The 121,896-nt window shown below is 38.4% G+C and overlaps 1 long non-coding RNA gene across 1 annotated transcript; it reads left to right on the forward strand.

The window, feature by feature from the left end:
- Positions 1-38,142: 38,142 nt before the first annotated feature.
- Positions 38,143-119,748, forward strand: LOC144286929 (uncharacterized). Its single transcript, XR_013354874.1, has 3 exons — positions 38,143-38,230; positions 106,153-106,222; positions 117,797-119,748. It is a non-coding gene; the product is annotated as an uncharacterized LOC144286929 (long non-coding RNA).
- The last annotated feature ends 2,148 nt before the right edge of the window (positions 119,749-121,896 follow it).

Here is a 121,896-nt window from a genome sequence, read left to right on the forward strand (position 1 = left end):
TAAAACCTATGTTGGCCAAGTCACTGGTTAATGGCCTCATCATTCATTTTGGCTCACATGAGTTTAAACCGATATATTTCAAGAGGTAATTCAGTAGTATGCAGCGAATACTTTTAAAATGTTCATAGCCATTAACTACGCAGTTCTATTTACTATAAAAAATTATCCAAAATGCACACAAATGTGTGTCTATACAATGGAAAACCAGACAGACAAAAATGTTGTCATTATAGGAGAGATATTAATTGTTATGAAAAATATTCTCAGTGTAGTGTGTTGTTAAATGGAGAAAAGAGTTATAAAGTAGATAATACACAATGACCTCAATTTTTAAATATGCATATACAATTTTTATTGTGGTGGTGATTACATGAAAATATACATGTGATAAAATGATAGAACCATACATACACATTTACCAACATCAAATCCCTGGATTTTGATATTGTTTGTTTTCAAGCCCCCCAGTGGAGCAGGACTTGACCTCACAACCCTGAGATCAATACCTGAGCTGAAACCAAGAGACTGATGTTTAACTGAGTGAGCACCCAGGCAACCCCCTATCTAGGTTTTGATATTGTACTATAATTATGTAAGATGTAACCATTGAGTGTAACTGCGTAAGTGTCCATAGGACAGCTCTGCACTATTTTTCTAACTTCTTATAAACCTATTCTCTTAAAACAGAAGGTTTTTTCTGTACATATATATTTTAGAACACAAGGAAATATGAAAAACTGCTAATAGTGGTTTCCACTGTTTATAAGATTTAGGTGATCTTTATTTTCATCATGCTTTTAAACTTGTCTTCAATTAGCAAAGATTATTTTTACAATCAGAAAATGTTATTACTGTATGTTGTTTTAAATAATGTAAAATTTTAAAGATGTCCCAAGACTTAAAAGCTGTTTTTGAATACCAACAGTATTTCTCACAGAATTAGAACAATCCTAAAATTTGTATGGAACCACAAAAGACCTCAAATAGCCAAAGCAACCTTGAAAAAGAAAAAAACAAAGCTGGAAGCATCACACTTCTGGGCTTCAAATTATATTACAAAGCTGTAGTAATCAAAACAGTATGGTACTGGCAAAGAAATAGACACATGGGTCAATAGAACAGAATAGAAAAGCCAGAAATGAACCCATAACTATAAGGTCAATTCATCTTTGGCAGGCAGGAAGGAATATGCAATGGGAAAAAGATAATCTCTTCAGCAAATGATATTGGGAAAACTGGACAATAACATGCAAAAGAATGGAATTGGACCACTTTCTTACACCATACACAGGAATAAATTCAAAATGGATTAAAGACCTAAATGTGAGAGATGAAATCATCAAAATCCTAGAGGAGAACATAGTAACCTCTTTAACATTGGCCATAGCAACTTCTTAATAGATACGTCTCCCGAGGCAAGGAAAACAAAAACAAAAATAAACTACTGGGAAATTCATCAAAATAAAGAGCTTCTACAGAGTAAAGCAATCAACAAAATTAAAAGGCACCCTATGGAGTGGGAGAAGATATTTGCAAATGACACATATGATATAGAGTTAGTATCCAAAATATATAAAGAACTTGTAACAATCAATACCCATATAAATGAATAATCCATTTTATATATGGGCAAAAGATATGAATACACACTTTTCCAAAGAAGACATACAGGTGGCCAACAGACACGTGAAAAGAAGCTCAACATCACTCATCATCAGGGAAGTACAAATCAAAACTACAATGAGATATCACCTCACATCCATCAAAATGACTAAAATCAACACTAGAAACAACAGGTTTTGGTGAGGATGTGGAGAAAGGGGCACGGCACACTCCTGCATTGTTGGTGGGAAGGCAAACTGGTGAGGTCACTCTAAAAAACAGTATGGAGGTTCCTCAAACTGTTAAAAATAGAACTACCCTACTAGTTAGCAATTGCACTACTAGATATTTACCCAAAGAACACAAAAACACCAATTCAAAGGGATACATGACCCCAATGGTTATAGCATCATTATCTATAATAGCCTAACTAGTCCAAATGTCCATCAACTGAAGAATGGATGAAGAAATTATATATATATATATATATATATATGATATATGTTATGTATAACATATATATTCAGCCATAAATAAGAATGAAATCTTGCCATTTGCAACAACGTGGATAGAGCTAGAGAGTATTATGCTAAGCAAAATAGAGAAAGACAAATACCATAAGATTTCACTCCTATGTGGAATTTAAGAAACAAAACAGATGAGCAAAGGAAAAAAGAGAGTGGCAAACCAAAAAATAGACTAACTATAGAGAACAAACTGATAGTTGGTGGGGTTGTTGGGTGCAGTAGGTGATGGAGATTAAGGAGTTCATTTGTTGGGGATCCCTGGGTGGCGCAGTGGTTTGGCGCCTGCCTTTGGCCCAGGGGGAGATCCTGGAGACTCGGGATCGAATCCCACGTCGGGCTCTCGGTGCATGGAGCCTGCTTCTCCCTCTGCCTATGTTTCTGCCTCTCTCCCTCTCTCTCTCTCTGTGACTATCATAAATAAATAAAAATTAAAAAAAATACAAATAAAAAAAAAGGAGTTCATTTGTTGTGATGAGCACGTGGTGACTTATGGAAATGTTGAATCACTAGATTGTACACCTGAAACTAATGTTACAACATGTTTACTCACTGGAATTTAAATAAAAACATAAAAAAAGGAAAAAAAACTTTTTTGAGTGTGCACATATGTGGATATATATATATATATATATATATATATATATATGCTATACAAATGAGGAAAGCTGGATGAATGGATGATTGTTGGATGGATGGATGGATGGCTAGATGGATGGATAGATATGGCCGTTATAAAAATCATCAGATATTAGAACAAATTATCATAAAAAATGTTTCTGATAATGTAAAGAGCACAGACACAGCTTTCCTATTATTAGTTGTTAGTAACCATGCTGTTAAATAAATTCAATTAATAATCAGTTCTTTACATTTGTGTAACTTTACATTAGAGGTTATATTGTGATCAAATACAAATGCAGGTGTGAACTGACCAAATGTCAATTACAAATGTCATAAAACAGTCTTGCATCTTCTCCTCTATCCCCACCAAATGCAATGTCCTTTACCTGTTTCCTTTCGTTGCCCTCAACTGCTATGGTGAAAACAGTTTAAAGGGGAAGAAACCACAATTTGCATTCATGAGCAAATCTTATCCTTGCTGAGTTTCAGTTAACTCTTCTGTAACATAAAAATACTAATACTCACTTATAGAGTGTTTGGGAGAATAAACTGAGAAGTGATGTGCAAAATAAGCGAACTAGTAAGTTCTCAATAGGCATAAGTACCTTATTTTCTCTTTCTCCATTTACTGCTCATTTCTTGCTCCGTATTGCCAACTCTTGGAAGTCCTCAAATGCTGAAAAAAACAGGTAAATTAAAAGAAAAAAACTTAAAAAAAAAAGAAAAAGAAATAGAAAAAGAAAACTTCAGAGACTAGGGCACTAATTTTCTCGGCAAGCTTCCATTTTAAGAATTAAACATCACTGGGGACACCTGGCGTGGGACTCTTGGTTTTGCCTCAGGTCATGATCTCAGGCTGCTGAGATGGAGTCTTGTGTTGGGCTCTGCACTAAATGGAGCTTCCGCTTGGGGTTCTCCCTCCCTCTCCTTCTGCCCTCCCACTCATGCTCTCTTGCACTCTCTCTCTCTCAAAATAAGCACTTTTAAAAGAAGAAAGAAAGAAAGAAACATCACTAAAACACTCCTTCTTTTGGGGGGATGGGGTGGAGGAAGGGAATGGAGAAGGACAGCGACTAACATATTTTGTCACCACTAAAAGTCAGTCCAGTGCTATATGGAGGACAACTTCTCCCAGTTAGAACAGTTGTTGGAGATCCAGTTTTACTTAGTCGACCAAGAAAGTATTCTCTGGAAGAACTCCTCAGTACTCTAAAGAAAGCTAAGAGAAATTCTATTCTCGAAGCACTATTTCTTCTCCATGTCGTTTCTAATGCTGCCGAATGCCATTATGCAATGATTTCAGTAGAAGACAGCTTTCAAAATGGCATATTTTCTCACCTATCCTCAAGAATTCATCTATATTTCAAATGGCCTAGTTTCAAGCTGTTCTATCAGTCAGACTAACACATGGTCTCAGACTTAGCAATTTAGAGAAGGGGAATGGGGGGAATGAAAGGACTTCATTTGCTACTCTGATATAGCACTGCCTTAAATCTTAAGATTCTTCACATCCTGGCTTCCTCTGCTTTTCCACATGGCCACAACTCCGACTTCCAAGTCATGCAGGCCTGCTTCCAGCTGACTTCCACAAGCATCCCTCAGGGACAGCCCACTGTGGCTATTCCTGTCACCCAAAGAGATAACAATAAGGTGTTCACTTCATAAATAGCAGTAAGTAAGAAATGAAGACCTGCCTGTCTTATGCCTGACTCACAAGGCAGCAGCTGAGGGATCTTTAGTCACCTGGTCTCGTTATATAATAACCCCTCTGGTTCAGAGCTGCAGGAATTATTTCCATTTATGTCAGTGTCTGACTTGTTCCTCTTTTACCATTTTGACAACCAGCTCATATCCATTCTCTTTTGATTCTAACCTAAGAAAATGAATAGATTCTGTAGATTAAGCAGATAGGTACACATATTGAGATAGAAATTTCTAGTGTTTCACCATAGTCATTGGTTTTTCACATTCTGAGCCTGGTTGGCCTATCTTTCCCTCTACCCTGGGAGCTGCCAATGTTTCCAGTAAATTCCTTCTCTGTGAAATTTAGCCAGAATCAGTTTCTGTTGTTTGCAAACAAGAACTCTGAGTGATAGAATCTTCAAGACAGCATGATACATTCTCATAATTATAAGATAATAGTAATAAAAATATCTGGAAAACTTTAGAGAACGTGAATACTAACAAAATGAATACTTGAAAACGTTAATGAAATAATGTTGGGGAAAAAGCTATTTTTAAAACAGTAGGTACAATATGGTTCCATTTGCAAAAGAAAAACATGTATGTACATGTCAGATTTGACTAGAAGGAGATGTACCCAAATGTTAGTAGAGTGATCTTCAAGAGAAGGACGTGCCTGCATTATTTGATTCTTTAAGCATTTCCATATTTACTATAATTTCTACAATGAATACGTATTCCTTTTGTAATGTGAAAAAAATGATAAATGTTATTTTAAGCAAAGCATGCTCAAGGATGAACTTACAGAATAATTAGGGGTTAGTTGCTGATTGAAAACTACGTGGGTAATTAATGAAATGTTATTCCAAAGACTCGCCTTTGTAAGAGCTCTTGAATCTTAATGATACCACTGGAGTATATCACCTATTGTTACCCAATCCTCAAAAACTCAACATGTACAAATAGGTCATGTTGTTAATCATGACTCACAAAGATGAATCATGGCATATAACTCATGCTACCAAAAGATTGTAGTCAAACATACTATCAATCTACATATAAAATTATCTCCTCTATTTTGAGAATCCAATTATCTTTTGTAAATGATTACTACATTGGCTTGGTATCTGAGCAGCTACCTCTTTCTCATAGCAGTTAAAACAACACATTATAACTGTTGGCACATATAATAAAGAAAAATATTAATAAAGAAAATAACAATGTATTAGTTAATGTAGCTAGATTGCAATTTCTAAAATAAAAATAGAACTTTTTTTAGAAGCTTTTAAAGTTCCCTAAACTTAAACTTTTTCCACATTCTTAAAGACTATGCCATTACACAGGCACGAAAATTTATTCACATCACATCAACTCCTCTCCTGCTAGAATTCTTTAGAAACATTTGTCTAGGTTTTTTTTTTTTCCTGTTTGTTCATTATTTCGTATTGTGTCTGGTTTCGCTTAAAAGGTTTGAGGCAAAACTTCTAAGTGCTCTAAAAATTTATTTATTCTCCTTCAAAAGCATTGGAAGCAAGCATCCATAAAGATCCGATATGTTAAATGCTAGTTGACAATTAGAAAGAAATTCAACAAATCTTGGCTGTACCATTTCCTAAGGATTTAGTCCAGTCTTTCTTCTTGTACATTATTGGTTCTCAAACTTTTTGATCTTAGGATCTCTTTACACTTTAAAAATTATCAAGTACTTCTAAAAGCTTTTTGTTCACATGGGTGGTATTTTTCAATGTTTACCATATTTGAACATAAAAGAGAAAAATTTTAAATACTGATTTACTCAGGGGTGCCTGGATGGCTCAATCGGTTAAGTGTCTGACTTCAGCTCAGCTCATGTTCTCAGGTTCTGGGATCATCCCCAGAGTTGGGCTCCCTCTGCCTTTCTCCCAATCGTGCTTTCTCTCTTAAATAAATAGATAAAAATATTTTTTTTTTAATTACCAATTTGTTCATTTAGAAAAAAGCAATAATAAAAACAGAAAAAGAAGAAATAATAATGAACTTTTATGTACTATATACTCTAAATAGCATATTTTATTTAAAAAACTATATTTTCCCCAAATCAAAACTAAATAGTGAGAGAATAACATTGTTTTACATTTTTGCAAATCTCTTCAATGTTTGGCTTAATAGATGACAACTGTTTTATCCCAACTGCTTCTGCATTTACTCTGTTGCAATATCATATATCATTTAGTCTTTAGAAAAACTCCACTGCATACCTACAAAAAAATAAGAATGAAAAAGGCAAATAACATCTTAATATTATTATGAAAATAGTTTTGAAAAAAAAAAGAAAATAGTTTTGATTTCCTAGACCCTCCGAAAGGATCTCAGAGAGCCCACTCCCCTAGACTCCCCCAGCCACCAGACACATCAATGATTTGATGTCATTTCATGGTTATGCAGGAGCTAAATCAGAATCTAACTCATGGCACTAAATGTTTTCTGGGTCCAGGAATACTTTCCTGATGGCAGCTGTTTGCCTTCTAAGCCATAACAATGGATAAAAGTCCCCTTGGGTCTTTCACTGAGATGCAAAGAAGATTGTCTCATCTCTCCAGTTTCCGGGTAGGACAAGAATCAGGGCTACAAGCAACTTATTCTAGTTTATTCCATTTTTACGAAGGTATTCCCTGCCCTGAATCTACATCCCAGATGTCTGTTAATGTTCTTTTATCAAGCAAAAAGTTCTTTTATCATCGTCTTCTCCTGTTTTTCCCCTGATGCTCAAAGGACTGGCTCTTTCCCTTCCTTTAAACACCAGATTAAATACTGCCTTCTGAGAGAGGCAACCCTCCAGCCTATCTAAGTAACCCCCACCTCTACCCTAGTATTCTGTGCCACACCATTCTGATATGCGTGCTTCCTTCTGAGCACTTATCAATAATGTCTAATTAATTTTATTCATTTATTTGCTAAGTGTTTGTTTTTCCTCTAGAATGAAAGCTGCCATGAAAGCTGGAAGCATTTTTGTTGTTGTTGTTCACAAACATATATCCAGAGCTCTGCACAGTGCCTGACATATACCAGGTGTTTAATGAACATTTATTGAATGATATAATAAATGAACAAATTAATGATTTTGCTGTTAAGAAATAGTCACTTGTAATTCTTCAGTTAATACACTGTCAGAGTTTTTCCTATGTGAGCACATTTATATTTTCCTTTACAAAAAGTAGGATCATACCATGCATACTGTTTTTTTATCTATTTTTTCACCTAAAATGTCTCATAAACATCTTTCTTTGGCATACTCTACTGATCTTCATCTTCATTCAAATGCAACAGAGATTTCCAATATGTGGAAGCTAACAACTTCCTTATATTTGAACATTTGGAATGATTTTTTTTTTTCTGAATGTAAAAGAAGCATTGTCTTTCTCCTTTAAGACTACTCATTCATTAACTAAAGTAATTTTCTCTTTTTATATGTCATCTAAGAACTCTGGTTTTCTGTTCCTTTGTACTTTCAAAAATTATACATTCTATTTTAGCATAGCTCTTCCCTGTCTTATGTTATATCTCATATTATTTCAACACAGAAGAAAACAATGGTCACTTTTCCTCTCAAACTGCAAGAGTTTTCCACTCAAACTGTAACATTTTCTATTCAAATAGCGTCATTTTTGTTGACATTTATTCTACATGCCTCTTTTCATTCTGTATTAATCATTTCATTTTCTTTTGTTGCATTTCAACATTGTTTTATTCTCATAGAGTGTTCTCTCTTGCCTGGCTCATCACAAGTATACTATAAATATTTATAACAATTGTTCTTCTCATTGTTTTAGTCATATTATTATTTTTCCCAGTGTACCCAACTTTTTTTATTTCATGCTCTATCAATTGATCAATTGTCATTTAAGTGAATATCTCCAGGTCCCAGGTAAGTGTTTCACGAATTTTCTTAGATACTCAATTAAACTGCAATGCCTCTTTGCTCTCAACTCTTGTTTGTGACCATGTTCTCTACTTCATAGATACTTTTAGTTTTTCTTATGTTACTTCTATAATTAGAAAGAGTACAAGGGCTACAAACTGTGACCTTAAAACATTCAAAGGGCAAAAGCAGACATTCCACGAGAGCCAAAAAGAAACTGCAGCAGCACCAAAAAAAAAAAAAAAAAAAAGGAGCCATGACTTACCCACATTAGATCCCTCAGGAAATTACCTAAACTACTGTGACTGTGTTTTACAGGAAAATAGGATATCAGTAGAAAGCAAGAAAGAAATAAAGACAGATATTCTGCTATAGTTTTCCTTGTGATTAAATAGGTGGAGAAATATAAACAACTAGATGATATTTATCAATATCAAGAGATGTCATTATCCCCCAAAGGATGAACTGACAAATATTGAAATGTAAAATGCATTTTACATAATGCATGTAAATGCATTTTGACCATAAGGCAATATGAATACTGTCTTATTGGAAAAGAACTTTTTTGAGCTAGGAAAAGGTGAGTGATACCACATACCCAAGGTTGATTGAAAAGTTACCAGCTATGGAACCATGAAAATAGTAAATCCAGCACCATCCAAATGGTGAAGCAAGGACTGCTCACTTCACCGAAACTCTCTATTCAGGGAATAAAGGGGAAAGGAGAGAAAGTGAGTGAAAATATCAGTGAGGGTGACAGAACATGAGAGACATCTAACTCTGGGAAATGAACAAGGGGTAGTGGAAAGGGAGGTGGGTGCGGGATTGGGGTGACTGAGTGATGGGCACTGAGGGGGGCACTTGATGAGATAAGCAATGGGTGTTATGCTATATGTTAGCAAACTGAACTCCAATAAAAAAAAAATTAAAAAAAAGAAAGCCTCATTTTATTTTTTTTTTAATTTTTATTTACTTATGATAGTCAGAGAGAGAGAGAGAGGCGCAGAGACACAGGCAGAGGGAGAAGCAGGCTCCATGCACCGGGAGCCCGACGTGGGATTCGATCCCGGGTCTCCAGGATCAGCCCTGGGCCAAAGGCAGGCGCCAAACCGCTGCGCCACCCAGGGATCCCAAGAAAGCCTCATTTTAAATTACTCAGAGGAAACTCAATCTTTTCTGTAATTTCTCCATTTTGTTTTTTTTTTAATTTTTCCATTTTGACCAAACCAAGACATACACCTATTCTCTTGCTCTTTTTTTCCAGCCTATCCTGACTTATTGATTTTCCTTCCAAATATCTAATTTATTGATTTTTAAATTTGTAGTATTATATGTGGGAGGATTTTAGCTATCAAAATAGCTACCATTTTTTCAGCTCTTAGTTTGTACCAGGCAATTGTAAGCATCTATCTACTGTATTTTTCTTGTCCACAGAACAAATATATGAAGCAGGCATTACACTGATTTTACAGAGGAGGAGATTGAGGCATAGGTGAAATAACTGTGCCAAGATCTCCCAGCTAGTAAGAAAAGAGGAAGACTCGGAACTCAGTTCTGACTTCCAGCATATCCATGCTTGCCACATTCTCAGCCTTATCTCAGAGAATAATATGACATCACACAGCAAGGCATTTATTCATCCGTTGACATGGAAAAGTAGGTTTAATTCATTTTGTAATCATTGAACCAGTTCAGAACAATTACACACAGCCTAACTAAATTGCAAGGGAAATATAAAATGTCTTTAAAAAGTGGTTCTACCTTTGAAATGCACAGGATACTGACAACAGTCCACTGTTACTTGCCTTTTAAACTTTACCATTTTTCTGTCTAAAATATTTAAGGACAAACCAATTTGAACTACATTTTATTGAAAAAAAAAAGGCAATAACTTCATGTATGTCCACTAACCCCTAAGGCAGCCAGAATTTTTCTTTCCAATTGATCCACTGCAGATTTTTAAAATCATGTTCTCTACTACCATATGAAACTAAATTGGGCCATGTCCAGTGGTGAAGTGCTCTCTAGCATGTTTGCACATATGCGCCCACGTGGAAGTAAATGGAATTCCCGTTTGTGGTACTTGCAGAGGTACTCCCTCATCTGGAGCTAGTTTAATGTCAAGAGTGCTAGGCCAAATCCTACCCCTAGAATTGTCTCTTTTTCACAATAGGAAAAATCTTTATTAACCAGTCAGATTATTATACCACCCACTGGAAATTCTTCAGTAAAATTGCCCCTCTTGGTGATAACAAGAACTGGAGCTATTTCCGATCTTCCAAAATGGTAGCCACAATAATTCAATTCAAAAATTACTACACAAAATTTGCTTTTATTAAATAATGCAAAAGAAAAAATAATTAAAATTAAGCCATTGGTAATTTCCTATTATAACCATTCACAGAAATATTCACAATGAATATCTTCACACTACTTAAATTTGCAAGATCCTCTTTTCTACTTAGGACAGCTAAAATGTTCTTAAATAAACATTGAACTTATATTAGAAGAGTAAACTATTTAAAAATCAAGTAACAGCCATACTCAGACATACTAAATATGACACTTATGAAAAAAATCAATTGCCTAGTATTTTCTATCCTACTCAAATGAAAACTGGGATTATTATCCTTTTATATTTTACTTTTTTTTTTCAAAGAACACTTAATATGGTTCAGTAAAGGATCATGGGAAGGGGAAATACATTAATGTATATGAAATAGTTGTAAAAAATTCCATTTTGCCCTTCTCTGACATAAAATTAATAGCAGAAACTACAACTTTATTTGTGCATACTTGATTATATCATACTCCAACTATGGCTAATGTCAACATGTACTATGAGTCTTGGCATTAGAAACTACTACTCAGTTTTACAAACTGCTATGTGTGAGAAGTGAACTATGCTAGGCACAGCAAGGCATACAAAGATAAAACATTTTACCTGCCACCAAGGTGTGTATTAAAGAGAACAATTCTTGAAGCATGTGCACCAAAAAATTATTAAGCACGTGAAAGGCACAAAGAAAAAATGAAATATTTAGTTCAGATGAAGAAAATCAACCAAATAATAATGAAAAAGTTCATGTTTGAACCTCCTCCAGGAGTTCAGAAAGGGACTTCAAAGGGGGGAGAGGAGGACAGAAGAACGTGAGTACATAGGAAAACAGGAAAGAAAAAGACAGATCAGCCAAAGCCTTGGGTTACAAAAGACACAGACTTGGGGAGACTGTGTGCAAACCTAAACATGGTCAGCTTACTCAACTCAATAAAAAATGTTGAAGCTTCTCACTTCTCTTTGAAACCTTTGAGTCAGAAGAACACACCCTGACTTGTCCTCAGAGAGGTCAGTGCACAAAGGGCCAAGGTAAATAATTTGGAGAGAAGACAGATTGTCAAGGAGTCACTTGCAATTGAAGAAAACAAAAGTCTAAGAGACAAATTAGGACAGTAAGCAAAACACTTAATCATATAAGCCATTTAATCTCATGTTTTGGTTTGCCAATAATATCTTCCATCCCACAGCTGTATCCTCAATTGAAACATTAGCAATAAAAAGAAAAGACCATTAAATAGACATCTCAGCAAAGAAGATATACATGTGGTAAATAAGTAGATGAAAGGATGCTCCACAGTGGATGTTGTTAGGAAAATTCAAATTAGAGCAATGAGACACTACTCCACACCTATTAGAATGACCAGAATCTGGAGCACTGACATCACTAAATGCTGGAAGGACGTGGAGCAACCATTCATTGCTGGTGGGAAATGCAAAATGGTACAGTTATTTTGGAAAGCAGTTTGGTAGTTTTTTACAAAACTAAGCATTTTCTTACCATACAATCCTCCAATCCCACTCCTTGGTATTCAAGCAAAGGAGTTTAAAACATAGCCACACAAAAACCTGTACACAGATGTTTACAGCAGCTTCATTCATAGTTGCCAAAACTTGGAAGCAACCAAGATGACCTTCAGTAGGTGAGTGGATAAATAAACCATGGTGAATAAGTTTGTACCAGGCAATAAAAGAAACAAAACAAAAACAAAAAACAAAAAACTGTAGTACATCCAGGCAATGGAATATCATTCAATACCAAAATGAAATGGGCTGTCGAGACATAAAAAGACATGAAAGAACATTAAATGTATATCCCTAATGGCAAGAAGCCCATCTGAAAAGGCTACATATTGTATGACTCCAACTATTTGACATTCTAGAAAAGGCAAAACTATGGAGACAGTAAAAAGATCAGTTGTTGTGGGGGTTAAGGGGAAGGAGAGATGAATAGGCAATGCACAGAGGACTTTTAGGGCAATGATAGGATATGCCCTATGTATGATATTATAGTGGGAAATTTGTCATTATAAGTTTTTCCAAACCCAATGAATGTGCAACACCAACAGTGAACCATAATGTAAAATATGGACTCTGGGTGATTAAGATGTGTCAGTGTAGGTTCATGAATAGTAACAAATGTGCCACTCTGGTGGGGGCTATTGATAATGGGGGAGGCTGTGCATGTGTGGGGGTGAAAGGCATATGGGAACTCTCTGTACCTTCTGCTCAATTTTGCTGTGAATGTAGAAGTGTTCTAAAAACTAAAGTCTGTTAAAAAAAAAACCATTAACTAAATTCAGAAATTCATAACAATGCATACAAAATTTAGGTGTGTTGCAGAAAATGTAACTGCTCAGAAATTTCATTTGAGGTATCTATAAATATTTTGTAACATTAATGATTTCTGCAATGATGCTATGCTCATTTTGAAACTGAATTAGAGGTGCTTTTTTAAAGCTATGTGTTTAGTGTACTTAAATTCTCTAGAGTTAATGTTTAGTATTCATCTTATTGCAGTAAAAATTGTTCACATTTAGCAAGAGCTTTGAAAAATCTAGGGCTATTCAATCTGCACACAGTTTTTATTTAGCATTGGTGTTGCTGTATTGAAAATGTATGTATGTGGAGTTTTTATTTTTATAGATAATTAATTTATATATGTGGATGTCTTTCCTCATAAGGTTATAGTGGGATGCCACTAATGTTTGGTAAGATTTAAAGTATAAATACTAAAGTACTGTATGGTCTTCTTACTTAAGTAAAAGCCCATTATACTTTTATGAATTAACAGCTACGGTATGTGATATCTAACTATAGATTGATGTGAAATCGTTGGTTCAGTTACCATGAGCACAAATATTAGAAGAAAAAATTGAAATGCTTTGCAAAGTAGTTTATAATGAATTTGAGTTTAAATGTGCTAGTGATTCTTCAAAACTTGAATAGGAATAATTCTCTCTCCCTCACTTTTCATAACAAGAATAAAAATTCCATTATAGCAATGACAACTTATTTCTAATATAAAATTTACACAAGATGTGTGAAGATATTTTACCAAGACAGTAAAAGATTTAAGTAAATATATAGTGACCATATATCTAGGATTAGAAGACTCAAAATTGAAAAGACATCAATTCTCTACAAAATAATATGTAAATATAATATAATTCCATATAAAAGCCTAAGACACTTTTGGAATAGAGAAGCCTTGAAAAAAATTCCTAGTTTGCTTAAAAGAATAAACATGAAAATTGAATATCCAGAAATTTTCTGAAAAAGAATACAGAGGAGATGAAACTTATTCTACCATATTTTAAACATATTTAAAGTTACAAAAATTAAGGCTAGACAAAAGAATCAGAATAGACCTACAAATCACTGAAACAGAATAAATAAGTGGCTAATATGACAAAGGAAGACCTTCAAACGAGTGGGGAAATGGTAAGTATTGTTGCGAAAGTGGGAGAAAAATCTGCTTAAAGAAGAAGTGAGGGATGCATGCGTGGCCCGGCGGCTAATCGTCTGCCTTCAACTCAGGGCCGGATCCTGGAGACCAGGGATGGAGTCCCACATCAGGCTTCCTGCATGGAGCCTGCTTCTCCCTCTGCCTGTGTCTCTGTCTCTCTCTGTGTGTCTCTCGTGAATAAATAAATAAAATCTTTAAAAAGAAGAAGAAAAGAAAATTTTATCCCTAAATCATATCTTCAGAATAAAATCCAGATAAACTAAAGATATAAATATTAAAATGTAATTATACACAAAAAAAGAAGGAAATCCAGGTGGGTATTTGCACAATCAGTGTGGGAAAGAATTTTCTAAACACGACATAACAAGGAAAAAGTCAACAAATCTGACTGCATAAAGCTATTTAACACTGAACTGCAAAAAGGCTGCAAAGTTAAATAACAGACTTGAAGGGAAATTGTAACATATGAAGCAAAAAAAAAAAATACCGTAAATATGAGATACTATTGTTCACATCTATTAGGATCCTGGCAAAAAACGGAACACACTCAAGCAGAGTGATTAGGAGACTTAACATCAGGGGGCTTCTTACAAAAGCATGGACAGTGTCAGGGGAAACCAATCAGGGATGGTGAAGCACCCAGGGCTGACAATAGCCCAGACCCTTTCTAGGTCAGAAAGAGTAAGGAAGGAGCCGTTCCTGGCACACAAAATGAGTGGAGACCACCAGACTGGAGCTGTGAGGTTTGGTAAGGAAACAGCCCATCCGCCATCAACCTGACAGAGAGGAAGCAAAAGAACAAATGCCTTGACCTTGCTGTGCTCCCGCCTGCCCACCTCCTGCCCATGGCTTCACTGGCTGACCCAGAGGGAACCAGAGGGCACGGGGCCCACTGATGCTCCAAAGAGCCGAGTGGAAAAGGATAGAGAATGAATCTGGAGGTGGAAATGGAAAGCTTGCCATTGGAAAATATTTTTAAATTATTTAATACTGGTGCTGTAGAGAGTATGGAGAACTGGGGTTCAAATATATGTTTGTTGGGACACCTGGATGGCTCAGCAGTTGAGTGTCTGCCTTTGGCTCAGGGCGTGATCCCAGAATGCCGGGATCGAGTCCCACCACGGGCTCCCTGCATGGAGCCTGCTTCTCCCTCTGCCTGTGTCTCTGCCTCTCTCTCTCTGTGTCTCTCATGAGTAAATAAATAAAATCTAAAAAAACACACACACAGGGCAGCCCCGGTGGCCCAGCGGTTTAGCGCCGCCTGCAGCCCGGGGTGTGATCCCGGAGACCCGGGATCGAGTCCCACGTCGGGTTCCCTGCATGGAGCCTGCTTCTCCCACTGCCTGTGTCTCTGCCTCTCTCTCTCTCTCTCTGTCTCTATGAATAAATAAATAAAATGTTTAAAAACACACACACGCACATATACACACAAATATATGTTTGTTGTTGTGTAATATATGTTTATTGTTGTTTCTGGTGGTCAAGTTGACAATATGAAATGTTTATATCCTGTAACCCAGATATTCTGCTTCAAAGGATCTATCCTTCAGAAAGAATCAAAGAGCCAGTGTGTGTATGTGTCTGTGTGTGTATACACACACACATATATGAAGTCATCATAGCATTATCACAATTAAGATTTTATAGCAACTTTAATTCTATCAATAGGAAATTGGTTAAACATATTACTCTATTCAAAAGATGGAATATATGCATATATTAAAATTGATTATTTAGTCTTATATTTCTTTTTAATTCTTTATTTCAGCTTTATTGATGTATAAAGTATATTGACAAATAACTGGCTTTTATTTTTTGGCTTATATTCTTTAATAAGGGAATATGATCATAAAAAACCATTAAGTTATGCAATTATTACAATAAATAGTGAGCATGTATATATAAACTAAGAGGAAAATGGTGATATTATAAGTGATTTTTATTTATTCTTTTTATTTCTGGTTATGTGTGTTTTCCAATGTTTCAAACAATAAACTTTATATTGTAGTTGGGTTTTTACTTTAAGAAAAAAAGGAGAAATCTGAATGTAAAATTAACTCTAAAATTAGATATTTGGGGCACTTTTCAACTTGGTTTCTTACTGGTTTCAAAAGAACAATGTATGTCCTTTATTAACAACAACAAAAAATAAGATAGAGCAGTGCATCAGGGTAAGTGAAGGCCTCTGTAATAAAAAGCTTAGGGAATGGAGGACTATAAATATTTATGAGAGAATTGTATTTTGGTGAGAGAAGGAGATGTTTTTAATGATACAAAAAGGTATATTATGGAGTTGTTTCAGCCACAAAAGTGACAGTATCACTAGTCATCAAGCTCATCTTTTTCTCTAGCTTCTAAAATACAGTGTCAACTTCACAGTCCATTATAAATTGCAGCCCTAATTTTACATTAATTCCAAAAAATAAGACTACCAAAATTTAACTGTCAAGCAGCATATTACACACAGTATTATTTATGTCTAATAGATAAACCAAAGTTTTTCTTTTAATCCTTCAATTTCAATTAGATTAACTAGTGGTTCTGAGGTATTAGGGAAAGGCAATTTATTCATAATCAGAAAATTAGTTTATGAAAAAATTATGTCCTATTCTGAGAGCTGCATTAAAATTTTTTCTGACTTCAATTTAAAAATGACAGATTGACCAAAGACATTTCTCTCTGTTCCTCCTAAGAATTCATTAATGAGAGTGATGGAATAATATACACCTACTATAAACAGGAGGGAATCTGCTGGCAGATTTCAAGAAAATGCTGAAAGATGAAAAGGATGGGGAGTTGGGGAAAAGGCATAGCATAATGTATACATAGAGGCAGATATGGAAATAAGCACACAGCACACAAAGTTAGCTGACTTCTCCACAGAACCCCAGAGGGACTTCGAACTGGAAACTAATCTACACCACAAAGTAAGAACAAGGGGTCAAACTAAAGACAGGATGATGAATTGGAAGTGAGTTTGATAGCTGTTTCCCAAAAGGCCCTCCAATGACCCTTACCTCTTGATATGCAATTGCTTCGTCCCCTCCCATATTAAATTAAATAATGAATGGCTTTATAAGACTAATAGAATACAGCAAAAGTGACAAGGAATTATTTTGGAAGGTAAGTCTTCAAAGGCTTTCCAGCTTCCACATTGTTCTCTCAAACTGCTCACTCTGGAGAAGCCAGCTGCCATGCTGGGAGGACAATCCTTGGAGAGGTCCATGTTGAGATGCAAGCACTGGCACCAATTCTCCAAACACCTGAATGAGTCACCTTGGAAATGGGTCTTCTAGTTCCAGTCAAGCCTTCAGATGACTGAAGTCCCAATTTATGAGCAATCCCAAATCCAAACCACCAATCAGAATGATCAGCCACTTTCTGAGCTACAGAAATCTTCAGGGTTAAAAAACTATTATTGTTGTTTGAAACCACCATGCTTGGGAGAAATTTGTTATACAGGTGTAATAGCTGGAACAGTCAACATATGGATGAGTCAAGCACCACACAACTTCACACAGAATGTTTCACACGGGGATCAGCTTTTTCCCTTAAACAAGATAATCTCCATATTCTCATATTTGGGATACCCTGAGTCCCAAAGCAGGTTTGCTCCTTGCTTAATCACTCCACAGCCAAAGGTACTGATCAACAAGCCTCAACCTGGCAAGAGAACTTCCAATCAACTTTTAGAAGCTATTTTAAAGTATAAATCAAGGATCACCAGACATTAGTAAAAAGTCTTCCATGTAAAAGAGAAAGGCCAGCATGAACAAAGAGAGGTTCACTAAAAAACAAAACAAAACAAAAAACAAAACTGGAAGAACAGTGCTAGAAATAAAAGAGAGCTTCAAAACTTTGTAAGTGGTAGCATTGGAGAAAATTAACAAAATATTGAATTTATTTTTAAAAATACAAGATGATATAAATAAGTAAAGTTCTCTAAAATTTAAATATGATTGCCAAGAATAAAAACTCAGTAGAAGAATTTGAAAATAGAACTGAGGAAGCTCCCTAAAGAGTAGGATTCAAAGATGAAAAATATCAGAGAAAACAAGTCAACATAGAGGATCAGTCCAAGAGTCCACTGAGGATCAGATCAGTTGAATAGTTAGGATTTGTTTTTTCATAGAGAATGGATATCAGGGAAATTTGTCAAAGAAATGAATCAGGAAATTTCTCTAGAGTTGATAAATTGAAAGGATGTACTGACCAAAATTGTAAAGGAAAAGAGAAAAAGACCTACATCAAGACACATTATGAATGTAGAACACTCACTACAATTTTTTTAAGATCTTTATTTATTTATTCATGAGATACACAGTGAGAGAGAGAGAGAATGAGAAAGAGGCAGAGACACAGGCCAAGGAAGGAGCAGGCTCCCCACAAGGAGCCTGATATGGGACTCAGTCCCAGATCCTGGGATCATGCCCTGGGCCAAAGGCAGACACTCAACCACTGAGCCACTCAGGCATCCCTTGCTACAAATTTAAGAACCAAAAAGCTTCCAGAGAGAGGAAGGGAGAAAAAGAGGGAGGAAGGGAGGGAAGGAGAAAACTAGACAGGACACAAAGCAATAGTAATATGAGACTATAGAATACAGACTGAATTGAATTTTCTCAAGAGCAGCAGTGCTAGATAGTAGACACAATGGAGGAGTGACTGGACAATAAGAGACAGCACAGTGTGGTGGTTATGAGCCTGGACCCTAGTGTCAGATTGCTTGAGTTTGAATTCCTTGTGTGTCCACTTACTAGCTGCCCAACCTTATTGGCTAGAGGCAGTCAGATCCACAATAAACAAAACAGAAAAAAGAATAGGGACTTCTGGGTTGGGTTAGACAATCCAGTTAATGGGAATAAGTCCTGACTTAGTGCTAGGCAACAGCACAAGTGACAGACACCAGGATAAAGAACTAGGTCCTCAATCCACAGCTGATGTAGAGGGCTGACCTCAAGGAAAAGGAACCCAAAGCCTATTTTGTGGGACAGTGACCAAGAGGATTCAAGACATTGGGAGATCTTTAGTCCCCTTCCCACGAGAAAACTAGCAGAGAAATCAGACAACATAGATGGGACAGAACTAGTTTGGCAGAGTGATTCCATGGGGTGAGAGTTAGATTTACAAAGCTGAATCACCACAAGACCCAGACACTGGGGCACCAGACAAAGACCGCATCTACGCCTTGCTTCTTGGAAGGAAAGGCAGGATTGTTACTTCCAGCACAAGGTCAACTTATCCAGGAAGGTCCATAAATAAGCCTTGATGTATTTATTAAACCATAATGAATGTCTCCACCTTAAACTATGAGTGCTCTGGGAATAGAGATTACATCTCATTCCTCTTTATTCCCTGTACTAAGTACTTAGTCAGTACTCAATAAATAAAGGAGAGAATTATGCATGATTCTATGCACGAAAGGTGCTTTTTAGGGGCCACTGAATCCAAAACTACAGGCTTAGAACAGATATCCAGACTCAGAATTAATTTCTTACCCAACTGTAGCCTCTCCTTAAAGGCTATTGACCCTGCCATCCTTGTTTCTGTCCTTGAAATGTGTATACTCCCTCTAGTCATCTCCAGACCACACTCTGAAGCCAGCAGTACCCTAAAAGATGCCTGTCTCCTGGCAAGGGCATAAATGGGTAATCATCCACTCTGATCCAGCTAATCAGGATGGCTAAGCCCACCCAAAGTTCCCCTACCTCCTTTCCTCAGGCATGAGGATCTGTTCTACTTGAGGAGAATCTCCTCAAACTCCAACTTTCTTGATTTTTCCCTGACTGACTGTCCTCTCGGACATCCTTGTCTTTTCCACTTTTAGGGACAAAACTTACCACCCAGTAACTACAGGGAAAAGCTTGCTCAGTCATATACAGACAAGGAAACTAAGTCTCAGACAATGAATAACTTATCCCTAGTCATGGAGTTAACAGATGTTGAGGATAACATTAAAATGATGCTATTTCAGACTTAACAGTTTGTGCACTCCATCGAAACCCTGAAACTCTTTAATCTTCCACAAGCAGGTTCCCTGACCTACTCAGCAGCCCTACCTTATATCCAGGATTGTACCCCTGACCTCCATTTGCCCTTTCCTTCCGGAGGGAGGAAACATTCTGTCAGAATTTTCATGCCCTATAAATCCTGGACTACACTTTGTTTCATAAAGGTCACATCCAAATGCAGGTCTTAGAACAGTTGAGTTTTTTTTTTTTTAATTTTTTTCAATTTTTAATTTTTATTTATTTATGATAGTCACAGAGAGAGAGAGAAGGAGAGACATAGGCAGAGGGAGAAGCAGGCTCCATGCACCGGGAGCCCGATGTGGGATTCGATCCCGGGTCTCCAGGATCGCGCCGTGGGCCAAAGGCAGGCGCCAAACCGCTGCGCCACCCAGGGATCCCTTCAGTTGAGTTTTTGCATCTATCCTGAAACTATGGCCTCTAGCTTCAAAGGAAAAAAGCAAAATATCATAAATTTGGAATAAATTTAAGAGGCAAGCCTGTCTGAAATAGGGAGAAGTAGTGTAATGATGTACAATTTTCTTTTTTTTTCAGATTTTATTTATTTATTCATGAGAGACACACACACACAGAGAGAGAGAGAGAGAGAGAGGCAGAGACACCGGCAGAGGGAGAAGCAGGCTCCATGCAGGAGCCCGATGTGGGACTCGATCCCGGGACTCTAGAACCACGCCCTGGGCCGAAGGCAGGCACTAAACCACTGAGCCATCCAGGAATCCCCAATTTTCAGGGAAATGAGGCTTTGCCATGGCCATGTTCATGTACTAACTGGAGCTGGACATACTGCTCATACTTGGAAGAAGACCATAATTGAATGAATAGTTAAGAATTATTTGAACTGGCAAATTAGGGCATCAGTCCAAGCAGCTACAAGACCCAGTTTACAGTGCCATTTCACTTTGTCCAGGTAAGTACAATTACTGAAGTTCTTTATTCTCCAGAGTGGATAAATAATTGTTCCTGTACACTATTCCTTACTTAGCAATATCCTTTCTTTCTTGACAAAGAGAAATCGTGGTTAAAACCCTTCCCGAATTATCACAAATTTTAAACTAATAATGCCAAGAGTAAAGAAATTTTAATGCAATACCTGAATTATCTGTAGATTTTAAAAATAAAGTTAATGTAAAATAATATAAATCTTAGAAACTATAATAATAAAGTTATCTTGATTTATAAGTGGTACTTTCCACCACCACGGGACATTAACAACCATATATTTGTTAAAAATTAAAAATACCGGGGTGCCTGCGTGGCTCAATGGTTTAGCGCCTGCCTTTGGCTCAAGGCATGATCCTGGAGTCCCGGGATCCAGTCCCACATCGGGTTCCCTGCATGGAGCTTGCTTCTCCTTCTGCCTGTGTCTCTGCCTCTTTCTCTCTGTGTATCTCTCAGGAATAAATAAATAAAATCTTTTTTTAAAAAAATTTTTAAAGTTAAGAATACCCCAAAATGTTAGTGCTCATTTATTTCTATTCTTCTCAATTAGTATGTGATTTAGAATTTAAAATTATTTTGATCATCTTTCCTAAAGAAGCTGTAATTTTTTCCTGTATTTTATTTTCTAAAGAGGTTATTCTCAATGTTACTTGAGTTCTAATATCTCATTGTTGATCATTTGATTTGTTATCAGTGTCCCTTTTAAAAGTGTTTGATAGCCATAATACTGGTCATGGCCAAGAACTGTAAAATTTATAGCCCAAATGGGAGCATTTCCAAGATCAAAAGGGGCACTATTAATAAATACACCAGGCATAAACTATCTCTGTCCTAGGTAAACCAAGAAGTATGATCATCCCAGCCTAGTGATTCCCACCCTGGAAATGTACCCTGTAGTAGACGTTTTCAAAGGATAAAGCTACATCACAAAGATTGTCTTTGCTATAGAATATATACTAGTGAAAAATGAGAAGCAACCTAAATGGGAAAAATTAAGCTAAGGTATAAGAATGTTAGTTTAATTATAGATAAGATTATTTAAATATTATATACTCATTAAAACTAATCACCAGGAAAATGGTGAAATGGCACAATGTCATGAAAAAATACTTATGAAAAAAAAATACTTATGATATAATTTTGTAAAAAAAAAAAAAAAAAGAACAGAACTTCAAATCATCACTGGACTCCAAACTATGTAAAATTATATGCAGATATATATATCTGGAGAAAGAGAGAGAGAGAGAAAGACATGATGAGCTACATAATTTGTAGGGCCTTTCTTAATGTGAGAATCCTCCACCACTGCAAATCACACACTCTTGAAGCCTGGAGACAGACTAAGCTAGAAAAAAAATGAAAACAAGTAAGTTATTTGTAGGGATCATAGGATTTGTTTATTTTATATTCATTATTGCTATTGTAATATCATTTTTTATACATTAAATTAAAATGTTTAAAAATTGGTAACATATCTTTAGGTCAACATATAGTGAAATAAACTTTTGTTTTCATAATGTGACTGCTTTCTGACACCCTAAAAATAAACATATTCAATGGCTCTAGTTCTTTTTTTTTTTTTTTTTTAATGGCTCTAGTTCTTAATTCTGCATAAGCACCAGCATTACATGTTCCGGCAGCTTTATACATTCCAAATGTCTACTCTTCACTCAGAGATATTGATATAGCAGGTCTGAAACAGTCAAAACCTAGCTATATAGAACTCTGGGCTGGCTTTTCTAACAGAAGTATTTCAAGTGTTGGTTTTGGCCTTTGGGATCTATTCTCTTTCAAAAATAACAAATTTTTCATAACTTAATCATGACTACAAGTCATGTGGGGAAAGGAGTATTGGTTTGTGGTTTTTACTTTTATGTTCTGTTTTTGGTTTGTTTTGCCTGTTTTTATTCACTAAACCTGGATATTCTCACCCATGGGCTAGCTTTCAAAATAATAAACATACAAGCTACATAATTCTTTGGTTAAATAATATATTTATAAGAAGACTAAGAAGAGATGTTAGATACAAAAAATCTGCTTAGAGAATTGTTGAGATTTTTCTCTATAATGTCTTCACGAAAGGCTCTAGTATAGCTTTATGTGGGGGTTATTGGGACAAACTATAAATCTTATGAATTAGAAAGTATTCCAGACAACAGGTAATCAACCAAAGATACATGGAACAAATCTTCATCCAGGTAAATGGTACATCCACCATATAATCCTCAGCACAAGGCATTATCTCCTAGCAATGTCTCTCATGGATAGTGGCAGGATCAGAATTAGGGCAAGGTAGCAGAGGTGGGGTATGAAATTTAAGGAGGAATCACTCCTTAAAAGAATAAAAAAAAAAAGAACAGAACTTCAAATCATCACTGGACTCCAAACTATGTAAAATTATATGCAGATATATATATCTATATATACCCAAAAGCAGGTGCCTCCTTAAATTTCATGCGTTAGGTATCTGCTTGCAAAACTCTGGGCACAAGAGTAGAGATTTATAACACATGTGTTGTATGTCTGTCTTCTTGACTCTAGAACCAAATAACAATTTTTCCTCCAATAGAATTTTAGAGAAAGTTTAGAGAAAGTTCTCAATCATCAGTAAGTAATTATTCAAATTGAATGTTATCTTCAGAAAATCTGGCTTTCGAGTATCCATTAACAATAAGTCAGATTATGCCTAATTAAATCCTCTGATGACATAAATAGAATCTCTGTACAATTTACTCTGTACCTTTAAGACCTAAAATGACCTTTAGAGAAAATGTGACCCAGAGTTTTCCCATTCTAGAGAAGATAAGAATCAGTAACCCCCTGCAGACAAGCTAGCTCCACCTTAGTAGGCTGATTTTCATTAACCTGAGAAGTAAAAAAGAATGATGAAAAAATAATCCTTATGGGGGGAAAGAAAGATGGGCTTATTATTGTTCACTTCTGGCTGTCCACATCTCAGCTCAAGGCACTAATGTTTTCAACCCATGGCCCACGAAGTTAGGTACTCCGTCTGTTGCTACTCAGAATTTGTGGAGCAAACTGTGCCACAGCAGCAACAGCATCACCTAAAAACTTCTTGGAAATGCAGCGTCTCAGGTCACATCCCAGACCTGCTGCATAAATACCTGACATTTCAGCCCAGGTGGCTCAGCAGTTTAGCACCACTTCAGCCCAGGGCCTGATCCTGGAGACCCAGGATCAAGTCCCATGTCGGGCTCCCTGCTGGGAGCCTGCTTCTCCCTCTGCCTGTGTCTCTGCCTCTTTCTGTGTGTTTCATGAATAAATAAATAAAATCTTAAAAAAAAAAAAAAGAATTCAGCTACTGTGCAGATCAAGGGAAAAGTTGACTTTGTTTTGATCTGAATTTTGCTAAAAATTGTTCATGAATTTCCAAAGATTTACATGAATAATGGCAACACTACTCCTGGCAATTCAATCGCTAATTCAACACACCTCTGTCAGATTATGTGTGTAGCTTTCTCTTTACCCGTGCAACAGTCTTCATTATGTCTTCTTGGACCAAAATGCATTCCATGTACCAACAGCATTGACATCACCAGAAAGCTTGTAAGAAATATGGAATCTCAGAATCCACCCAGCACATAATGAACTGGAATCTGCTTTTTAACAAGATCCCAAGAGATTTATACGCAAAGTCAAGTTTGGGAAGTGCTGTTCTAGTGTATTTGGGGAAGCACAGTTCCAATGTGGTTGTGCACAAGCATTATGTATTAAATAAATATTATTAGTTAACTTTTTTATTTCTTTTCTATTTTATAATTAGAGCACGCAGGTTTTTTTTTTAATTAAGCTTATACAAAAACCTGAAATAGATCCATAAATACAGAGAACAAAAAGATGGTTGCCAACAGGAAGAGTGGTGGCTAGATAGACAAAATGAGTGAAGGGGAGTAGGAGGTACAGACTTCCAATTATGAAATGAGTAAGTCACTGGGATGAGAGGTACGGCATATTATGATATCACCATTGACTGAAATGCCTGTTGCCACCAACCTCTAACCAAATGGATCCCTTTGGATAACCACATCAAACCAAATCAAGGCCAAATCCCAGGGTTCTTTGGGATAGAAACTTTTCCCTAGCAGGCCATCTTTTTTCTCTGATAATCAGAACTGTTGACAAATTAACCCCACCCTGCTATAAAATTTTCCATTACTAATGTAAGTTTTTCAAATTCTAATATGTTCTGCAAGTGATCCCACCAGAGTTATAAAGAAGGTATAGATACGATCTAGTGGCATTCAGTCTTGAGGATTCTATATGAAATTTTCTGAGATTCCAGAATGTTGCATGCTCCCATATCCAGCTGCATTTTAAAAATACATTTCCAAAGCAAAAGTAAATAATTTGGCAGGATGAGAGGGGTTAGTGCTCACACTTGTATTATATGTTGTCTTTCCTTTTTATGACACAAATACTCAAAATAATTGTTCATTTCAATTAAATGATGTGATCTTTGTATGAATTATGGCACTGTAAAGAGAATTAGGAACTGAATCATCCAAGTTTCAGCTTCACAAATTATCTAGGAAATCTAATCATTTTTCAAATATAGGTTTCTCCCACTACCCAAAAATAGAGCATTCCTGTAAAATCTGTCATAAGCCAAAATGGTGTAAAGTGAAGAGTATCCCCTGCTTTCTGAAAGTTCATGTTAGACCACTTTGCTTTTAGGTAAGACTTAACATTAGTAGCTGTTTTCTGTAACTGAAAGGAAATCCAAAGATGATTTTTGCTTTACAAAAACAAACCTGTTACCATACTAGTGTAAGTCTTCTGTAAAAGTGAAGTAGCACAAATTTTGAGAAAGCAGAGGATACATGTTTAGTAATATCTTACGTGTGTATATGAAGCATGCTAGAATTACCACTTGAAAAAAACTTTTTGAGGTTAAGGTATGAATATATTTGTAATATAATAATTACTGTACCTTTTGATGCAGTTCCGAGCAATGAAAACAGAAGTATCCACTTTACCAGTAATATTCCTGGGTAGGGGTTCAGTATAAATCATTTGTACTGATAATATTATGCAAATTTTTCTTCATTATGTACTTGAAATATTTTTTCCCACCATTCTACCCTGAATCATCATCTTCAATCTTGTAGCATAGCTAATAGCATGATTTACTCCATTGCATAGTCTGTAGACCCTTACTTAAGATAGTTCAGAGAGGAAGCAGAAAAGAACACTTTTAAAAGTCAGAAAACTAGGCTTAACTATTGTTTTGCCAGTTATCAGGACTGTGATTTCAGGCAATATATCAAACTCCACGAATCACAGTTTCCACATCTACAAAAGAAGATAGAGAACCAAATGGTCTATAACTTTCTTTCCAGCTTTAATGTGTTGTGATTATATCCAAAGAACAAACATGTAAATGTATTCTTTAAACTCTACAGCAATTTTCTAACATTTCTGAATTCATTCTTGATATTAAGTCACTTGGTGCTCTTTCACAGGGTTTTAACTGACAATACTTGGTTATATATGTTCATGAAAAGAAACAATATCATTCTTGATACAAAAATCAGGTATAATTCACTTATGAAAGTAGTATTTTAACTCTTTTACCCCTCCTAAGTAAATGGAGTTGAAAAAGACGATCAAAAGAAGATGTGAGTCACAAACTCCAGGGCAAAGGAGGGATGCAGATAGCAAGGCATTGAAATCTGGGGGGGCTGGGGAGGCAGGGAACAGTTCATATATATGCAAATAACAACCCTAGTGACTTAAATTTGATCAGTTTGAAGGAATGATTTATGCAGGTTAAAATCTAACTTTTTCATAAAAGCTCTCTCATATTTTTGCTATAATGTAAAACAGATTGTAGGTGTTTACTAAACAGTCTTCACAACTCAGCAAAATCTGCCAAAATGTATAATGCGTATGACCTTTGATTCAACAGCTCTATTTCTTAAACTCTGTTCAACAGAAATATTGGCACACGTAAAGAGAGGTACGTGTACAAGGGTGTTCACTGCAGGACTGCTTGTCCAGCAGAAAAATGGGAGACAACCTACATAAATGACCCACAGCAAGGCAGCAGTCATGTACACTGCACATGCATTGCATCCTGAAATAATTTCAGACTTACAGAAAAGTTATAAAAACAGTAGAATGAATTCCCCAAATGTCAACATTTTATCACAATTGTTTTATCCTCCCTCCCTCCTCCTCACGCCCCCTCCTCCTACACACACACACACACACACACACACACACACACTGGTTGTTTACAGCAAAATTTAAAAATCCTAATTCTTTTCGGTTCAAGGCCAGGTATTGCATTTACTTGTCAGGTATTTTGAGTCTCCTTTAATCTGGAATAGTTCTTTGGTCTTCCTTTATCTTTCACAACTTTGACATATTTAAAAAGAATAAGCCAGCTCTTTTGTAGAATATCCTCAATCTGAGTATGACTGATGTATCCATGTGATTAGATTATGTGACCATTTTTTCATTTTAATAAATATATTTTTAATGAAATGGTAGACCTCAGAACATTCTGTTAATGAAAAGGGGACCATGTTGTCATGGTCACAACAGGAAACAGATGGTCCACTCAAAAGATTTAACTAAAAAAATTTTTTTTAAATATTTTATTTATATATTCATGAGAGACACAGAGAGAGAGGCAGAGACACAGGCAGAGGGAGAAGCAGGCTCCATGCAGGGAGTCCAGTGTGGGACTTGATCCCAGAACCCAGGGATCATGACCTGAGCCTAAGGCAGATGCTCAACTGCTGAGCCACTCAGTCTTTCCTTAACTAATTTTTTTTTTTAATGAAGGGGCTCTTTTCAGAGGTGTTGACAGGGTTCAAGGAACAAGAAAGGGTTAAGGGAAGCAGCACAGGATGGTAATACACTCTGGTATGAGCAAAAGTGGGAAACTTTACCAGCCTTGAGCCAAAGGAGCAAGAGGGCTAAGAAAGAATGGCATCTAGGCAGGCACTTCAGCCACAGAGAAATGTGTTGGGAGAGAGGGCCAAGGTTATAAATATTACAACTTCCTTCTTTACCAGTCTCCAATCTCTTACCAGTGTTTCTTTTAGCCAAAACCAACCAGAAGTAAGAGGACAAGGGAGCCAAAGTAATGTAATCAATAGAAGTTGGTTTTCAGGGCACCTGGGTGGCTCAGTTGGTTAAGTGTTCAGCACAGGTTGTGATTTCAGGGTCCTGGGTTGGAGCCCCGGGTCAGACTCTCTGCTCAGCAGGGAGCCTGCTTTTCCCTCTCCCTCTGCCCCTCCCCCCAGCTTGTTCTCTCTCTCTCTCTCTCTCTCTCTCTCTCAAATAAATAAATCTTAAAAAAAAAAAAAAAAAGTCAGCTTTCCAGGGCATACTGCAGGACAGCTAAAGGTGGAGAACAGATTGTGGGCCGAGGGACAAATACAGAACCAACACAGGGAGCAAGGTCTTAGTATATATATAAGGATATGAAACAAGATGTCAACTTGGATTTTTCTCACAGTGCAAAATTGCGCCTAAGGGTCAGGGCTGAAAATAGAAGGCACTAAGCACTTCATGTTTTATGTGCCCAGAGCAGCCAAAACTGGGGTCACCCTCCCTCCCACAGACCTTACAGGGAGAAACAAAAATGTACAACAAGTCCTACCACCACCCACCACCACCACATGACCCTCTTCCAGTCTACATAAAAAGAGAACTGAGAGGGGATAAGGTCACCAGGCTTAGAATAGCAGTTCATGAAAAGAGCATATTCCCTCACCTCCCATTGAGAGAGAGGGAGAGAGAGAGAGAGAGAGAGAGAGAGAGAGAGAGAGAGAACATTGCTTCCCCTTCTCCACAACAAGGTAGACAATTTCTAGTAAGGCTCCAGGAGAATTACTTGTAAAGATTGAGGGTGACTGCAAGGAGAAAAGTTTGGCATTTCATTCCTTATCTGCCTATCTGGCTGGCCAGCAGACCTAATGATCTGCTCCGTGCTCCCAGCATAAAAGAGAACTGGAGAGAGATGGCAAGTGGCCAGGGGCAGAGAGCACCAGGTAGAAAGAAAATCAGAACTGCTCCCATCCCCATCAAGTTCTTGATTTCTGATAGAGATGGAAGAGGGGATCCCACATGTGTCTGTCAGCCTTAGAGATAGTTTTGGCAAGCAGTTGAGACTGGAAGAACTCTTCTTAGAACCGCCATAGTTGAGTATTGCATGGGGACAGAGATGTGCCCTATTAAAGAATGAGAAAGGATGCCATCCTTGGCTGGAAGAGATATCCAAATAGGACAAAGGACTACTGACACCCACCAATGCTGAATGGAAGCAAGCCTCTCTTGCAAGGAGCATATTGATACTTAATGCCTTCATTGAGCTCATAAAGACTAGAATAGCAGATACAGCCAACTAAGAAAAGGCCACAGGCAATTTCCCTATCCCCATCCCCACACACCTACAGCTGGAGCCCATATAGATCTGGCCTTCACCGGGGTTCCGGTGAGGAAATTCTCTCTGAATTGCATTTAAGACTAAAGTCTTTAAAAAATATAGAATCATCAATATTGAAATCATTCTACTAACTGAAAGTAACAGGAAAGGTATGAAAAAGGACTGAAATTTCTTTAAGGAGCCTGTATACCACCCAACAGGAAAGAGAAGTTTAAAATAATCACACTTGGGTGAAAGTCATTTTTTAAAAATTAAATCATTTTATATATGTTCAATGATTTCGTGCTCCTCTACAATTATCTTCATATTTAAAAAGTCATATGCATATGTGCAAATAAAAAAAATTGGGCCACACATCAAATTGTTAATGGCAATTACATACATGAAAGAAAGTGAGATCATGGAAAGTGTGAGGAGTGAAGATAATTTATCCTGTCTACCTTCTTTGGTGTTTGAAACTTATAATAAGCATGTATTATATATGGAATTATTACAAGGGGGTAGAAAAGCTTTCTTACATGTTCCCTATGAGGCATTGTCAACTTCTCAAGTGTTAGTAATATATTGTGAGGGTCACAGGGGTCGACACATGCAAAGACTTTATCATAAGGCCTAGCACACGAGATATTCAGTTTCCTCTTCTCGGCCCTCCCACCACACCCTTATCATTAGCAAGTTACACTAAGTGTGATAGCTCAAACGTCATTTTATGTTTAAAAGGAAAATGCTATACCTACTGCAGATACAATTATTAACTTATGCTTCATTTTCTTTTTAAAAAACTAGTATTAAATGTGTCCTTTCTAAGTGAGTTTAGCTTTTTTTTCAGTTTTCAATAGCTTTATATTTAATTCTTCTCAGGTTCCTTTTGCAGTCCTTAAAAATGTGCTTCCACTTACCATGAACACAGTTGTGACTCAACTTACTCACTTTCATCCTATATCCAGGTCCACCTCTCCTTCAGAGGTGCCTCTCAGAAAAACACAAGTGTGGCACTCGGGTGGTTCAGTCAGTTAAGCATCCGACTCTTAACTCAGGTTTCGGCTCAGATTATGATCTCAGGGTCCTGGGATAGAGTCCCATGTCAGACTCCAAGCTCAGTGGGGTATCTGCTTTGAGATTCTCTCTCTCCCTCTGCCATTCCCCTTGTTCATTCTCTCTCTCTCGCTCTCGCTCTCAAATAAATAACTCTTTATTTAAAAAAAGAAAAGAAAAGCTCCTGTGTAACCCTCAAGGTAAGAACGCACCAGAAATCCTAAGCAATGTCTCCCTGTACTACTTTCTCCTATTACCTGTTTGGCTTCCACCTGGTCCTGTCCCTGGCTCTTATCTGGATATCACATCTAGAACTTGCCCGGCTGAGCTGGCAATGTCAATGACAACCCCTAGCTTACCATCGTTTGTTCAGTCTACAAACATTTACAAGGGCTTACTATGTAACAGAGCTATATCTGGGGTTGGAGGATAACAGTGAATAAAATACAGCCCTGCTGGCCACACACCAAAGCCACAACCTTCCCGCTGTTTACCATTCCCAGGTCAGCCAAGTCTTCTATTTCAAGCCTAGCGTGAATATCATCCCTGTAATTCTTTATAATTTCAAAAGTGACTATTATGATGATGTTTGCTGTTAATATTATACTTTAAGTTGATTGACAAAAAAAAAAATCTAAGCTATAGTTCATTTTCTTTCACATTTTCTGTCTGTGATAACCTACCTCTCTGGGTTATAAAATGTTAACAGAGTAACCTTAATTTTATGCGCAGTGAAAGCTGTTAATAGTGTAATTTTTAAAAGATGTTTATTTAATGTAACAAAACCAGACTGAACAAGACTGTGGTAAGGGCTTAAGTCTACTTTGCAGGTGAACTTCTCCAGGGTAGATAAAGATCCTCATGGGCTGTGAATGCAACACAAGCTTTACCTTTCTATTACTGTACTACTTGTAACTCTAACCTCCCTGGAAGACTGCAAAACAGGTTAGGGACTATAGTTTGGAATTCTTGATTTACTGAGATTGTCCCAATGCTCTGCTTGTTTGTGGTTTTGAATGAAAACTAATTTAGCAATTCAGTTACACGTCATCTTTAATCAACTTTTCATTAATTCTTCTCAAAATGAAGCTTTTGATAGAATTGGTTCTCTACTTTCAGTTTCTTGTATTTGAGAAAAAAAAAGAAAAAAATTTCAATGAAAACATAATTTAGAGGCTAGAAAATAAGGGAAATTAATAAACCTGCAGCATGTGAAACTCATCTCTCAACCTGGCTGTCAGGATCAACTCAAACACTGAGTCTGCCAGGAGAATATTGTAGGTTGTCTTTAGAATCGTGTTGGAATAAATTCAACACTCGAAATCAATATTTCAAAATCTTGAATAGTAGGTTTCCTGGTGTTTTTTTTTAAGAGAAATTAACCACCAAAGATAAAAAGAACATAGTCTGCTATCATGTTGACTTACACTAAAACTGAAAAGCCTATGCTTAGGTAGGATGTTATGGCAAGTGAATTTGATTTGTTGTCTTAAAACCACTGCTTCTTTTGAATCTTCAAAACCTGTTCCCTCCATTCCCTGCTCAGCTTGAAGCTGACTCCTTATCCCCCCTCTTCTCCCTCCCAATCAAGTCACATTCCTTTTAAGTATGAACTCACTCAACTCTTATCCCTCAAGCAACTTCACACCAAACTATTCTTTAACAATATTTCAATCCAACCAGAACTAAATTTCAAGAGAAGGAATGTGACTTCAAGCCAGAACCTTGTCTTTTTATAGAACAGAGTGGAATCCATGGCTATTTGACTGGTACTGTATCTAGTGCGTAGCCAATGTCATGTGCATGAGAGCTTAATAAGACAATTTGATGATGAAATACCCTCCCTGGGCAAGAAAGCCACAAGGAAATTCCAGAGAAAGGAGCAGGGCCAAATCCTGCAACAAATTTAATTTAGCTTGCCAAATCATAACATGTAATTGATGATAGCAGCGAACAAAAAAAAATTTTTAAAAAGCACAAAAGTTAATCCTTAGGCACTATACTCATGATACTCAATTATAGCACAGAAAATACATATAATAAAATATACCAAAAGAGCCTTTTCAACACCTATTGCACTTATGCTAATATGCCTGGTAAGGCATCAAATTAGGACCCTGTTTGTTTATAGTTTAAATTACAAACATAACGTCCTGCAGAATTATGCATTAACAAATACGATGGCCATTTTGATAGTTGAATAGATGAAATACACAAGCTATTGCTTCTTTTGGCCCCTATAAAAATATTCCCTTGGTGTGGAAATACCACTTATTGACTACATCCCTGATTAATAACTTTTGTTTTAAGATTTTATTTATTTACTCATGAGAGACACAGAGAGAAAGGCAGAGACACAGGCAGAGGGAGAAGGAGAAGCAGGCTTCTCACAGGGAGCCCGATGTGGGACTCGATCTTGGGGCCCCAGGATCACACCCTGGGATGATCTGAGCCAAAGGGAGATGCTCAACCACTGAACCACCCAGGCGTCCCCCTGATTAATAGCTTTTAAAGAAATTATAGAAAACAAGAGAAGTCCCAAAAAAACAAAAGGAGATGGGAAACTACCAGGTATGGTTCTAAACTTTCTAATGGGATAAGGATTGGATTCCACAAACTCTAGGCAAGTGCTGTCCAATGGAAATATTATAGCCAGACTTAAAAATGTTAAAAGAACTAGATGAAATTAGTGTTAGCAGTACATTTTATTTAACTCCATACATCAAAAATATTATCATTTCTTTAGGTAATAAATATTACAAAATTATTGAGATATTTTCTCTTTTTTGTATATTTTCAAAATCTGAGTGTGTGTTTCACACTTATATCACATTTTAATTAGGACCAGCCACATTTCAAGTGCTCTATAGCCACATGTGGCTCTTGGCTAATATTGGGTTATGCAGCTACTGACCTATAAGCCACTGACCCCAGCACAATTTGGAAACTGGTTGTACCTTGGCAAAGCCTGGGGCAAAAGCTTATGTACTTTATTAAAAGTGCAATCCCATGAAGTAGAAAGAGGCAAAGGGGGAGTATGGCAAAAAAGGCAGGCCACTGAATTGGCCACTGTTTGAAAACAAGGACAATTGTTCCATTCCACACAATCAACTGTTGAGACACATAACCTAGTGTGTCTCAGCAGGAGAAGGAAGGGTTTATCAGCTAGCTTCCATTTCTCTTTGACTAAAGTTCACTTCATAGGACTTGAACTCCCCCACACTTTCAGGTTATATGTAACGTGATGCCAGTTCAGCATCTCACACCTCACAGGCTTTGGGGGAAAGCCCAGAGGAGCAAGCCAGTAATGCACAGCAGGGGCAGGAAGCAGAACACTGTTGGGTTGTGCCCTTATGAAGCCAACTGCTGCAGCAGCTGGGGAAAACAAGTGGCCAAGGACTCTGGGGACAGCAGCATTGTGAGGATGTGACATGGTGGATAAGAAATGCCTGACGCAACTAAAAAAATAATGTAGAAATGACTAAGAGTCACCACTGGTGCACCCAGACTGAGTCACATCAAACTACATTTATACTCTGCTTTGTTTAAGACACCAGATGTGTAGATCATGTTATGACTTGCCTGGATCTCCACGTTGTCCATCTAATCTTCAAATCTGATGTAGCTTAATTACTTCCTACAAACCAAACTCTGCTCTGGGCACTCCCCAAAGTTAAGTTTTATAAGGAAGGATTTTAAAGGCCAGCAGCCCAATAACCTATGTGCCAAGAGCCTTGGGACTCTTCTCTGATCCTAGGGGACCAGTTCTGGTGACTGGATCCCTGCCCTGTTACTTAGTTCTGACCCATTTTCCTTCTACTTTCTTCCTCTTTCCCATGGTGCTGGAAACCAGTGTCACCAGGTTCCATCAGCCTAAGGCTGCCTCCTCCCCATCATTGCTTTGTATTTCCAAATCTTTGTTTCCCAGGGCATTGATTTGCCTGGGAAGCCAGATGACTGGCCTTATTGGGTCTTCCTAGCATAGATGCCCCCCCTGGTGGGTCCCTGTCACCCTCATCTCCACGAATTGCCTTCCTCTACCATTGCTGGATTTCCCACACCACCCACAACTTGATATATCCCCCAACTCCACCCTCCCTACATTGTACCTCTCAAATATTCATGTTACATTAAAAGGACATCTGTCCTCCACAGTTCAAAAATTGGTCTTTGATCTTTCCCAGGTAGGGCCTTCTCATGGAGTTTCTGTAATTTGCATACCCCTTCCTCTGGACAGACACTACCCTGTGCCAGGGTTCATGGCATGCTGAGCAGAAACTCCCTTGGGCAAGTTACCAACTGCCCAACTTCACATTTGGCTTCACTTTTGCTGCCTGGAGCACATTTCCCCCAAACTCTTCCAAAAACTTTCTTCTTCTTCTAGTCTCTGCTTAAATGTTCTCCCTCAGAAAGGCTCTCTAGCCATCCATTCTAAAGTAGGCCCTTATTATCATCTCACCTTACCCTCAAAGCACTTGGCAAAATTTATATATGTCCATTTGCTTATTTACTTATTTGTCTTCGTCTTCAGACTATCAGCTTCATTGAAGCTGAAATGACCGATGTGTACCCAGCCCCCCTCACAGAGCCAAAATAAATATTTGTTGAATGAAAGAATAAATGAGTGATCTATTTATCTAGCAATTGAGCTCCTTATATTAAAAATCGAGGAAATGGCACAGACCAGGGATCAGGATCACACAAAAAAAAGACAGACAGGCAACATAATACATAACCCACTGGTTTACAACACTAAAAAGTGGCAGGGTTTGGGACAAACAACAAAAAGTCCATAATCTTCAAAGACACTGAAATTCAACTTTCAAAAATACCCTACCAGCACAACAGAACTCACCCTGGACTCAGCATCTTGTCCATCATTGCTAGACTTCTTTCCAACTCCCACAGCCTGATGGCCAGCTGGTAGACCAAGAATTCAGAACCCAGTGGATACAGTTCTCTCTTTAATCTCTTATAATCACCTGCTTGGCCAATTAATCTGGAGTTTTACTCCCAGGACATAGCGTATAGTCTTCCCTCAATTCCTTTCACATCTCTCTTTTCCACCTGCACTTTGCTAATTCCCATTCACCCCTTCTGCAAGGAGCCTTGCATGACCATGCCCACCCCTCCCTGTCCTGGGTGCTCCCATGATGCCCTGCACTCCTGCACATCTGTTTGTCTCCCCATCAGACTTCCCTTCAGGGAAAGGTCTGAGGCTTGTGCCCTGTTGTGTCCTTGGCCCCTGGCACAGTGCTTGTCACAAATTTGAATTGAAAACATTTTCCAAATGAACACATGACTCTGCCATAGGGATTCCTAGATGGTTGAATCACACTCCTACAAAAAGCTAAAGAATGGATCCAGATATGGATGAAGGCTCCATCCTATTCAAGATCCTTTGTGAATAACTCTGCTCAAGACAAGCTCTGCTCTGACGAAGCATGCAAAGCCGGGAAAGAGATTCAGTGTATTGGGAAATGGCCAAAGGAGAGGAGATAAGAGATTGTGGCTGTAATGAGTGTGGGTTGAGGCCTCAATTTTGTAAACCAACTTGAAATATTTTTGTGAGGGTTGGTGTGTAGGATTTGTGGAAAAGTGTGGGGGAGGAGGTGTGGTTCAAGGTAGGAATGTGCATCTGCTTATTGGATTCACTGACTGGTGGTTTTACAAGCCTGAGGCTGGAGCAGGTCCAGCTGTTTCACTTTTCCTTTGCCAGAGAGCCTATAAGTGCTATTTTAAAAGTAGCATTGCTGACAGGATTCTATAAATTAATCTGTGTGTACCTTTCTCACCCAAGTTCTCAATTTATAACACCCTCGGTTAGAACACGGCCTCCTCTCTTTCCTCAACATATGCATATAAATACAACTGGTTCATTCTCCTCTTTAAACACTATTTACTTCATTCTTGAATTTGATATCAGAATTGCTAAATGTCTGCTGAAGTTTAGGAAAGTAAAGTGGATAATAAATGGGGTCAAGAAACCCACATATTTTAGATGATGGCCAAACTTCTAATGCAGTTTCTAAAATCTACCCAATCACGTTAGTATTCTTCCCTAGTTTATTGTCTCATGAATGCTTCTCTCCAGGAATCAAACCTGTTAGTCACTAGTAAAATCCCTCATGAATGCTTGCTCTCAGAAATTATAAAATTTGGGGTGCTATATGTGTATAACCTTATTTAATTCTCACAGCAACCTACTGAGATAGGGGTATTGCAGCCTACCATGGAGGTACACCGCATATCTACTATACTCACATTGTCCATTCTCTGGAGAGGAAAGGACACTGGAAATGGAGTTTATCATTGATCTTGCCTACATGATGAAGGCTCCATTAAAATCCCTGAAGGGGGGGTTCAGAGAACTTCCTGGCTGGAAGTTCTACCTACATATCTATCTCCTGGAAAGGGTGACACATCCCAACTCCACAAAGACAAAAGCTCCTGCACTCAGAATCTTTCCACACCTCACCCCATGTATCTCTTCATCTGACTGTTCATAGGTATCCTTTATCATATCCTTCATTATATAATAAACTGGTGAATGTAATTGTTTCCCTGAGTTCTGTGAGCTATTCTGGCAAATGATCAACTCCAAGGAGGGGGCTGTGGGAACTTCTTTTGTAACCAAATCATACAGAAGTTGTGGGTAACCTGGGAACTTACTACTCACTATTGGTATTTGAAGTTGAGAGCAGTCTTGTGGATTTAGCCCTTAACGTACGGGATCTGCACTAACTCTAGCAAGTCAGAATTAAATTGAATTAAAGTGTAGGACATCCAGCTGATGTCACAGAGAATTGCCTTGGTGTGTGGGGGAAACAAGACCCATGTATGTAGTGTCATAAGTATTATGTGTGTGAGTAAAGCAAGAGAGTTTCTCCTGTATACTCCTAATGATTTTCACCTACTAAATTCACACCTTTGTTTAAATTTCTCTTCTTGAGCGTGGGTTAAACTTATGCACTCACTTCTACCACATAGAACACAGCAGAAGTGATGGGATGTCACCTTCAAGATGAGATTAGAAAAGGCTATGGCTTCCATTATGGATGCTTTTCTCACTTGCTCTCTCACTGTCTCCTGTACCTTGTGTCACACACTGAAATGTGTCTCTCCCAAAGTCTGTATGTTGAAGTCCTAACCCTTAATGTGATGGTATTTGGAGATGGGACCTCTAGAGAAGTAATTAAGGTCAAATGAGGACATAAAGGCTGGTGTCCTTATAAAAAGAAGATGAGACATCAGAAATCTCTCTCTCCATACATGCACAGAATAAGGCCATGTAAGGACATGGTGAGAAGGCCACTGTCTAAAAGCCAGGAAGAGCACTCTCACCAGAAGCTAAAATTGTCAAGACCTTGACTATGGACGTCTAGCCTTCATAACTGTGAGAAAATAAGCGTCTGGCATTTAAGCTACCCGGGCTGCAGTATTTTGTTATGGCAGCCCAAGTAGACTAATACACATGTCATGAGGCAGTCCTGTGGAGAGAACTGTATGGCCAGGAACCAAAGCTTTTCAACAACTACATGAGTGAATTTGGAAGCAGATCTCCCTCAATCAAACCTTCAAATGAGACCACACTTCTAGCTGACAGTTTAACTGTCAACTTAAGCCAGAGGCACTCAGCTAAGCTGCACCCAGATTCCTGACCTGCAGAAACTGTAAGATAACAAATGTTTATTATCATAAGCTACTAAGATTTGTAGTAATTTGTTATGCAACAATAGATAACTAATATATGGAAGTAATGCTCAGTGTCAAGAGATTAGGTAGATAAGGTGACTAACCAGAGAGTCAGCCCCAAATGCATTGCCAAAAATCAAAAATTTTTTAAAAAAGGAAGGAAAGAGTCAGAGCAGGGAACTGGGAATTCTAGTCTGCAGTCAAATAAAATATAGATAAGGAGGCAAAAGCAAGGAACAGACAACTGGCCAGGCAAATGAGAAGCCACCTTTGTAAATTCCAGAATGAGAGGGCCCCAACCTGAGATTGGATGCTCCAGGCCATAAGGTTTACTAGGTTTACTTCCAATATCCATAACAAATAGGTAAGGTGGTGTCTTAGTTTGAGTTATCCCAGAAACATATTTTGAAATAAAGATTCAAGGAAAAGTAGTTCATTCGGAGGTGATCCAAAAAAAAAAAAAAAATACCACTAATGGAGAAAGGAAGTAAAACAGGAAAGAGAAGAAAGTGAATGGCATATTCTGTTCGGGCTGCTGTAATAAAATACCATAAACTGGGTGGCTCATAAACAACAAATATATTCCTCATAGTTCTGGAGACTAGTCCAAGATCAAGACCCAGGCAAATTCAGTCTGGTGAGAGCACTTTTTCAGGTTCCTAGATAGTGCCTTCTAGCTATTCTTCACATCGCAGAAGGAGCTCTATGGGGTGTCTTTTATAGAGGACTTCACTCTCATGATCTAAGTGCCTTCCAAAAGTCCCACCTCCTAATACCATTACATTGGGCATTGAGTTTCAACATATGGATTTTGGGGTGGGAGGGAAGGTACACATATACATTTGGCATATAGAAGACAATAATGAACACGTCAAGGGAGGGGGAGGGCATGAATTCCCAGTACCTGTTGCCTATAAAGACATACATGTGCTAGTAATGGGAGGTTAGCTGTGTGCCTGGACATAATAAGCGCCAAGGGGATAAGAATGAGACACTGGGAGCATCTGCTACATATAGGCCCTCTGAAGAAGCCTATAATTGTCTAGGTAACAACTACATACAGTCTTTCTAAATGAAACCATTAAAAATTACTATCATGAAAACCTGTCAAAATGAACATGATTGTTATGCTTTTTTAAAGAGATTTGAAAGAGTAAATTCAAATGAACTCAATCTCATTCTTGCACTAAATCTTGACTTGGGTCAGAGACCTTTGAAAAGTTACTAACTTCTCTGAGCCTTAGTTTTCTCGCCTGTAAAATGGACGCAATAATTCCTACTATAGTTGATAATTATGAGATAAAGTATGTCAAATATGGAGAAAATTCAATTTTTTTAAGTTTAAAACTGCTACAATAATTTAGTGATGGCAAATGTGCCAAAGGATTGCTTAAACAAAATTAGTAACACTACATAAAGTCAATATTAGTATATACTATAGATTGGATGTTTGTCCCCCAAAATTCATATGTAAAGTACTAACACCCAATGTGATGGTATTAGAAGGCAGGGCCTCTGGGAATTGACTGGATCATGAGGATGGAGACCTTATATAAAAGAATCCAGAGAGTTCCCTTGTCCCTTTCACCATATGAGAACATGACAAGAAGATAATTGTTTATGAACTAGGAAGTACGTTCTCAACAGGCACCAAATCTGCTAGCACCTTGACCTTAAACTTCCAAGTATCCAGAACTATGAGAAATAAATTTCTATTGTTTATAAGCCACCTGGTGTGTTGCATTCTGTTAAAGCAGCCCAAACAGACTAAAATAGTGTCCTTGGAATAACAGGGTCAACAATGCTTATCAGTATCAAAATACTTAATCAATGAGCCATTGTACAGACAAGTATTTCTTACCACTTTCTTTCACATTCCAATGCTAAAATAACATAAAAAAGCCTAATGTTGTTTTCAGGCATATCCAATCAAAAATTTGTTATTTCTTTATTAAGGCTATTGTATAAAAAAGAAATATCCTATCAAAATGGTGAAAATTCATCTAAATAAGTTGGCATCCTTAGGGGAAAATGAGCTTTGCATGTGAAAAAACAAAATAACAGAGAAAATGGAGGAATAGCTCTCCAAAATTATAATTTCTTAAATTGTAAAACTGCACTGCATTGACAAAATTTGTCAGTATATAAACTAAAGGAAGGAAGCACCCTTTTTTTTTTTTTTTTTTTTTTTTTTGAGTTTGCTTCTGGAAAACTCAGAGCTGGAGATGAAATTTAAATTCACGAAGAATTGCCAAACAAGTAAAGCAGGGCTAACTGGCCAAAAATAAATAAACTAACTCCATATATGTGAGAAATGAATAGAAACACTATACATTCCTGTAAGTATCCCAGGGTTCATAAAAATAGTTCAAAAACCTCTGAAAATCTCTGATAAATAGACACAAATATTTAAGACACTTTAAAATTGGCAACACTATCACATGGTAGTGTGATACCAATGTGTGACAAACTAAATAGGAGGTTGTTACAAAGAGTTTGGGGTTTTGTGTTTTTTTAAGATTTTATTTATTTATTTGAGAAAGAGAACATGAGCAGTGGGAGAAGCAAAGGGAGAAAGACAAGCAGACTCCCTGCTGAGTGTAGAGCCTGATGTGGGCTCCATCCCAGGACCCTGAGATCAGGTCCTGAGTTGAAATTAGACCGAGCCACCCAAGCCACCCCCATGCGTTGGGGTTTTTTTATGCAAGTAAGAAAGAGGTACATATTGCATCAAATTAATAAGGTATAGGAGGTCCAGAAGCAGTGCTTGGAACAGGCAGACAAAATGGAATGGCTCAGAAGTTCCATCTGTAAATGCTGAGCAACTATTGAGGCATTCATTCTTTTTTTACTAAACCAGGCAAAAACCAGAGATAAATCCTTACTGAGCTCAGAAAAGACTGGCCAAAGTGTGCCAGAGCCTCTGATCTCTAACTCATGTGTAACCCCCTGCAATGGAAAAGGATGACTCCACGGTCCAACACAACTCAGTGAAAATATGCCTTTATGAAAACTCAAGTGCTTTTACATGCATTTTGTATTCACCAGACTTCATTAATTTTTCCCAAAGATTTTATCACTAAGAATGATATACATCGACCAGTGAACATAACATTCTGCTCTTAATGGCCCCAATATCCAAAAATGTACAACCTGCCTTCCAGTTTGCTACCCACTCACTGAGTCTGACCACAGCTGGGAGGGGCACCTTGGTGGCTCAGTGGTTGAGCGGCTGCCTTTGGCTCAGGGCGTGACCCTGGGGCCCTGAGAACGAGTCCTGCATCAGGTTCCCCACAGGGAGCCTGCTTCTCCCTCTGCTTATGTCTCTGCAGCTCTCTGTGTGTCTCTTATGAATAATTAAAATCTTTTTAAAAAGTCACTGAGAATCCATCTTTAAAGATATAAGACACAAATCACTCTGCTTCAAGTGTCCTCCTCCATGGCTCAAACCCCAATCTCAGCCTGAAACAACTTGCCAGCCTCACATTCCTACAAACATACTCTATGCTTGGATGTCAATGGTTACCGCCAAACTCTCTGAATCCATTAATCAAATTCTTTTCACATGGTTAAAGGCAATTCTGTTTGGGGAGTTGCTAGGCAGCTTTGTCTCCTTCCTGGAGCTCCATGATTAGTTGTTAAATGTCTTAGTCTTGTTGGCTCCTCTGTTGCTGGGGTGGTGAGCTAGTCATTGTTAGGCAGTAGGGTGATAGTTCTACCTCAGACAACAGCTGTACCACCTCTATCTGAGAAAGCCTATTGCCAAGGTCTTTGGAGAGACGTAGGGGGAGGGGTACTGTTAATTTGGCTCAGTGTCTCTCTTGGCCAGAATGAGGTTTTTTTTAAAGATTTTACTTATTTATTTGAGAGAGAGAGAGAGAGAGAGAGAGAGAGAGAGACCACGAGTGGGGAGGCAGGGAAAAGGGAGAGGGAGAAGCCGATATCCTGCTGAGCAGAGAGCCCGATGTGGGGCTAAATCTCAGGACCCTGGGATCATGACCTGAGCCCAAGGCAGATGCCCAACTGACTGAGCCTCCCAGGTGACCCAGCCAGAATGATTTTATTTGGAAATCTATGTGATCTAGATTTAGAGAAGGTCTCTGCCTTCGTAAAGAACCAACTATGACTTTATCCCAGGGGCTCCACACCATCAGGTTAGAACTTGTAGAAGAGCACTAAGGGTTTGCCTGTCTTCAAGTAAATAGATTTAACTCTTGGTTGATTCAGATTGTGTTTACCTGATGGAATCCAACAAAGTCAGCAGAATGGCTAGCTGTGATTGTTTTGTTGATGATGAAAAAAAGTTTCTAGTCATAATGCATGACTTGTTGGGGCACCTGGCTGGCTCAGTCAGTTACCCTCTGCCTTCAGGTCAGGTCATGGTCTCGGGGTCCTGGGTCTAGCCGTATGTCAGGCTCCCTGATCAGCAGAGTTTGCTTCTCCCTCTGCTCCTCTCCCCCCCCGCCCATGCTCTCACTCTCTTTCTATCTCTCTCAAATAGATAAAATCTTTTTTAAAAAAAATGTATGACCTGTGACCAAAATATTCCTATGATCTTGGTTCTGACTCAGCATGAATGAATAATCAAAAATATAAAAACGGCCCAAGCCTTCAGGACCAGATCTTACTCTAAAACAGGGTGTTAACCTACCACACCAAACTTCCTTGTACACAATACCATCTTGTATGCATAAAGTCAAATTAACAGGCTGACTCTACACTTCTCACTACACATCCCATGGCTTGGGAATTGGACAGATTCTATTAAGCCCAGATCCACCCCCTACAATCCCTGAGACATTGAGCAAGTCACCAATCCTTCTGAGCTTCAGTTTTCTTTCCTTAAATTTGAGACAATAAAATTAACTAATATAGCGATTGAGTTCCTAATATATACCAGTCATTCTTTTAGGTACTATGGATACATAAGTGAAAAAGAAAATAAATAAAAAGTTCAGCCATTATGAAGTTTAGGTTTTTCTATTCCTGAAGACTGTTCAGAGGAGTAGAAAAGAGAACAAAACAAATATAATGTTATCAACACGTAGTAAGTTCTTAATGTTAGGTCCCCCACAATCCCCTCACTTAGTTTTGTTTCACAATGATAAGTGCTATGGAGAAGGTAGGAGAAAGTATAGTGTGTTATTTCTGAACTGTGTTTAGAAATTTAAGGTACAAACCCCACTTAAGCCAATATTCTTTTTCAAGCTTCAGATTCTGCTATACTAGCATTTTTTCTAAATGAAAAATATGGAATAAAATGGCAAAGAAAGAAATGGAATGGAAATGGAAATAAGGATTAAGTATTGATTCCCAAAGGTTTTGTTCCAAGCATGTGTGCGCGCATGTATGCGTGTGTACTGGCTCAGGATGTGAAATGCGTTTCTGACTATAGGTCAAAAAAAATTTCAAAAAATTTTGAAAATTACTGAACTATATATAATTTTAAAATAAAGAGAAATTTTCTTTTATCTTTTGTTATCATCCTCAACTACCTAACTTAACTCCTTACCTAGTATTTATCGTGGTGACTACTGTAGAAATGTACACCAAGATAAAGTAGTTTTTTGAGAAAAAGGAAAGACCATTCTCTAAAATTAAAATCATTTTGTAAGTCATTTTCTATAGTCCTTTGTATTCTACTTATTTCCCAGGATGTCCAGAAGTGAAACAGACAGAATGGGGACAGAGAATGGGGTATACTTGCTCCCTCTAAGAGTATTTTCCAAAAGTGACACTTTCTCAAAAATATCTAAATTAGTATGTTTACATGGTGTTGTTTAAAATTATCATGAAAAAAATTGAAGGGAAATATAAAAACAAGATTGCACAGCGGGAAAAGAAAGTAGAGGAATGCCATCCTCCTCCTCTCCACCCAATGGGCCAGGTCTTGCACAACCTCTCAGAACTTAGCTATGCCATATCTGCAGAGATATTGCCTCTGATTTTCAAAATTTGCCATGGTGCTGGCCAGCTTAGAATCACCCAAACTGCATGGTGGATAATGGTGTTAATTCCTTACCACATTTTTCCCATTGACTTTATTCTTGCACCACCTGTCCACTTTGTTGGGAACTAACCTAAATCAATTCAGTCGTAAATAACTAGGCTTTTTTTTTTTTTTTTTTTTTTGGTAAATAACAATTGCCTTAAAAAAGCAGAAATTCTGCATCATTGTTGTGTCTCCTCAGAATAACATGTTAAATGTATAAGACAAAAAGCATAGGAATTAAAAAGAAAACAAACTACATTGAAATACAGTTGTTGAAATATTGTTAAATACCTGTGATATAAAAATACATAGAATTCTCTATTAATAAATTAAAAATAGACCTACTAGTGGATCTGCTATCACTATAATTGCAAGGTAAAGGTGAGATGAAATGGCACATTGGGATATCTGCAATAAAAGTTATATGTGATGAAAATAAATGTGATTTCTATTAGTGACAAAGGAAGTTAGTAACACAAGGATGTGTTGCCTACACTTATAACTGAAGGAAAGTCTTATTTCAGTTAGAGTTAGTAAGGAAAAACCCTAATCCATTTTCATATCCAACACCATGGACATCTTGAATTTTACCTATGCAAAGTGTACTACAGGTTGAAAGCTCCTCATTAGAGGCAAAAGATGGTTCCAGATCTCTCTACAATCTTGTTACAAAGTAGCAAAGAAGGCAAATGTCTGATGGAATCCTGCCATTTAATTAGCAGGCAGTCCCAAGACAATCATGTATCCTGTTCTTTAAACAGGATGAAATCCCAACTCTCTGTCTTTTTAGAAAATCTGACAGCACCTTGTGGGAGAGGCTTACCCAAGCCAAATGTGCCAAAAATCAAACACCAGGACTCAACTAACCCTCAAGTAGAGTCAGACAACCAAGAATCTTTCTAATCAATGACTTAATATAAGACTGCCTAGGAATCATAACCTAAAGCCCTTTTCAGGGCTGCTGCATACAGTTGTGTTGATTGACCACTGTGTAACCCTATAACCAAATGCAGTGACTGTGCCATTTCTAAGGGTACTGACTGCTGGGCTCTCTCACTCTATTATTATTATTATTATTTTATTATTATTATTATTATTATTATTATTATTATTATTATTTTATAAGGATAGAAAGAGAGCATATGAGTGGGAGGGAGGGGCAGAGAGAGAGAAAGCTAATCTTAAATGGGCTCCACTTCCAGCACCCCTGGTGTCTCTCATTCATATCCTTGTTCCAAGAAGCAATGCTCAAACTACTATCTAATATCAAAACAAAACAGGGGAGGGAACCTGGGTGGCTCAGTTGGTTAAAGATTTGACTCTTGGTTCCAGCTCACATCATGATCTCAGGCTGGTGAGATCAAGTCCTGCATCTAGCTCCACACTCAGCCCCAAGTCTACTTGAGATTCTTTCCCCCTCCCTCTCCCTCTTCCTGTGCTTCTTCCTCTGCTCTCTGGCTCTCTCAAGAATAAATAAATAAATAAATAAATAAATAAATAAATAAATAAATAAATAAAATCTTTTAAAAAAATGCTACAGGGTGCTCTCAGTTGAGTGTCATGATCTCAGAGTCTGGGATCAAGCCCTGTGTTGGGCTCCACAGTCAGCAGGGAGTCTGCTTGGGGATTCTCTCTCCCTCTCTCTCTGTCCTTCACCTCCTTACGTCTCTCCTTCTCTCTCTCTCAAATATTTATTTATTTAATCTTTAAAAAATAAGCATTTACCCCATCAGAATGGGTGTTGATTAAAAACAACTAGCACAGGCATAACAGTATGTCTTACATGAATTTTAGCCTTGCCCTATTCATGCATGGATAGAGAGTATCTTCTAGATAATCCCTACATCTTGACCACTAAGTTTACCAATGAAAGTCCATTTCTAACTTATACTCATTAACAAAGCCTGTTGTATTGATCAGAAATCTGCATAGTAAAATACTTAGAGTAACCATTTCTGCAGTGTGGCCTCTGGATTAAATGCTGGCTAACCATTTCTGGAGGGTGTGATCCAGCAACTATCTTTGGTGAATGGATTAAAATGAACACAAATATGTATATATAATATATTATGCTGAAATTATTTCCGAAGTATCATAGGCCAATTACCCAATTATCACTATTTTGGTAAAAAATAACCTGTTAATTTATTAACCTGCCAAACTGTTTTGGAAACAAGAAATATCTCTTGTACCTACCAGTGAAAAGAAGTTTTTAAAACTTTATCTTTGAGTCAAGATGCTTCAGTTATCCTCTATTAAATGATACTTTGCAAGGTTTGGGATTTCCCAAAGCATCATGTAGTTTTAAGGAAACTAAATCCAGCAGAGAGATTCTGTGGTGCATGAAGGGATGCAGTTAAACAAACCTATCTAGAGACTAAAAGGGATCAGAGATCAGAACATAGAAAAATCATGACAAAAACAGAGCTATAGAAAAGAATGAAGCTGCTGCTCTTTAAAAGCAATGAGTTGAAACTGTATGTGAGAGAAGACATTAGTACAGGACAATTGAAGAAGCATTGAGGAAGTCTTAAAAGGAAGGCATTTGAGGTAGACAGAAGGGCAGATTTCTACCTTCCTGCTCTGATCAAAACAATCTCAAGTGCTCAGACAGCAGTGCACTTTCTACTAGGCTACCCCTAATGGAATATAGGTAAAACAAACAAAAAAAGTCAGGATCATGTGAAGAAAATTAGGAAGTTAAATACTCATCTAACCCAGGAGTCAAAAAAAATCACCTGAACAAAATTCAGTGTAAAAGCTAGAAAGACAAAATGGCAACTATAAAAAAGGAGAACTGTAAACTAAACTAGTTCTGATCCAAAAATAATTTCAAGTAAAGAATGATATTTCTTTTTTTAAGATTTTATTTATTCTTGAGAGACACACAGAGAGAGTGGCAGAGACATAGGCAGAGGGAGAAGCAGGCTCCATGCAGGGACCCCAATGCAGGACTTGATCCCTGGACCCTGGGACCACGACCTGAGCCAAAGACAGACGCTTAACCACTGAGCCACCCAGATGCCCCAAGAATGATATTTCTAATAGCAGATACACTGAATCATAATCAAAACAAAGCCAACTAGAGTAACCAGGTCTCAAAAGAGAGTTGTGATTATACAAGAAACACCATTCTCTTTTCTTCTGGGACAAAGCTACATCATATTTCCCAGCATCCTTGATAGTACTGTGAACCCTAAAATTAGTTCTGACCAGTCAGTCAACTGTGGATGGAAGTGAAAAACCTCACTTCAGATTTGGCCCACATAAGCCATTCATGCACACTTTCACACTTTCTTTGGATTCTGGAAATTTTGCATGGAGTAAAAGTAGTGTGCAAAAATGTGGTTATCCGTGAATAGGGTAACCACGAAGAAAATTTTTTTGGCTTCTTTCCAATTTCTTGTACTGCTCAAAATTTGCACAATAACTAAATATCTTAAAGTATTTCTGTTTTATGATAGAATACATTATCAAATAAATATATGTATTAGCTTTTTAAAACTAAACTATCCTCACTTTCTTTGACTACTCCAGATGGCATGGATTTTGGTGTGCTTATTCACTACATCCAGGAATAATATCTGCCCTTAATAAATGTAGTTTGAAAGAACCCAGCATTTCTGATGTCCTCAGCATTTTGCCTGTTTGTCAATGCTCCTCTTAAAATGGGACAACCTCAACTAAGTAAAAAACTTGAGATTAAAGACAAAACATTTTACCCATCCTCTCCATAATGTGAAGTACCCTGTGACTATTATGTAGCTTACTATACATCCAGGCCTATGTTTCTACAAATGTAGCCCAAGATTACATTTGAGAAGTTTTGGTTTTGTTTTTAGGACATCACACTGTTGGCTCATATTGATCTTATAATCAACTAAAACCCTTAAGTCTTTTTCACATAATTTGCTGTCAAGCCTCATTTCCTTCATTCTGCACTTGCACAATTGATTTTTTTTTACCCCCAAATGCTGGACTTTAGATTGATCTTTGTTAAGTTTTATCTTATTTGTTTTAGTCCATTATTGGAGTCCACTGAAATGTCCTTAATCCTTGATTCTACAATCTTGTATATTACCTCTCTCGGTATATGTCTCTGATAACTTTATTAAGTTCTAAGTCTCTAAAGTTGAAGATAAAACTATTAAATGGATAAGGAGCAAGAGGAGAATTTTCCCGAACACCATTAGAAATCTCATCCAGGCATCCATACTCTTGGGAGTATTCAAGTATTGTATAATGTTAAATTTGGAAGGAGTCATCAATCTCATTTAGTCCAACTTCTAAGATTTGCCCCAAGCCCCATAACCTACTGGTTATTCAACACTTTCATGATCCTATCTTTACAGATGTGCTCATTATTTCCCTTCTACCTTTATTCTACTTTCTTAGAGAAAAGTTTCTTCTTAGAGAACCTACTTTACCCCATCTCTGGAGGAAATAATCCTGTTTATTTACATTTGACTTCATCCCCTTCACCTTGGCTGATTGGAAAAAGAAGGGACACCTAACAAAGTAAGACACATCTAGAAATTAGGATTCATTTATTTATTCAACAGATACTTACTGAGCAACTATTATGTACCAAGAACTGTTCTAGGCCCTTGCAATATATCAATGATCAAGATAGACAAAGATTTCTGCCCTTTGGAACTTATATTATAGCAGGGGAGAAAAACCAAGATATTAAATATAATACATAAGTAAATTACATACTATGACAGAAGATAAATCCTATGAAAAAAAAAGGAAAAGTAGAATGGGATAAGGGTTTTGGGAGTGAGAAGTGAAATTTTAAGTAGATTCACTAGGTCCTTTTGAAAAGATGACATTTGACCAGAGACTTGGAGGTCAGCCATGCAAATTTCTGAGAAAGGGACATTTGTGCAGAAAACAGAACCCATGCAAAAACACTAAGACAAAAGGCAAATGGCTTGTTCGAGAAACAAGAAAATCAATGTGGCTGCAGTAGAGTAAATGATTTGAAGAAAAGACTGAGAAATGAGATCAGAGATGTAAGTGGGTCATCATGAGGATTTTAATTCATATGTTGAATGAATTACTGCATGGCTTTAAAAAGAGTGACATGATCTGATTTACATTTTAAGAGGATAACTTTGGCTGCTGTATCTAAAAGGAATAAGTAATATCTGTTAGGATGTTATTGTGGTAATCTCAGTGAAAGATGGTGACGCAGACCTAGGCAGTCAGTAGTAGTGAGAAATGGCAGTGGTAAAACTGGTCAAATTCCACATTTATTTTGAAAATGAAGTCCACGATATTTGCTGATAAATTGCACATGGTTAAGAAAAAGAGAAAAGAGTTATGCCAAGGTTTTTGGCCTGAGACACAGGATACTTGGAGTTGTTGTCATCAACTGTGATCAGGGAAGGCCAGAGATGGAGGAAGTTTGGGATGCGGGAGGAAAATCAGAAAGTCTATTTTAGACAGATTGGAAATACAAGTCTGCAGTTTGGGAGAAAGGTCCAATCTAGAAATATATTGGAACTTGTTGGTATATAAATAGTTTTTAAATCCATGAGACTCAATGAGCTCAAAAAGGATGAAAGTAAATCAAGGGACTTAGCCCTGGGGCCCTGTAACATTAAAAAGAGAAAGAGAAAGAACCAGAGAAGAGGATTAAAATAAAGCAATTGCTAAGGTAGAGAAAAAGGCAAGATAATGTAGAGGCCTGGAAACCAAATGAACAAAGTGCTAGAAAGAGCTTTCAACTAGGTCAGATGACACTATTGGATCAAATAAAATAGATACTGAGAATTGACCATTCAATGTAGCCATGTAGAAGTCATTGCTTATATCGACAAGAGTGGCTTCAGTGATGTCATGAGGCCAAAAACCTGACTAGAGTGGTTTAAGGAAATGTAAGAAGAATTGGAGTCAATAAGCTCAAATCATATTAGAGGACCTTTGCTCCAAAGGGAAGCAAAGAAGTGGGGTACCAAGTGTTGGTGAATGTGTCATCAAGAAGAGAGTTTTGTTTTGTTTATAATATAGTTGACACACAATGTTACAATGGTTTTGGGTATATAACATAGTGATTCAACTTCTGTATACATTATGCTCTGCTCACCACAAGTGTAGCTCCCATCTGTCACCACACAACACTATGACAATACCATTGACTATATACACTGTGCTATGCCCTTTATTCCCATGACTTACTCATCCTATAACTGGATGCCTGTATCTCCGACTCCCCTTCACCCATTTTTCCCACCCTTCCACCCTCCAAGAAGAGGGTTTTTATAATTGAGAAACAACAAATGAGAACAATCCCATAGAGAGAGGAAATATTGATGATATTGGCAAGAGAAGAAGGAACTGCTGAGTGATGCTGGAGCAAAAGGATATGGAATCACGTACTCAAGTGGAGAGAAGAGCTGAGATAGGCAAAGGGAAAGTATAGGACATGAATTCAGATGTTGGTAAGTAGATAGAGGTGGTGGTAGAGTCAGTGGCAGTTCTCTTCTGAGTGCTTTCACGTTTTTAGTGAGGCCAAAAGCAAAATCATCACCATAGACCAAAAATGGAGGAGGAGATGTTGGAGCTTTAAGGAGACAGAGATGGTGACATAATCATCTAGAAGAGTAGGAGAATAATGGATAAGGAATTTATGTTTGCCTGAAAGCATTAAAGGCCTATTTGTGATTTCTAATCATGAATTTATAATGAGGCTAGCCAATGTGGTTGTGAATTTTTTTTCTAGCCATGTTCAGCTAGACATGGGCATAAGTTTGGAGTAATGAAAAAGACAAAATTCACCAGGGTTATATTTTTTTTACCAAGATACAGGCAAAGGAGATGAAGATGTATGCAAAGGAGTGATTATAAAGAATGTATAATTTTTACCCTGATAAGGAGGAGAAAAAGGACATCAAGGAATTGAGCAAGAGAAGAAAAATAATATGTTCAATGCATTGGAGTTTTGTGGTAGAGTGGGAGGTCTTGGAAACCCTTTTAAATTGGGCTATTAGAGGAAATGAACTGGAAAATTTTCAAGATGGTAGTGAGAGAGGAAAGGCATGAAGTTGAGAGTATGAAAGACTTATGGTTATTAATTAAAACAAGGTCTAGAATATGATAATGAGAAATAATGGCTGAGGTAGAATGGAAGACAAGATTTTTTGGAAGAGATAAAATCAAGGAAATAAAAGATCAGAAAGTTGAAAGAATCAGCTATATATTAAATATATATGAATCATTAGGGCATAAGAATCATATTAGAGGGCAGCCCGGGTGGCTCAGCGGTTTAGTGCCACCTTCAGCCCAGGGCCTGATCTGGAGACCTGGGATTGAGTCCCACGTCAGGTTCCCTGCATGGAGCCTGCTTCTCCCTCTGCCTGTGTCTCTGCCTCTCTCTCTGCCTCTCTCTCTCCCTGTGTCTCTCATGAATGAATAAATAAATAAAAATCTTATAAAAAAAGAATCATATTAGAGAGAGGGATAGTTGACAAGAATCTAAAATCATAAAGAAATTTGGAGAACTACCTCATGATCTAAACTCAGTGAATGAGAGATAGTGGTTGATATAGTTTGATGATATTGGATTCAGAGTGGAAGAAAAAGGAGAGGAGGAGGAAAATGGTCTAAAAGCATCAATAAAAGGCAAAGAGGACACCTATCCAATCCCTCAGGCCTAGAAGTGAGAAAGTAGTAGGACAAAAGCAGCCATTACTTGAGAAGGCTACAGTAAACACAGCATCCTCAGAGACAACCAAATTTCCATTAAGATAAAATGGCAAAAAATGAAAAGATAAAAGATATATGGGATTTTACTGATGATAGATCATTAAATCCAGAGTATGTGGTAAAGGGTTTCAAGATATGTGGAAGCATAGTAGAGGAAAACAGATTAGAGGATGTTCATGGTCCTTGGAGCATTAGAGTGGGGGAGATGAGAGTTGCCCTGTATGTCAAAAGGTTTTTGAAGTGATGTGTATAAGCACAGATAAATACAAAATAAGATTGGTCCTTATGGATTCAAGGAACCAGTGGCAAGTCTGTGAATGTTCAGTGGTAGAAAGAGGGGTATTTCAGGAGCTCCTTTTTCATCCTTGATGATGACGGTTAAGAAGGTTTGGAAAGGCAAGGTCTTAACCCCAGCGAATGAGTCTCCTTTGATTCTGAAAGGTGGGAATAGAAGCTTTAGAAAAGGTGTGGTCTTAGTCCCACTTGATAGATTAATTCTTGATCAATAAGAATACAAGTACTCCCATCTTAACCCCTCTTATGAGTTAAATATGGATGTTTTGTCAATGGGCCATAAAATGTGTGCTCTAGAATTTTTACTAGGGACAGGTACTTGACATGTGAAGGAATGTAGACTCAGAATCTGAGGATACCCCCCCTTCACTTGGTGACAGCTATGATGTGTCATGCAGGAAGAGCAGAGGGAACAGCAGCTGTTCTTTGCAAAAGAAAGATAGAGGAACAAATCAGAGCAGAGAGAGAAGTAGATAGAGGAGTAAATGGAAAGAGGTTGAAAGAGTGATAAAGCTCCTTTGGTTTCTAAGGACTTACTTGCCATTTATTGCCCTTGGATTATACCAACACATTTCTTTCTAAGCACTAAGAACCATCTGATTAAAAATGTATTCTCAATTTTTTCTGTGAAAAGCCTTTAATTTCATATGTCTTTAATTATTGAAATCTGGATTTTGCCCTTTTGGAAAATGATATGATTGACTATCTCCTGCATCTCTCAGGTTCATCAAAGATTATCCATCAAGATTAAATAATCCCATTTGAGAAGTCTGCCAGAATCCTAGAGTGATTTACCTGAACCTCAGAGAATTTTCATTTAAATACTTAGGTGCCCTCTTATTACTACTCATCACCCATCCCAGGCATCAATTCCCTCTTAACCACATTTGACGATTATTTGACTTAATAGGGAAGCCAGAAGTATACATGGAATTGAGCAGTCCTGCTTTCTCTCTGTCATCTGTGAATATTGCTCCATATGCCCTGGCAGCTGTCCTCTTTATCCTTTGTTTGGTAGTCACATAGTTGATCGTCATCCTTTGTGTTTTATAAGGCCCAGCTGTCATCACTGGAGTAAGCTTGGTCAAGAGGTATCCTATGAACTCAGAGTGAGAAAGAAAGGAAACCAGTTCCATGACAGGAGACCTGGCCTGGCAGCAGGGCTGGCCCTTGAATGGGAGTATGTAGTAATACAACACTGAATATCCAAAGGGTTGTGTCAAAGGCATACTTAACTAGAGTATTCAAGAATTTCTGGAGATCCCTGGGTGGTGCAGCAGTTTGGCGCCTGCCTTTGGCCCAGGGCACGATCCTGGTAGACCCGGGATCGAATCCCACGTCAGGCTCCGGGTGCATGGAGCCTGCTTCTCCCTCTGCCTATGTCTCTGCGCCTCTCTCTCTCTCTGTGACTATCATAAATAAATAAATAAATAAATAAATAAATAAATAAATAAATAAATAAATAAAAGAATTTCTGAGCCCAGGGTGTTTGCTTAGCAGCTGAATACTCAAAGCCAGATGGAGCTCCCTCTTCATTGGTACTGATGAGGGAAGACCATTAAGGGGAGGCAAGGTCTCGGGGAAGCCCGGGTGGCTCAGCGGTTTAGTGCTGCCTTCAGCCCAGGGCATGATCCTGGAGACCCAGGATCGGGTCCCATGTCGGGCTCCCTGCATGGAGCCTGCTTCTCCGTGTGTGTGTGTGTGTGTGTGTGTGTGTGTGACAAATTAATTAAAAAGAAAAGGGGGAGGCAAGGTCTCAGTCTCAGGGAGTGAAATTCCTAGATGATGGTGATATAGGTTAAATACAGGTGTGGTCCTAGTTTTAGGACACAGATTCACCCTTGATTCTTGAGAGAAGGCTGCTGAGATCATAGTTCGGATGATCCTTTCAGGCAGATATCCAGAACTGCACAGTATTTAGGAGACATCTGGTGCCAAAGAAGACAGTCCCTAAGGCAACAGTGAGAATACGGCCCAAGGGAAAGTAGAAATGTTACATTAAAAAGCCAAGATGGCGGCCCTTTTGTGAGGACTGGATCTGTATGGCAGAATTAAGGATTCAGATGGCACCCTGGACTGAAGCACATTAGCTAATTAGCCATCAGCCACACAGTCCACACTGTATGCCACCACCCGCTGGTGGGATGGAAGCTCTAAATCCACTTCCTGCATAAATAGGAAAGACTCAAGAATGAGCTTCCTACGTGAAAAGTTTATGTTTGCATCAACAAGTGCTTTCCCCATTTCCCCTCCAAATCATTATTAAGATTTTTTTAAGCTACTCCACCCTTGATCTGGATATCCTTTTATGTTTTCTGGTTGTGGAATCATCACAATCAACTCTCTAAAAAGTTGAAATCGATATTCATGTGGGGAGGGGAGATCACGGGTCCCTCCCATCATGTTCTATCCTGCTCTTCTGTGCGCTCTAAGCTGAAACAGCCATGTCTTCTTGAAGCTATTGACACTCTGTGCTCCCTGCCAGCTCTTCCCTATGGACTAGGGTAGAGTAGTTTCCTTTCATGCTTTCTCTTCCCCATGGCAAAATAAAGTCAGCAAAGTCAAGAATTTGTGAGAAATTCCACATTGCAGGAAAAAATTCCAAGGTCTGTCTGAATAATTAACATCTCATTTTATTTCCATCTCTTATTTCTTTATCATTTTGGAAATTTCTTCCAATAGGGCTCACTCAAATCCCCCTATTTTGTCTGGGCATCTATATCATACTCCAATATCCCAGGAATGGAGGACCTCACCAGATGAGCTGGTAGCAAAGTGGAAGAAGATGTTTACTGCACATGTACCACCAGTATAACATAAAATACTATTTACAGTATAAAACGGAGGGTGACCAACCACTCCGGTTTGCCTGGGACTTGAAGGGACTTTCAGGATGTGGGACTTCAGCGTTAGAAGTGGGAAAGTCCCAGGCAAACCAAGATGAATCAATCACTCTGAAATAGTAAACAAGCATTTCACCTACATCGAAAATTACCAAAAGTTTCCTCTAAGTTCCTCTTTGCTGGGTTTCAAACAGAATTGTATTCCTGTGATTTTTCCTTAAAACTGCTACCACCAGCAGCATGCAGGCCCCATATAAATGAAGCAAGATGAGCATCTTTGAATGCTTCCTTTAAATCTGCCTAGTACTCTTCCACCCCTCTCCCTCAATCTCTGCTAAGATGTTTGCAATTAAGACTGACTAATTCTTAAAATTTTTATCAAATCCACCTACTTTCTGTCTCCGCAAGCATCACCCTTGTTCAAGGTATTACCAATAAACACTTACCTGGATTATCGCACTAATCTACACAGCGTTTTCTCAAGCTGTTTGTGACGAAGGGAGAGTTGTTTGCATTTTTTGTTTTATTTTGTGCTTCATTTCCAATCCATTATGAACCAACACTTTCATAACATACAGTAAAAATGAATTACTAGGATAGTGATCACACACTTTGGTCTGGAAATAACATCAAGTTCTCTGTAAGAGCTTCTAAACGCTTCCTCTCAATTTCTGTGCTTACTTTGTCATGGGCCGGTAACAAAGTCATAATAGCAGGCTCTAGGTAACACTTTGAGAAACATTGTTCTAATAGACCTTACCATTTCCATGATTTTGCCCATTCTTTCTTCCAGAAAATCTAGAATGACTTTTCAAAATGTAAATTAGGGCAGCCCTGGTGGCTCATGCCACCTTCAGCCCAGGGCCTGATCCTGGAGACCCCGGATTGAGTCCCACTCACTGCATGGAGCCTGCTTGTGTCTCTGCCTCTCTCTCTCTCTCTCGCTCTCTCAGGAATAAATAAATAAAATATTTTCAAAAAATGTAAATTAGATCATGTCAGCCCTCCACCCATAAAATGGCTGAAGAAGCAGGGAGAACATGGACTCTGGGCATCTATCTCTGCTCATCATTTACTAGACTTATTTGATGCTGGGAAAACCACCTAAATTCTGTGTGCCCCCAATTCCTCACCTAAAAATTAAGGTAATAATAGCATCTACTTTATAGGGTTGCTGTGAGAATTATATACATTAATTTTTGTAAAGTGCTCAGAACAATGTCTAAAGTATAAGTGCATATGCAGCTTCTACTGTTATTATTTATTATTAGCCTGATACAACATCCTGCCTTTGTAAATGTTATATGCTATTATCAGTAATGTTAGTATTATTACTATTATTAATGTGGCCAAGTCCCTTATCATCTCTCCAGCCCCATCAAACTACCAGATCACCAAGCCAACCTCCTACCACACAATAAAAGAGCAATACATTGAAGATTTTACGCAGACCATTTATGATATTAGATCATCATTCGGCAAATATTCAGTACTTTCTCTCTAAGGGAGAACTATACACCTACTCCCTCTCCCCCCTTGACTTTGCACATGAATTGATTTGGCTAACAGGATATTAGCAAACATGATGTAAGCAGAGGCTAGTGCAGTTAGTTGAGTTATGCCTTTGGGTTTCTGGCATCACTATAAGAAGAATGGGTCCTGAGCAGCCAGCAGGCCCCAGAAATTTGACCACTACAAGGGTGAAACCTGAATGGAAACTGCAGCCTGGAGCCAAACCCATGCCACCCCCGCTGAGCTCAGCAGAGCATCCCTGGCCAATCACTGTGTCACCAGAAATTTCATCTTTATTAGACAGCAAAATCTACTATTCACACTATCCCACCTCTTTTTTCTTTATTTTAAATTCTGCTTCTCAGGATTTTGTCCCATTTCATGGCCAGGTGGCCCTGCTCCTTCCTGTACACTATGGTGCATTCTGGAGAAATAATACCTTAGTAAAACAGCACAACACATATAGGCCCTAGCCCATTCCATGGTCTCAGAATTTGGTCTCATGAAGTTTTATTTTCATGTGTTGGGCACTCAAAATGACCATTTGTTAGAAATTATATATGTAAATGTGTATATTATGTATATGTGTGTGTAATTTTATACACAGCTCTCTTGACTAAGCACAGAATTTAGAGGTGGTTTCCCATCATCTGAATATAACAAGCTCAGACTTATAACCTGAGTATAAGATAAGTGAAAAATACAAGAAATAGAAGGCCTATGCCAGGAGACCACTCATTCACAAGTGCAAAAGGAAGAACTAAAGTTATTTTTGTTCCTTTCCTCCTGGACAATAGAAAATAGAAGCTAAATGACCCCAGAGATCTTAGATCAAATTTAAAATTCATTCTCACACAATGCCACTGATATTCTAAAGACGCCCACTAATTTGCAATCAAATTAATGTTTGCTGTGATATTCAAACATTTATTTTATTTTTGATGTTTAAGAATTTTTCTTATAAATATGTGCTCTGGACCATATCTCAGACCTGGGGCACATTTTGGTCTTCCTTTTCCAAAAAGGATATAGGAAAATGGTGACAGTAATGGTTTCCCAGGCCCCTACAGACTATTCCCTTGGATGTATGCAAACTTGGGTCTGGTCTATTGCAGTGTATTGTTAGTTAGCCAGTTAACATCTCTCATGAATGTTATTTTACATTAACTTACTGCTGTGATAGATTTGGCTTACTCTAAAACTTAGGCTACCACTTCAAATTTTACTCCCATGTGCCAAATACATAACCATTTGAGAAAACATTTTGAAGTTATGAACTGATGGAGAAGCTAATGATGGAACAGGTCAATACAGACCTTGTTATTATTTTTTAACATAGAAATACCCTGTTACTTTATCCCTTCCTTTCTACCTTGTGAAAATAATGGCATTTTACCAAGCACTTGCCTTTTGTGTGTGTGGATGAGGGGGAGAGCGGGGATATTTGAAGTTAATATCCCTCACTTTTATAATTCATTGACCTATATGAAATAAATTTTGTGATGGGTTTTTAATCTAGATTTCAAAGGTGTTCTCAGTTTGGCTTTGGCCATGACTAAAGTTCATTGCATTTATATTTGCTTTGCAAAATCTACAAAAATTCCTACATGAAGGTCAACACCAGGCTAGTGTCATAACAACTATATTGCAACCTGTTCAACAATCCAGAGCTAAAAGACAGAACTCAATTTACCTTCCCTCTGAATGAGCATGTCAATTCTCCCCCTCCAAATCCGCATAAACAACAGAGCGGAGGCTTGGCTTCAAAACCCACTGGTGAAAGTACATTAAATTTAGAAGCCACTGGTGACCCTACATGAAAGGTTACCCCCCAAATAAAGCTCTGGGGATCCAAACATCACAGATCTTTTAGTCTAGCAAACAATCCAATTGATTCTGCAGATCAGCTTCTACAGCAAGTGAGTTTCCTTGAGTTTTGATGCCTGTATTAGCTGAAAAAGAAGAGCTGAGAGAAACAGTTTCCAAGAAGTCTGCATCTAACTCTCCATAAAACATTGAAAAGCTTGTATCATCCATCTTGCCTCCTCTAAGCATAATTTAGAGATGAATAAGGCAATTATGGAGGAGTTATATAGCTACAATGGAATTTATGTATTCTTAAAGACAAATTCTGTCAGAAAAAAAATGTGATGGAAGTCTCCTTTTCACAAATAAAACACATAAGGTCAAAATGGCTGATTTAAGACACATGTGACAAGGCTTGCTAGCATGTAGTATAAAATTATCAATCAAACTGAAAGCTGCAATAGCTGTTAAGATCAACTCTTACCAAAATATATATATTATATATATACACAAATTCTATATATCTATATACACATATATACTTATATACAATGATTCATCCTTAGGAAAATCATCCTTATATCTGGCACAGGGACTATGGTGATTGACAGTTCTAAAACAGATGTTTTGTGGGGCACCTGGGTGGCTCAGTGGTTGAGTGTCTGTCTTTGGCTCAGGCCATGATCCTGAGGTCCTGGGATCAAGTCCTGCATCAGGCTCCCTGTGAGGAGCCTGCTTCTCCCTCTACCTATGTCTCTGCCTCCCTCTGTGTCTCTCATGAATAAATAAATAAAATCTTAATAAGTTAATTAATAAGACGTTTTATTAAGCACTAATGTGGTAAGAAAGATGAGCCACAGGTCCATCATTAGTAGCTGGTAGACTGTCAACAGATCAAGACAACTTGTATTCATTGGTGTTCCACTCTTCACTAAGCACTTTTACCCACATCACTGTGATGAACTGTACTCTTGTTCAAAATACTTGCTGCCCCTCTCTGAAGGCAACCCCTTCCCTCAGAAAAGATCCATAGTTTCTGCTCTTTGGACATCAGACCTAGCCTGTGACTTCCAAGCTGAAGCTTTAAGAGCCAGACTTTGCCAGGCCATGATCTCTTTACCCTACATCAACCCACAATGTCCCAAGTGGGCCGCTCCATTCTCCCTGGTCCTACAGTGAAACTTCCTCAAGGGGAGCCATGCCTGACCCAGCATGGACATAGAGCATAAGCAAGAAATAAATCCCAGTGGTAAATCACTAACATTTGGGGATAATTTGTTACAATTTAACTGAAACCTATAGAAGTTATATTTTACATGTTTAAGGTGACCCAGTTGAAAAAGATTATTCTTTTCCCCTTCCTGAACTGTCAGTGATTTTACATACTGGGACCTACAGTTCCTCATCTACATATTGAAACTGTTGGAATAAATAATCTCTCAAGTTCTTTCCAACTCTAACATTCTATGTTCATTGGACTCCTCTTTTCATAGACTCTGGAGCCTTGTAAGAGTTGCTTGGATGATGTTTGCTACTGTGAGTAGTTAGGTTTTGGATGAGATCCAAAATATTTGCATATTATAAAAATTCCACAGCTATAACTGCAAAGTTCTAGGACATATTGACTTGTACTCCTTGATACTTTACTCTGTAAATATGTTACTCAGGTTTATATATATTTTCATACCACCTTTCTGATTAAATTGCAAGCTTCATTGTAAGTTTTTTCTTTTTCCATACTACTTATCATGCCTCAGCATGTTTTAATAAGTACTTAATAAACTTGCCCCTTAACAGATGAACCTTTTTTTTTATTCAAAAAGTTGGGAGGAGGGGGTGCTTGGGTGGCTCAGTTGGTTAAGCATCCAACTCTTGGTTTCTACTTGGGTCATGGTCTCGGGGTCCTGGGATCCTGCCCACAATAAGCTCCCTGCTCAGCAGGGAGTCAGCTTGTCTCCCTCTCTCTGCCCCTCCCCCACCAAATGAGTGGATAAATCTTTTTTAAAAAGCAGAGGGACAGGGGAGGCACCTAGGTGGTTCAGTTGGTTAAGTGTCTGCCTTTGGCTCAGGTCTTAATCCCCAGCCTGCTTCTCCCTCATCCTCTGTCCTTCCCCCTCCATGCTCGCTGGCTCTCTCTCTCTCTCTCTCTCTCTCTCTCTCATGCATACATTCAGGTGCTTTCTCTCAAATAAATAAATAAAATTTTTTTGATTTTTTAAAAAGATGAAAACCAGACTTGACAAAAAAGGTAAAGCACTTATTGTAAAGATTTTAAAGACAACAAGTTTTTTGTTAGCCTTCTCATAAAGAAATGGGGTCTAGTTACTCTCTGGTTGAATGTGAACCAATCTTAGTCGCTCACTTGTAGCCAAGATAATGTCATAGAAGTAAAAATGCATGACTTCTGAGCTAGGTTAGAAAAAGTCATGCAGCTTTCATCTTGTTGACTGGAACACTCCCTCATGGAGCCCAGAATGTAAGAAGCACAGCAACACTAAGGCTGCCATGCTCTGAGGAAGCCCACACCACATGGCAGGCATTCCAGGAGGCAGACTCAGCAGAGCCCAATTTTCAACTCACCCTAGCCCATTAATCAGACCTGTGATTGAAGAAGCATCCAGATAGTTCCAGTCCCCAGCTAATAATGTGACTTCCGGATGTTTGAATATTTCTAGCAGAAGCCCCAGACCTCACAGAGTAGAGACATGCAAACTTCATTCTTCCCTGTTTAAATCCCTGACCTGTAAAATCCACGAGTGTAATGAAATAGTTGTTGTTTTATGCCATTAAATTTGGGGGTGGTTTGTTATGCAGCAATAGATAACTGGAACATATGGTATCTGTGAAAGTCAGCCTGAGCCAGTGTCAGCCCAGACAAGTGTCACACAAAGAAGTATATGCAACTACATGTTTTCCTGCTTTGTTTATTTTTATTAGGGTGTAGCAACTCTCTGGAGTAAATAGCTCCCCAGTAAGAGCAATCTGAAAGACAGGAGTATTAAAACATCAGGCAGAGATACAATCGAATTATTATCAAGCATTTGCAACATGAAAAGAGTAAGCACTGATAGAATCTCAAAGCCTATTACTTTACTGTGCAATTGCAACATAACAAAAACACCAGTCAGAGATGTAATCACAAAGACAAGTGGAATCAATACTGACTCTAAAATACATTACAGGCCATTTTTAAATAAATATGTAAAATCTGCTTTAAATTGATTCTAGCTCAGCATGAAGCAAACTGCTGTAACAATTTTTGCATACAAAGCCCAGAGGAAAGAACAGGGAGGAACCACCTGGAGCATTCACAGCTTGGGGTGAGGAGATGTTCTTCCACTTTGGCTTTGTGACATGTGGCCATCCTGTGTACTCACAACAGATCTCGCCTTATGGATCTCAAAAGCTCTGCTCTGAAAAGAAAAACCAAAGGGTTCAAACTATAATGGCTAGAGAGTTAAAAAGAAAGCCAAGTGTCTTTATTGTCAGTTCAGCTTCCCAAAGAATCTGTCAGAGAGGCAATAAAAAGCGTTAGGTTTCTTTTTTTGTTGCATTGCTTGGGTTGGTTTGTTTGCTTGTTAGAGCCAGATACTCTATTAGTTTATATGCGCTTAACATAGGTTTAATGACATCTCTGCACGTGGCACCATTTTAGGCACAGTGAACATAAAAGATAAGAAAGGCATAATCAAAAAAAAAAAAAAAAGGCATAATCCCTGACCTCAGAGAGTTTATAGATTAGTCAGGAAGAGAGAGGTGTGTCTAAAGGTAACAATTATACAACATGATAAGTCCTAAGAGCGGAAAACAAGAACTATTTGCTGAATACAGGCCTGTATTAAAAAGTTTTAATTTAATCTAATTAGGACATTAAATAGTCCAGATCATACCCTGATATTTTATTTTATTTTATTTTTTTAATATTGTATGCTAACTTTATTTATTCATGAGAAAACACAGAGAGGAGAGAAAAAGAGAGGCAGAGACACAGGCAGAGGGAGAAGCAGGCCCCATGCAGGGAGCCTGATGTGGGACTCCATCCCGGGTCTCCAGGTCACGCCCTGAGCTGTAGGCAGCGCTAAACCGCTGAGCCACCGGGGCTGCCCTACCCTGATATTTTAAATCCATGACTGTAAATTCATCCTCAACCTTCATCCTACTCTTCCATGATGGCAGCCTCCTAAGACAAAAGAACTTGGATTACATACTTTTTAAGTCTCTCATCGTATCCTTCAGGTATTGCTACATAGCAGTGCTTACTAAATATCTAAGAGATTAGTGAGTACAGTATAGGTGCCCAAAAGAATTTGGTTTTGGGTGTCCTACCTAGGCTCCCTTGCTTCCTTCTTTGGTGTCTATAGCTCTTATTCTCATCTTTTCACTTTAAAAAGCTGCCAATATGGCTCCAGTGAAGCTTGAAGTACTACCTGAAGGATTTTTTGTATTTTGAGCTTTATCATTAATTGTGCAGTAAAAGACTTGGTCCCCTGGATAAGAAAACAGCCCTTCTCTGTATAATTGAAATCACACCATGGTTAGATGACCATTTATATTTCAACTATAAATGACAAAATCCCTGGCAGCCCAGGTGGCTCAGTGGTTTAGCGTAGTCTTCAGCCCAGGGCGTGATCCTGGAGACCCAGGATCGAGACCCATGTCGGGCTCTCTGCGTGGAGCCTGCTTCTCCCTCTGCCTGTGTCTCTGTGCCTATCCCTCTCTCTCCCTCTCTCTTTCTGTGTGTCTCTTATGAATAAATAAATAAAATCTTAAGAAAAAAAAAAAAACAAAATCCCATTTTGTTCATTATCTTCATTATCTTCATTATCCTACCTCCAGCTAGAAAATAGCCCCATTTTCAAGCAGCCCAGGGTCTACCAGCTTCACAAGGGATTTTGAAATGTTTGAAACCTGACAGAAGATTTATTTATTCCAAAATATGAAAGCAACCTGTAAAATCAAAGTGAAAAACTGGTTAACACAATGTCTTCAAAACATAAGTTTGTATTACCAATATGACTGCACTTCTAGGGATCCCTGGGTGGCGCAGTGGTTTAGCGCCTGCCTTTGGCCCAGGGCGCGATCCTGGAGACCCGGGATCGAATCCCACGTCAGGCTCCCGGTGCATGGAGCCTGCTTCTCCCTCTGCCTGTGTCTCTGCCTCTCTCTCTCTCTCTGTGACTATCATAAATAAATAAAAATTAAAAAAAAAAATGACTGCACTTCTATTTTTACATAGTTATAGAGAAATTATATTTAATGCAGCTATGAATACCTTTTAACGTATTTGAAAGGACATGGACTGTCAGAATACAGTGGAAACTATTATTGGCCTCAAGTCTTGCTTCTCTCCATCCTGTTTTTCCTAACAAGGCTCTGATTTTGTTCAGATACACACCCAGCAACCCTGTGCCTCGAGGAAACTGACCCCAGTTCCAGAAATAAACCTTCTTGGTCTAATGGTGATATCATTCCCTTTGGCAGGGGTTGGCTCAGAAGTTGGCCCACAACCCAGCTCTGACCAGAAAGATATGAAAAGAATGCCCCTGGGAAAGGGGTGTTCTGGAGAAAGTTTCTTCCCTTCTAAGAGAGGCAGTTGGTCCCTTACGTCTAAAGCTTTTCTGCCTGAACCTGATACCTGGAACTACTCCAGGCATGTTACTGGAACCTAAGGAAAAATCTATGCCGAGGGTGGCAGAGTGAAGGGATAAAAGTTCTTGGTTCCTACAGAACATAGTCAAACTGCCGAATTACCCTATCCTGCAGCCACCCTACCTCTGAACTTCTTGCTATATGAGATTAAAATGCCTTCTCTGGGATGCCTGGGTGGCTCAGAGGTTGAACGTCTGCCTTCAGCCCAGGGCGTGATCCCAGGGTCCTGGGATCGAGTCCCACATCGGGCTCCCCACAAGGAGTCTGCTTCTCCCTCTGCCTGCGTCTCTACCTCTCTCTGTGTGTGTCTCTCATGAATAAGTAAATAAAATCTTTAAAAATAAAATAATCTTCTCCGTTTAATCCAGTTTCAGACAGTGTATCCTCACTGATTGGTAGGCACCCTGTCATCCTCACCAAAGAGAAGACATCCCATTTCCTGCTTCTCTGTTATTGTCTGCTTCAGTCATAGTCAAAGAACAACAAAATGCTTTTTCTATCACTAGCTATAAGCTACCCAGGACAAGGATCATATTACACTGGTTCCAAGTCAGTTAGTGGTACCATTTGAATAGGAGATCTTCTTCCTCACATCCATACAACACACTCATTCATGACAATGGCTAAATACAGCCGTATGGCTGGGTTCAATAAATAGTTGCCCACTGAATATAACCTGAAGACCATTGGGAAGTCCCATGGACAAAAATATCTCTACTAGATTTCTATCATTAAAGACAAAGCCTTGTAACATAGTAACCAAGATATTGATCGCTCTTATCTCAGTAATCCTTTGTGAGCCCACATGGATTTTTGATCTACAGAACTGTGTGATAATAAGTGAGTGTTCTTGTAGGTCATTAAATCCATAATAATTTGTTGTACAGTGTCAGGAAAGAATTAGAGTGTAAGATAAATGATGCCAAAATTTTTTAAACACACGAAATTGTTAATATACAGTAAAGGTCAGCAAACTGCAGCCCACAGACTAAATCAAGCTCGTAACCTGTCTTTGTATAACCCATAAGCTGAGAATAATTTTTACATTTTTAAAGCCTTGTAAAAATTGAGAAGAATATATGACAGAGGCTGTATGAGGCCCACAAAACCTAAAATGCTTCCTATCTGATCTTTTACAGAAAAAGTTTGCTGACCCTTACTATATACTATTCATTATATTGTTATATACAGGGACAAGTATAAATAATAGTTTCAGGATACATACTGAGCTAGATGTCTTATATTTGCCCTTCTGGGTCCATATTCCAATTCTTTCCTTGCCATGAGAGACTGGTCTGTATGGACCCCACTGGGGCCTCTTGCTCCTGGATGGCTGTGACTAATAAGGGCACTGGCTAGCAATCAGAGGGCAGAAGGAAAATGAGATTAGGGTGTTCATTTGCTCCTCCATCCCTACAGGGCTGCCTTAGGCAGGTCTTGTCCCTCAACCAAAGGGCAAAACACCTATCAAGATTGTGTGGAATTGGAATGTGGAAACACAATTCTCTCCTCCAGAATCGAATAAATGTCCCCCCCCCTCCCCATTCTTTAGACCTACAGGTTTTGGCACCCTGATATCCATTTTGATTTCCCTACATTATTCTGCCTAGACCTGCATAGATGGTTTCGTCATCAAACATATGACAGATTATTCATCTTGAATGTGATGTCTGTTTCTCACCAGGACCCTGACAAATGCGCCCACAAATTATAGTGATGACCTTATAGGTGAGCAAGGGAAAAAGGAACAAGGGATGAGAAACAGAATACTTCAACTTTGATCTTTAGTATTATCTCCTTTTATTTATAAAAGGACTTGAAACAAATATGACAAACTCTTAATAATGGCTGATTCTGCGTGACAAAAGCACAAACCCATATAAATTTTTTTCTAGTATTGGCATACCGTTTAATATCTTGAAATTAAAAAACTTTACCAGCCACACTGATTGTTTATTAAAACTGTCAAAATCAGGGGCAGCTGGGTGGTTCAGTCCATTAGGCATCTGCATTTGGCTCAAGTCCTGATCCCAGTGTCCAGGGATCAAGTCCCTGTTCAGCGGGGAGTCTGCTTCTCCCTCCCCCTCCTCCTTTCCTCACCCTGCTGGTGCTCTCTCTCCTACTCCACCCCAAATAAATAAATAAAATCTAAAAAAAAAAAAAAAGACTGTCAAAATCATCTATCTGAATTCAAATCATCATCTTCATGACTGGTCCCAGCCTCCAGCCTTTCCTGATTGACAGCTGTATCGCCTAACTAGTTACTTCAACACTACTGGCAGCACCAAAATCCCCACTGCCTACTCTGCTCATCACCACCCAAGGCACGAAGCCGAAGCCACGAAGGCAGCACAGCCTGGGACTGACTCAGCACCAGGACAGTCAACACTTCCAGATTCCCGCAGCTCTTCTCCCGAGACCTCCGCAGTGGCTCTCTGTGCTGTTTGGGAAATGAAGTAATAAACCCTCACTGCCAGTACTTATAAAATGTTCTGGCTTTATAGGACAGCATCTCCTGCTGCTTTGGGCACAAGTCCAGCTTATGCAAAGAATCTAAAAGAAGAGCAAAATGACAATTTTATAACCATTGCACTGAGGAGAGAGGAAAAGAAAAATTAGATTCATGGTGAAAAATCTCATCTCTGAGCAACCACACACAAAAAATAGGACTACTAGTTTGGATCGGTCTAGATGAAGTTATAAACATGAAATTCTTTGATTAATCATGAAAGAAAGCTTCACTTCTATTGGAAGACACTGTCCCTGGCACAAACACCCACAAAAGGATTTGCCATCGCCCACCACTCAGTGCTATGAAATACTTGATCATCACTTCCCAGTCATCTTACTTCATATAGTCTAGCCCCCTCATCTGAATTCTGAGTTTTAGGGAAGTGCCTTGTGTGAGTTGTGGATGCCCGGTGGTTTCCTGTGCACTTCATTTTTTACCGGCTGTGACAAGATTTTTAATCTTTATACAAGAGAAACCAAACCTGTGCAAGAACAACCTGTCAGGAATACTTACAGCCTTGCAGTTAAGTCTCTCTCTCGAGTGTGATTTAATCAGCAAGGTGTTGCTGACAATGTGTAATAGAACATTGTAAAAGCAACAGGTTAACACCTCTGGGGGTGCCCAAGGAGACACCATAAAGGGTATGGTGGTGAGATGAAAAATGATTATTATTTAGCATTTATTAATCCTAGGTGGTATGCTAAGTTCTAAAGAACATAGCACAGACAAAAGCAGATTACCTCTAAATGTCCAAGCTTTCCTTAACAAAAATGGAAAAGCCTTTTACAACACTGTCTCTGAGTGAGATTATGAAGTGGAAATACCTTGACTCCATGAACAAAGGCAGAAAAATACTGAAATAAAAGCCAAAGGGACTTTTGATGCTTGCATCCTTCATCGCTCATCTGCTTTCATATGCACAATGTTGTACAGCTAGGTCGTGGGTTAGCAAATGACAGCCTATGGGTCTCTTGCCTGTTTTTGTAAATAAAGTTTCATTGGAACTCAGCCACATCCAATTGTTTACATCTTGTCTATGGCTGCTATTGTACAACAACATCAGAGATGAGTGCTTATGGCAGAGACTGTATGGCCAGAGCCAGAGAGTCCTTTAGAGAAAAGTTTATTCACCCCTGATCTAGATTGACTTGGGGAAAACATGATCCAGATTTATGATAGTCTTAACACTTATTTATTAATGTGTGGTTTCATATGTATTCATGCAAGATAAAATTCAATTTAACTTATTTATCCATTAAGCATGTATAAAATTCCTATTTTGGGCAGCCCGGGTGGCTCAGCAGTTTAGCATCACCTTCAGCCCAGGGCATGATCCTGGAGAACCAGGATCGAGTCCCATGTCAGGCTCCCTGATGGAGACTGCTTCTCCCTCTGCCTGTGTCTCTGCCTTTCTCTCTGTGTGTGTGTGTGTGTGTGTGTGTCTCACAAATGAATAAATTAAAATCTTAACAAAAAATAAAAATAAAAATAAATAAAATAAAATTCCTATTTTTTGGCCTCAGAGAAGAATATACACACCATTAGGAAGGCTAATGCATCATTCCTCTAGAGCAAACGCACTCTGCCCTGATGCAACTGTAGGATTTTCCTATAGAGAAAAACTAGTTTCTCTCAATAAAGGCTTAGAAAGGGCCCAAGATCCAGATAGATAGTTGAATGGAATCAAAGTTGAACAGAAAATTGAATATAAATAAGATTATATAAGACTTCATCTACATAGGACAATGGTTCATTGTTTGACTTCTAGAAATACTCTAAATAAGATTTGAAAACTATTTGGAGCATCAAGGGATTTATTGGTTTTATTTCAAAGCCCAAGAGCTCTTGGGGGAAAAAAAAAACACTCAAAATCCACTGCCTGATTCTGTAGTTACGGTACATTCGAGCCACACTGTCAACAGTATGATAAAATCAAATGGCACTTGTTTATTTGGAGACCACAAATGGCTTTCTTGATATGAAAGTAAACAGTGTATGAGAAGTTCTAGCCTGAAGGACTGCTTTTGAAGTCTTCCTGGAAGAATCACTTTTCGGGCTCCAACAAAAGCTGCTGCCATTCTTTCATCTGAATAAACTAATAAGGGTGTTTAAATCTCCCAGCCACACAGAAAGAACATAACTAGAAGTTTCTTAGCACAGAGGTACTGTTTCAAATGAATACTATATTTTCTTCTACAAGAATTGTATTCTGTGCCTTAAACTCACCTGCTTAACCTCCAAGATCTGTTTTAGGTTTTTGGCAGCTAACATGCTTTCCCATGGCAACTGCATAATAACATCATATAGTTTGAAGATAGAAAGAACTCAAAATATTTCAGACTCAATTACTTCATGAAACTGCTTTACAAGTGCCTTTTTATTTCACAACAATTTTAAAGAATATATTTGACCAGTGTATATTTCTCCACCTGTAATTCTGAACAAAAACACATTTTTCACAAAGAAATACACAGAAAACAGCCAGCCTTATTCAAGGAAGTGATAATGGGTATTCTTAAGCAAAGCAAAACTAGCACTAAACGGACATGTCAGGTTTTAAGTTCTCACTTTGGCTGGGTTGGCTAACCAGAAGAATGACCTTGACAAGCTACTTTCTTCTCTGAGTTTTAGTTTCAGCATCTGTAAAAGCAGGTGATTTAAATCAACCTCCCAGAGTATTTCCAGCCCTAAATACAATGATGACTAAAGCTTGGCATTTATTGTAGTTCTCAATATAATTACTTCTAACCTTCTTCTAACCTCATTCTTATGCATGACAGAATGCCAGAGGAAAAAAAAAAAAAACCCCACAGTAAACCAAACATGAATTTGATTCTCCCCTTCTATCTGGAAGGGGTCATTGCTGAGGCACAGAGAAATAATATTTCTCCTGCCTCTCTTCTAGCACTTCATGCAAAATTAGATAGAAGTTCATTCTTACTTTCTCTGACTATATTATTTAAAAGAGTAGAAACAAAGAATTATCTTTTTTTTTTTTTTTTTTTTTTTTTCAGAAAAGAACTTAGGACCGTGTAAAGTCTTAGGGGTTCAACATATTGACACAATGTAGAAAGAGCTTTACCCAAAGCAGGATGCCCAGGCAGCTTTATAACCAGTCCTTGAAAAAACGTGTGAAGTTACTAGAACATTCAGGCATTGCTGATGGAAGGAATATATGGTCCTACTTTGGAAAGATGTTTGGCAGTTTCTTACAAAGTTAAATAAAAACATAGCTATCCTATGATCCAGATAGAATATAACTATCAGAATCACAATGTTTTGCAAAAACATAGTATGATAGAAAATTACAGTATAGCTCTTCAAATAAAATGCCTAGCACAAAGATTCTGAAAGTTTTTTTGAAGTAGTATTAAGTGTCAAATGATGATAGGGTCACAAACTGAAATATGTAGACTCTTTGAAAAAGAACACAGTGAAAAAATAATCTTTTGGAACCATAATTAGGAATACTTAATAATAGGAGAAAAGGGACTTATAAACTAAATTTTTAATAGAACCAGGTTGGTAAATTTGAGATGACTTAAAACATTCAACATTTTCTCATATCAGTAAAGACTACCCAAGCAAAAAGAAAACAATTAAGCAGACCTATCTTTTATATGATGAAAAACCCTCCAGGAGGGAAAGAGTCCCAGAGAGGAGCCAATGGTATAAGAAATAATTAAAAGCAACCAAGTACAAACTGCATACCAGCTATTATCTAGGAACTTTTTTCCTTTACCTTAGAGCATTAAAGGAAACATAAAATGGTAATATCCCTGAGCAACAGCCAGTCCTTACTTTTCAGTCATCTTATGCAAAATAACAAATCCAGGGAGAGGGGAAGCTTCAGTCAGAGTTTAAAAAGAGGAAGTTGTTTGACAACTTCTTAGATCTGCCAACAACAGCAATGAAATGTGAAAAACCGAAGCAACATGCTTACAACACCCATCACTACCTGGTTTTGGTTCACTTCTTGGCCTCACCCTTGTGCCAGACTCCTCCCCTCTACTATGTCCCAGCATGTTCCTACAATTCTCTCCTCCAGGTTTCGCCTTGTTCTCCACCTGCACTGTCCTTCCCCACATCACATCTCGGAGTGATGCTTGGCCTTTCAGCTCCCATCTTCACAGTCTTCTTCCTGGGATGGCCCTCTCTGGTCATCCAATCTAAAGAAGTCCTCTCTATACCTATGAGGGAGTCTTAACATATTTATTTTTTCGCGTTTGTCTTTGTGTTCTTCTGGGTGGAATTGTGAAGTTTTTTGGCTTCTTTTCTCTCTATACCAAGTAAAAGTTGAACTCCGTGATAGCTACTAACTTACCTGTTTTATGCCTGACACTGTAAAGAAAAAACTAATTTGACGCTTGTTAAAATGGTAAGGAAGCCTTTTTATTCAAGACCATTATGGGGCACCTGTCTGGTGCAGTCAGTAGAGCATGTGACTCTTGATCTCAGGGTTAAGAGTTCAAGTTCTATATGGGGTGTCTCCCATGTAATAAATTTTTTTAAAAAGACTATTACAATAGGAGTAATACAATAGGGAAGATAGATGGAGCTTAACTCTGAATATAGCAAAGGCAGCTGGGGATTTATGGCCAAAGAGCCTGTTAAAGGTGAAGAACGGTAGAAAAATTACTAAGAGGAGATGTCAAGGATGGGAGGGGTGGATTCTTGCTAAACTGACCTAACAGGATCCTTGCTGTGGGCAGGCCAGGGTGATCAGGTATCAAGGGAATAAGTGTTGACTTAGCAGGATTCTCGGCTAAGTTTGGGCTGTGTACACCAAAGACAGAAATGGGGACCAAGATTGAGGCCTAGTCCTTAGTCAAGGATAGAGTTTTTGTCAGCACATAGTAGCTATCAAAAATTATTGACTGACCAGATGGATGAATGAATGAATGAATTCTCATCCTCAAAATTAAGTGATAGATTTGCTGTTTAAATTTCTTAACTGCTTCACTTTTCCATTTCACCTCATTAGCATAAACACTGGTAATAATAGGTATAAACAAGGAAATAAAGCCTAAGAATAAAATTCCTACTCCCTTGCAAAGGAAAAAGAATAAATCTTCATAATTAATGGTTCCTTTTGTTCATTTATTCTGCAAATATTTATTGAGAGCTAACCACAATGTACTAGTTACTTTTCCAGGCATAGACAGACAAATCCAAAGAAAACACCCCAGACTTCAAGTTCATTGTCACTATCTACTGAGTGACAAATATGTGAATAGAATGAGGTATGGCAAAGGGAGTAGCTGAGATGGGTAAAGGGCAAAAAGGGACCCCTGGTGGGCAATGAGGCAGTCAGAGAACGACTCAGGAGAAGAAAGTGTGATGACAATTTCCCAAATGAAATGCCCTGTAATATAACTTCTGCAAGAAATCCTGCCCATCTTCCACAAATTACAAAACACAGGATATGCTTGGTGTGATTCAGTTTCTCATGGAAGTCAGCAAAGAGGCCATATTGAGTCAAAAAATTGTGTGGGACTCAGACTCAGCCAAGCAAACAAAGGGACAGCTGCACTTCTGGGTTATGTTAATAAATTGGAAATGCACAATTATAAGTAAGAAAAACATATTGCCTATTCCAGGGCTGATATCAAAAGGGGAAAGATGGCATGGATATTCCACGAGGATATCATTGCTATTCCTGATTAATTTAGAGGGGTGAGGAAGAAAAATATGCCCCATATGAGTGAACTTCTGCTACACAAAGGCCAATGCTGTGCATTGCAATCTCAGTGGCTCTCTGCAAGAGGACAAGCCAAGAGAAGAGACGCTAAAACTTGCAGTGCTCTTGCCGGACACTTTTTCTGAGCACACTCCCAACATCACTTGCTCTTTCAGTGGTATGCAGGGTTAACTATGAAACTGAAAATGTTTGATAATACCTGCATATTGTTAAATTTTAACATAACCAATATCTGAAGTTACCACAATATTTCCCAATAAATAAGAAAAAAAGATTTTCCAGTTTTAAAATTTTATCTCAGGAGTATCATAACCCAAAGCTAAGTAGGTGATCCAAATAGTAGAAGCAGAGAGGTTGATAAAGAGAAGACTAGATCAGTGTAAGAGAGGTGATATATGTTGGCAATGATTTCCAACACATGTTCATTTAAAAATTGTGCTAATTGGAAGCTTTCCTTCTTCCATGTGAAAACAACTAATAAGAAGTTGATGACAGCACAATCAGGCACTAGAACCCCACAAGGAAATTACAGATGTAATAGATACCTCTGGGTGCATACAAGACTTTTAAATCTAAATTGAATCTTTATTTAGAAATCAATTTATGTGGGTAGACTCTCTGCCCAAGGGTATTTGTTTGCTCTTTTATGAATGTTTCAAGCTAGCAATTTTTTTTCTTAGGGTTATAAATGACTCTAACTAAATAAAATATGAGGATAGATTTGTGTAATAAATACATCTCTGACATTATTTATTTGTTCATTGAAATGTGCAGACTTAATCTAAAACAGTTATCTAACTATCATATTTTTTGTTTTATGACATAGAATTGTCCATAAATGACCTATTTCCCCTAATGTTCTCCAAAGGAGCTAAAATAGTGACACTTGAACTTGTTCCAAAGATTATAAGGTCAATCTGACCCCAGTTCCAAATAAGTAAAGGCAACTTAGATTTATTTAACCTCTATTACACATAGTAAAATATCACATAATTTATTTTAAAGAAGAAGTTCTCTCTAAACTTTACCAGTTGTTTCATATCCCAGGGGAGAAAAGGGGGTTATGACTCAGGCAGAATCAGCTCTAGACATAGGTTGGTGGGGAAAGCAATGCTCCCTGAGTCAGAGGGAACAAGACAGGAATTGTCTCAGCTAGGGGTGAGCGCTAATACTGATGATCAGCAGGTCTATACTACATCTCATAAGAATAGAATGATTTTGACGTGGCTGGCATGGATTCACAAGGAGCCTACAGGCAATATCACTTCTCAGTGACTTGGGAAGTCAAAGAGTGACAATAACATGGACCTCTGTGGTCCATTTGCCTTGTGAAAATATTCCAGCTAACCACAGGGAGCATGGAGAACAAGGTTCACATATCAACAAAAATGATTTGTCAATGGCTGGGATTTAGGGCAAGATTAAGTTCTAATAGGGACACCTGAGTGGCTCGGCAGTTGAGCGTCTGCCTTCAGCTAAGGGCGTGATCCTGGTATCCAGATCGGGTTCCCCAGCATGGAGCCTGCTTCTCCATCTGCCTGTGTCTCTGCCTCTATGTGTCTCTCATGAATATATAAATAAATCTTAAAAAAAAAAAAAAGATTAAATCCTAATAATTTTCTGGGTATGCATAAGCTCCACAACCTCTCAATTGTGCACAGCCAGTGCTGAGGCCTGGGCCCTAACTCTAGTCCCTATGCAACTGCAAAGGATTATTTAATCATGCCTCGTAGATACCTGGAGATAGAGCAACAGGTAGACCTTGCAAAATAAGTTGAGAAAAATGCAATTCTCCAAGGTAAAAATAATATGGAAATAAGCAAGGCAATGGCTACATCAAGTAATAAGAAAAATATCTTTTACTAAAATCACCACAGATTTGAAGTGATGTGATGCTTTCTTCCTCTCCTCCTGTGTCAGGGTTTGCAAGCCACTTACAAGTCCTAGTTTCTCATGATCGTTGAGTTTCATATTCAACATTTTCTTTTCCAGCAAAATCTCCTGCTGTGCTTGAGAATTTCTTAATTATATTTCCAAGTTTTCTGCTCTCATAGCAGAATTACTACACAAAATAATCATGGAGCTAATAAAGATGATGTAAACCTTTTCTCCCCCGAAAAGCACACAACAATGCAAAATTATAAACACAGACGTAAATGATTTGCTCCAATTTGTCTCAGCAAATTAAAATACCATTGACCCTTTATGAAGAAAATGTAGATGGTAAAAATAGGGCATGGTGAAGTAAAGAAGCCTGGAGACTGAATTTCAATCCAAAATCTCCATGGGATTAATTAAAAGCTAAAATTTGACAAATCTAAGTAATTTCCAAAACTCCTTGTTTTTTTATGAATAGAACTATGAATAAACAAATGCTTTGTTTATGGTTGAAATTTTGGAAAACATAGAGAGATACTAAGAGGAATGAAAAAGAAACACCCAAAAACCTAATATTCAAAATTAGACAAAATAAACATCTGAGTATACATTCCAGTCTTTTTTTCTAGGCATATATATGCATTTTTTTTAATTTAGGAATTGTAGTATACTTAATACTTTTACAAATTGTTTTTTTTCTTGAACATAAGTTGTAAAAATTTATGTCATTGAATATTCTTTTTCTTAAAGATTTTTTTTTATTTATTTGACAGCACAAGTAGGCAGAGTGGCGGGTAGAGGGAGAGGGAGAAGCAGGCTCTCTGCTGAGCAAGGGCCCAAAACGGGGCTTTATCCCAGGACCCTGAGATCATGACCTGAGCCAAAGGTAGACACTTAACCCCCTGAGCCACCCAAGTGCCCCTGAATATTCTTTTATAGTATTGTTTTTATTGATCACAGGGTATTTCATTATAAAAATATATTGTACTAATATACTTATTAGTATTATATTTGTAGTAATATATTACTAATATATATTAGTATTATAAATTTATTTCATTTCTTGTTTATTAAGAATCTATTTTACTAATCTCCCATTTTTAGATACACAGTTTCCATCGTTTCCTTACTGTGCACAACATTTTAATAAATTTCCTTTTACTTATATCAATTCCTTAATTATATTCTTGAAAATAACAACATTGCATTAAAGGATATACAAATTTAAACCTTTTGCTACATGTTGCCAAATTACTTTCAACTTACACTTGTCTTCTTCCTCTTTAACACAAATAAGAGTTTGTGTCCCAGTGCCACTGATAACGGTGGCCTTATTACTTCTAATTATTGCCAGATTGATAAAGAGAAGAAACGGTATCCGTTTTATTTTCACTTTTCCAACTACTAGTCATTATATTTCTTCATACTTGCTGACCATAATGAATTTTTTGTCTTGCAAACTGCTTATCTATTTTTATACTGGAATGTTCAAATTTTTTTATTTTTTATTTTTTTTTATTTTTTTTTTAATTTTTTATTTATTTATGATAGTCACACAGAGAGACAGAGAGAGAGAGAGAGGCAGAGACAAAGGCAGAGGGAGAAGCAGGCTCCATGCACCGGGAGCCCGACGTGGGATTCGATCCCAGGTCTCCAGGATCGCGCCCTGGGCCAAAGGCAGGCGCCAAACCGCTGCGCCACCCAGGGATCCCTCAAATTTTTTTATTATAAGAACATCTATATTATTAAGCCTTTTGAAATAATTACAGATGCATTTAGTCACTTTATCACTTTTAATTATCTTTCTGGTGCTTTTTGACATGCAGATTTTCTCCTTTTTTAGATAGTTAAATCTATAAATATTTTCTTTTTATAATTTTTTACTTTATGTGCTCAGGTGCTTTTTCTACCCCAAAGAGTATATAAATGCTTACCTACATTCTCTTCTTTAAGTTCTTTAATGAGTTCATTTTTTACATTTAGTTCATAACCCATTTGGAGTATATGATAGCATTATAAAATCTTAACTTCATTCCTTTTCATATAACTGGCCATTTGATCAAATATCTTCCATTTCTGCAGTTTTTAGAACTCCAATTTAAGATAGTGGAAAGCTTTTCCCAAATAAACTCTTATATGAGAAGCCATTGCATGTATCACAAATAAAAGTGGAGCTGTGTTATTTGCCAGAGGTGGGGAGAGACGAGGAAGGGATTTTCTTCACCAGCCAGCAAGATCTCACAGAGCACCATTTGCTAATCATTTTGCCCAACAGATTTGAAATGTCACTATTATGTTGTATTATTCACCTGATTTGAGACTGTCCTAATCTTTCTGTTCTATTCCAGTCATCTGGTCATGTAGGCTTCACCAGCAACTTGCTATTTTAAGTATTAGAACTCAAAATGTACTTTCATATCTACACTTAACTTCACACACACACACTCACAATCATATCCACTCTCATTATTTCTCAAAATTTTCTTGAATACTTGGGTCTATTTATTTTTTCCACATGAACTTTTTAATGAATCTGTTAGTTCTATTCCCCCCTGGAGCCCAATAATATTTCAAGAAGATTATATCAAAATTGTAAATTCATCTGGAGTTGACATCCTAATACTGAGCCTTTTTAAAATATTTTTATTTATTTATGAGAGACAGAGAGAGAGAGAGAGGTAGAGACAGAGGCAGAGGGAGAAGCAGGCTCCATGCAGGGAGCCCAACGTGGGACTCCATCCCAGGTCCCCAGGATCATGCCTCGGGCCAAAAGCAGACGCTAAACCTCTGAGCCACCCGGGCTGTCCAATACTGAGTCTTTTGATCAAAACTCATACTTGCCCATATTCCAACTTGATTTTTTCCTTTAACAAAGTTTACATGAGTTTTACACATTCCTTTTTTTTTTTTTTTTAATTTTATTTATTTGAGAGACAAAAAGAGAGAACATGAGCAGGGGGGAGGGCAGAGGGAAAGGCACAAGCAGACTCCGCTGACCCCTGCTGAGATCATGACCTGAGCTGAAGGCAGACACTTAACCAACTAAGCCACCTAGGTGCCCCTCTTATTATATTTTTAATTAACTATTTTATAGATTTTAATATTGTAATTAGAGTCATTACATTTTTTTATCTGGTTATTATCAATTTGTGGGAAAACTATTGATATTTTTATGATTCTCTTGATTTTTAAAAAATTGTTGGTTGATTCTTTGGGGTTAGTAATCAAATCATTGTCAAAGAATAATCTGACCTATGCTTCTTATTTCTTTTTCAAATCTAACAGCATTGGCTAAATATTCTAGAAGAATGTTAAAAGAAGTGTTAGTGAGGATCCTTTTTTTTTTTTTTAATTACTCATTCATGAGAGACACAGAGAAAGAGGCAGAGATACAGGCAAAGGGAGAAGCAGGCTCCCTGCAGGGGGCCTGATGCAAGACTCAATCCCAGGTCCCTGGGATCACACCCTGAGCCAAAGGCAGAGGATCAACCATGGAGCCACTCAGGATCCCTCTTTTTACTCTGACTTTGACAGCAATGCCTCATGTGGTAGCCATTAAATATCATACAAGCCAATAGTTTAAAATAAGCATTCTGAGATGTGAATATATACACAGTGTTCTATCCCAAATTTGATAAAAAGTCTTTAAAAAAAATGAACGTTGAGTTTTATCAAGTCCTTTTCAGCATCTGATTGTTTTTCTTCTTCCAACTACTAATATGATTAATTCCATTGATATACTTTCTCATATCAAGTAATCTCTGAATTTCTGGAAATTATTGACTAGTGATATATTGTTATTTTAATATAATGCTGTATTTGATTTGCTACTATTTTATTTAAAAATTCTACATCTTGTTTATAGGAGAAATTAGCCCATGGTGTTTGAGTTTTAATACTTTATTAGGTTTTGGTATTACTGTTACATTAGTTTCATAAAATGATTTAGGAAGTTAAATCTAATATCATGATTTTAATAAAGCACATGCTCCCAGGGTAAATTGCAAACACAGTTCATAATCAGCAAATGATGAAATATTCCATTTACATCAATGAAACACAGTTTCCCCAGGAAGGTTAAGCAATAAGAGCTCTTACAAATGTTGGTAAAGACTTTGAGTATAACCCATATAGCAACCAACAGGTGAATTCTATCACTAAAAATGAGTATTGAGGGGCACCTGGGTGGCTCAGTGGTTGAGTGTGTCTGCCTTCGGCTCAGGGCATGATCCTGGGGTCCTGGGATCAAGTCCTGTACCAGGCTCCTCATAGGGAGCCTGCTTCTCCCTCTGCCTAGGTCTCTGCCTCTCTCTCTGTGTCTCTCATGAATAAATAAAATCGTTTTAAAAAGAGTATTGAATTCCAGTATTCAATGCTCAAGTTGATACAGTTTTCAGGGCTAGCATGCTTAAAAGAGTCATAGTGGTATGACCCTTTAAAACAGGGGCACGTGGGTGGCTCAGTCAGTTAAGCATCTGCCTTCAGCTCAAGTCATGATCCTAGAGTCTGGGGATCAAGCCCGGAGTCAGGCTCCCTACTCAGCTGGAAGCCTGCTTCTCCCTCTCTCACTCCCTCTGCTTGTGTGCTTTCTCTGTCAAATAAAAAAATAAAATCTTTAAAACAGACAAATAGAGTTCACTGAAAATATAAAAGCACAAGTCACCATAAAGCAAAATAACAAAAAGGAAATAAGCAAGTTAAATTCCACTCAGCAAATATTTATTGAGTACAGTTGTTTTACTAGACACTCTCCTAAATGCTATAGGATATTCTCAAAATCCCACTTAGGATGTTTGTTAAAAGTATAATTCCTGAGCCCCACCCCCAGACTTACTGAACCAAAATTATAGAAGAGGCATAAAACCCGTTTGTTTTTTAATAAGCATCCAGGTCATTCTTATTAGGAAAGCTTAGGAAACCCTTGCTGTAGGAGATGCAGAAATCAGCAGATGTTTCCAGTGGCCCCATTAATTGTGCTGCTAAGCCTCAGTCCCTGGGATGTGCAGTGAGCACCTAAAATATAGAGACTAGAAAGTCTCAGCCTCCATATAGACCTGAGGGGACATCCCTAACCACACACAGGTCAGTAGCAGCTCCCAAATTTCTAAAAGAACTTAGGGATGCAATCTAGTTATTAGTTGGGACGAAAGTATGTCTTCAGGGCACCTGGGTGGCTCAGTCAGGAAAGCGTCAACCTTCCGATCAGGTCATGATCCCAGGGTTAAAAAGAGTATTGAATTCCAGTATTCAATCGAGCCCCAAGTCCAGCTCCCTGCTCAGAAGGGAGTCTGTTTCTTACTCTCCCCTTTTTGTGCTCTCTTGCACTCTCTCTCTCTCTCTCAAATAAAAAATCTTTTTAAAAAAGAATGTCTTCAAACCTAATTACATAGCAAACTATGTACTTGACTGTATTTTTAAATGGGCAACTTTAGGAGACTGATGGAAATTAACAAAAAAGCTAAAGCCATCCTAAGCCATCATTTGGCACCCTCACTGCTAGAGGAATTGGACTTGTCTCCCGAAATAGATTTAGACGAAAATAGTCAAATTCTTTGCTGTCATGAAAAAAAAGAAAAGAAAAAGTAAGCCTTCCCCCATGGGACAATTTTGATGGAAACAGGAAGATGCAAATGAAAGCACTAGCTTGAGAGGTTCACAAGGAACCTGGTTGTTTTGGGTGGGAGGGTTGAATGTGTGCCTAGGTAGAGGAGGGGGTAAGAGAGGCAAGTCTAGAGAGAGCAAATGTTTGAAGCTATGAGGGGGGAGAAGGAATATAAGGTTGAGAAGAGGAACCAGGAAAACGGTGAAAGTAGCCATTGTTAGGAGCAGGGGTAGGTGAGACCTAGCAAGACAGTAGGCTTGAGACGTGAAGATGGTCAAGCTGCTCTGACCCTTCTCAGCAACTTGCTGACTTTTCTTTTTCTTCTCTTGCTCACTTTTCTGCCAACCACCTGAACTAATCCCAACTGAGAGTGGAGGAGTATTAACAACCTTAGATCCAATCCGATTGCCTAGAGCTGCTCCTCTGGATGTGTCCTGCTCGGCAGTATGACCAGTGTGAATACCAGATATCCAAATGACCACCAGGCTGTAACCTGCCATTAACAAGACTCACTAATCGGTTTCACTAACCAGACTCAGTAACACAGTTTGAGGCTGAGAATTTTGAGGGAGGAATCTTGCCAGGAATATACAGGGTCCAGGGGAACTGAACTGACCCTGCTGATGAAGGCATGAGACAGGTAAGGGTATTCTTGCTTTACTGTGGAGAGTGAGAGCACTGCTTCCTTCAGAGGAGGGAACAGAGCCAGGGAATAGGAATGGGGTGATCAGGGCCAAGTGAGTCAGTGGGATACAGGAGTGATTACCTCAAGATGATACCCCAAAAGGCCAGAGAAAGGACGACCCAGGAACAGTCTGGCCTTCCTATAGGACAGTGGTTCTCAAACTTCAGTGTACATCAAAATCACCTGAAGGCTTTGTTAACACCACATTGCTCTGACTCCCCTCCTCCAGCAGATTTCCTAATTTGGTATTTCTGGGATAAGGTCAAATATTTGCATTTCTAACAAGTCCGCAGGTATGTTGGTGCTACCGATGCCCACATGCCCATGGACAAAACCCTGGGAAGCACTTCCCAGTTCTAAGTCTGTTCTTGAGGATGAGGCCACATGGAGAGCAGCTGAAACCTCCAGAAAAGGTGGTTGGTTATCCCTCTCCTCCCCCAATCAAGTTCACTGCCCTCAAGGGCAGAGCACCTGAAAGCAATTGCCAACCCTGATCTGGTGGAGCTGTGGCTCTAGCCCCTTGCTTGGCCAGATCTATAGTTTCCTAGGAGAGAGAAAAGATGTAAACAGCTGCTTACTCATTTGGAGGAGCCAGGATGAGTATGAAACCAGTTGGCGATTGGATCTAAGGTTGTTAAAAAATTTTCACTGTAACTAGCAATGTTAATTTTATTATGCCTTTATTCTTTCATCCCGAAGACTCTAGTGCCCATATAGACCGACAAACCCCATTTTCTGACACTACTTTCCATCACTCCCAACTCCTGACAACACCTCTGTGAGACCCTCTGGAATGCATGATTTATCCATAGCAAAATCCCCTGAAACCCCAGTCTCCTTCTCAACATTTGCTTCACCTTATTGTGCAATTGAAGGCTCTAACCGTAGGATTCTTAGGTGGTGACACACATACCACCAGCCGGAAACTGAAGTAGGTGTCTGTCATGCTCCTCATTGCCACTTCCAGCCCATTCTCCCGCCTTCCTCTTGAAAACTCCCAGCTTTGGGTCTCCTCGCACAACAGCGTTCACTTCCTCTCCATGTCATAGTCACCTACCGCCTCCAAGTTACTCCTACCCACTCCTTGAAGATTGTAGCTTTTTTTTTCGCAGCCCACTGTTCTAGTTCTTCAGGACTGCCATATATGTGTGATCTTTTCAATAACCTCATCTCTCGGTTCCTTGACCTCTTTTCCTCCAATGCTCTTTTCACCCACCTTACACTGACCACTCACTTCATATCCTAGATCTTGTTATTAGCAACAACTTCTCCCCACTGTGATCTCAGCTCCATGTATCCCACTCTGCTCACCTTTAGTCTATCTTTCCAAAGCTCACTTTTAGTCCAGTTCAAACAGTGCTTTGATCCCATCAGCACACCATCTACCTCATAATGTCACTCCTTAACCAGTCCAAGAGTCATGGTCTATCATCTTAATCACTCCCTTGAACTCATCACCTTAGCTCTCTGGTCCCTCTCACCTTGGGCTTGTGGCAGGGGGTGAGGAAAACTGCAATACTGTTTAAATCCAGCTCTCTGTACTCATGCTAACTAATCTCACAAGAAATACCTGGTCTCTCAATGCTCCCCGTAAATTATATTGTATGTCTCCTGTCTCTTCTCTCTCCCACCGTCCTGTGAAACTTTCACACTTTATTATCACTCTTCAAAGCCCCAGCACTGTTGCCCTCATCTTCACTCTCAATAACATTGCTTCCCATTTCATTGAAAAACAGAAGCAGTCAGAAGAGAATCCCCCCTTTTTAAAGATTTTATTTATTTACTTGACAGAATGAGAGAAAGCAAGAAAACATAAGCAGGGGAAGCGAGAGCAAGAGGGAGAAGCAGGCTCCCCACTGAGCAAAGAATTCAATGCAGGGCTTGATCCCAGGACCCAGGGATCATGACTTAGAACCAAAGGCAGATGCTTAACCTACTAAGCCACTCATGTGCCCCAGAAGAGAATTTCTATAGGCCGCCCCACCACCACCACCACCACCACCACATCTGCTTGCCTTCTTGCATCTGCACTTTCATGTTCTACATTCTCTCACATTGTGACAGACAGGAATTCCTGGTGCTCCCAGGGAAGGTTCATCCCACCACATGCACAGTAGATCCTATCTCCTCTCACTAATCAAGCACAATTTCTTCTCTCTATCCACATTATCAGTTTTTCTCTGTCTCCTGGATTTTTCCCATTAGCATTCCAAAACACTCTCATTTTTTCAAAACTTTCTCTTTACTCACGCTTCTAGCCACTGCTCTATTTCTCTCCTGCTCTTTACAATTAAACTGCTTAGAAGAGTTATCCATACTCATTGTGTCTGATTCTTCTATTCTCTTTTCAACTCAATGGTAGCCATGCTTCTGCCTTGATTGCTCTACTAACACTGCTTTTGTCAAGATCCACATTGATCTATCTACCCTCCTTTTATCCAGCTGGTCAGGCTTTCCTCATTCAAACACTTTCTTCCCTTGGCTCTAGGACATTCTCTCTCTTCAATTTCATTCTACCTCACTGGCATTTCTTTTTTGCCTCTGTTACTAGTTCCCCCCAAGACTCAGTCCATGGCCTGATCTACAAATTCACCCCTAGGTATTTGTCAAATGCCTAGCTAAAGCAGGTCTTTTTCCCACACCATGTCCTTTGATTTTTCAAGTGCAGGCAACCTTCCTCAGTAGATTCTGCATGCAAGTGGTTCCTACAAACTCAGCCCAACCTAATAGGTTAGTCTTTCTCTGGTTTTTTCAGATCCTAAACTACAGAGGTCCCAGAATGCCTGGAGGCTCTTTCACCCATGATATGACAAGAAGAGAGAGGGAATACTGTGCAAGTGTAAAGTGAGGATGTTAACTAAATGTCAAAAAGCCAAGGAAGGTAGAAAACCCACCAACCGCTTACTTGGTTTTTGTAATTATACAGGCAAATTGGCATGTTTCTGGCTTCTTCCATACCTACAGATGAGCCAAAGACACTATCAAACAGTATGCCTACCTCTATATTTCACTGTTCCCGCGATGAGACTGCCAGAACCAGCCTCTCCTCTTCCTCACACCCAGACACAGACCCTAGGAGGGTTTTCTACCCTATGTTTACTCCCCCACTGAATCTGATGGTTGTTCCCCTCTCTCCTGATACCACCTCTCTCTCTCTCTCTCTCTTTCTCTCCCCCTCTCTCTCTCTCTCAAATAAATAAATACATCTTAAAAAAAATAAAGTGTATCTTCTTTTTAGTAGTGTATGTTCATTAAGGATTAAGGTTCCAGAGAATTGTTTAAATGCTGTTTGAATTAAGAATCACAGGACCATTTGCCTGGAGGCCAGACTGGAGGACAGGAGTCAGAAAAGGAAGCAAAATGACTGAGGAAATGTCTATCTATAAATATATTTTAAAACTATGTAGCAGTGTAATAGCTATGAAATTGAATCTTCTTCCTTAGGGTAAGTAGGTAACGCAGTATCAGAGGCCTTGGCGGCAGAATAACCCCCTTTTCCAAAGCAGAAGATATCATGCTTTGATCAAAAAACGTAAGATCCTTTCATTTTCCCCACTACAGTCAGTGTTTCCATTTCAAAGGCCACTTGCTGTTTCTGATCTGTTATCAGTCAGGCAGACTCAACATGCAGAGAAAAAGCCACTTTCGTGTAAGCTGCTGTCTCTTTTATCACAAATGCGACTTAAGGATCCTGTTCTGCTAAAACTGTACGGCTCAAGACGAAAAGTGGAAGTAAGGGCACAGGAAAGCCAGCTTCATGATGGGAAGTTGTAGACTTGAGAGAAGTAGAGGTGTCAAATATAGGTGAAATCTGGCAAGTTACCTATGTGGCTAGATAAATCCCTTCGTTTCTGAGCACTCCTCTAAGATCAGAATTTGCCAAAAGAAAAATACCAGGATGTTGCCAAACAGGTATAAATATGACAGTGCAACTAGAAAAGAAGGTACATTAACCTGTTCAAGTACCTGATACGCACCAGGCACTGCGCTGTCTTTTTAAATACAGCAAACCGCACAGTCTCCTCTGATGAGGAAAGACTCAGAGAAGTTAGACACTTGTCCATCGGTATGCTGGAGTGAAGGAACCATTCTTCAAATCCCTGCCTCTCCTACCATAAAGCCTGAGCTCTTTTCTTTTCTTTTTCTTTTCTTTCTTTCTCCCTTTTCTAAAATTCTCTTTCTGCTATGGCACACTGCCTCCATAGAAACAGAGAGAGGCTCAGATGTGTCGGTCTGTGGACTGGTTTAGCCAGAAGGACAAGCCTGACCACACAAACATTTGTTTTCATTTTGTCCATTCTGTGTACATCATAATTGTGCATCCCTCAAAGAAATTTTTGGTCAAATAAATACAAGACATGTGAAAACATCTCTGCCTCATTCCCACAACATAAATCGTATTTGCCAAAAGTTGTCAAATTTGCTAACTTGGTGGTTCACCATTCCAACCAGTCCGCTGATTCACTCACATGCTTAACTTCAATGAGAACACAATGTAATGTTCTCTGATTTCTTTTATAGGAGCTCTTTATATCACTTATTCATATTATTCATTCAACAATGTTATGTAACAAAAGACAATTGGACAAAGGACAAAAAGGCAAATGACAGCTGGAATGGAATGACAATTGGAATTGAGCCAAATATGAACTACGTCTTCAGCTCCAACTAGTTTTATTTTTTATATATCCACTTCTCTATTTCCTTGCATGTATTTTTTTGTTTCCATCATTACAATATTTTTTTAATTTATTTTTTATTGGTGTTCAATTTACCAACATACAGAATAACACCCAGTGCTCATCCCGTCAAGTGCCCCCCTCAGTGCCCGTCACCCATTCACCCCCACCCCCCACCCTCCTCCCCTTCCACCACCCCTAGCTCGTTTCCCAGAGTTAGGAGTCTTTATGTTCTGTCTCCCTTTCTGATATTTCCCACACATTTCTTCTCCCTTCCCTTATATTCCCTTTCACTATTACTTATATTCCCCAAATGAATGAGACCATATAATGTTTGTCCTTCTCCGATTGACTTACTTCACTCAGCACAATACCCTCCAGTTCCATCCATGTCGAAGCAAATGGTGGGTATTTGTCATTTCTAATGGCTGAGTAATATTCCATTGTATACATAAACCACAGCTTCTTTATCCATTCATCTTTCGATGGACACCGAGGCTCCTTCCACAGTTTGGCTATTGTGGACATTGCTGCTAGAAACATCGGGGTGCAGGTGTCCCGGTGTTTCATTGCATCTGTATCTTTGGGGTAAATCCCCAGCAGTGCAATTGCTGGGTCGTAGGGCAGATCTATTTTTAACTCTTTGAGGAACCTCCACACAGTTTTCCAGAGTGGCTGCACCAGTTCACATTCCCACCAACAGTGTATGAGGGGTCCCTTTTCTCCGCATCCTCTCCAACATTTGTGGTTTCCTGCCTTGTTAATTTTCCCCATTCTCACTGGTGTGAGGTGGTATCTCATTGTGGTTTTGATTTGTATTTCCCTGATGGCCAGTGATGCAGAGCATTTTCTCATGTGCATGTTGGCCATGTCTATGTCTTCCTCTGTGAGATTTCTGTTCATGTCTTTTGCCCATTTCATGATTGGATGGTTTGTTTCTTTGGTGTTGAGTTTAATAAGGTCTTTATAGATCTTGGAAACTAGCCCTTTATCTGATAGGTCATTTGCAAATATCTTCTCCCATTCTGTAGGTTGTCTTTTAGTTTTGTTGACTGTATCCTTTGCTGTGCAAAAGCTTCTTATCTTGATGAAGTCCCAATAGTTCATTTTTGCTTTTGTTTCTTTTGCCTTCGTGGATGTATCTTACAAGAAGTTCCTGTGGCTGAGTTCAAAAAGGGTGTTGCCTGTGTTCTCCTCTAGGATTTTGATGGAATCTTGTCTCACATTTAGATCTTTCATCCATTTTGAGTTTATCTTTGTGTATGGTGCAAGAGAGTGGTCTAGCTTCATCCTTCTGCATGTGGATGTCCAATTTTCCCAGCACCATTTATTGAAGAGACTGTCTTTTATCCAGTGGATAATCTTTCCTCCTTTGTCAAATATTAGTTGACCATAAAGTTGAGGGTCTACTTCTGGATTCTCTATTCTGTTCCATTGATCTATGTGTCTGTTTTTGTGCCAGTACCACACTGTCTTGATGACCACAGCTTTGTAGTACAACCTGAAATCTGGCATTGTGATGCCCCCAGATATGGTTTTCTTTTTTAAAATTCCCCTGGCTATTCGGGGTCTTTTCTGATTCCACACAAATCTTAAAATAATTTGTTCTAACTCTCTGAAGAAAGTCCATGGTATTTTGATAGGGATCCTTGCATGTATTTTTGTGACTGAATTCACTTTGGTTTTTTTTTTTTTTAGTCGTAAAAATACAAACTGCAGAAATATATACTAGATTCTCTGTGTTAAATTTGGTGTTCTTTAATACCTTTCTCCATATGCTATATACACATTTATAATTATATAAAAGTTGTTCCTACTTTTTATAAAAATAATATACTATACTCTATAGTTCTATTCAATAGTTTCTATTTTGTAAAAAAAATATATATTATACACATCCCTCTAAATTAGTACATTTAGATAGTACTTATTCTTTTAAGTAGTTACATCATTTTTGTTTATACCTATATCAAAATATTATTCTTTTAGAGACAAACATTTAGGATGTTTCCAAGTTTTTGGTTGTTTTTGTTGTTTTCCTATAATAAATAGTTACAACAAACTTCCTTGTGAACATATCCTTATATCTATGTGCTTCTTTTGCAATAAGATGTAGCCTCAAAGAAGAGCAATTAGCTCCAGGGCTATGCACATTTTTTTTTAATCAACAATATAATTGAGATACCGACCTTAAGCGTACAGGTCAATAAATTTTTACAAGTGTGTATATCCATGGAACTGACACCCCATCAAGATACAGAACATTTCCATCATCCTACAAAGCTTCCTTGTGCCCCTTCCTAGTCAAACCTGCCCTCTCTGTGCCAGTAAACCATGATATGATTTCACCTGTTTCATAATTTCCTATAATCAAATCCAAAAGTTTGTACCCTATTGCGTTTGCTTTTTCTTGTTCAGCATAGTAGCTATGCCTTCATTCCATTTACCACATGAATGTACCAAAATGTTCATTTCTTTTCAATTGCCTGATTGTTCCGTAATCAACTATTCTTCTGCTAATGAACATTTAAATTGTTTCTGGTATTTTTTTAAATTACAATAAATGATGTGACAATAAACTTCCTTGCACTCATGACTTTATGAACTGGTCCTTGTTTCATCATAAGATGTAGCCCCCAAATGGAATTTCGTTTAAACTTAAATTTAAAATTTTGTTAGATACTGCCAGATTACCTTCCCATTAGGTAAAAGCAATTCGCACTCCATGTCCTAACACTTCCATCCATCCAAGGAGCTCTCTGGGTATCAGGGCTACTGATCCCTAAATGTTAAACACTCATTCATGGGAGCATGCCCATTAAAATATTTTAAATACACATACTGAGCACAAACTTTATGTTGAGTACTTTGCTGGCCACTGTGACAAAAAGTTAAAGCCTTATTCTTATCCTTGAGTGGCTTACAAATCAAATAAGAGAAGCAGTATGATTAGTGCAAGAATGAGGGTTTTTCCTAAAGTGTAGCAAGAGATTTGGAGAAATCAGATTGGGAGGTCATGTAAAACATGTCTGAGCAAGTGCTTGTAAGTGCTAGTTTAATGAACTAAGAGTCTGTTGAGTAACAAGAGAAAGAGTATTCCAGAAAGACAGACAAGACTGGGAGCAGCTGTAGATGCATAAAAAACTGTCCACATTAAGGAAGACTACAGGGATGTAGCAGTTATATGCAAAGAGTGGTCACAGAGAACAAAACAAAAAGTGCTATAAAAATTGGTGAGATTGTATGTTGTATACTTGAAACTAATGTGACATTGAGTGCCAACTCTACTTCAATAATTTTTTTTAATTGGTGAAATTTGAATGAGGCCTATAGATTAGGTAATAATTTTATTGATGTTAAATTTCTTGAATTTGATAATTGGCCCTATGTTTCTGCAAATGAATGCCTTTGTACTTAGGAAATACATACTTGGATAAAAGGATCATAATCTACAATTTACTCTCAGGAGATTCAGAAAACAACACCATGTAGATAGGTAGATTAGGGAAAGAGAGAGAGAGATGATAGAATGCTAGAAAGCAAATGTGTTAAAATGGTAACAGTTGGTGAATCTAGGTAAAGAATATATGGGAGGTTTTTGTCCTAGTCTTGCAATTTTTCTTTTTGAAGCTACTTCAAAATAAAGAGTTTTTTTGTATTAATATTTAAAATACAATAATGCCTCAGTGACCTTCAGTTGGTTCTATGTGACTTGAGTGAATGATATAAAATGTAAAGTGGTGAGCTCTGAGGGCAGAGAGGAAAGCAAAAGCAAATTCTTAAAAGGCTTGGTTCTTGGCCTAGAAATTTTCATTTTATTCTGAAAGCCATATGAAGTAAAGCCATGAAATCCAATTTGCATTTTAAGAGAGTACTCCAGCAGCTTTAGGGAGATGGGGCCACGGTGCGACCAAATGAGGCAGGAAGACCAGCTGTGAGGCCACCATGAATGACTCAGATGAGTCAGAGCCTAGCCGAGACCATGGCTGATGGAATAGAGAGGAGTCACAGCAACCAAACCCATTCAGATTCTGCATGACCTAGAACATGAAGGATGCGGGAAATTCCAGCTTGGGAAACTGGCTAGATAGCGCTAGTCACCAAAATAGAGAATAGAAATATAGAAGAGAGCTTGGGAAGAAAGATGAGGGGTTCTGGGTTGACTATGGCAAGCCTGAAATATGCACGAAAGATTCCAGGGGAGACCTCTTGAGAAATTTGGACACGAGATACCAACTTCAAAGTCATCTTCATGTAGGTAGTTTGGGCTCTTATAAAAGGACTGGTTCATAAAGCCTTTGCCTATTTCACCACTACAAAATTAACATCTTCTGAGGGCATGTTATTTTTAAAAGGAAGCTAAAAGTGTAAGTTGTTATCCTAAAACACCCAGAATGTCTTCTTCCAAATACCTATGAAACAGACCCACTCAAAAAACATATTAACAACTGCTCTAGATTGAAAGATTATGTGTCATCATCTAGAGATACTCCCATTAAATGCGGCAGTGATGAGCTGTTATGCAAAAGACAGTTCTTGGTCGTTGCACCATGCCACGAGAGCATGGTAGCTCTGAAGAAGGGGAAAGATCTGACTCACCTCTACTCTTACCTGTCAGCTCACTCAGGGGTTTCACAGACACAAAATGCAACCAGCCATGCCACCAACAACCTTCACCGCCACCACCAGGCAAAACTGCTTTGGAAAGCAGCCTGTGTTACACTATAGTCTCTGCTGGCAATTAGGAGGGAAAGGGAGAACCTGGGAACTTCCTAGAAAATCAAATTACTGGGCCCCACATCAACCCCACTGAACCAGAAATTGCAGGTGAGCCCAGCATCTGGATTTTAACAAGCCTTCCAGGTGATTCTGGTGCCCAGCAAAGAATGAGAAATCCCCTAACGCCGGGAAGTGAGGAAGATGAGCCCATTATCATGTCAATCCAGTGAGTAATATCCCCTCAAAATTTGGAAATTATGAGCTTCTCAAGGATGCAAGCCCTGTCTTTTGATCTTTTAAGTCCCCGTAGGCCCAACATTGAATGTATTAATTTAATAAACATTTACTGAGTACTAAGTGAGTCTGGCTCCTAATTAATGTTAGGGAAGGAAGGAAGAAAGGAAGGCAGGCAAGGAGGGAGTTTGGTTATACAACATCTGTGATTTCAAAGTTATGCCAAACTTTTAAAAGTCCGCATTTTTCTCTCATTCTTCCAACAGCAGCCAAGGTAAACTACATACATGGGAGTGCACGAAAGCGAGCCAAGATTCTGTGGGTGGTAAAGGAAAAAAGAAAGCGGGCGGGGGTGGGGGGAGTACAAAAAAAGTATTTCTCTGTATTCTCAAGTACATCTCTTTCTTCATATACTTAATTCCTTGTTTTTCTCCCCTCTCATGATCTTCTGTTTCCTGACACATGGAGAAATTTCACTTAAACTGACATGCATTCTCACACTCCCAGAGGTGCACACACACCAACACCCAGACTGAATCCTATTAGATTTTTCTTCCCCCTCCTTTCCCTCGCCAAGGGCAGCCATGGATCTCCATCCACGTGGCTGTCTCTCTCTGCAGCTTCTCCCCATGGGTACTTTCCATTGCTTACCATTTGTGGTTCAAGGCTCTGTTAAGACGATGGAGCCTGGCACCAGGTATATCACAGGCCAGATAAAATCCCATGATTCAGCCTCTAATTTAGGATTCACTCTCTTTCCTTCAAAATCAGCATTTCGAGAAGAAACCAGGTGGCCAGGGCAGCCCTGTTGGCTCAGCGGTTTAGCGCTGCCTTCAGCCCGGAGTGTGATCCTGGAGACCCGGGATCGAGTCCCACGTCAGGCTCCCTGCACGGGGCCTGCTTCTCCCTCTGCCTGTGTCTCTGCCTCTCTCTTTCTATCTGTCTCTAGTCTCTCATGAATAAATAAATAAATAAAAACAAAAGGATGAAAGAAAGAAACCAGGTGGCCAAAGAGAAAATAATAGTTAACATTTATTGAGTAATAACTATTTGCTGGTCTCTGTGTTAAGTGCTTTCATAACATCATCACACTTTTTTTTACAAAAACTCTAGGAAGTAACTGTACCCACTAACTGTGAAATTATGTGCCACATAACTGTGCTTATTTCATAGAGAAATTAAGATTAAAGAAATATTTAAGAAAGCTTAAAGAGATTCAGTGCTTTATCTAAGATCCAACTGTTGTAAGGAAAAAAGCAGTTAATTTCAGAGTTTGTACTCTTAACTAGTATAGAATAAGAAATCTCAATATCGGGCAGCCCCGGTGGTGCAGCGGTTTAGCGCCGCTTGCAGCCCAGGGTGTGATCCTGGAGTCCTGGGATTGAGTCCCATGTTGGGCTCCCTGCATAGAGCCTGCTTCTCCCTCTGCCTGTGTCTCTGCCTCTCTCTCTGAATAAATAAAAAATAAAATCTTGAAAAAAAAAAGAAATCTCAATATCACAGAATATTAAGATTTACGTAATTTATTTATTTATTTAGAGAGAGCAAATGAGTGGGCAGGGGAGGGGCAGAGGGAGAGGGAGAGAATCTCAAGCAGACTCCACTCTGAGCACAGAGCCAACAGGCGGCTCCCTCTCAAAACCCTGAGATCATGACCTGAGCCAAAATCAAGAGTCAGACACTCAGCTAACTGAGCCATCCAGGCACCCCTCAATATACAATATTGAGGGGTGCCTGGGTGGCTCAGTGGTTGAGCATCTTCCCTCTGCTCAGGGCTTGATCCCAGAGTTCTGAGATCCAGTTCCACATCTGGCTCTCTGCATGGAACCTGCTTCTCCCTCTGCCTATGTCTCTGCCTTCTCTGTATCTCTCATGAATAAATAAATAAAATCTTTTAAAATTATTGTGTATATACATAATACACAATATTAAGATAGAGGTATCTTAAAAATCATTTAGGCCAGTGGTTTTCAACCTTGAGTACACATTAGCATCATGGGTAATTTTTTTAAATCCTGAAGACCAGGTCACTCTCTGGACCAATTAAATAATAATCTCTGGGGGATAACCCAGATAGCTGTAGTTTTTTAAGCTTCATGGTGATTCTAGTGTACAGAAAATACTGAGATCCACTGATTCAAGTTCAGTTCTTATATTTTGTTGGTAAGACAGCTAGCAGCAAGAGGATCAGAAATGACAGTAATAGGGAAAGTGCCTGCTACCCTCTGACTCACAGTGAACAAAGGAAGTCTTCCACCCACCATGAGGCAAGTATGGAGTGCATTGCTATTCTCCTACAAAGAATTCATTTTCAAATCATCCATGTCTAAGATTGATAAGAAGAGGTATAATTATTTTCCTTTGAATTTTTAGGCTGGGTGTGATATCTTTAAAAGAACAGGATTCGTGGTCACATGCTCTAGAACCAGCTCTGACACTTATTAATAACAATCTTGGGACACTTACCCTCACTTGAGCCTCAATTCCTCCTCTGCAAAATTAGTGTAATAATACTCCATGCCTTACTGATGTCACAGGTACTTCTAAAAATCAAGGGAGACAATGTATACAATGTTTACCTTTGATGCGGTAAGAGTGATGCAATGTTGTTTTTTAACAGGTAGTGAACTTAAAGTGTACATTGATGGCACACAGAACAGGCTCTGAATCTGCTCTTGTTCATTAACTACTCTTAGGGAAGTAAGATAGGCTCTTTGGAAGACTACTCCCCTATATGATATGTAAAAAGCAAAATCAGTAACATCATGATTGTTTTGAGACTTAATACTTTGTGAAGTATGTGGCACCCAGAAGGTATTCTAGGTGTTACTTTCCCTTTCCCAAAGCCATTTAAATTTCTTATTTATTCTAGCATATATTTTAGATTGAAGCCTACCAGAACAGATTAGAGAGTGCCTAACATCATTATTCAGTTTTATTAGGGAATAGGCTGTCCAACTATGGAAATTAGGGTACAAACAGGATGATAAGATGTCCATAGGTTTTTAGAAACAAAAAGTTGGAGGTTTTTCTTTAAGATTTTATTTATGCATTCATGAGAGACACAGAGAGAAACAGAGACATAGGCAGAGGGAGAAGCATGCTTCCTGTAGAGAGTTCTGATGAGGGACTAGATCCCAAGACCCTGGTATCAGGACCTAAGTTGAAGGCAGATGCTCAATGGTTGAGCCACCCAGGCGCCCCTAGAGACTGTTAACTGAAAAAAGCAATTAACAGGGGCACCTGGGTGGCTCAGTCAGCTAAGCATATGCCATTGGCTCTGGTCATGATCTAAGGTCCTGGGATCAAGCCCCACCCCCACCCCAGCCCCTCTCTCAGCAAGGAGTCTGCTTCTCTCCCTCCCTCTGTCTCTCCCCCCCAGCTCATGCTCACTCCCTTCTTTCTCTCAAATAAATAAATAAAATCTTTGTAAATAAATAAATAGTGTTAGATAACTGGATAACCATTTGGAAAAGAAAGATAAAATTAGATTAATTCCTCAAACTAAACACAAGTATACACTCCAAATATATCTAAGAACTTTTTTTTAAAATTTATTTATGATAGTCACACAGAGAGAGAGGGAGAGGCAGAGACACAGGCAGAGGGAAAAGCAGGCTCCATGCACCAGGAGCCCGATGTGGGATTCGATTCTGGGTCTCCAGGATCGCGCCCTGGGCCAAAGGCAGGTGCTAAACCGCTGCGCCACCCAGGGATCCCCTATATCTAAGAACTTAATATAAGAAATAAAATTACACAAATACTAAAATGAAACAAGTGAATTCCTCTTTAACTTGGGCAGAGGGAGAGGCTCCTATGACTAAAAACAGTAAGTAAATACAGTAAGAGAAGCCTGATAAATTGGACTATATAAAAATAAAGAATGTTTGCATGAATGGCCAGTAAAAAGACAACCATTAATAAAGCCAAAAGACAAATGATAAACTGGGAGAAGACAATTGCCACATATTACATTGATAAGAAGCTAATAAACCTACTATATAAAGAAGGCTTTAAAACTGAGAGGAAAAAGACCATAAATCCTAAAGAAAAATAAAGACACACCTTGAATAAAATTTAAAAAAAAAAAAAGAAAAGGAGAGGTCTTGAATAAAATTAAAAAAAAAAAGGAGAGGTCTTGAATAAAATTTAAAAAAAAAAAAAGAAAAATAAAGACACAGACAAAAATGTTTAGGATATCAAAGTGGCCTTTATATAAATAAAAGATATGCAATACTACTCAAAACAAGAAAAATGCAAATTAAAACCATAGTGAGATACTATTTCTCATCTATTAGATTGGCAAACATTAAAAAGCTTGATAACAGACTCCATTGGCTGGTGAGGCTGTGAGGAAGCAAGCATGTTCCTACACAGCTGGTAGAAATGCAAGATGAAAGAGAATTCCCATTTGGAAGTGACTGGCAATATTTCACAAAATTATATATGTACTTCTGGAAATGTATCCTGAAGATTTTACCTCCAATAATATGAAAATATACATGCACAAGTTTAATCATTGCAACATTATTTGTAATTGCAAAATACAAAATATCAGAAACTACATAAATGCCCAAGAATAGAAGATTGGTTTATTATCACAAATGAGTACTATGAAGCTGTAAAAAGAAAGAAAATGATATCTACAAACTGATACAAATTTAGTTCTGGAAGATGGTTAAGTAAAGAAAAAAAATTTCAGTAAGATGAAATAAAGTAGATAGATAGAAAAAGAAAAAAGAAGAGGAAATAAGATAGCATATTGATCTGTTATCTTCACCAAAGAAACACAGGAAGAGTTAAGAGCACAAACAAGGGGAGGAAGGGATGTAGGAGAGTGATGCTTCTTGCTCTATCTTTTCATATAGTTTTGAATTTAGGAAGCATGTTACTGTTTTAGACATTCAAAAAATAAATAAAATTCAATCAACAAAGATGGAAAGGGAAAAATTTTTAAATCTAAAACTGAAAGCAAACCAAAATAATGAATCCAATTATATTTCAAGTGAATACCATATTCATAGTAAATAGGGAAAGAAAAAAATTTAATCTCAGAAACATATGAGCAGAATGTTCGACTTCAATCTATATATTATGCAGTCTGTGGAGCAGGAGCAGAAGTAAAACTGCACACACAACCTAAGTTCTTTTTTTTTTTTTTTTTTTTGTAGCTTTTGTCTTTGTACTGGTATGGGCTATGTACTTCTGAAACAATCTTGGATAAATTATAGTAATGAAATAATAAATGTATCAATATTGTTGGGAGCCAGGTTCTCACTATGAAAGGAGAAACAGAGAATGGAGGAAGGTGAGAAAACACATTTAATGATAGATTGGACTTGAAGGAATGGGTGAACCCATGATTTTTAAAATATGTATGTGCTGGGGCATGTGGGTGGCCAGTTGGTTAAGTGTCTGATTCTTGGTTTGTGATCTCAGGGTCATGAGGTCAAGCCTTGCATCAGGTTCTGCACTCAGCACAGAGTGTGCTTGAGATTCTCTCTCTCTCTCTCCCTCTTCCTTTCCCTCTGCCTCTACTCACTGCCCTCTCCCCACTTGTGCACTCTCTCTCTCTCTCTAAAATAAAATAAATAAAATCTTCTTTAAAAATAAAATCAAATATGTATATGTCTATGCATATATAATGCATGCTTGTACACATACGTATACATATGTGTGTGCGTATATACACATGTGTTTGTACATGTATACACACATGCAGGTATTTATTAGCATTGTCTACTGAAAAGTCATGAAAACAAAGATACCTCAGCAGCAATGAATACACTAACACCCAGATTTTCCATTTTAAATACCATTCCCCACTACCAGGAAATAAGATTTCTCAGGGTGGGGGAAAAGGCCAATTCTAGGACTGGAAGTATAAACAGAAGATGGGCTTGGAACATAAAATAGGAAATTCTTACAAAAATAAGCCAAGTCATACAGACATGGGAGTCAGTTTGAAGGGGTTCCATTGGCCAAATCTGGGACAATTTAAGCACAAAATGCTTAGTGGCAGTAATGAATTATAAACCATTGAGAGAAAAAAGGAATCCATTAAGTCCTCACCACTAATAAATACTTAAAGAGGGAGAAAGGAGGGATCTTATTTACAGTAGAACGTCAAGTGCCAACTGGTAAATGCGGAATACAGGAGTTTTGCCTATCTTACAACCACCACAGAGAAAATTAATTCAGGCAAGAATTGTCAATGGATGCTAAATCTAGGAGAAAGTTTGATGAATGGTGGAATATGAGCATGGTCTTAATGTTTCCCACAGATTGCTGATTAGTTGTAAGAGAAAAAAAACAGTAGCCATGCAGTGGAGACATAGAGCAACACTCGACTGGGTGTTCAAAATTAACATCACCAATGTGGAGCTGACTAGTATTGTCTGCCTCCAGCCGATAATACCCTAAGAAGATATCCAGTATCACTTACATAATATTCCAGCCAAGAATCCATAACCTGACTCTAAGCCCTAGGAAACATCAAGCAAGCCAAAATGAGCAACTTTTATCATAAAAGACAAAGAACAGCTATAAAAATGTTCAAGATTAAAGGAGACTTAAGAGATATAACCCACAAGATGTCCTATCCTATCCTCGACAGGATTCTGTACTCAGAGCCAGATACTACTGTATAGAAGCCAGTGAGGCAGGGACATTACTAAGTCTATACACAATATAAGAATACAGATTAAATAAAAGTGTATCAAGGGGCACCTGGGTGGCTCAGTCAGTCCTGGGATCAAGCCCCACATTGAGCTCTCTGCTCAGCAGGGAGCCAGCTTCTCCCTCTCCCTCTGCCTGCCACTTCGCCTGCTTGTGCTCTCTCTCTGTCAAACAAAACAATAAAATATTTTTTTAAAGTGTATTAACACATGTACTGAAATTTTAACTGTACTGTGGTTAGGTATTTTTTCTTATTCTTAGAAAATAAACATCGTGTACTTAGGGATAAAGGGGCCATGGTTCAGAAAAAATGTATGTACTTATATTGATATACATACATATACATATACACAGAGAGAAAGAGAGTATGCAAAAACAACAACACAAACTGGATAAAATGTTAACAATAGATGAGCCTGGATAGCAGACATACAGATCTTCCCTGTACCAGTCTTATTCTTTTTTCTAAAGATTTTATTTATTTATTTATTTATTTATTTATTTATTTATTTATTTATTTATGAGAGACACAGAGAGAGAGGCAGAGACATAGGCAGAGGGAGAAGCGGGCTCCCAGCAGGGAGCCTGATACAGGACTCCATCCCAGGATCCCCGGATCATGACCCGAGTCAAAGGCAGATGCTCAACCACTGAGCCACCCAGGTGCCCTGGACCATTCTTTTTCTTAAAGCTTTTAAGTACCCTTTAAATTATTTCCAGATTTAAAAATGTATTTTTTTAGAAGTGTGCTATCAACTTGATTTAAGAAAGTCAGGAAAAAATGGTTTAGGTTAGCACAAAGTAGTATAGGTTAATATAAAAAAACTCAATATTTATTTTAATCCAGATTTGTTTTAATCCAGATCTGAAAAATGTTACAAAAGAATTTTGAGTAAACAACTTCATTATTTATATTTAATATTTATAAGGCCATTTACTGCAATAGTTTTAATGCAATAGCTCAAAAACTACACTACAAACAATACATTTAATGAATAGCAATGAGTTAGCAATCTGCCATTGATTAGCTGGGTATCCTCCTAAGAGCCTTACAAGGGAGACCTACTTAGTGATTAGAAAGATTGGGGGATGTCTTTCTCAGCAGCCTTCATAGTTTTAAAATAAATGGTTGTGTTACTATTAAAATTATATCACATTTTTTTCTTGTTTCAAAATTATGCCTCAAGACTAAACAGTAGTATTTTGTTAATTTCACATTTTTAGTGTTTACCCTTACTTAGGTATCAATATTGTGATTCTGAGGCAAAAGAGTACCAAGTTAAATATTTCGTGACCTGTAAAAATTTAGTGTCCTTTAGCTCACATGGAGATAAAGAGGCTGATATCAAAATATTTTTATTTTAGTATTTGCTTCCTAAGGACTAATGTAAGCAGAATATAATCTATTGCTTTTTCAATCTTCAAACAGCTTATATTTGCAGGCCAGCTATCCCTTTTCTCAATGAGATAAGGCTATTAGACCAGATGGATCCCAGGGGCTGGTTTGTATAGCATGACCTCCTGCCTTGTTTTTCTGCACTTGTTTTGTTTTAAAGGAGACAATTGTGTTATAGATATGAGGTGTTACCACTTTAAAAGCTTCCTGCTAATATACCATAGCAAGAAAGTATAATTTATTTATTCATGATTTATCTCCTACTTATACTGAGATGAGTTCATCGTTTGCTTGTTTACTTAATAGGGTAAATCTAAGCCATTAGTAAACATTAGTAAATAAAATAACTTTTTTTAAGTTTTTTAATTCCACTCTGCATTTCACATGTAGTGGTTTCCTATAAATACTCCTCTGGTTAAGGCACAACTTTAAGAAGTGAACACTGAAGTTCTTGTAATTGCCAGTATAAACAAAAAATTCACAAATATAAATTTTCTGTGGCTGGGAGGGAGGAGGGAGGGAGGGGTCTAGTAGATGTTATTTATTTGGCTCTATTAGCCTGTTTCCCTATTTCAACCGGGAAGGGAGACAAAGGTAAATTCAAAGTACAGAGGGAAGAAAGTAAATCCATGGAGGGAGAAAGAGAATAAAGAGAAAAGAGAGAAGAGGAACCAACAGAGGAAGGAGAAGTAGGAAGTCAGTGAAAAAGCAAATAAAACATATATTAAGGTAAGAAAGTGAAAATGAGAATAAGGCACAAAGGAAAAGCAGGAGATGAAAATCCTTCTCACCTGGAGGGTCATAGAAAAGACTGAATTGGAGCCACCCAATTCACATTTTGGTCAAAGAGAATGCTAAGTCTTCATCAGAGAGAGCAACACTTTCTATTTCACATTGTTTCTGTTTAAATATAAATTCATTTTATGTAAGGTAAAAGCTGGCTTGCACAAGAGTATTCCTTAATATTTATAATATGAGCATGGTCTTAATGTTTCCCACAGAAAATGTAAGCAGTTGTTTTAGAGGTGGATGCTAGCTCTAACTGATCACTGGGCTGAGCAGAGGCTATGCAACATGCCTGGAATTGGTAGGAATTGCCAACTATTAATAAAGCAGTTTTCTTCCAGTTGTCACTGTGTGCCATTCTTTGAAACATTCCCTGAGGAATATTTTTAAACCAGCTTAGATAGAACTTGTCATGATATCATATAACTGCTATTGAACTGTTCTAAGCTTTGAATCAGCCATGTATCCTTTGTGCGAAAAAGAAAAACAATCTGTCATAAAAGTACATAAAAGTTGACAAGACTTTCTCTGATAGCTATATCCTAGAAATACATATTTATGAAGGTTTTTTCTTTAACACTAGCCTGGTAAACACATACCACAGACTCAAATTGTTTAAAATTGAACCACTGACCTTAGCAATCACTACAACTGACTTTGGAGATAAACCTGCAGTTTTCTGATCATCAAGAGGCCTGTAATGTTTTACATTAAAGAAAGAACCCATGTTTACATTTCTTTTCAGTATTTTAATTTACAATTAAGTGTAGACATCATTCAAAATAACTGTCTGAACTTGTCTTAATGTTTATATGATTTCCTTTCAGTGTTTTAATTTATGATTAGATACAGACATTAGTCAAAATAACTGTCTCAACTTGTCTTAATGTTTATAAAATTTTTCAAACTATATTAATTATTCTCTAATATCCTGTCATTTTATAATGAAATCAATGGGGTTTTTCTTTAAGGCAATAATGGAGCAAAAAAGTCAAGTAATGAGATCATTTTCCCTCTCGTCTAAAAATTATTTTTCTCTTTCAAATCTTACAATTAATCCATATAATTTTTTAAATGAAAATTTGTTCTGGTTTTAAAGACACTGAAGAGTTGAATGACAATACTGCCACAGAGTGACTTATGAATATTCTCAGGATGCATAAACATTTTTAAAGATATTTTATTTATTTATTTATTTACAAGAGACACAAAGAGGCAGAGACATAGGCAGAGGGAGAACCAGGCTCTGTGGGGAGCCTGACGTGGGACTCGATCCTAGGACCCCAAAATCATGACCTGAGCCAAAGGCAGATGCTCCACCACTGAGCCACCCAGGCATCCCAGGATTCATAAAATTTTAAATGAGACAAAATGATGATTCTATCTAGGTTTACAAAGGGCCCTAGAATAAATGGTACTCTTGCTTTTAATTTATGATAGAGTTTGTTTCAGCATTCCACTACAAGCACATACAGGCTTCTAGTAAAACCCCTCCACTATGTTTTACCCTTAGCAAGAGGCAATACAATTCCAAAAATGGTTTTCATTTCAATCATACATGTTGCCATTGCCCTTGTATTATTTCTTTGCATAGCATTCATAACTACATACCCCAGTATTCGTTCTTGGATCTCCAAGTAATATTAACTTCCCCCTATTTTAAAAAAGATTTTTATAAAAAAAATTATTTATTTATTTATTTATTTATTTATTTATTTATTTATTTGAGTGTTTGATAAGACAGCAACGAAGACAGCATGAGTGGGGAGGAGAGGGAGAAGCAGGCTTTCAAGCAGGGAGCCCAATGCCAGGCTCAATCCCAGGACCCTGGGATCATGACCTGAGCCAAAGGCAGATGCTTAGCTGACTAAGCACCCAGGCACCCCTCTTATCTGCCTTTTATACAGGAGTCATCTGAGGCAAAATGAAACAAAGGTAAGTATCACCACATAAGATTCACTGTAATTCATGAGCTTCTAATTCCTGTACTTAAGACACCAAGATACTATTTCTTCCCTTCTCTGCTTGTGACATTTATCTCAAATGAGAGCTAAATACCAAGATTAGCTTTAAAATTAAGACCAGAGTCAAATGCACTAAAACATAAAGTCCTAGAAAAGAAACTACAGACTTTCGGAGCTGATGAAGATTTTAAAGATAATGTACCCATAATTTTAAAACAAAATGAAATCCAAGGATAAGAAAAGACCTTCCAAATCTTGCAAATCTTCAAGGGGGCATTAAGCTGATGTGGGAACACACAGAAAAGAAGTAAAGTACATTTGGTACATAAGAAAGGGAAAGAGAGGGATCCCTGGGTGGCGCAGCGGTTTGGTGCCTGCCTTTGGCCCAGGGCGTGATCCTGGAGACCCGGGATCGAATCCCACGTCGGGCTCCCGGTGCACGGAGCCTGCTTCTCCCTCTGCCTATGTCTCTGCCTCTTTCTCTCTGTGTGTGACTATTATAAATAAAGAAATAAAAAAAAAAAAACTGTAAAAAAAAAAAAAAAAAAAAAAAAGAAAGGGAAAGAGAATAAACAAACTCTTGGCAACATAGGTAACAATATTCCCAAGGGGCCATATGGTTTGGGGAACTCTGCCCAGGAAATACCCTCTCACGTGGCTTTGGGCTGTGAAGCTCATCTGCTGAGGTTATCTGTGAAGCTAATCTCCTTCACCACAAGCAAAAGCCAACAGGCTTTTTACCATCATTTTGTACCTACAGATCTCCTAAAAATACTCCATAAGCAGAACCTGCACTGGACAACTACAGTCCTAAATGTTTTTATTAACAGAAGATACCAGTCCTTAAGTAAATGCATGAAGAACATGTTTTAAATAATGGAGTATATTCTCTGGTATTTTTTCATGAGTCAGGAAGCAGACTGGAGAGGAAGGATGTGTCAGGAACAGCACAACCTATGACTAAGGATAAGAAGGGAAAACCTTCTTGCCCTCAAAGTGAAAATCCCCTCCTAGTTTAAGAAACACTTACTCTAATCTCTCAAATGAGTAATTAGGGTTAGATAATATTCTCTTGGGGCATCTACTTTCCAAAAAATAAGCTTTTAATGCAGCAGTAAGAAAGGAATAAGTATAATCTGACAACTAAGATGGAAAATCAACCATCTCCAAATGCCCAGTCTCTTCTGTTCTCATCAGTGTACAGAACCCGACCCACTATGGCAGGCAACAAAGATCTCAACTTTGTGGAGGTAAAAAGACTCAAACATGAGTTCTTTAGTCCCAGAACTTTATAGGCTGCTTTTCTGTACTATTGGCCTCACAAAGTTTCTATTTCATTTTAACACGTTTCTCAGGAGCAGAGAAGTGGACAATATGATGCCTTGAAAACTTTATCAGCTTCCAGGGTGAAATCATAACTGTGCACTTTAAGTCAGGCTGAGTAGAGAGATATATGAATAGCTGCTGTTTTATTGCTCACCCATTTAAAATGCAAATGATAATACCAAAATTACCAAAGTCTACACTCCAGATGTTCTTATTATTCACTACAGCTTTTTTTTTTTGGCTACACTTAGCCTCTCCTACATATCTCTGAATATATTCTATCACATAACCCTCCTTACAAAAACTCCTACTCATTTCTTAAATAATTTTGTTTTATATATTTAAAGAGTTGGAATCAAAAAATAAACTCTCATTTTCCCAAGTAATGAGAAAACAGATCTTCATTTCCATATCCCAAAAGTCAACTGTATAGAAACAAACTAACAATAACATAAAGTGGCAGACTACCTATTTATGAAGCTCCTTTGATGGCTCCGTGGAAACAAAAGTGACCTAGTTTCCTCCAGCGCAGGAGAGAAGAGGTCTATGGTAAGACCCTGGAGAGAGGGGCGCCTGGGTGGCTCCGTGGTTGAGCGTCTGCCTTTGGTCAGGGAGTGATCCCGCGCTCCTTTCAGGGAGTCTGCTTTTCCCCCTCTCTCTCTCCTTCCCTCCCTCTCTCTCTCTCTCTCTCTCTCTCTGTGTGTGTGTGTGTGTGTGTGTGTGTATCTCATGAATAAATTTTTTAAAAAGACCCTGAAGAGAGGAATGAAAGTTGCTTCACTGGTACCCAGTCCCCTTGTAACGAGATTGCTTAATTCAGTTGAACCTGGGGAAAATGCATGCGTGCAAGGGCATAGACACACACACACCCCTGCTCAAGAAAGCCCACTCTCATTCTGCATGAAGGAAAAGCTCTGTTGCAACCACAAATCATAGAATGTGATTCCAAGCAGAGCAGGAGAGAACAAGTCCCTTCTTTCCCCTCCAGCCTCATAGTCTCCCTCTGGTGCCCCTGACTGGCACCACCTGTGTACTCCTGAGTCAGCTATTTAATTTCCTTAATCCTCAATTTCCTTGTCAGCTAAGTGGGACTTCACATTAGTCCTACTTTATGGAGTTTTAGGGAGAGGTCAGTGAAATGATACGTGCAACATAGCAGAGGCGGTAAGCATTTCCCTAGTATTAAAATAAGGAACCTAGGAAAAGAGAGGGAAGTTGGAGTTCTTTATCTTACAGGGAGTTTTTGGTTTTGAATCCTTTTTTCTTTTGAAGGGACAGGATATCTTGCCCCTTGAGTTTGAGTGTCTCCCAGAACAGCTTTATTTAATGTAGAGAAAATTGGAGGTGTAAGTTTGGACTCAGCTGAGAGATCAGAGCTAAAGGAGCAATAGAAAGGTATAGTAAAGCCATTTAATTTGGTCAATATAAGTGTTCCCGGGGCAGCCCCAGTGGCGCAGCGGTTTAGCGCCGCCTGCAGCCCGGGGTGTGATCCTGGAGACCCGGGATCGAGTCCCACATCAGGCTCCCTGCATAGTGCCTGCTTCTCCCTCTGCCTGTGTCTCTGCCTCTCTCTCTCTAGCTGTGTCTCTATGAATAAATAAATAAAATCTTTAAAAAAAAAATAAGTGTTCCCAACAGCAGTGATGCAGGGCCATGAGCAAAGACAGGTGTACTCACATAGAAGCTTGTAAATGGACACTAAAGCTGTGGTTCTGAAATTCCAGACTTTACCAGAATCACCTGGAAGGCTTGTTCAAACACAGATTGCTGGGTCCCACCCCAGAACTTTGTTTCAGTAGGCTGGGATGATGGGGCTTGAGAATTTGCTTTTCTACCAAGCTCCCAAGTAATGCTGATGCTACTACTATTCAGTGACCCCACTTTGGGTACAGCTGGTCCAAGAAAGTAAGAACAGGGCTGCAATCACCAGTAAGCATCCATACTAGATTTTTAAAAGAAAAAAATGGTGGGTAGGAACTTAATTCTTGAGTACCTATCATGTGCCAGGAGTTTCACAGGCATAATTTAATTTCGTGGGTCTCAACTATCCTAAAAATAGATGTTATCATTCAATTTTTCAGGTAAGTAAATTGTAACTGAGAGAGATAAGGAGCTTGCCCAAGCAGCACTAGTATCCTGATCTAGATCTGTCCTACTCCAAAACCTATATATTTTTCCCAATGTGTCATGCTCTCAACTCTCACTGCAAGTCAGATCAGGCAGGTAATGGGAGGCTAAACATGAAGGACCTACAGTTCACAATGAGGTTCTAAGTATCATCTCAATGGTAAAAATTCCCGAGTTTATCTTTCTGTGCCAGACCTACCTCCTGAAACCCAGTACTCAGCTGCCTACCCAGCATCTCTAATTTCCTCCTCAGTTGTCCTGCATTGAACTGTTACTATCCCCACAAAACTGAAGGGGTTCAGTTTCCCCTTCCCAGCTGATGATAATTCTATCCTTGCAAAGGCTCAAGGCGAATACTTTCCTCTGTTCTTCTCACAAGCTCCCCCATCAGATCTGTCAGCAAGTACTCATGGCTTGGTCTTTAGAACAAACCCAGCCACTCTCAACACCTCTCCTGCCCCGACCATCATCCCTGGCATTGATTACATACTCAGTGCTCCACTCTTGCTCCTCTGAAGCTCATTTTCAACTCTGTAGCCAGAGTAATTGCTTTAAAATCAGTCAGATCATGTCCCTTTCTATTGAAACCCTCCAATAAGTCCTCATCTTATTCAGAGTAAAAGCCCAAGTCCCCCATGATACTGATCCCATTACCTTCCCCTTCCACTGCTCACCTTGCCTTACCTCCTACCACTCTCACTTCTTCTGTCTCCACCCTAGCAACAGAGACCTTGGCCATTCCATGAACACTGCCAGGCACACTGTTGCAGAGGGACTTGGTATGGGCTTTTCTCTTTCCTTGGAAGCTTCTCCCCCAAATCTAACAGCTAACTCCCTCCCTCCAGGTCTCTACTCACATTTTACCTTCTCAGTATGATCTATGGAATGCTGCAACCATTCTCACTCCCAGGAAACCTGAACCCCTTACTCTCTTTTTTTCTGCTTTTTCATCTTTTTTCCTCAGGACCCTTTTATGACTATATAATTTACCTGCTTGTAATATTTATTATTCATTGTCTACACACACATGCACACACTATAATATGCAAGCTCTGTGAGAATAGTTTTGTTCACTGATATATCTGAAATGCCCAAAACTGTGCTTATCATATAGTAGGTGCCAATAAATATTTGTGGAATAAATACAGAACTGAGTCCAATGCAAATAAGAAAGAGAGAGGAAAAAAAAAAGAGAGAGAGAGAAGGTAAAGTTAGAACAATGATGTCAGAACTATTTCTGAATTGGAGCTATTGGCATTGGTATGGGCCCTGTGGCAAGGCTGTCCCAGGCACCACATTGGGAGACTGGCAGGAGGGCTGTGGGAAAGAGGGATAGGAAGCAAGGACAAACAGAAAACTCAAGATTCAAAGTAGAAGAGCTTTTCTTATCACTGTCCTTAGAAAAAAAAAAATAGAGGGGCCCCTGGGTGGCTCAGTGGTTGAACATCTGCCTTTGGTTCAAGTCATGATCCTGGGTCCTGGGATCAAGTCCCACATCAGGCACCCTGCAGGAAGCCTGCTTCTCCCTCTGCCTATGTCTCAGCCTCTCTCTCTCTCTCTCTGTCTCTCATGAATAAATAAATAAAATCTTTAAAAAGAAGAAGAAGAAAAAGAAGAAGAAGAAATGGAGGGTGAGGGAAAAGTGGAAAATTATTTTCTCTTTTGAAAGTATTCAAAATGTCATAGTAACCTTAAAAATACATATCATGTCTCAAGTCAATATTTCTTTACCTTACATATCTACCTAAGAAAAAGAGTAAGTGGGATGAGCTTCTGTCCTAATAACTCCTGTCATTTTCCATAGTGTGAGCCTCTATCATGTTCCTGTGTGAACCAGAGGGCATATACAAGAAGTATCTCCTAGACAGCAGTAGGTAAGACTCCATCCACTCCTAGCAGAATTCCAGGGTCTTAGAATGTGAGAAATTTGGGGATAGACAATAACAGAAAATCCATTAAAACTGACTTAATTAAACAAAAGAAATTTATTGACTTTTGGAATATAACAAATCCAGGGTTAAGTTGGTTACAGGTCTGGCTTGATCTAGGCATACATACAATGTTATCAGGAATCTGATTTTCTCCATCATTATGCTCTGCTTTCCTCTGACTTGGCATAATTTCCAGGTAGGCTTTTCCCAAACACAGCTTCCAGCATTTCTAGGCTTACATTTTCTCATAGCAACCTCTTTGGGGCACCTGGGTGGCTTAGTCGGTTAAGCATCCAACTCTTGATTTTGGCTCAGGTGATGAACTCAGGATTATGAGATCAAGCCCCATGTCAGGCTCCATGCTTAGTCCAAAATGCTTAAGATTTCCTCTCTCTAATGAAGAAAGAAAGGAAAAAAGAAAGAAAAGAAAGAAAGCCAGCTTTTTTTGACAATCATTCCAAGATAAGAGCCAAGCCTGTATCTTCAAGGCCTGACTTTTGTCCTCTCCCCTAGACACATCACTGTGGCCAGGAGTTGCTATCCTTTTATTGCCTAGTCTCGGGTCTTAGACATGTCCATTTCTGAAAACAAGAGGACAGATCTCACATGGATTAACTACAGAGAAGGATAATTCCCCAAAAGAAAAGGTGGGGCTCTTTTATCAGAAAAAGGGGAGATGGATACTGAGCAGGCTGCAAAAGCATATTGGTGTTTCTTCAGAGTTTTACAGGAAAGATCTTACTGCTTATATAACAATGATCTTAGGCATATGCAAGAACTGAAGGCCAAAACCATTTCTCTTAATTTAGAAAGTCCATACTTTTGCAAGACTAAGTTATTTTCAGTGGCTGCCATGGTTTAGGACAAGTTTATTTGTTTTTTTGAAATAATCCTAGACATTGCTAAGTCCTGTGTCACCTTCTCCCTTAGCAGATGTCTGCTATTTCCCAGATTCAGTGCTAGACACTAGGTAAATACAGACAGAGGCAAAATGTGCCATAGGGCCCACCATGTTCCTGCCTTTCTCTACCTCCCCAACCCTGCTATTTAGGAGCCTCATCAAATGGCAGCTTCTTGAATACTGTTTCTAGGTCTTCCAGCCATCCTGGTCCCAGATTCTCATGGCTGCCTATCATCCTGCCTATTCCTAGTCTACCTTCCCATTGGCAACTGCAGTCATGAAAAGTCTGAAAATGCTTTGTAAGAATTGGGACTATCAGACAACCTTGGAAACCTAGAAGCATTTCAGAAATACCTCTCTATGATTACTCACACCCACCACACGTCTGGAATCCAATGAGAAAACCCACAGGCACCAGTTCCATTGTTTGTTTTGTTTCCTAAAACCAGGCAAACTGTCACGATCCTCTTAGGCAAGAAATCTTTGTGCTACAAGTCAAAGGAATGACCATCTCTACTCTGGCCATGTATTTTCTTAAGTGGGAAAAAAAGACATGCAGACAGGTGGTGGGAGCACAGATGGCTTCCCCACTGCTGTTGAGAAAGCCCACTTGGTGGTGACTCAGAATTGCAGCAGAAACAATAAAGGGGAAAGAAGGAGTCAAATCATCTTTTCCAACCTCATCTCCTGCCCTCTGTTATCTTAAAGCCTTATTTTATTCTTCCATTTCTTCACTTATTCCTTCAGCAAATATTTTAGTGCCTATCATGTGCCAGCACAAGGAAAGTCAAATCAAAAAGACCCTGTTCTTCCTCCCAGATGCTCAGTCTAATGGACACATACATACTGGAACATACACTGTAAGTGCAGTAATAGAACCAACAGTGACAAAAAGAGCCTAAAGAGGGATGAGGAGGGGCTCCTAACCCAGCTCAGGGCCAATGGGAGTGTAGGTGGAGGTGAGGTCTCAGGGGAAGGCCCCTGGAGGAGACTAAAATGAGCTGAGTCTTAACCAATGAGTTAGCTGTGGGGAGGACAGCATGATGGCTAGAAAACATTTCCAATGGAAGGATAGTAAAAATCAAGGCAGCCAGGATGTACCTTGGCATGTGTTTATGGTGACCAGGAATCAGATCATGGAGAAGCTTTTAGGCCAAGTTAAACTTGGGACTGATCCTGTAGGCAATGCCCAAGGAGAAACATCAATGTTCATTATGCAGAATAGTGATGGGATTCAATTTTCATTTTTGATAATCATTCCAGCAGTTACATGGAGGGTAGGTTTCAAGAGGACAAGATAAGTTAGAAAGAAAAATAGATGAAAGATCGAACTCAAAAAATGGCAGTAAGAAAAGAGAGGGAAAAAATCCATTTGAGAAATATTTAAGAGGTAAAATCAGAATAACTTGGGGACTGATTGAATGAAGGCAAGGGTGAACATGGAGATTGGGATCTATTTACCAGCTAGTGACAACAGAGAGCAGGAGGGTAGGTAGAGCCTTCAGCCATCAAAGGCAAGAGGAGAGCAGACCTGAATGCTCTCTTTTGGGTGGCGAGAATGTAGGTGGTTCCCATGGGCACATAGATGCATGTCCAAACTGTCTTGATGGGGCCTGCCCAAGAAAACAACCCATGAGGACAAGGGTGAGGAGTTAGAGTCTGTAGGGTAGACTGCCGAAGGTAAGAGCTGAAGGGGCTGGACCCAGGAGTCGGTAGTAGAATGTATCACCCACATCACTTCCCACAGGAGGACATTCCAAACAACACACAAATGTCCCATGGAAGAGCCAGACAGTGTTAATCAAGATAGAACAATAGTGGCACCAGTGACAAAAGGCTCTTGCTTCTCTTCATCTACCTGAGAAAGGTTGAGACACCTCTGACACTGTAAGTCCCCTGGGTGTGAGAGTGCTGTTTCAGTGTTAGGCTGAGTTGAATCCTCTAACACCTGAAGATGGCTTATATTTACCTACATGAGGCTTTTTACATAGCTGCAAGTGACTAAAATAATATTAATCCAATAACTTGTTCAACAATGGGGTGGGGTGGGGGATATCATTGCTATGTTTTGAATGTGGCCACCTCAAAATTCATATGTTAAAATTTTAATATCCAATGTGAATTATTAGGAGGTGGGGTCTATGTGAGGTGATTAGATCACGAGGCTGGAGCTCTCATGAACGGAGTTAATGCTCTTATTAAAGAAACCGCAGAGAGCTCCCCTAGACCCTTTCACCTGATGGGAAGATGCCAGCTATGAACCAGGAAGAGGGCCCTTAGGAGCCAATGCAAACATGCAGGCACCATGATCTCAGATTTCCCAGCCTCCAGACTGTGAAAAAGAAATTTCTGGTTTTTTATAAGCCACTCATTATGGTATTTTGTTATAATAGCCTGAATGGACTAAGACAATCATGATTAAGAATGATGTTTAGAGAAAAATAAAGCCAACTCCTTATTTTCCTGTTCCTCCTTTGTTCTACCAAGTTCATCCTGTGCTTAAAAACACATACACTGAGGGATCCCTGGGTGGCGCAGCGGTTTGGCACCTGCCTTTGGCCCAGGGCGCGATCCTGGAGACCCGGGATCGAATCCCATATCAGGCTCCCGGTGCATGGAGCCTGCTTCTCCCTCTGCCTGTGTCTCTGCCTCTCTCTCTCTCTGTGACTATCATAAGTAAATAAATAAAAATTAAAAAAAAAAAAACACATACACTGATATCTTAGTGTTCCATATTCACAAAAGGTAAGGACCATCATTATGAAAATCAATGTAGATCTACATCATAAAGTCATTGTGCTAACGACAATTTACTCTGGCTAACTTTGTCAGATCTAGTGGGACCAACATCATTTTTACCTCTTCAGTGACTGATGAGTCTATCTAGGAATAAAAGTGACACCAGCTCTGTTGCTTTCTTGTTGTTTGCTTATACTTACATTTAGTTTAGTCTTCAGTCTCTTTGTAGGAATCTGCTTAACCCTCTTGTTCATTTTGCAAGGGTTAGTTTGAGTAGATAGAAATATTTATAAACACAATTAATATGGCACAAGTAGCCCAGAACACATCAATCACAGCACTTAGTAACATTCAAGTAAGTGAAGATGCCAAGGTCAACCCCACCCACTGCACACCACACACCACACATAGTGGAGCGCCCATCTTTGCCTTAAGATGCCTCAAAGACCATAATATGCACCATCTCACAATCATAAAAGGTACCAATGTCCACATGCATATTCAATATTACTAAGGCTTAATGTTAGATAAGGGGAAAAAAACCCAGGAACTCTGACATTTTTTGCCCACCTCCCAGGGAATCATCTCTTACACTACCCTTGGAATGTACTCACACCTGGAAACCACTTTTGGGGTCCACTGTCTGCTGGGAAGACCCGCCCCTACATCAGTCGTGTTAGGGTCTGGAGGCCCACTGGTACTGAGACTGCCTTCTCTTCACTGTGCCCCTTCAAGGTCCTGCCACCAATCTTTAGGTCTTCAGAAACCCTTGGATGTCCTCAAGGAGGCAACATTGCATGACAGTGCCCTTTTTTTAGTCTCAGAACAAAAAATTCTGATGACTTTCCCAGGCAGTAGCAGTGAAGAGTAAGGGAGGGATACAAAGGATCTCTCGATGAAGTCAGGACCAGAGAGAAAGGCCAGCCCTGAGCGGGCCTATGTGACATGCAAAGGAAGCCTTCTGGAAGGACTGGTCTTAGTGAGGGCCCAGGGCACTAAACCGGGTCAAGACTCCAGTTCTGGGAAAGGATTGTTATTTATCATGCAAGCAACAAGGCAGCACATGGGTGGCTTAGTCGGTTAAGTATCTGACTCTTGATTTTGGCACAGGTCATGATCTCAGGGTTGTGAGATGAAACCCCATGCAGGACTCTGTGCTGAGTATGGAGCCTGCTAAAGATTCTCTCTCTCTCTCTCTCTCTCCCTCTCTCTCTCTCTGTCCCTCGGGGCACCTGGGTGGCTCAGTGGTTGAGCATCTGCTTAGACTTAGGTTGTGATCCAGGGTTCCTGGGATGGAGTCCCCCATCGGGGTCTGGGCGGGGAGCCTGCTCCTCCCTCTACCTATGTCTCTGCTTTTCTCTGTGTGTCTCTCACGAATAAATAAATAAAATCTTAAAAAAAAAAAAAACAGCAACAAGGATTAAGGTTAGGTTGTAAATTATAGGATGTTGTGCAGTGGCAACAGGGGTTTATCCTGAACCTGGCTCAAACTCTGTCCCCTTCGAAGTTTCTGAACTCTTTCCTACCTGAGTCTCCTTCAGGCCCTAGGCTTCTAGCTTTCCTATTGACACTCCCTTTCGATTCTGGCACTTTGCTAATTCCCCAATGTTGTCTCACATCATTCTGATAACTCATAAAAAACCCCAACATCTTTCTGACCTTTACTAAATTACTTTTATGCTGGGACTTATACACATTTATACACATTTTATACACATTTTATACAGCCAACTGACCTTCAAAGTCTCCCAATTTCCTTCTTCCCCATCCTTGTGGTTGTTTTTGTAGTGCTCACAGGGAAAGTATCTGGGTCCAGATATAGGCCCATATGTCTTTTTCTATGAGTACACAGTATTTTAGATTATAGTACACATACTTCATGATCTTTTGTTTGCTTGTTTATTATAATTCTCTCATACCTTTTTGTGCACATGTATCAAAAAAGAATCATAGGGGGCACCTGACTGGCTCAGTTGGTAGAACATATGACTCTTGATCTCAGGTTGAGTTGGACCTCTACTTTGGGGGTACTTTACTTAAATAAATTTAATTATAAAAAGGAATTATAGAATAAAAATAATCAGTGAAAGAATGAGAAGTCTTTAAAAAGCAATAAATAACACCTTTAGAGACAGTATATTTTTTAAGGTTTTATTTATTTACTCATGAAAGACACACAGAGAGAGGCAGAGACATAGGCAAAGGGGAAGCCTGATGCGGAACTCGATCCCAGGACCCCGGAATCACAACGTGAGGCAAAAGCAGATGTTCAACCACTAAGCCACCCAGGTGCCCTGAGATAGTATAAATTATTGACCCATTTTTACAAAGTAGAAAGGAGTAAGAAGGGAAGAGACAATGAGTAATTTTGACAAATTTCATCACATTATCATATGCAAAATGTTGTATGAATTTTAATCTATTTCTCTCTTAACCCAATTTAGGTAGCAAATGCTATTTCCATTTTGGTGCTAACAGTGAAATGGATATGAAATGACATTCTATGGGGAAATATATATTCCCATAGAATATATATATTCTCTGTTTAGCTATACATTTACTATATATATGTAAAATATATAGAGAGAGAATATATATAGAATATGTATATATACATACTCTGTATTTAGCTTTAGAAAAATCTACCAAATCTTCACCATCGTTCTTACAATCCTATCTCATTCTCGCTAACATCTCTCCTTCCACACACATACTGAAATAATCGTCACCAACTGTATTCAAGTAAGAAGTTTCATGTAACACTTAGTCTACTCAGGGTGGTAGAATTTCCTAATTAGACACTTAATACTATTTGTCTTACTGATGTTGGCAAAAATTTTCTCTATATGCATCTTGTGAGCTGCTACTTGTCGTCCTTTACATAACAATTAAACCAAGGATTATTTTTAAATTTGAAAGTCTTATTTTTTAAATATGAACTAAAAGATTGAATTAACAAATTCAAAATTGCCATATCTATCTATGTACACATCATAAGTGCTATTAATTTCTACAATTTCTTTCCAGAATAGTATTTCAAGCAATAATCTTTAGTCAATTCTTCCACATTCATCAATTTCTTTGTTAAAAAAAAAAAAAGGTAAAGCATGAGAGGTTAAAAACATTATTTCTGGATTAATTTAACCAAAGAAAATGCATGAAGAACAGAAATTCTTTTAGGGACAGGAAATGCTGTTACCTGAGCTTCCAGGATCTTTTCTCCTTCATATGATTTTTCATTAGTCAAGTAAAATGACTACAAAATTCACTGAGCTTTCAAACTCCTTTTACCTTTGAAAAGGAGCCATGTAGTGATACTGTCAGCACCCCACGGGGTCAGGCTGAAGCCAGTCTCCAGCTGATACCACATCCGTGCTTAGCTCCCTTCCTTACTCTCTCCTGCTTCCGTGCTCCTGTTCTCCTGGGAACACTTCCCCAATAAATCATTCAAGCAAGAATCCCCATCCCAGGCTCTGATTCTAACCAAACTGACTTAAGGCAAGTCCTAAGCAATAAATTTCTCAAAAAGAGCCAGTACTGTCTGGGTCACCTGCATTAAACGCCAGAAACAAATGCTATCCCAAATGCTCAGTATTTTTTTTTGCATATTCATACTGTAATTCAATATGAATATTCAACCTTGTCAAATTATTTTCTTATTGAGGTATAACTGGCATATAACATTATAATAGTTTCAGGTATACAAATAATGATTCAATATTCATATTTATGGGAAATCATCACAATAAGTCTAGTTAACATCCATCACCATAGCTGTAAGATGTTACTTGCAATGAGAATTTTTATATCTACCCTCTTAGCAACTTTCAAATATGGAATACAGAATTATTAACTATAGTCACCATGTTGTACATTATATCCTCATGATCCAGTCAGTATTGTGTATAAAATATACACATTTATTTAATAGCTATATCATTTAATACCTATAATATTATTCAATATCTAAGATATCGAAGAATCTTAGTGCAATGATGACCTTCTCAAGAAACTCTTACTCTTTTTTTTTTAAGCAGCAAACATGTTTATTCATATATTTAGAAGTGGGCAAGGTAGAAAGGATGCACCAATTAAAAATATTCTGCTCTGAGTGGCAATTAGACTAAATACAAAAGCAAGAATTCAGTTGCTAACAGAGAATAAAAAATACATCTCTGCAAAATGTTTAGATAATAGTAGTTTCCAAGACTGTCAGTGGCTTCTAGCTGTATCCTAGCTGTACAGAACCTTTGAAAGTAGTTATGATATCTGGCCAAGCCAGAGAAAACAGGATGATAATTAACCACGTCAAACCTGAACTGAATTCTCAATGTTGTTTGAATGGCTCAGCCCTTCTCTAAGCTATCAAAGTCCTGTTACGAAAGGAAAGGAATATGTGTAGCCAACTCTCAATTTTCAGCCTTAACGGAAATATTCACTCCACAAATATTTACTGAGTTCTTGCTATGTGCATTACACTTTGTCAGATACTGTTTAGAACCAAAGGAAGTAAATAGGCTGGGAAGATGCCAGAGTTACACATAAAACCAGGAAACTGCATTTAGTTTTGGAATGTCATGCTATAGGTGACTGCAAACCATGTGTATCTGAAAGTACATCTACCATCTCTGTGTTCCTCACTCCTTCCTTCTCAGTTCTGTTTGCTTTTTTTTTTTTTTTTTTTTATTCATTCATGAGAGACAGAGAGAGAGAGAGGCAGAGACACAGGCAGAGGGAGAAGCAGGCTCCATGCAGGGAGCCCGATGTGGGACTCGATCCCAGGACTCCAGGATCACACTCTGAGCTCAAGGCAGACACTCAACCGCTTAGCCACCCAGGCATCCCCTCAGTTCTGTTTTCTTTTTTCTTTTTTTTTTCAGTTCTGTTTTCTATCACACATTACTTTGTATTCGTTTTACCTTCTCTCTGCCAAATTATAGAGGGATACTGCTTCTAAAAGAAGTGTATGGCTGCCTCAACTCCTGCATCTCTTTTCATTCTATGCTTCTTCTCCATGACACATCCAGCTCCCTTCCTAGAGACAAGAGAATAAATGGAAAGTAAGCTATTTAGTCTAAAAAGACAGCATGCAACAGCTTAGATTCAGTGTAAATCACCCATCTGCAAGAAAGCCAAATGCTTCTTTTAACGTTCCTGAACTTGGCAACCACCAAAGATGGCTTTAGTTCATTGGCAAAATGAATGAGCCTAAGTAATGAGAACTTCTATTTACCTAGTGTTATAGAGTTTACAAAATTCTTTCAGATACATTACTCCATTTAATCTTCACAACAACCTTGTGAAGTTAGCCTGCTACATCAGAGGCAACTGCAATTCATAAAGGTTAAGGGGCTTTTTCTAAGTCACCTTGTCATAAGAAAAAAGCCAGGACTTGAACCAAGTCTTTCAGCTTCAAGCTTTTCTGCTACTCCAGCATTACTTCCTTTAGCCTTGTGAGAGCCCAAGTTTCCTTAGAGTTTTTCCCAACCATTCCTTTCCCACTTCTCAACTTTGACCACTACTAAATCAGCAATATATTAGTCCTTCAGAGAAGCTAGTATTGGAATATTATAATACTCCACCCTCTGCACCACCCAATTCTTTAGAAGATTAGACAGATAATATATGGGCCATCACTATAGGGGCAGGTATTACATAACTATCTTCCTTTCTCTCTCCACTTGGCAGGTAATGGTGCTACAGGACACAATATTTTACTGACCGATATGGTTTATAGGAACTACCAGAATTGAGATAGAGAAAACTGATACAAAGCATATCTTGCTAGGATTCATATACCATTTTGTTTTGTTTTAAACACTCTAGTACACCGTGAGAGGGCAGGAAGAACTCACATGATGAAACATGTCTGGGTCTCTGGGTGGGTACTCCCTTTTGGTATCTGTTCTGTGACTTAACTTTTCACATATGAATAATAAAGAGAAAGGAGGTTAATGTTCTCAACTTGGTACAGTCATTGGAATCACCTAGGCTTATATATATATTTTAGAACAATAGCTTAAACCATTCATCATTCATAGTATTGCACATTATTACATCAATATTATTATGTATTACTCTTTGATGACCAATGCCTAGACCTACTCCTATTGATAACCATTGCCTACAACTGGTGACTCATCAGGAGTTACAAAATGATGATATTTGAATTCTAATATTCCTTCTAACATTATTTAAAAAGCTGAAAAAAATTAGAAACATACACATGAGAAATGGTATGTATAACAATAACCAAACAAAAAATTAGTAGTTAATTCTTTTCTCAGTTTGTAACTTCTTCTAAGTTAGGAGTTGGCAAACATTTTCTGTAAAGGGCCAGATAGCAAATATTTTAGGCTTTATGGACCACATAGTCTCTGCAGCAACTGCTCAACTCTGTCATTGTAGACAACAGGCAGGCAAATAAATAGGTACAGTTTATTGTATTCTAATAAAATTGTATTAACAAAAACAGGCAGCAGACTGGATTCAGCCTGAGAGTTGTAGTTTTCTGTAAGCCACAGCCTTTGCATTTTGGGACACAGTTTTATTATCAACTTTTTCTGATTGGCAATTTCAATCATATACATAACTTGCAAAAATGGTATGATGACTGCTTACTGTCCATCACCTAGCTTCAACTGTTGTCAACTTAGGACTATTCTTGTTTCATATAATCCTTTACCTACCTCCCTTCTCTGACATAATTTAAAGTAAATCTTCTTATTTTATTCATAAATATTTATTTCATCCATAAACATTACAGTAACTCTAAAAGTACCTACAACGTAATTATCACACCTAACAAAATTAACAATATATAATTTTAAGTGTAGGATCAAGTCAAGAGCTTTATCAAGATCCGTTTTCCAGGGATTTCCCCCTCATCTTTTTCCCCCTTTCAATGTATTTGAGGATGAAACAGGATTATTTGACCTATAGATGTTGTCATAGTCTGGATTTTGATTACTGAATACTGGTAGGGTTGTTTAGCATGTTCCTCTGTCCTCTATATCTCTTATAAATTGAAAGTGAGATATAGAGACTTGATGAGATTCTATTTTAAGTTTTTGGTGAGAACACTTTATACGTGGTATTGTGTACCTTCATCAGGATGACCATTTTGTGTTATTTACAGCTATTGATGATCATTGCCTTGATCCATTGATTCATTAGGATTTAAGAATGATGATATTTTACCTCTTTTTTTACATACTAGCTGCAATCTTCTGTAATGAGAAATTTTCCCTAAATAGCTATTCAAGTTTCCTGTTAGCATTGGTAAGTGAAAAGAAGGATGAGTGCATGCTTTCCCCTTAATTTGGCAGATTTTAAATTAATTAGTTATTTCTCTAACATCTTCCAAATGTGACCAATGAATTTCTGTTTAGTGGACATCTTCTTAAAGTACAGATGTCCAGATCCTACCCACAGATCTATGGAATCAGAGTCCCCAGGGGTAGGACCTGGCTTCCACATATTTAAAAGTCTTCCTTGTCTACAACCCAGCCATTGAAAACGTCTGGACCAGATGATACCTAAAGTCCATCCCATCACGACCATTCTACAGGAGTATAATATGCAATTAATTATAGATTGCTTATATCTCTACTGCTTGTTCTCCTGTAATATGGCTGGTGAAATTATGACAACTAGGTATTCAGTGAACATCCAGAAATTCTCAATAGCTTGGCAGCTAGTTCCTTCAGAGAGCTGCACAGTTGGGCAGGGAAACTTTTATTTTCCACCCAAAGGGTAGAGGTTGGCTCCTTCACAATTACAAAGTGTTCAGGGTGTCCCTGATGTTCTTCAGTGTTTCAATTCCATACTCCCAGAAATGATGGGCATGTGAATTAATGTATTCAATTCACTTGCAGAGCTGACTCTTCTTGCAGCGAGGTATCCATGAAGGCAACACACAAGGGCAAGATTCAGGAGCCAGGCCAACAAACCATAAGACACTGGTTACCTGCCTATTGAAACCCAAGAAAGACATTGTGTTGGCCTCTGAGGAAAAATTCATTCAAATCCTGCCTCTCTCACTATGGGACTCATGACAAGTTACCTAGTCTCTTGTGCCTTGGATTCATTGCCTTTAAAATGAGGAGAACACTATTTCCTTGAGTTACTCTGAGGAACAAATGAGTTTAATATGTATAAAATGCTTAAAACAGTGTTTTGTACTTAGATTGCTAACCATTATTATTAATTAGAGCCAGGAATGTCTCCTGTGTGGTGACTTAAAATCAGTAGCAGGATGGATAAATACAAACTTACTACAAATTGCAGCTTTCAAGAAAACTTGACAAATGTTTTAAAGATTATGAGATCAAGAATAAGAGTAGAACATAATTCCCTCTTTCACATTATAAGAATGGTCATATGAATACTGCCAGCTGGAGGAGAGAGGGTCACAGTATCCACAAATCTTAGTGAAAATTAGTTTGAACCACCATCACTCCCCTAATTCCACAGTTTATGGGAGTTTAAGCTCCAATCCTACCCTAAGAACACCTTTTACAACTTATGTGACCACCTGAGACTTCAGCCTCTTGCTTTTGAAGCTCATCCCATATACCATGTCATATTGACCTAGGCAAGAAATATAACCCTTTCTTCAATTTATATTTACTCCTATAGGCCATTCATGAAATTAATGGGCTTTGCTGGTAATTTGGGGGGAAGATGAAAGAGAGATTTACTTTACATCAGTGAAAACCACCTCCCTGGTCAATAGATACAGTCATCCTGAACTGTCCTATGACTCAGTCCTGTCCAATAGAACTTTCTATGATAATGGAAATGCCCTACTTCTGCACCATATCTACAGTCATTATTAGGCACATGTGGCTTTTGAACTCTTGAAATGTGGCCAGTATAACTGAGAAATTGAATTTTAGACTTATTTAATTTTAATGTCTTTAAATTTAAATAAGCATATGTGGCTAGTGGTTACCATGTTTATAACATAACCCAAGTCCCCTCCCCACAGCCTCATGAGCTTTTCACCCCATAGAGTCTCAGTCTCAGACTCTCTCCATTTTTCTCACTCATCTCATCATCCCTTAATTCATGCCAAGCAATTCGTCCTTCTGCCATGATGCTGCAGCATCTGCTGTATCCACTGACAGACACATCTTTGGATCTATACTTATTATGTGACTCTTGGCAAGTAACTTAATCTCTTTTAACCTCAGATTCATTGCCTCTAAAATGGGAATAATAATAATTACTATCTCATTGAGTTAAACTGGGAATTAAATAAGCTAATACATATAAAGTGGAATATATATCCCAAATGGGCTTAGCACCAGTCATCCTAAGGAAAGTCATTTTTATACCTAAAAGGAATCCTAATGATAAATGTTAAGAACTAAAATTTTCACCTTATTACATAATTGTAGGTTGCACCATCCAATGCACTAGCCACTGGCCACATACAGCGATTTAAATTTAACTTTTAATTAAAGAAAATTACCATTCAGCTCTGCAGTTGCACTTACATTTCAAGTATTAGATAACCCCACATGGCTACTGACTATCATATTGGGCATGGAAGATGTAGGAAAATTCTACTGGACAGCAGCAGCAGAACATCATGATTATCTCCTTGTTCATAAACTCAAGAGAGAAATATCCATGACAGGTCAGAAAAAAACAGTGAAATTGAGGATACCAATCAACCGCAGACATATCCTGTTTATCAGGCTCACTCTGTCATTCTTACCAGCCAACCTGTATTCCCACATTTCATTTTTCCCTTTTACTCCTTGCTTTCCCATCTCAACAGTGCTAATGAAATGTATTTAATAAATATCAATAAACTATTATAGACTTAATTTCCAATGTTATCAAGAATATTTTCTTCAGAATTTATTTTTCTTCTAAAGCTTCACAGCAGATGAGATTATGTCTCTCTTTTTATTAATACTAGGCCATATCTGGCAAAACACCAGGCATAATCCTATTCATTTTCTGCAGCCATAGCCCAGCTAGGCACAATAAATAATTTAATGAACACTTTTTATAGTCCTATTTGCTCACAGGTTGACAGACCCCAACATAAGATGGTGAAGGAAAGGGAGGATCCAGTATGTGTGAGTGTGTACATATGTGTGTGTGCGCACAGTGTTCAGATCCATATATATCTTTTGTTATTAATAGTAGTTGACAGAAACTTGTCTGGGCAGTTAATCAAAGTTCTCCCATTAAGCTGCTATTCTTTTGGGCATATGCTCCAAAAGGAAATGTTATCATTAGCACATGATGGAAACTTCCTTCCAACATATAGAAATATCCTTAGAGCACACAGTATTGCCCTGGATGTTTTTCTGAGTACTGAGTGCCAGAAAACTCCCTTTTTAATCTTAGAGTACAAATAAGTGTACTTGGTAGAGAGAAGTTTAACATGGCCCATCATCCTGAAGCATATGTAGTTAGTAGTTATTCTCATTAGAAGAAAACAAAAACTAGTAAATAAAATATTTTAATATACTATTAAAATAAGTAATGAAAATAAAAACCTCCAAAAAGAAAATTTAGCCACACATTTTAGATGTTTTATGTGCAAATAGAAAGGTATCCAGATTCAAACCCAGGTGGTTTGAGTCAGATTCTGTTAATCCTTACAAACTATGCAGCCTCCAGCAAACTACTTCTCTAAGCCTTTGTTTTCAGACCTCTCAACTGTCAGTTTGGTCACCCACCCCTCTCTCTCAAGGTTGAAGAATATAGCTTGGGTCAGTTTCCTCAGGAGACAAACTCTGAGAGAGAGATTTATTGGCAAGAGTTTTATGGAAGAATGTCCTTCAGAATACCTTGGGGAATAAAAAAGCAGGGCTGGGCAGAAGGAATTGGGTTACAAGGAATAACAACAGTTTTCAGTTGATGCCATGGAAGTTCTAGAGTTGGGATAGCACTTTAAAGTTGTCCCAAATGGAGACAAGCAGACCTGGCCTTGAACTCCACATTGAACAGCCATGCCATGGGGGCTGCCCTTTGGCTAATGACAATTCACAGAGAAGAATGTGAGCTGCCAATGTTCCCAGAAGCTGGGGAAATGAATGCCTAGGTCCCGAAGGAGAGATCTGGCCAGAATCAACTATAAAGAAGGAAGCCCATCTCATTTCCTGCTGCAGGGGTAGTATCCATTTCATTCAGGTGTGTGGGCCGACCTCTGTGACCCCGGCAAGGCACTTGCAAGCATCCACAATGAACCACCTCTCTTAGGAAGAGTTCCCTAGAAACAGACCTTGAGATTAGGATTCATGTTAAAGTGATTGATTAGGAAACATTCCCAGAACAAATCAATGGTGAAAACTAGGGAAGAAAGGAGGCCAGTAAGGTTATCAAGCAAAATCCTACAGCTGGTCACTGGATTGATGCTACAGGGAAGCTCTGGCAACAGTATAGGTACTTCCTCAGTTATTCCCATTAGGCGGCCAGGGAGGAGTATATTATACCCCTGCATCTATTAACCATTGGCTAAGGACTGTATTTGGGAGAACTTAAATTCCTAGGTACTGCCAACCCTCCATGTGTAGGGAAATTAGAATCTAGACACTTGGGGCAACCCTTCAACAAAGACACAGAAGCTGGGAATGAAAGCATGCAGGTAACCTTGTGTACATGAACATGGCAAAGGGATTGGAGAGGCTATGGATGGAAAAGTCTCAGCCCAAAACCTGGGCTCATCAGTCTTTCTTAACTCCGCGTGTGGTATTACATGGGCAGCAGCTAAGCCCAATTGTTCCACTTTGCTCCAAAGTAGAAGAGAAGATGATCAAATTTGTTAATCACTCCTTTTTTTTTAGCATAACACATTCTCTTATAAGCAAATGCTTACAAAGGAACACATACACTTATATTTCACCCAGGGACAAGCAATAATTGTTAGAGCAGGGCAATCCTAATGGAAATTAACAAAATACAGCATCATTGTTATGACCAGAACTAATCTCGGATTCATCCAACAGCT

The sequence above is a fragment of the Canis aureus genome, chromosome 16, assembly GCF_053574225.1.
Source record: "Canis aureus isolate CA01 chromosome 16, VMU_Caureus_v.1.0, whole genome shotgun sequence".
Lineage (NCBI taxonomy): Eukaryota > Metazoa > Chordata > Mammalia > Carnivora > Canidae > Canis > Canis aureus.